The following is a 144,179-nucleotide window of genomic DNA, read 5'->3' on the forward strand; positions in this document are numbered from 1 at the left end:
TTTCTTTTTTTTGAGACGGAGTTTCACTCTTGTTGCCCAGGCTGGAGTGCAGTGGTGTGATCTTGGCTCACTGCAACCTCTACCTCCCGGGTTCAAGTGATTCTCCTGCCTTAGCCTCCCAAGTAGCTAGGATTACAGGCATGCGCCACACTCAGCTAATTTTGTATTTTTAGTAGGGATGGGGTTCCACTATGTTGGCCAGGCTGCTCTCAAACTTCTGACCTTAGGTGATCCACCCACCTTGGCCTCCCAAAGTGCTGGGATTACAGGCATGAGCCACCACGCCAGGTCTGAGCTTTAGTTTTCTTATCTGCAAAACCAGAATACCACCTGTCATGTCTACTTTGCAAGGTTTCAAAGATAAAATGACATCAGGTATATGGAAATCCCCAAAAAAATGTTACTGAGAAAAGTCGCCAAATTTCTCTTAATCTTTTTTTTTCTTTTTTTAATACAGACGGGGGTCTCACTATGTTACCCAAGCTGGCCTTGAATTCCTAGTGATCCTCCAGCCTCAGTCTCCCAAGTAGCTGGAACTACAGATGTGCACCACCAGCTACTTAGTCTATTTTTTTTTTTTTTTTTTTGAGACGGAGTCTCGCTCTGTCGCCCAGGCTGGAGTGTGCAGTGGCACCATCTCGGCTCACCACAAGCTCCACCTCCCGGGTTCAGGCCATTCTCCTGCCTCAGCCTCCCGAGTAGCTGGGACTACAGGCGCCCGCCACCACACCCGGCTAATTTTTTGTATTTTTAGTAGAGACGGGGTTTCACCGTGTTAGCCAGGATGGTCTCGATCTACTGACCTCGTGATCCGCCCGCCTTGGCCTCCCAAAGTGCTGGGATTACAGGCGTGAGCCACCGCGCCCGGCCTAGTCTATTTTTTAATGTAGAAAATGAGGAGTTATCTCCAAGGGTTCTTCCAACACAATTAGTCTATCAAGGCTGCTAATTAGGGGAGCTATTTTCATTTAATTTAAAAATATAATATTCTTACTTGATAATTGCAATTTCCACCTCTTACTGAGGGTGGCAGTGCTGGTCTCTACAGAGATCAGGATTATTGGAGTTACAACAACCTCATTATTTGCTACATTTTACAAAACCCTTATTACCGTTCTTATTTTGTGTGGTATGTGTATATCTTTTAAGTATAAATGAAATGAAACTTTGTTTTGTATTAGAATGTGGTACTATTCTTTTTTTTTTTTTCAGACAGAGTCTCAAGGCGACGCCCAAGCTGGAGTGCAATGGCACGATCTCGGCTCACTGCAACCTCCGCCTCCTGGGTTCAAGCGATTCTCCTGCCTTAGCCTCCCGAGTAGCTGAGATTATAGGCACGCGCCATAATGCCTGGCTCATTTGTTTTGCATTTTTAGTAGAGATGGGGTTTCACCATGTTGGCCAGGCTGGTCTCTAACTCCTGACCTCAGGTTGTCCGCGCGTCTCGGCCTCCCAAATGCTGGGATTACAGGCGTGAGCCACGGCCCCTGGCCGACATGCCTTTTAAAAAAAAGAATAGGCCGGGCTCACGCCTGTAATCCCAGCACTTTGGGAGGCCGAGACGCGCGGATCACGAGGTCAGGAGATCGAGACCATCCTGGCTAACATGGTGAAACCCCGTCTCTACTAAAAATACAAAAAAATTAGCCGGGCGTAGTGGCAGGCGCCTGTAGTCCCAGCTACTCGGGAGGCTGAGGCAGGAGAATGGCGTGAACCCGGGAGGCGGAGCTTGCAATGAGCCGAGATCGCGCCACTGCACTCCAGCCTGGGCGACTGAGTGAGACTCCATCTCAAAAAAAAAAAAAAAGGCATGTCATTGGGGTGGCAATGGTACTGAGGTTAGAATTTCAATCAGGTGATTTGTGCAACTCCAGTTCTTTGTATTTACTTGCTATGTTATGACATTTTTGTTGGCTACCATCACTGCATCCACATTAGTTCTTTAAGTAGTTAGAGGTCATCCTGAACCTCCCCACCTTGATTACCTATGTGAATGACAGTGTCGACCATTGAAAGCAGAGAAGAGTTCATAGGAAGGTACTGAGGCACTCTGATCTAACTACTAAACGTTGGATTCTGTATACTTTATTAAGTAGAGTTTGCCTTTGGGTAAAAACTGTAAAGGTCCTATCATTTTTCCTCTAGCTCCTAGCTTTTCTCCTGAAGCCTCTGCTTGACCTTTTGCCCAGTTCTCTCCTATTAGGGAGAACCAGATCTGAGAGGCAGAATGTAGAGAAAAGGGCACTGCTTTGGCATTAGAAAACCTATGTTGTCATCTTTACTCTGCCACTCTGATTTTGATTTACTCCAACTTAATCGTTTAAACTTTGAGCCTTGGTTTCCTCATTTATAAATTGGGGTCAATGATGGTTAATTGAAGGTGGCTGAAAGACATAAACAGGAAAGTATTTATATAATTTATACATTTAGATTATTCATTTATCGAGATATAAGCATAATATTTAATGTATTGCTCCCTACAGCAGTTTGTAAGTAACTCCAGGACCCTCGCACATGCTGCTGGTTGTGCTGGAATGACTTCTGTCCATTACCTTTAGGATTCTGACTCTAAAAGACTGGTTAGAGTTTCCTCCTTAGTGATTTCCATAGCACTTATGCTTCTTTCTGTTTGGTCTTTACCACACGTTACAATTCCTATTTACCTGTCTACATCTCCCTCTAGAGCAACTGGAGTCTTCAAGAGCAGAAATTAGCCTGGCATGGTGGCTCGTGCCTGTAATCTTAGCACTTCGAGAGGCCTAGATGGAAGGATTGCTTGAGCCCAGGAGTTCGAGACCAGCCTGGGCAACACAGTAAGACCCCCGTCTCTATAAAAATACAAAAATTAGCTGGGTCTGGTGGCTCATGCCTGTAGGCCCAGCTACACAAGGGGCTAAAGTGGAAGGATTGCTTGAGCCTAGGAGGTCTGCATTGAGCCACGATCATGCCATTGCACTCCAGTCTGGGTGACAGAGTGAGACCTTGTCTCCAAAAGCAAAAAAACAAAAAAGAGCCAGAACATGCATCTTAATAGATTTAGATAAAATACAGGATGTCCAATAGATACCTAATACAGAAAGAAGTTAGGGGGAAAGGATGGAGAAAATAAGTCCAGGTAAAATGATAACACAAGGCTGACTATGAAATGTCCTGTGGGAGTTAAAATAGGAACAGGTCATATTTGCTTGGGGAATCTACTTCATAGAAGAAGTGGAGGCCAGGCGTGGTGGCTCACACCTGTAATCACAACACTTTGGGAGGCCGAGGTAGGCAGATCACCTGAGGTCAGGAGTTCAAGATCAGCCTGACCAACATGGTGAAACCTCTTCTCTACTAAAAATACAAAAAAATTAGCCAAGCGTGGTGGTGCATGCCTGTAGTCCCAGCTACTCTTCAGGAGGCTGAGACAGGAGAATTGCTTGAACCGGGAGGCAGAAGTTGCAGTGAACTGAGATTGTGCCACTGCACTCCATCCTGGGCAACAGAGTGAGACTCCATCTCAATAAATAAATAAACGAGAAGTGGAAGCGGAGATAGGCCTTGAAGAATGAGAATAGTTTGATGGGCAGAAATTGGAAAGGCAGCATTCCAGATGGAGGGAACAACACAGTAAAAGGCACAGAATAGGGAAAGAGCAGGATGTCTTTGGAAAATGGAAACCACTCTTAATGGCAGTGGGTAAAGTACAGATGGGGAAGTTGTGGGAGATGAGGCTGGAAAAGTAAACAGGAGCTTACTCTGAATTCAGAAATGAGGAAGTTTAAACAGTTCACAAGCTGCTTGGTCTATGTGGACTTCTCCTAAATGCTCAGGCAGAGCTCCTCTCCTGGTTCTCCTAATACAGTCAGGCTACAGCCTCCTTTCCCCCATCAGTAACTTGCTTGCATCAGGAGCCTTTCCTGGAAGGAGAGCAAAGCCCTGCACATGACTTACTTTTATTACCTCTTCCTCCTACCATCAGTTTACACTTATTGGGTCTTCTGACTTTGTAACCCTGATTTCTTAAATAATCAAGATCAAACAAAGAGGCATGGGCCTGATCTGAATTTTATTAAAAAATAGTTACAATATCTTTCACATGATCCACACATGACAAATTAAAGGAACAGATAAGGTGTAACATAATCAATTGACAACCAAGTCATTTAGATAATAACATGGTAGGGTGGGATGGGGCAGGAGATGGCAAATTTACAGAAAAAGACAGAAAAGCACTGTGATGTAGCAGGATCAGTCCCATTTTTCTGGCAGGCCCTGAGGACCTTCAATAACCTTGTGTCTCTGGCCTTACTCAAGCCTGACCAAAGCGCGTCTTCTGGATTCTGAAGTGGTCTTGCTCTCTTAGTCTTGGACCAGTGCTCGCTGTCATGCTCACACCTTGCCGTGACCTCTGCTATGTTGGTCTGATCTATAACCGTGTAGCTGTGTTGCTTTCCTGATGTGCACAGCAGTTTTCTCATTCCAGGGGGTACAGCTTTGCCCTGAGTTACTTGTCAGGCTAGCTCTCCACTACGGGCCATGTTATGCCTAGCAATTTCAGCTATGATACCATATTGGAACTCCTGGAATAATAGTATTGATCCAGAGCAAGCCCTTTAAATTCTGTAGTTTTGACTGCTGACAACCTTGAAAGCCATTCTTATAGACAAATTAGTGCCTCTATCCCCTGGACCCATTTCTTCTAGCTCTTTACCATTAGCTACTGCCACTACCATCTCTGCTGGTCCAAAGATGAGCATTCAAGACTGCCGAGACCAGCTCAGTCATGGAGACCCTAACCCAGTGGCACTAGAGGAATTAAAGACACACACACAGAGAAATATAGCATGTGGACTGGAAAATCAGGGGTCTCATAGCCTTCAGAGGTGAGAGCCTCGAACAGAGATTTACCCACATATTTATTGACAGCAAGCCAGTGATAAGCATTGTTTCTATAGATTATAGATTAACTAAAAGTATTCCTTATGGGAAACAAAGGGATGGGCCGAAATAAAGGGATGGGCTCTTGCTAGTTACCTGCAGCAGGAACATGCCCTTAAGGCACAGATCGCTTATGCTATTGTTTGTGGCTTAAGAACACTTTAAGCAGTTTTCCGCCCTGGGTGGGCCAGGTGTTCCTTGCCCTTATTCCGGTAAACCCACAACCTTCAGCATGGGCGTCACGGCATCATGAGCCTGTCACAGTGCTGCAGAGATTTTGTTTATGGCCAGTTTTGGGGCCAGTTTATGGCCAGATTTGGGGGCCTGTTCCCAACACAAGACCTGAAAAGAAGGTGTGCTAGGTTGCATTATTGGCCCTAATTCTTCAGCCCTACCTTCATGCAGACACTGCCATGGTCTCATCATGGATGAAGAGTGCTTCCTTGCCCCTTGTCTTTGGGCCTAGCCATGTAATTTGCTTTAGAGAATGATATCTGAAGGGAGTGTCAGTGTGACAATTTCGAGCCTAGGCCTTTTTTTTTTTTTTTTTTTTTTTTTTGAGATGGAGTCTTGCTCTGTTGCCCAGGCTGGAGCACAGTGGCGCGATCTCGGCTCACTGCAAGCTCCGCTTCCAGGGTTCATGTCATTCTCCTGCCTCAGCCTCCTGAATAGCTGGGACTACAGGTGCCCACCACCATGCCCGGCTAATTTTTTGTATTTTTTAGTGGAGACGGGGTTTCACCGTGTTAGCCAGGATGGTCTCGATCTCCTGACCTCGTGATCCACCCACCTCGGCCTCCCAAAGTGTTGAGATTACAGGCGTGAGCCATGGCGCCTGGCCAAGCCTGGGCCTTAATAGGCTTACGTGTTTCCACTTGTTTTCTTGCACTTTTGCCATCGCCATGAGAAGAACATACCCCAAAACAAGCTGTCTCACTGGTCCAAAGAAGAAAACACTCACAGAGCAAGCCACTCTACCCAATATGCAACCTATAGTGAGAAAAAGGGCCATCATAGCTAGCACAGCCTGAAGCAGCAATACCCAGCTGAGCCCAGCCTGTATCTGCAGAACTCCAATCAACCAGCAGATGTATAAAATCTTCTTGCCCACCCCATCTGTCCCATGTCACCACTTCTCACTAGGTCAGGGGTGGCTACTTGACTAGAGGTAGTAGGCAAATGAGTTGAGCCAGTCAGATCTTCTTGAGGGTTTGTATTTGGAAACAGATTATAATCAATAAAGGATGGAGTCTTCTAGACTTGGAGACTGAGGTGTCATTTGGAACCCTGTACAGCCTGATGAATAAATAGAGAAAGCCAATCTTCAGAGTGAAGTAGGAAAACACAATGGATGCTGAAAAAGTTTCAAAAGAGTCCCAGAGGGAATGAAGAATAGAAATTGTGGAGAGTAGACTCAGTCCTCAGGGGCTTCCCAGCACCTGCAAACATGAAGCCTGGCAGAGCTGCTGGTCTTGTGTCTAAAAAGTTCTCTGTTCTAGGCCAGGCGCAGTGGCTCATGCCTGTAATCCCAGCACTATGGGAGGCTGAGGCGGGTGGATCACCCTAGGTCAGGAGTTCGAGACCATCCAGCCTGATCAACATGGTGAAACCCCTTCCCTACTAAAAATACAAAAATTAGCTGGGCGTGGTGGTGCATGCCTGTAATCCCAGCTACTTGGAAGGCTGAGGCAAGAGAATCGCTTGAACCTGGGAGGCGGAGGTTGCAGTGAGCCGAGATCGCATCATTGCACTCCGGCCTGGGCAACAAGAGCAAAACTCAGTCTTAAAAAAAAAAAAAAAAGTTATCTGTTTTACTATCAAGACCATCTCTTACTTCCCACTTAGCACATGCCTCTGTGCTCATGTGCATGCAATCACACACATACACACACACAGAGTTTGGTTTTTAACTAACTTACATGAATATTTTTTCCCTTGCAACTGAAGAATTGACTAAGATACTTTCCATAATGGAAGAAGAGAAAAGATGGGCAACCAGGTATGTAATTGATATTCCCTCACATAGTGGAAAATGGAACTCACTGTGCACGTGGGACATGTGCCACTTAGCTTTTCCTGACTGGTGTATACCCAAAAGAATATAAATCATTCTATTTTAAAGATACATGCAAGAGTATTTCCATTGCAGCCCTATTCACAATAGCAAAGACATGGAATCAACCCAAATGCCAATCAATAATAGACTGGATAAAGAAAATGTGGTATATATATACCATGGAATACTATGCAGCCATAAAAAGGAATGAGATCATGTCCTTTGCAGGGACATGGATGGAGCTGGAGGTCATTATTCTCATGCAGGAACTAATGCAGGAACAGAAAACCAAACACTGCATGATCTCATTTATAAGTGGGAGCTGAACAATGAGAACACATGGACACAGGGAGGGAAACAACACACGCTGGGGCCTTTTGGTCAGGGAGGTGAGGGGAAGGAAAGCATCAGGAAAAATAGCTAATGCATGCTGGGTTTAACACCTAAATGATGGGTTGATATGTTTACCTATATAACAAACCTGCACATCCTGCACACATGTACCCCGGAACTTAAAATACAAACAAAAAAAATCTTGAAATTTAGGGGCTTAGAACAACAGAATATTTTATTTAGATCACAATTTTGTGGATTGTCTTGTGATAGATGGGATATTTGTGATGTTTGTGATGGCTCTTGTAGTCTAGGCTGGCTGAGCTGAGACTCCGTGTTCTAGAACGGCCTCACTCACATGTCTGGTGATTGTCAAGCTGGTTTTTCTAGTAGGGCCTCAGTGGCCATGACTTGTCTCTGCTCTATGGGGTCTCTCATTCTCCAACAGGCTAGCCCAAGCTTCTTCACATGGTGGTTTGAGGTTTCCCAAAAGAACTACAAAGGAGCCTTAGCTCTACTGAAGAAGCTCATTTTAACCCTCTGCTCATGTCATATTTACTACTGCTCCCTTAGCCAAAGCGAGTCACCTGGTCAAGTGTAGACACAGAGTGGATGGGGACTAAGCAAGGACTTGCATACAGGGAGGAGTGAGCACATTGGGAGCCATCACTGTGACAATATAATGTACAGGGAGGGGAAAAATACTGCTAAAGAATGTCCTGTGAGTAAAGGCCAAAGGCCAAGGTAATGGTGTTTTTACAGGAGTGAGTCTATGAAAACCTCCAGTTTGTTATAAATTGACCTTACATATCTCTGGAGGTGTATAAGATTTTAACTTGGGGACTCATGATTCTACAGCCATAAAAACACTAGCCTAAGTAGTTATAAAACATACAATAATTACCTACAGGCTTTCCACTCTCATTGGAATACATAATCTGCCTTTCCTCCTTTAGAAAAATATAATTTCAGTAGAATTAACAGGAGAAATATCAAGAGAATGAAAATAAACTCTTTCCTGAATACAATCCACTTAAGAAGCTCTCTTAGACTTGATAGCAGAGAAGGATCCCAAATAATAAAACATAGCTATGGAGTGAAAAACTATTTTGCTGCAAAACACTTCACCAGGGGATGCCACAGAAAGCACAAAACCCTTCCATGAAATGGGGCTTGTTCCTTTAAACTTTGGAACCACATATCTGTGAATCGTAAGTTAAAAGTGTTCACTCTGTTCCCTATTCCTGAACACATATGCCAGTCTGAGTGCCCATATCAGTGTGAAATTGGCAGACTGGAGATCTCCAATGGTCAAAGCAATATGAGCTCTGTCTCCTGTAGAATATGCAAGTCCCAAAGTATCTAACATAGGCACTACATCAAAGCAAGTCGTCTTCAAAGCAAGAGACATCACCCCATTTAGGAGAAGAGAGAGTCATGAGAGGAGAATTATACAAACATATGGTTTCCACATTGCACAAATACAAATTTACAAACAGAAGTTATTTCCTCTTTAACCAGGTTCCTCTTGCTATGTTGCCTAACTTCAAACCAACAGTTGTGAGATCATCATTTCCAGGCAGTCAGACACAAACTACGAAAGAGAAAAGTTCCATTTGTGTACTGTAATGTCTTTAACCAGCAATCAGGGGAAGGGATATGCAGGAGTGGGGGTAGAGAAGTTAAGGTACATTTGAAAATGTAAATAGAAAATGTATTTGAAATTGTCTTGAATTGCACAGATTTGGGGGCCAACTGTTTTTAAAAGAAGAAAAAAATTATTCTACTTAAGTCAGTGATTTCATGTTGTGCCAATAGCTTACAAAATACTTCAAATAGCCTTGGCTTTTAAAAATTAGTAAATTAGGCTGGGTGTGGTGGCTCACCCCTGTAATCCCAGCACTTTGGGAGGCCGAAGCAGGCGGATCACCTGAGGTCGGGAGTTCGAGACCAGCCTGGCCAACATGGAGAAACGCTGTCTCTACTAAAAAATACAAAATTAGCCAGGCGTGGTGGTGTATGCCTGTAATCCCAGCTACTCGGGAGGCTGAGGCAGCAGATCGCTTGAACCCGGGAGGCACAGGTTGCAGTGAGCCAAGATCATGCCATTGCACTCCAGCCTGGGCAAAAAGAACGAAACTCCATCTCAAAAAAAAAAAAAAAAAATTAGTAAATTAAGGCTGGGTGCAGTGGTTCACACCTGTAATCCCAGCACTTTGGGAAGCTGAGGCAAGCAGATCACCTGAGGTCAGGAGTTCGAGACCAGCCTGGCCAACATGGCGAAACCCCCGTCTCTACTAAAAATACAAAAGTTAGCCAGGTGTGGTGGCTACGCCTCTAATCCCAGCTACTCGGGAGGCTGAGGCACGAGAATCGGTTGAACCCAGGAGGTAGAGGTTGCAATGAGCTGAGATCGCGCCACTGCACTCCAGCCTGGGCAACAGAGCAAGACTCCATCTCAAAAATAATAATAATAAAATAAAAATTAGTAAATTAATTGCTTAAATTGATTACTTAAATATAGCTAAAACATTTCTAATAAAATATATTTTATCATAAGCAAGGAAATATACCAATGCACACGATGTGGCCAACAGTAAGAGAGGTCAAGAGCAGGGAATGGAAGTGGCAATGTCAGGGAAAGAGTGATGATATCTAAACCAATGTAATGAACACCCAGTAACGTGCAGTCAGCTGAGGAGGATAAGTAGGCAACAGAACCATCCAAATCTATTGAAATTATCTCTATGGTGTTTTTCTGTTTTTGTTTTCGTTTTGAGACAGAGTTTTGCTCTTGTTGCCCAGGCTGGAATGCAATGGCGTGATCCCGGCTCACCACAACATCCGCCTCCCCGGTTCAAGCGAGTCTCCTGCCTCAGCCTCCCGAGTAGCTGGGATTACAGGCATGTGCCACCATGCCCAGCTAGTTTTGTATTTTCAGTAGAGACAGGGTTTCTCCATGTTGGTCAGGCTGGTCTCAAACTCCCGACCACAGGTGATCCACCCGCCTTGGCCTCCCAAAGTGCTGGGATTACAGGTGTGAGCCACTGCGCCCGGCCTATGGTGTTTTTTAATACATTTTATTTTTTAGGGCAGTTTAAAGTTCACAGCAAAATTGAATGGAAAGTACAGAGATTTCTTGTGTACCCTCTGTCCCTGCACATGCATAGCCTCCTCTATTACAATTTTTTTTTTTTTTTTTTTTGGAGACAGCGTCTTGCTCTGTCACCCAGGCTGGAGTGGAGTGCAGTGGCACAATCTCGGCTCACTGCAACCTCCACCTCCTAGGTTCAAGCAATTCTCCTGCCTCAGCCTCCCAAGTAGCTGGGATTACAGGCGCGCACCACGTCTGGCTAATTTTTGTATTTTTAGTAGAGACGGGGTTTTGCCATGTTGGCCAGGCTGGTCTTGAACTCCTGAACCCTGGTGATCTGCCTGTGTCGGCCTCCCAAAGTGCTAGGATTACAGGTCTGAGCCACCGTGCCCAGCCAGCCTCCCCTATTATCAACATCCCCCACCAGAGTGGTACATTTGTTGCCATCGATGAACCTATAATGATACATCATTATCACCCAAAGTGCATAGTTTACATTAGGGTTCACTCTTGGTGTTGCACATTGTATGAGTTTGGACAAATGTATAAAGACATGTATCCACCATGATAGAATCACACAGAATAGTTTCACTGTCCTAAAAATCTTTTGTGCTCTGCCTATTTACCCCTCTCCACCAACTCCTAGCAACCACTGATCTTTTTACTGTCTCCACAGGTTTGCCTTTTCCAGAATGTCACATAGTTGGAATCATGCAATATGTAGCCTTTTCAAATTGGCTTCTTTCACTCAATAATATGCATTTAAGCTGCAGTGAGCCGAGATCGCGCCTCTGCACTCCAGCCTGGGTGACAGAGTGAGACTCCTTCTCAAAAAAAAAAAAAAAAGGCCATGTCTTTTCATGGCTTGATAGTTAATTTATTTTTAACATTGAATAACATTCCATTGTCTGTGTGTACCAGTTTGTTTATCCATTCACCCAGTGAAGGACATCTTAGTTGCTTCCAAGTTTTGAAATTTATGAATAAAGCTGCTTATAAACATCATGTGCTGGTTTGTGTGTGAACACAAATTTTAAACTCATTTAGGTAAATACCAAGGAGTGTAATTGCTAGATCATATGTAGGAGGATTTTTCATTTTGTAATAAACTGCCAAACTATCTTCCAAAATAGCTGTAACATTTTGCAACCCCACCAGCTATGAATGAGAGTTCTTATTGCTCCATATCCTTTCCAACATTTGATGTTTCTGTACAGTACTTAATCCCTCAGTCTCCACCATAGACAGATTGATGACAGAGATGAAGACTTAGGTTTTGTATACAGTGGTGAGGAATGGAGCTCTGGGAAAATAAAGTATAGAAAGCATGATAGAAAAACTCCCTGAAAAAGGCTGCAGACTTTATCAATGATGGCTCAATTATTTACACATATAGTGTTTATATGTTTACAGTAACTTGGGGGGAAATAGTACTGTTGATTGATTATAGGTTGGCTTATACTCTGAGTTCTTTTTTCATGAATAATATTAAATTCATAAAACACATGTGCATCTCACCACTGGGTGAACAATATCATGCATTAGAATGACCTTGGACAACTTACCCTGATTCTTGCCCTCATTTTCTTCATCTCTGGTAAGTGCTACGCAATCCTGAAAGTTCTTTTCAATCCTTTAATTAATAAAAATTAAATCTAAGCCAGGCACGGTGGCTCACGCCTGTAATCCCAGCACTTTGGGAGGCCAAGGCGGGTGGATCACAAGGTCAGGAGTTCGAGACCAGCCTGATCAACATGGTGAAACCCCGTCTCTACTAAAAATACAAAAATTAGCCGGGCATGGTGGCACGAGCCTGTAGTCCCAGCTACTTGGGAAGATGAGGCAGGAGAATAACTTCAACCCGGGAGGCGGAAAAAAAAATCTATATATGTCTTCACAAAGAAATATCCCCAAAGACAAATGTGACCTCAGTGGAATATTTCAAAAAGAAGTAGAGTTTCCCATTTAAAAGACAAAGAATAGATTTCAATTAAGATCATCATTCCTCTTTCTTCCCATGCCATTATTGAGTGATAAATGATACATTTTCTTCCTACTCAAGTTTAAATACGCCGGGTGCGGTGGCTCACGCCTGTAATCCCAGCACTTTGGGAGGCTGAGGCCGGTGGATCACGAGGTCAGGAGATCGAGACCATCCTGGCTAACATGGTGAAACCCTGTCTCTACTAAAAATGCAAAAAATTAGCCAGGCGTGGTTGCGGGCGCCTGTAGTCCCAGCTACTCAGGAGGCTGAGGCAGGAGAATGGCATGAACCCGGGAGGCGGAGCTGGCAGTGAACTGAGATCGCACCACTGCACTCCAGCCTGGGCGACAGAGCGAGACCCCGTCTCAAAAAAAATAAAAATAAATTTTAAAAAAAAGTTTAAATACAAGGCCTAAACAAATAAAATGTAGTTACCTTTTCTTTTCAATAGCATATTTGTTTAAAGTCAGCAAATGAATGATTGTAACCTCATTGAGATTAGTGAATTACGTACATCCATTCAACGTATATTTTGTGCCTACTATGTGACTTGCCAAATGAAGCATTAAATATTATTTTCTTTGTATGATTTGAATGTGTGAATGGAGCACTTGAAAAGTCAGTGTCCCATGATTATAAATGTAATATAAATGTAGTACATGAACTAAATTGTGGTTCCTAAGGCTACATTTTTTTTATCAGTATGCATATTTTTTAATGTGTACATATAGTGGCAAAAGGCAGAAAATAAAAAAGAACATACATCTTTGGGCCGGGCACGGTGGCTCACACCTATAATCCCAGCACTTTGGGAGTGTAGAGGTGGGAGGTTTGCTTGAGTCCAGGGATTCAAGACCAGCCTGGGCAACATAATGAAATCTTGTCTCTACAAAAACATCAAGAAATTAGCTGGAAGTGGTGGCTTGTGCCTGTAATCCCACTTACTTGATCCTTGGGAGGCTGAGGTGGGAGGATCTCTTAAGCCTGGGAGCTCGAGGCTACAGTGAGCCACGATGGTGCCACTGCACTCCAGCCTGGGCAACAGAGTGAGACGCTGTCTTGAAAAAATAAATAAATATATAAATAACATACATTTTTGTCTTTCTTCTATTAGCCACTGGAGGCTTAGAGGTGGACATAGGAAAATGAAAGATAAACAAGCACACAAAAGAGAAAGCATGAGGAAAACGAGAAGAATGTGAAACTGGAAGACCAAAGGGATGTGGAAGAAGGAAATAAAACAGCCAAAGTTACCAATGGTCCCACTTTGAGCACCACTTTGCCCTTAACAGATCCAACCATGACCTCAAGGGCATTCCAAGTATGATCCTTACCCCAGACCCTTAGAAACAACAGGTTTTCAAATTGAAAACTGCTCGGGCCAGGTGGCTCATGCCTGTAATCTCAGCACTTTGGGAGGCTGAGGCAGAGGATCGCTTGAGCCCAGGAGTTCAAGACCACCCTGCGCAACAAAATAAGACCCTCATCTCTACCAAAAAAAAAAAAAAAAATTAGCCAGGTGTGATGGCGCAACCTTGGCCTCCTGGATTCCAGCTACTCTGGAGGCTGAAGTGGGAGAATCCCTTGAATCCAGGAAGGCAAGGTTGCAGTGAGGTATGTTCATGCCACTGCACTCCAGCCTGGGAGACAGAGCAGGAGCCTGTCTCAAAAAAGAAAGAAAATAAAAGAAAAGAAAACTTCTCAATTTGCACCAGTAGCAAGTTTTTCAAACATGTTTGGAAAACGAGAAAACTTCTGAATATTCATATTTTTATTTTTCCAAAAGGCCCAATGCCTTGGTTATAACCAGATATGACCAAGAATTAGATTGTGAGGAATGGAGGTCACACCAAAATGTACCAATTGCATCATGTATCCATTGCTGCATTAAAAAAATGACTCCAAAACTGGGTGGCTAAAAACAACAACCATTTGTTATTTCTCATGATTCTGTGGACTAGTTGGGCTCAGCTGTGGTTTTTTTGTTGTCATTGTTGTTGTCGTTTTCCATTCTCGGTGCTATTGGCTGAGGTCATTCATTCAACTGGGTCACTCATTCAGCAGCTGCAATCCGCCGGGACCTCGGACAGGGCTTACATATGTAAGATGGTTTCATTCACATATCTGGAAGTTGGTGATGGTCAGCTGGGGGGCCTTAGTTCTCCTTCCCATGGCTTCTCATCTGCTAGCAGTTTAAATTATCTTTCTTACAGCATGGCAACTGAGTTCCAAGAGGGAAAGGCCCATTTCTCCACAAGCATTTATCAAGTCTCTGCTTGCACTATGTTTGCTAACATCGTATTGCCCATGCAAGTCACGTGGCCCAAGCTCAGGGTCAACATGGGAGGGCACAACACAAGGACATTATTATTAGAAGGCATTAGTCATTAGCAGCAGCCTATGTAGCAGTCTACAATATTCATTCATTCAACCATCACTTATAGGACTCCCAGATCCTAGGGATATAATGATTATCAGGGCAAAATCCCTGGCATCACGTAGCCCAGCTCATTGCATTTAGGGGGAGGTCAGTGTAGGGCGATTGTGGAAGGAATGAATATGCATCCTTAACAAGTACCCCAGGTGATTTTGACATAAACTAATGTTTGAGAACCTCTGCCTTAAGCTTTACCTACCAATATTCTTTTCTTTTTCTTTGAGACGGAGTCTCACTCTGACATCCAAGCTGGAGTGCAGTGGCGAGATCTCAGCTCACTGAACCTCTGCCTCCCAGGTTCAAACGATTCTCCTGCCTCAGCCTCCCGACTAGCTGGGACTACAGGCATGCACCACCACACCCGGCTAATTTTTTTCTATTTTTAGTAGAGACGGAGTTTCGCCATGTTGGACAAGCTGGTCTTGAACTCCTGACCTCTGGTGATCCATCCACCCTGGCCTCCCAAAGTATTCCCTGGGAATACAGGCATGAGCCACTGCACCCAGCGTTATCTACCAATATTCTAAGTGGATTGTTTGATTGTTAGCAGAGACCTAGGATATAAGAGAAAAGGGCAGTAACAACTCATAAAACAGAGTTCTTGTACCTAATGGTTTTGCCACAATTTTGTCAAACTAGAAAATTAACGGTTCCAGCATATGCGTAGCCCAGTGGTTCTCAAAGTGTGGTCCCTGTATGTGCAGTATTGGCATCACCTGAGAACTATTAAAAATAAAAACTTAAAAAATCTGGGGTGTTTGCAGCCTGGCAACCTGGATTTTAACAAGTCCAGTCCACTAGGTAGTTTTGAAGTAGGTAAAGTTTTTTGTTATTGTTGTTGTTGTTTTGAGATGGATTGTTGTCCAGCCAGGAGTGCAATGGCACGATCTCAGCTCACCGCAACCTCCTCCTCCCGGGTTCAAGTGATTCTCCTGCCTCGGCCTCCTAGGTAGCTGGGATTACAGGCATGCACCACCACACCCGGCTAATCTGTATTTTTAGTAGAGATGGGGTTTCTCCATGTTGGTCAGGCTGGTCTTGAACTCCTGACCTCAGGTGATCTGCCCACCTCAACCTCCCAAAGTACTGGGATTACAGGCGTGAGCCACCACGCCCGGCTTGAAGTAGGTAAAGTTTGAGAAAAACTATCAAACCCTAACTCGATTTCAACTGCAATGCTGCATAAAACGAAACATTATTTTAGGTAGTTACAACTTAGCTTATTAACATGCATGTGAGTGGATGCTTCAATTTATAGGGGGTGGGGGTAGGCTCCCAATTTGTCTATTTTTATCAAGCGGGTTTAAATTCCGAATCTGTGGGCCGGGCGCGGTGGCTCACGCCTGTAATCCTAGCACTTCTGGAGGCCGAGGAGGGTGGATGGTCTGAGGTCAGGAGTTCGAGACCAGCCTGGCCAACGTGGTGAAACTCTGTCTCTACTAAAAATACAAAAATTAGCCGGGCATGGTCGCACACACCTGTAATCCCAGCTACTTGGGAGGCTGAGGCAGGAGAATCGCTTGAACTGGTGGTTCAAGGTTGGTGGTGGGCTGAGGTTGCAGTGAGCCAAGTTCAGGCCACTTCACTCCAGCCTGGGAGACAGAGAGACTCCATCTCAAAAAAAAAAAACAAACAAAAAACCTGAATCCCGAATCTGTCTTTAACTCCCTCTGCTACCTTGGGCGTTTTGCATTTTTACCTTTGTGTATCTGCTTAAATCATTCCAATCCCATAAAATAACAATGTGCCTGTGCTCTTTACTATAGTCCTTTCCAGCACTAACTCCATGCTATACTTCCAAAATTCATATCAATCCATATCCAAGTAATCATTAAACTAGCAAGGAGGGGTTAAGGAAAGGGTAGCTTTCCAAACAGACTAAACTTGAACAAATAAGTGCTACTTCTCAGGCAAATAAGTGAAGACCAAGAAACACTTCTGGGGGAAAAGGGGGTGCAGAGATTCTTGAGGGAAGCGTAGGCTTTCTGCTTATATAAATTCTGTGTACATCAACAAAAAACAGGAAAAACCAGAGGAAGAATAAGTGAAACACCTAGGGACTCTCCAAGAGGGAGATTAACATTGATTTCCTGCTTTACCAGTCAGAAATCATCACAGTGAGCTTTAGGTGACTCAAGCTACTTAATTTGCATGAAGGACCTTGATCTTCACCTCTGGGTTTCTTTGATGGAGACAGGACAGTGAAACTGCCTCTTCCCTTTCATGATTAACAGTTCTGCTTGTACAGTGCTTTAGCAGGCATTACATCATTTAAGTCTCACATTGACCCATCTACGTCAGTGACATTTTCCCTATTTAACAAACAAGTAACAAGAAGCCATGGAAATAAATGAGTTATTACTCAAGCCCATGATGATTAAGTGTTGAATGGCAGGGCCAAGATCAAACCAATGTCCTTCCCTTCCCAGTCCAGTGTTTTCTCTATTGCTTTGCCTCCAGATCTGGGGTGGGTGGTGAGAAGAAGGTGAACTAGCATCCTATCTTTTTTCCTTTTTGTTTGGTTTCCTACCTAACTTCCTTCAGCTTCCCTTCCCTCAGACTCCTGTAAAAGGGCACTAGGTTTGATGTCAGGAGACTAAAATTCTAGTTCTGATTCTGCCACAGGAGGCTGGCTAGGCTTAAGACGTATGTCACTTATGCGCTCTTGGCCTCAGAGGCCCCATTGTTATTAATACTTCCAACTATCTCAATGATAGTATGAAAAATGGAATCAGAGTGTCTATTGGTTGATTTTTACAATTATATAAAGGTTTTGGACAATAGCTGGGGCTTGAGGGAGTGAGAAAAGTCAAGCAAAAGGGGATTTGTCCCTCTGGAGATTAATTCCAGGACGACCCCACCCCCGCTGCCCTCGCCACACACACTCACCCTCCCTACCCCGAGGATACAAAAATCTGAGAATGCTCAAATGCCTTATATAAAATGGCATAGTATTTGCATGTAACCTATGCACATCCTCCAGCAAATTTAAATCATCTTTAGATTAACTATAACACCTAATACAATGTAAATGCTACGTAAATAGTTGTTATATGGTATTGTTTTTATTTGTATTGTTTGTTATTGTTGTATTGACATTTTTTCAAATATTTTTGATCTGTGGTTGGCTGAATCCTTGGATAAGAGACCCACACATATGGAAGGCTGACTGTAATTCTAAAAAAATAAGACAAAGTGGACTAATAAGAATTCACAGTAGGCCGGTCGCGGTGGCTCACACCTGTAATCCCAGCACTTTGGGAGGCCCAGGCGGGCGGATCACGAGGTCAGGAGTTCGAGACCAGCCTGCCCAGCATGGTGAAACCCCATCTCTACTAAAAATACAACAAATTAGCCGGGCATGGTGGCGTGGGCCTGTAGTCCCAGCTACTTGGGAGGCTGAGGCAGGAGAATTGCTTCAACCCGGCAGGTGGAGGTTGCAGTGAGCCAAGATTACACCACCGCACTCCAGCCTGGGCGAAAGAGCAAGACTCCATCTCAAAAAAAAAAAAAAAAAAAAAAAAAGTTCACAGTAAATATTTAATATAGGCTGAGCTCAACTCTTCCATCTAACACCTTTCCCCTTATCTTTACCTCATCTCTAACAGGGTGCTGAGATGTGATGCCTTTTCAGTTTTGTTTCGGTGAAAGGAATGAGGATGTGGAATACACATTGTTGTAGGAACCACAGGATCGACAAATTTAAGAATCCCTCATGTACATTTAGCCCAACTTATTCTGAAATGTCTGAATTCTGATCCCATTGTGCTGCCAAACAAATAATTTGCTGTCCTGTTGGAATCTGAGAGTCAAAAGTATGTGAAAGTTCAAGTGTGGTCAGGGATTTTTTTTTTTTTAATGGATCGATGTGGTAGGTTTGGTGGCTTTGTTTTTACTGCCTTCTAGAACCAAGAAAATCCTTTTCTATATCATTCACTCAATTAATGCCTTTCACTGTTTTTAGAGGCAAGTTGGCCTAGTTCCTGCTTATATGCCTGTCTCCCTCTTTTCCTCTTCCGGGAAATTCAGAAATACTGACTCATCTTCACTCTTATATTAAAGCACGCCAGTTCATCAATAGTTATTAAATCTAGTGTGTCCATAAGCAGACTTCATCTGGAACATTAGAATGTGAGGTCTAGACGGTGTTTAGGAAAATTTGCTTTCAGATCATGTGTGGTAAAACTATACAAACAGAGATGGACAAGTGACGTGGTGTAGAGCAAGGTAAGAAAGGAAAAAAAAAAAAAGAAAACAAAAGAAATGATGTTCCAGAACACAGAGATTTGGGAAAGGGATGGAAAGAAATGACAGGGAGTATAGCGGAGTGCTTTTAAAATTGATAGAGAGCATGGTGGGTTACAAAAGCAATTTAGTGATTTTTCAATCAGCATTTAAAAAAATGATATGCCATAGAATAAAAATACAGACTGCATACTGTGGAAGGACAAATATTGTTTTGGAAAGTTTTTCTATATATACATAAATGTATATTAGATGTATATAACATGTATTTACATGTGTAACAATTGTAACTACAAATGTGCTCCCCGCCCACACAAACACTCGAGCCTGGGTTTGTTTTGTAAACTGTTTCGCAGTGTGGGTCTTGGTTCCAAGTTTGAAAGCCCTTAGAACACAGGATCCAGAAGGATCCGGGCAAGGTAAATTCAAGGTCAAGGGAGAGTCCCTTTTCTGTCCCCTGCCATCCAAAGCAGTTAATGGAGGGAGAGGGAATGGCGTGTGGGGGAGGGGACCGCAGAGTGAGGCCAAACGAGGAGCAAGGGCGCATCAGGACTGAGTGGTGCCGGGCGCCTTCTGCCTGAATGGTCGATAGAGGAACTTGGGGAGGTTGATTTTGGGTGCTTTCCTTAAATGCTAAACCGAAAGAACTTCCGCGTTTCTTGTCCCTGAAAAGCTTGCAACGGTGAAGGATTCGCGTTGCTCCTTGAGGTGACCCTATATGGGGTCAGTCCCAGCCAAAGGAATGATTACGATTTCCAGGGGCCAGATGCAGGGAGGTGGGCGGGGCGTGGGAAACGCGGGAAGGCCGGGCCGGGTAGGTCCACACAGCGACTCACGTCGCTGCACGACTCTGCACAGCCCACTGGAGGGAACAAGCAGTTCTACACACTTTGGGACCCCTATGGAGGCGAGCCCCAGGACACGAGTGGAAGTGCGCTCTTTTCGCCGGCCAGGAGCGCTGCCTGCCAAAGGGCAGTACTCGTCTCCGCCGCAAGCCATGCAGCTGGATGGCTCGGCTGTCTGCTCGCCGGGCCCCCACGTGACCTACTGCGCGGGCCACCGCCTCCACCGCGCCCAGGCCCCGCCCCCGTGACGTCTCATCGCCCTCTGCTTGTCCGAGCGTTCGGCTCTTTTGCGTTTGCTGATTGGCCAGCCCAGGTGACAGCGCCCACCCCCACCCCCCTGACACGCCCCTGGAGCCTTGGGGTACGCGGTGGGGGGCGGGGCCTGGGCCGGAGGGGCGGGGTGAGAAGGCTGCGCGCGGGTAAAGGGGCCGCCTTGAGCGCGGTCCGAGCGTTCAGCGGACGCGCGCGGCCTCGCTCTTTGGACTCGTCACCCGCCCCTCCCCCTCCCGCCGCCGTCACCCAGGAAACCGGCCGCAATCGCCGGCCGACCTGAAGCTGGTTTCATGGCAGCCTCAAATAAGGCAGTTTTGGGGCCATTGGTGGGGGCGGTGGACCAGGGCACCAGTTCGACGCGCTTTTTGGTGAGCCCGGGGTGATATTTGAAGAGGCGCTGAGCCGGGGCGGGAGTCGGGGGACGGAGGGGGTGGCTGTTGTGTCCCCATCCCGCATCTCTCCGGCTCGGGGCCCCGGCCGCTGGACAAGGGAGGGAGGCCGGAACGGGACCTGCCACACTGGGGATGCCCCACCTAGGCCTGGGGGACCTCGGCCTCTCTTGACCCCCACGGCCGAGTTGAACAGTCGCAGTTTTGGTGGCGGAGCTGGGTCACCTACTAATGGGGTGACTCTTCCCCCAAAGGGAGCAGGGACTCTCCGAGCATCCGCGCAGAGCGGCCAGCTTGCAGTAGCGGACAGGTGGCCACATTGACGGCTACCGCGGTCTTCCCCAGGAACACTTGGCCTGCGAGACACAGGACGTCCTTGGATGGGGGGAAAGCTGTGTCACGGCTGTGGTAGCTAACACAGCGTCCTTTCCAGCAGTAGAACGAATAAAGTATTGGAGTGATGATGCGTTGTCATCCTCTCCCACAAAAATTGCAGAGGGTTGAATACTGGGGAGGGTGGCAGAACAAATTAGGAAACAGTCACACTACACTGCTTTTGCCATAATCTTTATTTAATTCCGAAGACTTTGCCCATTACAAACAAATGATTGTCCTTACTGTGCTTCACAGCATAATGCGAGACGGAAATTCTGTTTCTCTTTTTATTTACCATGTGTGACAGCACAGTTTTACCGCAAAAGATTGCTATTTAAGTCACTCTGCTGATTAATTTTTGTGCAATTAGTAAAGTTGCTCTTAAAGTGACCTAGCGCTGAGTTCAGTAAGATAATTTAAAAGTAATTGAGGCCGGGCGCGGTGGCTCACACGTGTAATCCCAACAGTTTGGGAGGCTGAGGCGGGTGGATTACCTGAGTTCAGGAGTTCGAGACCAGCCTGGCCAACCTGGCATAACAAAAATTAGCTGGGCGTGGTGGCGGGCACCTGTAATCCTACTTACTCAGGAGGCTGAGGCAGGAGAATCACTTGAACCCGGGAGGCGGAGGTTGCAGTGTGCGGAGATCGCACCACTGCACTCCAGCCTGGGCAATCCAGCCTAGGCAACAGAGCGAGACTCTGTCTCAAAAAAATAAAAATAAATAAAAGTAATTGAAATGAATGCCTGCTGATAAAAGCCCATGCTTTCAATGGATATTTGACTAACTTGGCAAGTTGATGTAAATATTTCATGATTATTTAGCTCTTACCGCAAATCATGTTTTCCTGCATTATTTTTAGTATGTATATATCTATACATATATACACATATGTGTATATTTATACATATGCATTATACATAAAATGTATATATTTTTTCAAAGTTCTGTCAAAGCTGGCACTTGACTAAAAACTGCATTTGTGCTTTGATCCTGACATATCTTTTTTTGTCTAAAGTGAGAAGCTTTCAGTCTAATTTTGGTTTGAATCTTATTTAATGGCTTACCCTGGTTTGAGCTGCCAAGCATAGTACCACTGTCTCTTGCACTGTTTATCTTTTGATCACCCAGGGCAGGTTTCACTTTGTCTTATATTCATAGAAATGTTTATAGAGTAATCCTGAATCATAAGAAAGTTTGCTTAACTGGATTTGATTAATACATAATATACACGATCATCATCATCTTCCCAACTTAAGAAAGACCATTAAGACATGTGCCAACTAACTGTGGGTTGATGTTTAAAGCCATATTCAAGAATTGCCCACACAAATGCCTGCAGGGACCAGGCAGGTAGAAGGGGGAAGGCGGACTAGAGAGATATCCAGGTCAAGGGGACAGCTAGTAGCTGCCAAGCAGGAACACCAGCCCAGTGCTGCCAGATCGTCAGATTAAAAGCAGGTAGTCTGGAGTTTTCAATTAAATCTTTCAATTCTTAAATGTTGGCAATTAGTTTATAAAGCACTGTGGGGGCCAAACCAAGCATGGCAGATGTTCTCAAGTTTATACAGCCTTTGCTCAATATGAAAATGGGAAAATATTTCATAATTTTGTAGGCTTCCTTTAGGACTCAGCTTGAACTGTCCATGCCTTCTTTTTGACTCTTCATTATTGCTGTCCATGTAGCCCAGCAATCTTCTTTATTCACTGCAGGTTGTTCTTGGTCCCTCAGGTTTTGTTGCCCAAAAGACATCTTTCTACATCAATGAAGAAGGACTTGATCAACTTCATATTACCACAATTAATTGTTCAGTGTGTAACATGAACAACATGAGCCTTCAAAAATTGGCTCCTGTTTACTGGGCTCTGTGAGGTCTCGTGTCATTGCATGTAAGCTAAGATGCAAATTCAGAAGATTCTCATCCTGCTTAGAGAATGATGTATAAAAGTTGATCAATAAAATTGTCCCCTCCTTGAGAAACAACTATGAAAGAATGCTCTAGAGGCAAATAAAAAAACCTTAGAGATCCTGTGTGAAGTAGTGAAAAACTTAGGAATGGTTTAGCAAGGTGTTTTTTCCTTTGTTTATAAGGAGAGACGTTGCTAAACCACTCCCTGCAAAATGCAGATAAAAGATTTGCTGAATAAGTGCTTCAATCACAAGATGATTCCCAGGAGTTATTCCAGTCATATTACTCCACGTTGTAATTATGACTGAAAAATAATTGCTTACCTCTCAGGAAAGAATACAGTGGATAAGAACTGTCATAAGGAAGCTTATAAAATTAAAGATATTTAAGTAATTTCCTGACTATTATTCAATAAATTTGCATATTTAACTTGACTTTCCTGAGACCAATAACCTCTGCAAGTTTTCTTCTTTTTTCTCTGTTAGCAATATTAGCTTTCTCCCATAAGGAGAAAAGGCTTTATCTGTGCTCTTTCATCCCAGGGAAATGCCTCTACCTCTGTCCTCCATATCTGCTTCTCTACCTCTAAATAGTGGCTCAACTGCCACCTTTTAGTGTAAGTCTTCCTCAAACCGTTATTCAGAATTCCCCCCCCCTTCCTACAGCACTTTTAAAAATACTTCTATTAATAGCTCTTATTACCTTCCCCCTTGTATTATAATTGTCTACCTGCTGTACTTGGGAGCAGGGTCCTCCTTTTAAGCTATTTGTCATGTTGACCAAGATGTTTTATGAAATACAAAGGTGAACAGCACTTAAAGACTGTTCAGAGAATGTTTTATACATGTTTATTGAGTAGATTTTTATTTCTCTTTAATAAGTTAACTGAATTATTTTTTATTTTATTTTATTTTATTTTTTTGAGACAGAATCTCGCTCTGTAGCCCAGGCTGGAGTGCAGTGGCATGATCTCGGCTCACTGCAGCCTCTGCCTCCCAGGCTCAAGTGATTCTTCTGCCTCAGCCTCCTGAGTAGCTGGGATTACAGGCATGCGCCACCACGCCCGGCTAATTTTTATATTTTTAGTAGAGACGGGGTTTCGCCATGTTGGTCAGGCTGGTCTCGAACTCCTGACGTCGTGATCCACCCACCTCGGCCTCCCAAAGTGCTGGTATTACAGGCGTCAGCCACCGTGCCCGGCCAAGTTAACTGAATTTTAATTCTGGTTTTCTTTCTTACCTCTTAAAACGTTCTTGGGTACGTTTGGTTACTTAATTTCTTCTTACATTTTAGTAGTAGACATACAATAGAACATGTTCATTTCCTCATCAAATTGTCAAAGAATTAATCTTGGGACCCCATGCATATGCTTTGTACAAGCGGAAAATTTCCAACTTATCTGATAGGAAAGTGAATTGGGGTTGGCACATGGTAACTCAGATTGCAGAGTAGGAACTTCTTGGAAAGAGAATTAGTGTAACAGGTTTTAAGGAGGGGCCATTCTTTGTAAGACAAAAGTTTCAGCTTAAACAATCAACTTCCTTCTTTAATTTGGTAACTTAATTTTTTCCCTACTACGATGATTTTTTAAAAGACTTGTAATGTGTTGTGGCTTGAAATGTGTCAGGTACTATGTTGAAGACTTTTCCAGCATTATCTCATTTAATCCTCATAACTCTGTGATATAGATCATATTAGTAAGCTTCTTTACACAGGTGATTAGACTGTGGCTGAGGATTGTTCCCAGGGTCACAGAGTAACTGGTGGAGCTAGGATTCAAGTCCAGGTCTGTTATACCCTGAAACCAGTCCTCCTGACTACTGCCTTGGGTTCCCCAGCTGTCTAGAGTACTGTGAAGGGGAGATGAGAGAAGGGGGAGGCCATCTTCTCACCTATTAATCAAGTGTCAGTTCTGATTATCATCATGAATGAATCTTCACCAAGAAAAACATACTTATAAATTGGTTTTGCAATCTATAAAAAATATTGCCTTTGAATGAATACTGTGGGTTATGATCATCTTGTGACTCAAATTCAGTGGGTCCTAGGCAGGGCTCAGGTGTGTCATTGTGGATAATGGTTGCATAATCATTTTGTTTCAACAGACAGTACATATAAAGAATGACTAGAATTGTAGCTCAGTGCTTGTTTTGGCAGGAAGCATTCCCTTGGCCCCAGCTGTCCCATCATACTTAGAGATCTCATAAGGCTTACAGATGGATTTCCTCTTTCCTTCATTTATGTATTCAACACATTTATTAAGCATCCATTATGGGCCAGGGACTAATGAACAGTAAATTTGGTAAAACTGATTTGGCTCGCAGTTGGAATGAGGCCACTCTTGTGATAATTAGAGTTGTGATTCTTTTTGTTTTTTTTTTCTGAGACAGAGTCTCACTGTGTTGCCCAGGCTGGAGTGCAGTGGCACGATCTCAGCTCACTGCAACCTTCGCCTCCCAGGTTCAAGCAATTCTCCTGCCTCAGACTACTGAGTAGCTAGGATTACAGGTGTGCGCCACCACGCCCGGCTAATTTTTTTGTATTTTTAGTAGAGACGGGGTTTCACCATGTTGGCCAGGCTGGTGTTGAAATCCTGACCTCATGATCCGCCTGCCTCAGCCTCCCAAAGTGCTAGGATTACAGGCGTGAGCCACCGCGCCTGGCCAAGTTGTGGTTCTTTTGTTGTTTCTTTCTTTCTCCACTACATTTGCTTGTTTCCTTGCCCGTCACATTACGCAAGTTTCCTTGCCCGTCACATTACGCAAGTACCAGGAACACATTCTCAACAGAGAGCTGCCACCCACTCTTGTCTTGTCTGTCACAAGACTAAGTGGTAAGAGCTTTCAATTTTGAGCTTCTTGAGGGATAGAACCATGTCCTTTTTCTTCCCCCAAAGCCTGACACAGCATCTGGCATGTGGTAGACACATGTTACATGAATCAACATTAGCAGCAAGGGACCTGCAAGGACTCGGGTGTGTTGACTGGAACGCTTGGATTAGAATAGACCGATAAAACTTGAGGCATCTTGGAAAAAGTCAAAATCAGAAACTATAGCTCTATTTGATGTATGTATGTGCCATTTACTACAATTTCTTTCTTTCTTTTTTTTTGTTTTCCTTTTTGAGACAGAGTTTCACTCTTGTTGCCCAGGCTGGAGTGCAATGGTGTGATCTCAGCTCACGGCAACCTCCGCCTCCTGGGTTCAAGCGATTCCCCTGCCTAGCCTCCCTGAGTAGCTGGGATTACAGGCATGTGCCACCACATCTGGCTAATTTTTTGTATTTTTAGTAGAGATGGGGTTTCTCCATGTTGGTCAGGCTGGTCTCAAACTCCCTACCTCAGGTGATCTACCCGCCTCGGCCTCCCAAAGTGCTGGGATTACAGGCGTGAGCCACCGTGCTTGGCCAATTTCATTTTTAAGAAAAACATAATTTCATTTGCTATGTTTTCTTTACTTCTGTGGCTTGTTGGAAGATGCCTTTTCTAGTCAAATTTGGCATGGAACATATTTGTGGCTAATATTTTTATTTTCAGTCACTCACATTTATGTAGTATCATGGTGTTCTCAAGAGGAAGTTTACATTTCTGAATAATGTCTTATCACATGGTAAAGTTTAGTGTGTCATAAAAGAGTAGGCTAGTGGGGAAATCACATGGGGAGGGAAATGAATGTGCACATTTATGATAGGACAGATGAATTAGTCATAGGATGAGTGAGGCAAGCCTACGGGACAGTTACTTAGTAAAGAGAGCATTTCAGCTCCCCAGAAGTCTCCTTCTTATAAGGCAGAGAATACATGTGTTGTTTCAGAAGCTAATTTTTAAATATTTTTTTGTTTTTGAGACGGAGTCTTGCTCTGTTGCCCAGGTTGGAGTGCAGTGGTGCGATCTCAGCTTACTGCAACCTCCACCTCCTGAGTTCAAGTGATTCTCCCACCTCAGCCTCCCCAGTAGCTGGGATTATAGGTGTGCACCACCACAACCAGCTAATTTTTGTATTTTTAGTGGAGATGGGGTTTTACCATGTTGGCCAGACTGGTCTTGAACTCCTGACCTCAGGTGATCCACCCACCTCAGCCTTCCAAAGTGCTGGGATTACAGGCGTGAGCCACCGGGCCTGGACAAACACTTTTTTATAAAAACAATTTTCCTTGTTTTTTCAGTTTTTAATTATTCTCCTCCTCCAAATCTGGAATTGAGTCATAGTTTGCGCATAGAGCTGAATATAGACCTGGTGACTTCCAATTGTAATGCTACCACTTACAGGTAATAGTAATAATAATAATAATAACATAGCAGTAGTAGCAGCAATGACAGTAGTGGTTACATCTTTTGGGTATATACTGTGTCTGCACTGAGCTAAATTCTCATCCTATGTTCACTTTCCTTGTTTCTTCCTTTTTAAATTGCCCTTCACCCAAAACAAAATCTGGAATTGAGACATGATTTGGGTTTAGAGATGAATATAGGACTGGCTTCCTATATTCATTATTCAGAATGAGTGATTTCTAATCCTTATTCTGTCATCTATTAGTGGTGGTGGGAGTAGTAATTGTAATAATAGTAATTATAAAATTAGTAGCGGTAGTAGCAACAATGATAGTGTTGACACCTTTTGGATGTATACTCTGTGCCTATTCTATGCTAAATACTCTTCATAAATTACTTTATTATCCTTTTACAAATGAAAAACGTAGAGGCTCAGAAAAAAATGTCAAATAGCTGATGTGGGCAGGGCTGGAGCTCGATGTCCCCCAGCTCTCTGTGCTTCCGGGGTCTGTGTGTGCTCTTTGCCTCTACATCACACCAAGCATGACGTTCTCAACTACCTTTCTGGCCCACACAAAAGTCTGAGGACGTATCTTTTTTTTTTCTTTCTTCTTCTTTTTTTTTTTTTTCAAGATGGAGTCTTGCTCTGTTACCAGGCTGGAGTGCAGTGGCATGATCTCGGCTCACTGCACCCTCCGCCTCCTGGGTTCAATCGATTCTCCTGCCTCAGCCTCCTGAGTAGCTGGGATTACAGGCGCGCACCACCATGCCTGGCAAATTTTTGTGTTTTTAGTAGAGACGGGGTTTCACTAGGTTGGTCGGGATGGTCTTGATCTCTTGACCTCGTGATCCGCCCACCTCGGCCTCCCAAAGTGCTGGGGTTACAGGCATGAGCCACAGTGCCCAGCCTGGATCTTTTTCTTTAAGCTTATGACCTAAAATAGAAGCAACTGATCACTGGATATCTCCACTTCTGTGCCCAAGCAACACTTCAAACGCACATTATCTAAAACAAAATTTGCAATCTCCTATGCATTCCTATCCCGCAGCTACTGCTCCTACCCTATCCCTTGTCTGGTAAACACTGCCTACTCAGTTGCGCTGACCTGTAACTTGTCATCCCTGAGTGTTGCTCTTTTTCCTGCTTGTACCTCCTGAATTAAGAATCTCTCTGCACTTGCACTTCACTTCTGTCCATCCCATCGTAGCTGCCCTCCTAGTGGAGGCCTCTGTATGTCTCACCTGGACTGCAGATACATTGCAACTGCTCTTCCTGTCCCAGCCTTGCCTCCCTCTAATCCTTTCTCATCAACAAGTACTGTGCACCCTCGCCCACCTGTACACCCTGCACTCCTACGCCCACTGTCCCGCATGGACTCCCTTCTGTTCAACCTGAAGTCTTAGTTTAGAAGTTACCACTTCTGAGAGCCCTTCTCAGACCCTCATAATTCTGGGTTACATGTCCTTTCTCCTCTTCATAGCCCTGACAGCCCTATGTGAGGCAGAAGTTGCAGTGAGCTGAGATTGTGCCACTGCACTCCAGCCTGGGTGACAGAGCCAGACCCTGTCTCAGACGAACACCCCCGCAAAAAACCAAATGACCAGGCTAGACATTGTATAAAGCAAATGATACAGCCACTGCTATCTTTAATTGACAATGATTTCTGAAATCTACTTGAAAAAATCAGACTAGCATTCTTGCCTCTGGGTACTGTGTTTTAATGTGGAGTTAATTATCCTCTACCATAGAGTCTTGTGGAAACATCATTAGCCTTCTTTGTACATTTGTCCGTCTGCAAACAAATCAATGGCCAGAAGGCTTCATGTGAACCTAGATATATGAGGAAAAAAGTACTCTAGAACTTCATGTCCAGTACAATAGCTGCTGGCCACATGTGGCTACTGATTACTTTAAATATGGCTAGTCTGAATTGAGTAGACTGTAAGTGTAAAATATATACCAGATTTCAAAGACTTAGTAAAAACAAATCATTAATATTTTATATCTATCACATGTCAAAACAATAGTTTATAGATATATTGGCTTAAGTGTGTTATTAAAATTAATTTCATATGTTTCTTTTTATTTTTTAATGAGAATTTAAAATTAGTATGTGGCTTGCATTTTGGTTTGGGTTATATTTCTATTGGACAGGCTACACTAAGGTGGTGTCAGTGTCCTAAGTTTCAGAGCTTTGATGAAGTAGGGAGGTCTAGGCTCCATCTTGGTACATCCAAATGTTGTTTGATTGGATGGCTTCATGGTCTAATACAGCAAATAGAATTTACCAAAATCCTTCTGTTTTCTGTGTCTCTTCCAAAGATCCATGAATTCATTTTTAGCATAAGGGCCCTGACGTTGCCCTAGTTAAAACTAGGAGGTGATGGAAGAGGGGTCTCACTCCATTCAGAGCCCCATAGGTCTGCTATTGAGGTTTTTATGAATTCAGCCAGCAAAAAGGGACACCTTGTTTCTTTCTTTCTTTCTTTCTTTCTTTCTTTCCTTCTTTCTTTTCTTTCTTTCTTTCTTTCTTTCTTTCTTTCTTTCTTTCTTTCTTTCTTTCTTTCTTTCTTTCTTTCCTTCCTTCCTTCCTTCCTTCCTTCCTTCTCTCTCTCTTTCTTTCTTTCCTTTCTGTCTGTCTGTCTCTCTGTCTGTCTTTCTTTCTGTCTTTCTTTCTTTCTGATGGAATTTCGCTCTTGTGTCCCAGGCTGGAGTGCAATGGCGTGATCTCAGCTCACTGCAACCTCCACCTCCTGGGTTCAAGTGATTCTCCTGCCTCAGCCTCCTGAGTAGCTGGGATTACAAGCATGCGCCACCACGCCCAACAAATTTTTGTATTTTTAGTAGAGACGGGGTTTTGCCATGTTGGCCAGGGTGGTCTGAAACTCCTGACCTCAGGTGATCCACCTGCTTCAGTCTCCCAAAGTGCCAGGCGTGAGCCACCGCGCCCGGCCAACACTTTGTTTTCTTAACCTAGAGTCCTTTAGGGATTTGAGAGTAGCAGGGAGCAGCAGTAATATGAATAACAGTAACACAGCTGGAATTTCCTATTGTAGTGAAGTTTTTCTGCACATAAGTGTTTCTCATTTTATCTGATAATTTTTGTCCTAATAAGTACATGTAATACACCATATTTTTTGAACGTTCAACAAATACTTATTGAGCACCAACTTTGTGCCTGGCACTATTCTAGTTCCCAGGGATACTTCAGTGAGTAAAACAGGGCAAATGGAACTGGTTTCCTAGAGACACACCCTAATGCTAATGGAGCTGGCATCCTAGAGACATACCCTAATGCTACCTTGTAAATCACAGGGCTATCACATGGTGTATGATGTGTCAAGTTAACCTTTGACTTGTAAGATATTTTATCTTCTCAAAGGACTTCAGAATTTGCCCTCTTGCTTTCATTATGTTTATTATTTACTCCAGAAAAGAGGAAAGGGGGTGTGTGTGATATAGAAGGAGGAAGGCAACACTCAACGCTTTTTATTTTCTTAATCTGCATTGAACAGGTAATTTTCTCCCACAGGAAACCTAGGCATGGAAACACTTTACTAATTGGAAGTGACTTCACTGCTGTAATTAGAGTAATTTTGGAAGTTAATTTTAATCAAAATATGCATCTTACTCTGTAAGAGTAAGTACTTTGGTAGTCAAATATAGATACTACAACATGGAAACAATATATATGAAAAACTTGCGCTCTCTCTCTCTCTATATCTATAATATATATAAATATCTATAATATATATCTATATTATATATAAATATCTATAATATATATATCTATATATAATATATATCTATATATTATATATAAAAAATATATATAATATGTTATATATTATATATCTATATATCTATATATAAATATAGATATATAATAAATATAATATATAAATATATATATATAATCTATATATATCTATATATAAATATAGATATATAATATATATCTATATATAATATAGATAATATATATCATATTTATAAAATATATCTATATATAGATATATATAAAATATAACTATATATAATTATATAAAATATATCTGATATATATAATATATATATAAAATATATATAGGTCTATATATATAAAATATATATATATATTTTTTTGAGACAGAGTTTCACTCTTGTTGCCCAGGCTGGAGTGCAATAGCGTGATTTCAGCTCACTGCAACCTCCGCCTCCCGGGTTCCGGTTCAAGCGGTTCTCCTGCCTCAGCCTTCTGAGTAGCTGGGATTACAGGCATGCGCCACCACACCTAGCTAATTTTTGTATTTTTAGTCGAGATGGGGTTTCACCATGTTGGCCAGGCTGGTCTCGAACTCCTGACCTCGTGATCCGCCTGCCTCGGCCTCCCAAAGTGCTGGGGTTATGGGCATGAGCCACCACACCCGGCGAAACTTGCTATATTTTAAAAAGTGTTGTTTTAAAATTGTAGAGGATCGTATTACACTTCTTTGTTAGTTTTCATCCATTGGTTTTAATATTTTATATCAAGGGTCAGCAATTTATGACAAGCATGTCACAGAGAGTACTCAGCTGGATGGGGCCAAGCATATACTTATCCCTCTACTAACAAGGACTCTATTGCCTTTTTTTTTTTTTTTTTTTTTTTGAGATGGAGTTTTCCTCTTGTCACCCAGGGTGGAACTCAATCTCGGCTCACTGCAATCTCCATCTCCTGGGTGGGTTCAAGGGATTCTCCTGCCTCAGCCTCCTGAGTAGCTGGGATTACAGGCTCCCACCACCACGCCTGGCTAATTTTTTGTGTTTTTAGTAAAGATGGGGTTTCACCATGTTGGCCAGTCTGGTCTCAAACTCCTGACCTTAAGTGATCTGCCTGCCTTGGCCTCCCAAAGTGCTGGGATTAAAGACGTAAGCCACCGTGTCTGGCCTTCTATTTCTCTTTTATAAGAGCTAGATGCGTAGCCGCACTTCCCTTCAAAGGAATCTACACAGTACACATCTATGTGCCTGAGTATCTGTGACCCTTTCTGTCTCCACGTCCAAGATAAATGGAGTGGAAACTTACACCATTGCTATTAGTATTGTATCAGCTCTCTTTTATTATTCTTGGTTTTCCTATTCTGTAAAATAAATCCATATTATTAATTAATGTGTTAAATTTCCGAGAACCATTTTGGTTTTTTAAGGAGTAGGGAATTGCTTCTTAATTTACCTTTATCTTCAATAGGTTTCTTTTTACCTAAAGAGAAGTTATTTCTGATGCTGCCTTATATCTTTTATGAATCCATATGAAAAGAAAGTCGAACATCTTATATGACATTTCATCTAATTGGACTTTTTCTACCAGTGAACAAGAACTTCAGATACTGAATAACTTTAAACATCCTTGATATCTGCCTGCATTTTTACATTAATATTACAATATCTTTTTCAGGTTTTCAATTCAAAAACAGCTGAACTACTTAGTCATCATCAAGTAGAAATAAAACAAGAGTTCCCAAGAGAAGGGTATGTTTCCTAATTTAATATGTGAAGACACATTATGTTTGTTAGTCCATCTCACCCAACTTGCCCTGTGGATTTGTAAAGTAAACTTGGTCAGACATCCTCCTGAAAATATTTGAAAGGTTCTTATTAGTCAAGAAAATATGCAATAACTTGGTATGTCTTACATGTGAGGAATTGATGGCTTAGGAATTCAGTTATAGATAAGGAATGAATAATAAAGTAATAAAGCAAAAGAGTATTAAGTATCAGAAATTTCACATTAACTTTGAAGTCATTTAGTTTTGTGTTCCTATTATTGCAAAAATGCTGCTTTGCTGATTTGAGTGTCAGGTTTGTTTTATAATAAAGGTATCTTTTTAAAAAAGTATTCACATATCTTAACATCTAATACTAAAATCACATTTTTGGGAATAGTATTCATATGTAGTAATTGTGATTAAATATGATGTTAAGTATATTATTTAAAATTTAATGATGTTTATGATATAACCACTTTGAAAAACTGTGTTGCAGTTTATTGCAAAGCTAACCATACACCTGCAGCATTTCACTCTTAGGAATTTACCCAAGAGGAATAAAAGCATATGCCCATCGAAAGACTTGCACATGAATGTTTATAGCTACTTTATTAAAAGTAGCCCCAAACTGGAAACCACCCAAATGTCTGTCATCAGTAAGATGGATAACAATGGAATACCATTTAGTAATTTTTAAAAAGTGAACAGATACTTGCACCAACACCAGGGAATGTCACTGGAAATATGGAAAATGAAAAAGTTGGATACAAAAGAGTATATACTGCATGACTCCATTTATCTGAAATTTTATAATAGTCTAAACTAATCTAGGATGATAGGAATCAGAAAAGTGGTTGTCTGTGAGGTATGTGATTCACTTGAAAGGAGCATGAAAGAACTTTCTGGGATGCTGGAAATATTTTGTATCTTGACTGGGGTGTTGGTTAGATGGGTATTTCCACTTGTCAAAACTCAGCAAATTGTGCGCTTTCGATCTGCGCATTTCACTGTAAAGTTTACCTCAATTTAAGAAAGAGAGAAAAAAATTGATGTGTTTCCAAATTGTATTGTCTTCTTCACATGAAAAAATGTTCTAATTTTTTAGAGTTCCTTTGTTTAATAATAAAAGTTATTGATACGTTAGCAGCATTAGCATGACTGTCCACAAGGCTGAACCCAGTGCAATTTGTAAAGAAGATACCTGAGTCTTGGCTAGATGAAAATTATAAATACACAGAAGGAGACTGGGTTTTTAAAAATAAATTAGAGACGGCTTGGCGCGGTGGCTCACGCCTGTAATCCCAGCACTTTGGGAGGCCGAGGTAGGCGGATCACGAGGTCAGGAGATCGAGACCATCTTGGCTAACACGGTGAAACCTCGTCTCTACTAAAAATACAAAAAATTAGCTGGGCGTGGTGGCGGGCGCCTGTAGTCCCAGCTACTGGGGAGGCTGAGGCAGGAGAAGGGCGTGAACCCAGGAGGTGGAGCTTGCAGTCAGCCGAGATCACGCCACTGCACTCCAGCCTGCACAACAGAGCGAGACTCCATCTCAAAAAAAAATAAAAATAAAAAAATTAAAAAAAATAAGTTAGAGACAGAATTCAAAGCCCAGGAAAGGGAAGCATTTAGTTAGCCCTGAGAAAGGCAGAGAAGAAAGGCAGTTGGAATTCCCTTGCTACTTCTGGATCCTATGGTAGAATCATTTTAGTTTGTATCATTTCTACTTTTGGACTTCCTCAAATTACCATATTTCTCCTAGGCTTCTCACCCTTCTCATTTACTATTAGCCTTTCATCCTTCTGAGGCCCTGGTACTTTACCAAAATTGTACTGAGATTGGGTCTGAGAACTTGGACCAATCACTTATCTACATGAAATAGTTAAAAGGAGTTTTAAATTTCTCCCTAAATTCCAACAAAACATTTTGGGAAAAAAGTAGCAAAAAAGAATAGTATACTTATTTGACTTTTCAGAATTCCTTTTGCTTCCCAAATATATCATTCTCAATAATAATAAATATATTTCCGTCTACTTAGAAATAGCCAGCTATTAGTGAAACATGCAGATAATTTATCAAAATCAATTAAATCTGCAGGATATAAAGAAGGGGAACTAATTTCTTATTAGACTTAGAAAAATAATTTTAAAATAGGTAGATACTTGCTGTTTGTGGCCTGCTATTAGTGGCCTCCTTGAAAATGATTAATTACTATGTGGAGAATAATAAAATTATAAGGAAATAGGCTTTTCTTGAAATCATTTCTTTAAAATGTGGAATGTAATTTGCTTTGCTTAATCTGGTTTTCTTTAATGTATGCACCAGCCACACCCTCATAAGTTAACATTTCTATAGAAAAAAGTTATATTTGTGTTGCTTTCTTACTAACCAAATGCCTTCTTTTGTTCAAAGATGGGTGGAACAGGACCCTAAGGAAATTCTACATTCTGTCTATGAATGTATAGAGAAAACATGTGAGAAACTTGGACAGCTCAATATTGATATTTCCAACATAAAAGGTATTTTAATAGAATATTTTACCCACATAATAAGACTCTCTCAATCAAATTCATTAATTTGTTCTTTCAGCTTATAATTGAGTGCCTATGCAGTGCCAAGCATTTCTATGAGAACTTGAGGATACAACACTAAACAGGAAGATTTAAGTTCTTGTCCTCATGGAGCTTTTATTTGGATGGGGGCGAGATAATAAGAGCAGACAAATATAATTTCAAATACTAAAAAGTTCCATTCCAAAAAACAAAAACCAAGTGGTATGGTGGGTCGTGCCTAGAAGGACTTGCTTTAGATTAGGTGGCCAGGAAAAGCCTTTCTGAGGATGTGACACTTTTGCTGAGCTCTCAGAGGGCAAAAGGGGTCAGCCATGCAAGTGTCTAGAAGAGTGTTTGAGGAAAAGGATGCAGCACGTACAAAGGCCCTGAAGTGGGAATAAACTTGGGACATTTCCGGGTCAGAAAGAAGGCCAGTGTGTCAAAAGAAGACTAAAAATGTTGAGCAGTGAGACTGGGTAGGGGGTTTCAGTAGGAGATCAAATTGTGGAAGTGGGTCAGGCTTCATCAGCCATATTTAGGATTTTGGATGTTATTCTTAGTATCATAGGGAGCCATGAGAAAGTTTAAGCAAGGCGGCAAGGGATGACTTGCAGTTTCAAGGCAACTTTCTGACTGCTGTGTGGAGAGTAGATGGTAAAGGCAAAAGTGTGGACACAGGGAGACCAGTGCGGAGGCTGCTATGGAAGTCCTGAGAGAGGATGGTGGCTTGACCAATAATGGTAGCAGTGGAGGTGGAGAGAAAGGGCCAGAATTTGCTGATAGACTGGATGTTGGGGTGACAGAGAGAGTAGTGGGGTTGAGGGAAGAGATTGGTCAAAGGTGATGCTTGGGTTTTTGCCAGAGCTCCTGGATAGATGAGGATGCCTTTTGCTAAGGAGAGAAAGACTAGAGGAATGAGTAGGTTGTGGGGAAGGGGTATTTGGAATCCAAACTCTTCACTTCTAAAATTTCCCTGAAATTATTGCTTGAGGGTGTTAGATTGTTATGGATTTGTCTGTGAAGTCCTAGTAGTTTTTTTTTTTTTTTTTTTTTTGAGACGTAGTCTCAATCTTGTCCCCAAGGCTGGAGTGCTGTGGCATGATCTTGGCTCACTGCAACTTCCACCTCCCAGGTTCAAGCAATTCTCCTGCCTCAGCCTCCCAAGTAGCTAGGATTACAGGCACACACCACCATGCCCAGCTAATTTTTTGTATTTTTAGTAGAGACGGGGTTTCACCATGCTGGTCAGGCTGGTCTCGAACTCCTGACCTCGTGACCCGCCCGCCTCGGCCTCCCAAAGTGTTGGGATTACAGGCATGAGCCACCGCGCCCAGCGAAGTCCTAGTAGTTTTAATTGAATGTCTATGTTTGGCTTTTCATCATTCATATAAGGAAAAAAATCCAGCCACCCAAGACTGAAATAATAGCATAAAAGGTGGAAGCGTAGTGTGGAAGTTTGCTGTCTACTTCATAGCCTAAAATTTTCAAGTTCACCATTCAAGGGCTCTTTTTTTCCTCCTTAGGTAGTTTGACTATAGATAGAGAGAACATCAATTGGTGGTGTGGCTTGATTGCCATCATCTTGGCTTTGATACTTACCATCGCTCCTGAGCCTTTCCCCTATTTGTATAAATTAAAACTCACTTAAAAAAAAAAAGACTACAAATCTATAGATTGCCTACTATGCGCCAGATGTGCTAAGGATACAATGGAGGTGCAGAAAACATATTAATGCTTAAGTGCAGAAAACATGTTAATCTGATAATCACAAATAAATGGAAATGCATAAAATAATAGAGTTATTTCTGTTATTGCAGATTTTTTAAAAGTATAATTTGATATTTTATTCACAACTTTTAATATCATGCACATATTAATCCTATCCTCCTTTTATCCCTACATCTAAGTGGAAGGGCTTCAAACTTCTCTTAGGGTTGTAGTCCTGAACTTTAGATGAGTTGTGCGTTAGTAATTGTTGTTGATCATTTCCTTGAGCTGTTCTTGCACTTCTCACAGTCTAAACAGTGCAAACAAATAATAGGCAATCAGTGGCACACTCTTGTCAAAATTACCAAAGATGTAGGTAATCCAGGCAGCTTAAAGCCATGTTTAGAATGTAGAGTCCAGGGTGATTGACCATGGCTTTGACATCATTCTACCTCCCTTACAGGTAAGGTAGGTTGTGATGTGTTGGCTTTCTGGACCCACTTGGATGCTATTCCTTTTTCTCTTGTTTTTACGGTTATGTGAAGATGACACACAACTCCTGCCCAAGTGATTTGTCTTCCACTTGCGCTACCTGGTCTAAGAATTGAACAGGCAGCTTCTCTATACTCCTCTGTGTCTGGCCAGTGTGAAGTCCACATCTGAGCCAAACTGACCCAGCACTTCCATCTGTACAGTTACCATCCTCTGGCCACAGAAGAGAACATCCCACAATCTCCTCCATACCAGGCCAGTTGTACTATTTTTTTTTCCCAGAAAATTTATCCAATTGGCATTGCCAAGGACCAAGCTTTTACTTGCCTGTATAGAACTCTATATCACAAACTGTTAAAGCTGTAAAGGAGGCCGGGTGCAGTGGCTCACGCCTGTAATCCCAGCACTTTGGGAGGCCAAGGTGGGCGGATCACGAGGTCAGGAGTTTGAGACCAGCCTGGCCAACATGGTGAAACCCTGTTTCTACTGAAAATGCAAAAATTAGCCAGGCGTGGTCATGGGCGCCTGTAATCCCAGCTACTTGGGAGGTTGAGGCAGGAGAATCGCTTGAACCCGGGAGGCAGAGGTTGTGGTGAGCCGAGATTGCCCCACTGTACTCCAGCCTGGGCAATAGAGCAAGACTTTGTCTCAAAAAAACAAAACCAGCAAAAAAGGCTGGGCGCACAGTGGCTCATGCGTGTAATCCCAGCACTTTGGGAGGTCGAGGCAGGCAGATCACCTGAGGTCAGGAGGTCGAGACCAGCCTGGCCAACATGGTGAAACCCTGTCTCTACTAAAAATACAAAAAATTAGCTGGGCGTGGTGGCGCACACCTGTAATCCCAGCTACTCGGGAGGCTAAGGCAGGAGAATCTCTTGAACCTGGGAGGCAGAGGTTGCAGTGAGCCGAGATGGCGCCATTGTACTCCAGCTTGGGCAACAAGAGCGAAACTCCATCTCAAAAAAAAAAAAAAAAAAAAAAACACTGTAAAGGATCTTCAGTCAACTAGACCAGCTCCCTCTATCTGCAAATTAGGGAAGAGGACTTAACTGCAGGTTATGTAGCTTTTTAGTGGTGGATTAGCTTTAAAGCACAGCTCTCCTGACTCCTAGACCATTGTTCTTTTTCCTGAGCCACACTGATGGTAATCTCACAAACCACTTCTGTTTTTATTTCTTGTGTGGCAAGTAAATTAACTTTGCCAACTGAAGAGTGATATCATTTAGAGTCCTACCTGACAGTCATTAAGAGTTCTTCGTGTCTGGTATTTCTTTGGCAAATTTCCATTTCACTGGTTTTGTTGTCCTTATCTGACAGAAGGTTTGTTGATTTCAGGTCTCTAGGAACAGTGCCTCCAAAATTAAAATTCACTCTCCAACTGAGCAGCACACACTATTTAATTGCCCAAGGCAATTAAATAGACTGCTTCTTTCCTTCTAGCGGTAGAGTCAGCTCTGTTTGCCTGTTACTGGGCTCAAGGAATTACAAAGTATAAAGAACTACAGTAGCAATTACAAAATATAAAGAGTTATGGCTGGGCATGGTGGCTCACACCTGTAATCCCAGCACTTTGGGAGGCCGAGGAGGGTGGATCCCCTGAGGTTGGGAGTTCGAGACCAGCCTAACCAACTTGGAGAAACTCCGTCTCTACTAAAAATACAACATTAACTGGGCATGGTGGCTCATGCCTGTAATCCCAGCTACTCACGAGGCTGAAGCAGGGAAAAGCGCTTGAACCCAGGAGGCAGAGTTAGCAGTGAGCCGAGATCACACCGAGCCGAGATCATGCCATTGTACTCCAGCCTGGGGAACAAGAGCGAAACTCCGTCTCAAAAAAAAAAAAAAAAAAAAAAGAGTTACATATTCATTCATGTGATAGAACCAAAGCACAACATAAACTCTTTCAAATTTGAGAGCATAAAATTCTCAGAGATTAGATTATCTTGTATCTAAAACAATTATTTCCCTGTTAGAGAAAAGGGAAACCCACATATCCATTCCTCCACTGCCTTGCCCTACCCAACATATTCACACACATTTCTACCACCTCTTAGACTCACACTGTCAGGGGCCTCTCAGGGGTTTCAGGAAGGCACCTCGTTCTCCAAAATGTTTCCAGCAGCAGCCACATCTCATTTGCAATTTTTCCAACCCACCTCAAGTACACATCTTCTAGAGCCTGTTTTAAAAAGCTTTATTAGGCCGGGCGCGGTGGCTCACGCCTGTAATCCCAACACTTTGGGAGACTGAGGCGGGCAGATCACCTGAGGTCTGGAGTTCGAGATCAGCCTGACCAACATGGAGAAACCCTGTCTCTACTAAAAAATACAAAATTAGCCGGGCATGGTGGCGCATGCCTGTAATCCCAGCTACTCGGGAGGCTGAGGCAGGAGAATCACTTGAACCAGGGAGGCAGAGGTTCCGGTGAGCCGAGATCGTGCCACTGCGCTCCAGCCTGGGCAACAACATCGAAACTCTGTCTCAAAAAAAAAAAGAAAATAAAAAGCTTTATCTCTCTTCCCACATGGTATTACTTTTTGTAGCCAGAGAACCTTCCTCTGAAGCTCTTATTATTTTGTTCTGTGTGTTTTTAGTTTTCTCCCAAAAAATGTGTTATAATTATACGTTATGATTTTAATTTTAAAAAAGGATGCATCTCATCCATAATTCTACCAAGACAACAATTATTAACATCCTGGAGTATTTTCAAAGGCCCTTTTTTCTAAGGTGTATTTTCTTAACTGTGATTATAACTTCATGGAAAATTTTAAGAAAAATTAACCAGGGATTTTGAGTGTAGCTTTTAACTAGTTTAATTTTACTACTGACATTCAGTGTAGAGAAAAGTGCCCCCAAAGAGAATATGTGGGTAAAGTATGAAGCTGGTAAATGCAAGAGCAATACAATATATGATAATGGTTATGATATCCGTAAATGAAAGACTTTGAGGCCAGGAAATACATGTTTTATGCATGTGACTTTCATATTATCTTAAGTGGTGCACATGAGTAGTAGTGGAGAATTATAAAACCTGAATGTGTTATTCCAAGAAAGAAGGAATTAAAATTAGGAACCATTAGGAGTGGCACATGTGCTGAGATTAGCAGTTGGCAACGTTTTCTTTAAAAAACATAGAGGATTTTAGGGTAGGAATGACAAGACACTGGAATGTTGAAAAAGTTCAGAGATAAGTTCACATATAAGACTTGTGTGCCCTGGGGAGAAATGGGTAATAAAGACATGTTTGTGGCTGGCAGAGAATCCTGGGAAGCTGTTTCACTGGACTTTGTCTGCAAGCAAAGCAATTTTACTTGGCATAAAGGAATCCAATTAAGATAGAAGAGAAAAAAGGAATGCCCAGGGAGGAACCCGTGACTGAAGAATCAGATTGAAATAGCTCTAAATTAGATTCTGAAGAAAAGTTAAAATGACCCAGTAAAGATAGGTAGCATGAGAGGCGTAGAATAGTGACTCAAGGATTGTGAGTAAGAAAGCAGCCAGCTTATTGATGGTAAAATTAACATAGTGAGGAGGAATAGGAGATTTTGGTTGACCATGAGTTCATTGTGATCCCATGTTGTAAAGTTGTCACACACAAAAAAATTACATTCACAATATGTACCCATAGAGCTGCTGCAGAATTCCTTTATTTGCCCTCCTTAGCTCAGTCCCATTCTCTGAAACTGTTACTCTACTCTCTTCTCAATAATAATGACCGTGGCAGCAGCAGTAGGTAACATTTACTGAGTGCTTACTGTGTACCAGTCGTGTGTTTTAATATACATTGACTCCTCACTGTAACACTGTAAAGTTGGAACTATTATTCTCTCCATTTCACAAGACACAAAACTGAGACCCAGAGTCACACCGCTAGGAAGCACAGGAATTGGAATTTGAATCCCAGCTATCTGGCCTCAGAGCCTGAGCTCTACTGAATGGTGCCCCAAACTCTTGCCCTGTTTTGGCAGATAACCCTACCTCCTGCTTCATGGAGAAAGTTGAGGCTCTGCGGCCTTAAATCCTCACCTTCCTGTTCCTGTGCTTAATATCTGGATCTCCTGCCAACTTTCCTTCATCACAAGGACAGCAATAGCCTTCTGCCCTACTTGGAGCTCCTCCCTCCACTTGTGTTGGTAATCCATCCTCTCCTGTCACTACATCAGTCAGAACCAAGTCCCCATTGATTCCCAGCCCCATCCATCCCCTCATTCTCCTTTCTCTTCTTTATTTACTTTTATAAACATTTTTGTCTTACCCAGAATCTCTTCTCTATACCCTATGCCTCTACATTTCTTTGGAGTAGAATCTCAATCATCTTTGTATCTCTAGAAAATATTAAAAAAAAAAATATATATATATATATAAACTTCTAGATACAGAGGGTACATGTGCAGGTTTGTTATGTAGGTATACTGCATGATGCTGAGGTTTGGGGTACAGACCCGTCACCCAGTTAGTGAGCATACCACCCAATAGGTAGTTTTAGAAAAGATGTTGAATAAAGTAAGTCAATCTGCATTGGATAAATAGTATTAGAACAAGGGAGCTGATGTTCCCCCTCAGCTCTGTGCTGGTCAGAACATTCCTAGAGTATTGTGTTTTATTCTGGGCGTACAATTTGAGTGATGTGGACATATACTTGCATGTTCCTAGGTGTGGTGATAAAGGGACTTTAAACCATGCCGTGTTTAGGTGGGGTCAGTTGAAGGAAATTGGATTGTTTAGCCTACACAGCAGAAGAGAAGACTTGAGGTACAAAAGAACTGCTTCAAGTTTTGAAAGACTGGCATGTAGAAGGATTACCCTTATTCTATATATCTCCAAAGAATATGACTAAGATCAGGAGGTGGAAGCTACACAAAAAATGATTTTTTTTTTTTTTTTTTTTTTTTGAGACAGAGTCTTGCTCTGTCACCCAGGCAGGAGTGCAGTGGCCCGATTTTGGCTCACTGCAAGCTCCACCTCCCAGGTTCATGCCATTCTCCTGCCTCAGCCTCTTGAGTAGCTGGGACTACAGGCGCCCACCACCACACCTGGCTAATTTTTTTTGTATTTTTAGTAGAGATGGGGTTTCACTGTGTTAGCCAGGTTGGTCTTGATCTCCTGACCTCAGGATCCACCCACCTCGGCCTCCCAAAGTGCTGGGATTACAGACATGAGCCACCGCGCCCGGCCACAGAAAATGATTTTTATTCTTTTTTTTTTTTTTTTTTTGAGACAGGATCTAACTATGTTGCCCAGTCTGGAGTGCAGTGGCACCATCATAGCTCACTGCAACCCCAAACTCCTGGGCTCAAGCAATCCTCCTGAGTAGCTGGGACTACAGGCATGCACCACCATACCCCCCTAATTTTTAAAATTTTTTTGTAGAAATAAGGTCCAACTATGTTGCCTAGGCTGGTCTTGAACTCCTGGGCTTAAGGAATCCTCCTGAGTAGCTGGGACTAAAGGAACACACCGCCACACCTGGCGAATTTTTTTTTTTTTTTTTTTGAGATACAGTCTCCCTCTGTCCCCCAGGCTGGAGGGCAGTGGCGCAATCTCAGCTCACTGCAACCTCCGCCTCCTGGGTTCAAGCGATTCTCCTGCCTCAGCCTCCTGAGTAGCTGGGATTACAGGCACATGCCACCACGCCTGGCTAATTTTTTGTATTTTTAGTAGAGACAGGGTTTTGCCATGTTGGCCAGGCTGGTCTTGAGCTCCTGACCTCAGGTGATCCACCTGCCTCGGCCTCCCAAAGTGCTGTGATTATGGGTGCAAGCCACCACGCCAGGCCATCTGGCTAATTTTTAAAAATTTTTTATAGAGACTGGGTTTTGCTACATTGCCGAGGGTGGTCTTGAACTCCTGGGCTCAAGCCATCCTCCTGCCTCAGCCCCGAGTGGCTAGGACTACAGTTGTGTACTACCGCATCTGGCTAATTATTTTATTTTTTTGTAGAGATGAGGTCTTGCTACATTTTCCAGTCTGGTGGATTTACAAAAAGAAAAAAGCACCAAAGTTGTCCAATAGAGATTGCTCTGCCTTGAGAGATGTAGTGAATATCTTGTTACTAGAAGTGCTGTCTGGATGGTCATATGACAGGTGATTCTAGAGAAGATTTGAGCTTGAGAAGTATTTTTGCTTATACAGCCTTTAAGGTCTGTCCTAATCTTAAATTGTGGAAGAGCTGGATCCTTTAGCCAAGTGTGTTCTATCCAGGATGCACATTAGAATCACCTGGGGAAGTTTTAGGAACCCATACCAATGCTCACATCCCATCCCAGGTCAGTTAAATTGGAATGTTTTGACCAGGGCTTGGGCATTGGTATTTTTTAAGAGCTCCTCAGTTGATTCTAAAGTACAATCAAGTCTGAAAACCTCCAATTTAGCTCAGCCAAGCTGAATTGAATAAGATAGTGTGGGTTAGTGTTTTTTACACTAAATACAGTACATGTTTTATGTAGGTCAATATAATGTAAATGCCATTATATATTATATTTATGCCTGATTCAAATTCTTATGTATTGTGACGTATTAAAATACAGGAATAAAACTGAATTTCTAACAAACCATAATATAAGGATGCTCAGCATGAAGGATATTGTCCATAGCTATTTTCTTAAAATGTAGGCATGTACATGCACACACACACACACACACACACAAATGCACACACATAGGGAGGAAAATTTCATGTAGCAATTGGTAAACAAATGAATGAGTTGATTATTGGTCTGCTCAGAATAATAAATTGGGTATTATAAATTTGTAAAGTTATTGCATTCCTTAAAGCAACCAACGTGCCTTTTATTTGGGCATTGATCTGGGTCCATCATTGCGTGCTAGTAGTAAAGCTGGAAGGAGTATGTAGAAATGAAAAGAACCACTTGGCATTGGGTATTGACTTTTTCTGGAGCCACTCAAAGAAAATAAACTAATATCACTACAAATGTTTCAAATATTTTTTTGATTTGCTGTGTTTAGTTGTGTCTCTAGTAAGATGAGAGCTGTTTTCCTGAAGTAGTTTCCTACTTGTTAAATTTTCAACTTCCTTCTATTTAACTTTCTCTTTAAAGCTATCGGTGTCAGCAACCAGAGGGAAACCACTGTAGTCTGGGACAAGATAACTGGAGAGCCTCTCTACAATGCTGTGGGTAAGCTGTCATGCATGGATGTCAAATGTAGGGCCTTTCTTCACATTGCAAATGTGGTCATATTAAAATATCTTGCTAAAAAAGCATGCAGTCGCCAGGCGTGGTGGCTCACGCCTGTAATCCCAGCACTTTGGGAGACTGAGGCGGGTGGATCACGAGGTCAGGAGTTCAAGACCATCCTGGCCAACATGGTGAAACCCCGTCTCTACTAAAAATACAAAAATTAGCCAGGTGTGGTGGCACACACCTGTAGTCCCAGCTACTCGGGAGGCTGAAGCAGGAGAATTGCTTGAACCTGGGAGGCAGAGGTTGCAGTGAGCCAAGACCTTGCCATTGCACTCCAGCCTGGGCAAGAGAGTGAGACTCCGTCTCAAAAAAAAAAAAAACATGCAGTCATGGTGCCTATAATCTTGATGGGATGGGCAGAAGAGTCTGCTAAGAAATTAACTGTTGTATATTTACCATTTTTGGATCATACATATTCACATATTGAATTAACTCTCCCATGCTCTCTCCTCTTGCAGATTGTCTTACAAATGAGTGAATGTTTGCCAAATTGTTTTATAACCCCTGCTGTTTGCGACATCTAAAAGAGATCTTACCTCCTTACCCTCAAAAAATTAAAATTACATATGTTCACAGTCATTTTTCTATAAAGTATTTGTGTGTTTGTCTTTCCATCTAGGAACTTGAATTATTCTTCTAAGGTTATAAAAATAGAATATTCGAATTTTAGCTGCTTCTGCTACAAATGTGGCTATTTGAGCAGGGATTAAAAAACCCCAAATCTCAAATATACCACTTTTAGGTATCACAACTTATTAGGTGTAAATGATCCTGAGTATATTTTAGCATCATTATTAGCATGACAGTTGTTGAACACCAAATGATACTACCACTTCATAAAAGGAAAATTTTGTTCTAAATTACAATCACTAAAAGACTTCATTGTGTCAGATAGCAAAGCACAATTTTTTATCAATAAAATACTAAGTTGTGGGATGGGGAATGGAATCAGAAATTATCAGAAAGGGGATAATTTTGGGGGAATAATCTTTATTAAAAGTTAAAGTATTTAATGTTATTGTATTATAAGAAAGCATTTAGTATGTTTTCTGTATTTATGATAAAAAATTAAATTCTCAAAAAATTTGAAAGAATTACAACTAAAGATCCTTTTAGTACATCTTTTTCTGTGGTGGTTTTTTTTTTTTTTTTCTGGTTTTTTTTTGAGACAGTCTTGCTGTTGCCCAGGCTGGGGTGCAATGGCACAATCTCGGCTCACTGCAACCTCCACCTCCTGGGTTCAAGCGATTCTCCTGCCTCAGCCTCCCCAGTAGCTGGGATCACAGGCACCCACCACCACGCCCAGCTATTTTTTTTTTTTTTTTGTATTTTTAGTAGGGATGGGGTTTCACCATGTTGGCCAGGCTGGTCTTGAACTCCTGACCTCTAGTGATCCACCCATCTCAGCCTCCCAAAGTGCTGGGATTACAGGTGTGAGCCACCACGCCCAGCCAGAAGTACATGTTTTAAATGTTTATTTTGTTCTCATTCTCATGAGTAATTCATTTTGAATATAAGACTGACTATTTAATGACTAATATTTAGGAGAGTATCCTTTGATAGATCAGTGTTAGCTAACTTCCTGAACTAGTTAAGGTTTTACTTTCTCTTGTTTTCTTAATGAAAGGAAGAGCCTACTCAGGCAAACCAGAAAGTTCCAGTTAAATTCTGAGCTTTTTTTTTTTTTTTTTTCTTTTTTTGAGACAGAGTCTTCTCTTTCACTCAGGCAGGAGTGCAGTGGTGCAATCTCGGCTCGCTCTATCTCTCAGGTTCAAGTGATTTTCGTGCCTCGGCCTCCCAAGTAGCTGGGATTATAGGTGTGCACCATTATGCCCGGCTAATTTTTGTATTTTCGGTAGAGAGAGGGTTTCACCATGTTGGCCCGACTGGTCTCAAACTCCCGACCTCAGGTGATCTGCCCACCTTGGCATGCCCGGCCAGTTCCAGTTAAATTCTAAACATTGAATTGTAAAAATGGAACTTTGAACTTTGAATTGTTATTTTTCAAATAATGCAACTAGGTAAGCTGAAGTTATGCTTACAGTAAAGATTTAAGTAAATGTTTTACTAGAAAATCTTTCTGTGATGTGCTTATTTACTTATTTCCTTCTCTTCTGCCTGTGTCCCTCTGCACCCCTCCCCCCATTCTACGTGCTTTGCAGTATTAATTCAAATGTTCATAGGATATGAGGAAGTCTTTTCTTCTATCCTGAGCCACATACATGTTTTGAGAACCTCTTATATGTTTGATGTTATCCTGGGTACTATAAAGGATACAAATTATATTGGCTGTTTTTTTAAGCACTTTATAATCTAGTTTTGGAAAGAGAAAACTAGATTAGGGAACAATCCATAAAACAAAATTAGGGAATAGTTGATAAATCATGTGTTGATAAGTTGAATAGGACTTAGAGCAAGTACATATCAGTATGGATTTTGAAATTTTAGCATACTTTTCACAGTGGAGGTTGAACTTCACTTGGGCCTTGAAGCGTATATTGGATTGCATTAGGAAAAGAGAAAATTGAGGAATAATGTGAACAAGCTATGAAGGTGAAAATGTGTACATATATTTTGCCAGAGTAAAGAAATGGATGAGTTTCATGCATAGGTTGACTCATTTTTTTTTTTATTTTTAGTAGAACTAGCAGCGATAATGATACTCAGTAAGTGCTAACTGCTATTACTTTGGGATTGTGCTAAGTATTTTACCCATATTATTTAATCTCACTGACCCTGTGAAACAGATTTTACTACCCCTATTTTATAAATTAATTGTGGAAAAGCTCTATAACTTGTCCAATGGCATGTAGCTATAAGTAGAGTAAAGCCACAGTTTAAACATAAACACTCTCCAACCTTAAAGCTTGTGTTCTAATTTGGGTAGACAGGGGTTGGTGAGGATATAGAGGGGGCTGAAAGCCATGCAGTGTAGTGTAGAAGTGTAGACTTAAAACACGGGGCAGCTTGAGGCAAAACAGATGATAAAGGAGAGTTTAGCCATCCCATGATGGTGGAATGGGTTGTTTCAAACACACCAGTATGCTGAGAACAGCCAGAAAAGCTGGATGAAAATGAAATAAAATTCTGAAGAACTGGAAGGCTACCAAGGCAGTGAGGACAGAAGGAAAGCCCAGAGACATAAGCCTAGCATTTGGTGTTGCTTATCTCCTGGAGATATCGGTAGGTTCTGAAAGGAGTATCTGACAGGCTAAGCCACACTTTTGCAGGTCCATAAAGATAAGGAGGCAAAAGGTGAAGTCAAGGGCTGCCAAGGGTGGGGATGAGTGTTGGTAAAATCCCAGACTTTGGACTGGAACTGTGAAAGGTCAAATCCTGGAAGTGAGGTAAACTGAAAATAAACCAACCCTCACAGGAATTGAAGCCCAGATTCAAATGATCTTTAACTCTAATTGGATTAAGATGATCTGAGATTGCTAATGCTAGTGGCCTAACTTCCTTTCAGAAATAAAAGTAAATCCTTTCTGGAGGAAGACAACATCATCTAGAGCCTTAAATAATCTCTAGAATTTTTCATATGCATTATCTAGTTTTCTATTTAAAAAAACCATTCATACAAAACAAAACGTGACTGAAAAGCAACAGAAACAAGTGACATTAGAAACAGACTCAAGAAATTCAGATATTAGAGTTTTTAGACTTTAAAATAGCCATAATTAATATGTTCAAGGAATTAATTGACAAGATTGAGATTGATAATCTTGGCAAAGAATTGGAAGTCCAGTTTAAATGGACATTCTAAAACTGTATTAAGAGCTCAATTGATGGGGTTTTACCATCAGAGGAGACATAGCTGAAGATGAATTTGTGAGCTGGAAGATAAATCAGAACTGGGAGAGAGAGTAAAATATTTAGACTGAAGCACAGAGAAACAAAAGTTTAGAAAATGCACAAAAGAATGTAAGAGAAATATGGGAAAAGGTGAAGAAGTTTAATATATTTGTAATTGGACTTCCAGAAGGAAAAGAATGAGAAAAAACGAGGCGGAAATAACATTTGACAGATAATGGGAGAAAGTTTTTCAAAACTGATGAAAGATAGCAAGCTGTAGATTCAATAAGCACTATAATCCCTAGGCAAGATAAATATACAGAAGACCATACTTACGCTGGGATATGAAGATATAAAGTTTTGAAGTAGCTGAAGAAAAAAGATATATAACCTTCAAAAGAGTGACCCTAAGACTTTCAGCTAAGTTATCAATGGTAACAAAGGAAGTCAGAATGCAATGGAATGAAACCTTTAAAGTACTCAAAGAAAGTAACTTCCACATACAGTTCTATATCCGGTGAAAAAATTATTAAGAAATGAAAGTGAAATATACTAGGAGTTGGTGAGGATATAGAGGTCACCAAAAGCTATGCAGAGTAGTGTAGACTTGATACACTAGGCAGCTAACCCATTCTCTTAGTCCATTCAGGTTACTATAACAAAATACCCTAGATTGGATAATTTATAAACAACAAAAATTTTATTGTTTATACATTGGATAGGGCATAAGGAGGAGGGAGAAAATAAAGCGGGCCTGTGAGATTTTCAGCCTGAGAGAACAGAAGGAAATTAAGTAATATTTAGGGGGTACCAACCTGAGAGAAAAAATGGCCTTGTTTTTGACAAGGTGAGTATTGAACTTGTAATAGAAGCTAATTCTGGGCAATGAGAAATTAGATGGTTCCAAATGTAGACTTGAAAATTGATAACATAGATGTGATAATCTCAATTTATTATGGATGAACTCACTATAGTAATTAATGTAAAATTAATTCAATGAAAGAATAGGTGCCTTTCTGTGTTCTAGGTTTTGTGATAACCCTTAGCATATAGTGACAAACCAGAAAGACCTTGTACTTGCCTTTCTGCTACAGAAACTAAGGATAGGAGTTTGGAAGCTAGAAGGAGAAAGGGAAATAGGAAAGGAGGAGAGCCACTAAGAAATGACAAAGATAGATTCTGCCTCCAGTTTTATTTCATCCAGGAAAACACTAAAGTGTCATATCTCCATGTAGGTCTTTAGTTGAAAATATCAATATAATATTAAATCTTTAGCAGTTTTATTCTAAAACAACACAAGGTAGGATGGATGGAAACAATGAGATTTTCACGTATATTTGTCTTTGGATTTCTTTTGCTTTGTTTATATCACAGTCTGTAGGTTTTATACTTTTTTCTCTGTCTCGGTTCAGGCTACTTTAACAAAAATGTCATAGACTGGTTGGCTTATAGATTAGAAATTTATTTCTCACATTTCTGGAAGCTAGAAGTTCAAGATCAAGGTGCTTACCCATCTGGTGTCTAGTGAGGACCTTCTTCCTGGTTTGCAGATGACTGTCTTCTCATACTCATATGGCAGACAGTGATAAAAAGCAAGTAAGCTCTCTCTTTTTATGAGGGTACTGATCTCATTAATGAGGGCTCCACCCTCATGGCCTAATTTATCTCTCAAAGGTCCCATCTCTAATACCATCATATTAGGGGTTAAGATTTTAACATATGAATTTGGAAGAGACACATACATTCAGTCCATAGCGTTCTCTTTGTATGTTTTCTTCCTTCGTTGTCTATTTCTCTTGTAAATCTCAGTAATTCTATGCCTGTCCTTCTCCTCTTTATTTCTGTCTTACTAAATTATACAACAGATGATATATGCATATATATATAGCTGTATATAAATATATACATTTTAAATAGAGATAGGGTCTCACTGTGTTGAGTAGGCTGGTCTTGAACTCCTGGCCTCAAGTGATCCTCCCATCTCGGCCTCCCAAAGTGCTGGGATTACAGGTGTGAGCCACCATACCCGGCCAGATGAGCAATATTTATTACAAACAAGCATATGAGAGGAGCACCTTATGTTTCCCTTTTTAAAAACTTCTATGTGGCCTCCTTTCTTTATGGCTCAGGGACACTTGATAAGCAATAATTCACTCACTCCCACTACAGTAACAGAAAAACCAAGATAGGAGAACTTCAGGATATCATTGGTGGCCACGGCATAGGCTTGATGAAGGTAAAGACTGAGAAGGGCTATTTGTTTTTGCTTGCAATAAAGGTGTGTTTGTTTATTGACATCTTTTCTATCAGATACAATCATAAACAAAAAAATTTAAATGGGTCCATTGAGGAAGAGATGGCCTAATTTACAAGTTCTATATATTTTTAGAATTTATCTGTTAATTATGTGATTAATAAGGTAAACATTAATGTGATATCTAAAATGGGGAAGTGTTACTTTGCATCACTGCTTTCCAGCCAGTGTACCATGATGCAGGCATTTACAATAATGACCTCATTGGTGGATCAGCAAGAGCTTTGTGGCCCTGGAACCGAAGCGGGCCTTGGAATTCTCTTGGCTCTCTTCAGTTGCCCTAGTCTTCCTGGTACTTCTCTGTCTCCCTTTTAGCATTATCTTCAATATTCCCTTCTACGGGGTTTCCTCTACCCACCCATTTTTCTAAGCCTTTTCCTTCCAAAAGCAGCTTTTATTAATGGTCTACATAACTTGTTGTCTTCTAACTATTATTGAAAAAGTAAATAAGCCACAGACTAAACTGACCAACAAGCACAAAACTACCCAAGTAGTTAAAATGTGAAGTGGGAGAAGGCTTGAATCAGTGATGTTTAGTATGTTTACACACACATTTTACTGATGCTACCAGGGAAATGTTCTGTCCGAACTAGAATGGCCTAACTGTATTTCCCCCTAATTGGCCAAGTTTGCTCACTCATCACTGCAGTTGATTGGTATGTATGGTAAGTATAGAGCAATATGACCCTCACTCTGGTAGCTTTCTGTAGAGCACAATTCTTGATTTAATATGAAAATACCATTCATAGGCCAGGCGTGGTGGCTCACGCCTATGATCCCAACACTTTGGGAGGCCGAGGTGGGCGGATCACCTGAGGTTGGGAGTTTGAGACCAGCCTGACCAACATGGTGAAACCCCGTCTCTACTAAAAATACAAAAAATTAGCTGGGTGTGGTAGCGCATGCCTGTAATCCCAGCTACTCGGGAGGCTTAGGCGGGAGAATCGCTTGAACCCAGGAGGTGGAGGTTGCAGTGAGCTGAGATCGCGCCATTGCACTCCAGCCTGGGCAACAAGAGCAAAACTCCGTCTCAAAAAAAAAAAAAAAAAAAAAAAGCATTCACAGTAGGGACTAATCCAGCAAGGCAAGAGTCCCTGGCTTAACACTTTTAGGATATTAAAGAAAACCACCCACAAAAAATATTTCGTTGTCCCTGAAACATTTTTCTATATTTAAATGGTAATGCAAACATGTTTTTCTAAGATGTTGTATTTAAAGTTCCCAATGGCACACATAACTCTTTATGCAGAGTGTTGCAATTTTAAAGATTGGTTATCATTTTTACATTTTTTTAACATACTGGTTAATACTGGGCCAATTATTAAACCTATGTGATCATGAGTTGTGATCTGAACCTTGAGCTCAATCCTTTTATCTTTTCTGGAACTGGCTTATGTTTCAAAGAATCAGCAGAAAAGAAAACCATAGATGACAAACCACCTAAAACGCCTAAGCACACTTAACTTTAAACAATAAAGTATTTTTTTAATTGGTTCTTTGTGGGAGAAGGTTTTTCACTTTTGTAAAATCTAGAATTTTCAGCTTTATTAAGGTCCACTTAATTTCCATTAAAAAAATTCCATTATCACAGGATTCTTTGAAAACCTTACATCTCCCACAATCCTGAGTAAAGAAATACTGCTGTATTTATTTTGCAGTGATTGAATTATTCAAATCTGGCCAAATAAAAAGAAACTGACTTAGTTTTCAACTTTGAGTTCTCCAATCTTTAATAATTATTTTTATCCCATTAAGACTGTGACGTCATCATGGCTATACCTACCTAGAGGTTTAATTCTAGATTCAGGTTCTGGGTTCAGATCCTAGCTTTTCCACTTCCTACCATTCTGTGCCTGTTCCCTTGACAGTTAAACTGGGGAGATGAAAAGTGTAGACCTTATAGACTTGAGGTGTAGATCAGTGAGTTAATCCATGTAGGATACTTAAGCCAGGACCTGACGGACTATAAGGCTTCAGTAATTGTTAGCTAGGGCCACTGTTCTGAATTGGCTGATAGCCTTTTTCATCCAGTAATGCCAGATGAAATGATTGGTTTATACATGACAGGTGTTCCTAGGGGAAATGCAGAGCCTACCTGGGATCACCCACACTCAAGTCAGTCATTGATATTTTGGCATTTTATACCCAAGAGCTGAAACTGGCTTCAGCCCCTGGCTTTTGGCATATATGTAAATCAATCTTTCCTTCCCAACTCTGTTTTACTTTTGGCCCCACCTGTTTCTGAGAATGTCATCAGGTAAGGGGCAGCCATCAATATAGTCTCTTCCACCTTGCAAATGACCACTTACCCAGCTTAATTAATAGCTTAGCTTTTGACAAATAGTAAAATGCCATAACTAAATCTGTTTTACTACCATGTCTCTTGTGGGAGAAACAACCCAATAACACTTTGTATAACTGTCAGCAGTCTGTGCTTAGGATGTGTTCCGTAACCTGGAGCCTCACCTTCACCTCACTTCCTATCACCCTAGCAGCTCATGACAGACCATCTCAGAGAAGATTTATTATTTACCTTTGTTTCTAGTCAACTGGAAATCAGCTAGATGATTTTAGTGGGTTTTTTTTTTTTTACTTTATTTTGTTTTTCCTTCTATTGTCATGACTAACGAAAAACTGGAAAGTTATGAGGTTTTATTATTCTAAATATTTAAAAAGTAATTTATTCCTCTGTACTGTTTGTTACTATGTCACTAAGTCTAGCCCATGGGGATTGAGGCAACTACATTTATCTTCACTCTTCAAACTTTTTTTTCCAGAACAAACTAAATCTACCAGACAGATTGGATGTGACTTTATTTAATACAAATAAGTTCAGATCATCCAAGTTATTTTTATTAACTTACTTATTTGATGGGCTTGACCATTTAATTCTGCTTTACTTGATGTAGATAAGGGGAGGGACATACCTTCTAGAAGTGGGCTGTCTAGTGTTCTGGACTCCCTAGCATCAATTTTCCTTCTATTTTTTTCCTAATTACTTTGGAAGTTAGCAATCCCCTGTTCCCTCTAGACACGTTGCTCCCTTCTGTGGAGGTGCCCTTTACTCCCAGCTATCTTACCAGGAAAGTGCTTTCTTGGGGACCTGCCTTCCCAAAGTAGCCCTTTCATGTCTTAGTGTAGATGGCCACAACACAGACTGTAGCATGCTCCTTGCCATTCCTTTCTAACATCCTCTAGGATTGTGCTCCCTCAGTACATCATCCATCATTTCAATTTAGTGGTTGAATGAGTAGTCAATTACCACCTGAGCCACTTTTCTAATTAGGATGCATATATGTTGCCAGATAGAGAAGAGTCATCCTAAACAAGAAGCAGGTATTTACCTGGTCTTCATCCAAATGGAAATATTATTGAATCAGAGATTCATACTGGACTTCCTTTGTTCCCTTTCTGCTCCCTGCCTCTTCCTTTTCTTTTTCTACACCAATGTGTAGAAAAAATGTTCATTCTGATGAACTTGCCCAAGTGATCTACCATTTCCTAAATGGTCAACAAGAGACCTTGAACCTGGCCATCTCTAGCATGAATTGCCCTTATTTCTTCTAATGCTCCAGCTGCTCCAGTTTCTCCTGGCCCTTCAGTTCCAGTTGCCGTTGTTCCCTCTGGCTCTTCAGTTCCAGCTCCTGGTACTTCCTCAGGTATTGGTGCTCTGGCTATTGCTCACTTCCCAGCCTCCCAAGTCCTATATGTTGGGGGAAATTGACTTCTGCTGCCAGATCTGGATCTGTCATTCCTTTTGATTGTTCTCAGAGATTACCTACACAAGGGGCTTAGTCCTCCAGCTTGGGAGTCTTCTCTTTGGCTTTTAATCTCTCTGCAAATCTAATTCTGCCATCTTAGCTTCTTTAATGAGTTTTCTAATTTTTTTGTTCTTAATTCAATTAATTTTGAGCATTTGTGAATTGCTTGGTAGTGTACCAACCACTGATATTTTTCTCTTTGGCAGTTTTACTAATGCATTCCAGGTATTCTAACTGCCTTAATGTCTGTCTATAAAAACACAGTAATTATTATGACAGGTTTCTATGATCATGGAACAATGGAAGGAGAAAGACTTTAGAGACCATCTAGTCCAGCCTCCTTATTTTATATTTAGAGAATCCAGACCAAGAAGGGTAAAATGAGTTGCCTAAGTCACATAGCTTATTGGTGGTAAAGCCAAACATTGAATTTTGGTCTCCCTGATTTCACATCCAGTATTTTGATTCTTTGTGGTGAGGATTTAACTCTGTGTTTACCACTATTGTCAGTCATAGCTGCAAACTTTCAAGTGAGGAATAAAGTGCCTAAGTGGTCCTTGCCAAGGAGCAATAGAATCACAGGGCCACTGGGACTTGGGGAACCATCTGATTATCGGGGGGTTTCTTTAGATTTTTTTTAACATATAATTGGAACACACCTAGTATTTTAAAGAACATGGCTACACCTAGTTGTTTAAAGAACAAGGCTACAGTAACCAAAACAGCATGGTACTGGTACCAAAACAGAGATATAGATCAATGGAACAGAACAGAGCCATCAGAAATAATGCCACATATCTACAAGTATCTGATCTTTGACAAACCTGACAAAAACAAGAAATGGGGAAAGGATTCCCTATTTAATAAATGGTGCTGGGAAAACTGGCTAGCCATATGTAGAAAGCTGAAACTGGATCCCTTCCTTACACCTTATACAAAAATCAATTCAAGATGGATTAAAGACTTAAATGTTAGACCTAAAACCATAAAAACCCTAGAAGAAAACCTAGGCATTACCATTCAGGACATAGGCATGGGCAAGGACTTCATGTCTAAAACACAAAAGCAATGGCAACAAAAGCCAAAATTGACAAATGGGATCTAATTAAACTAAAGAGCTTCTGCACAGCAAAGGAAACTACCATCAGAGTGAACAGGCAACCTACAAAATGGGAGAACATTTTCGCAACCTACTCATCTGACAAAGGGCTAATATCCAGAATCTACAATGAACTCCAACAAATTTACAAGAAAAAAACAAACAACCCCATCAAAAAGTGGGCGAAGGACATGAAGAGACACTTCTCAAAAGAAGACATTTATGCAGCCAAAAAACACATGAAAAAATGCTCACCATCACTGGCCATCAGAGAAATGCAAATCAAAACCACAATGAGATACCATCTCACACCAGTTAGAATGGCAATCATTAAAAAGTCAGGAAACAACAGGTGCTGGAGAGGATGTGGAGAAATAGGAACACTTTTACACTGTTGGTGGGACTGTAAACTAGTTCAACCCTTGTGGAAGTCAGTGTGGCGATTCCTCAGGGATCTAGAACTAGAAATTCCATTCGACCCAGCCATCCCATTACTGGGTATATACCCAAAGGACTATAAATCATGCTGCTATAAAGACACATGCACACGTATGTTTATTGCCGCATTATTCACAATAGCAAAGACTTGGAACCAACCCAAATGTCCAACAATGATAGACTGGATTAAGAAAATGTGGCACATATACACCATGGAATACTATGCAGCCATAAAAAATGATGAGTTCACGTCCTTTGTAGGGACATGGATGAAACTGGAAATCATCATTCTCAGTAAACTATCGCAAGAACAAAAAACCAAACACCGCATATTCTCACTCATAGGTGGGAATTGAACAATGAGAACACATGGACACAGGAAGGAGAACATCACACTTCGGGGACTGTTGTGGGGTGGGGAGAGGGGGGAGGGATAGCATTGGGAGATATACCTAATGCTAGATGACAAGTTGGTGGGTGCAGCGCACCAGCATGGCACATGTATACATATGTAACTTACCTGCACATTGTGCACATGTACCATAAAACCTAAAGTATAATAATGATAATAATAATAATAATAATAAAAGAAAAAAAAAAAAAGAAAAAAAAAAAAAAAAAAAAAGAACATGCTCTTGAAAAGATGAAAAGAGTTTCTCCCGGGAGGCGGACGCTGCAGTGAGCCGCGATTGCATCACTGCTCTCCAGACTGGGCAACAGAAAGAGACTCTGTCTCCAAAAAAAAAAAAAAAAAAAAAAGAGAGAGAGAGAGAAAGAAAAGAGGTTCTCATGTTTTAGTATTATACTGAATTACTTGAGACACTTTTAACAAAAGTACAGAGGCTCAGAGCTCAGGCCTTGCCTAGACCTGCAACCAGAATCATGCAAGGTAGGGCCTGAATTTTAAGGTTTTCCAGGTAGTCCTGGTATGCTTTATAGGAAAGAACCACTGCTGTGAAGTCTAGCAGTGTTTCTCAAAATGGGGCACCTATTTAAAAGTCAGATTTCTGGGCCTCATTCCCAGAGCTACTGTCCTAGAATTTATGGGGATGGAGCCCATCTTTAAGCTCCCTTGTGAATGTTATGTCCATTAAAATATGAAAAAACACTGGTCTAGAATATTTTAAGTCATTAACCAAAAAAGCCTAGAGCAGTGGCTTTCAAATGTATTTGTTCATGCCTGTTGGTAAGAATTATGTTTTACATAATGATTCAGCAAATCCACGTAACTAAAAAAAAGTTTCACAAATCAATATTTATCTTACCCAGTGCACTGAACTCTGATATTTTCCATTCTAATTCATCCTATTTCAATTTTTAAAGTAGGTAATCAAAACTCACTAAATTCATTTTTAAACTCATAGCTCACTGTGTTTTGAAACACTGAGTATTGAGATGTGCTTGTTAATTTTACCTATCATAGATTTAAAACTTTTCTAATTCTTCTACTTTTTCTAGTTATTTCTGTAAGCCAATAACACCTGCTAGGATTGCTTACCTGTAAGGAAGGTCCACTTTTGTCACAGTCATACAGTACTGCCACTGTGTAAAAGTAGACTGCCCTTGTTCCCTGGGCATGGGAGATCTTGCCACCTCCATGATGATGTCACTAATGGCTTGTATCAATCACAGTGTAAATAACAGAAAATTCTATTTCAACTAAATGAAGTTTACAGCAGGGGGCAGTTCTTTTGCTCATGGAAGCAGCAGTCCAAGGGTAGCTAAGTTCAGGTGCTGTTTGATTCCAGACTCAGACAGTATCACCTGCATCCCCCTCAAGCCTGCCTTTTCTGGGATGGCTCCTGATGTGGCATATTCAACTCCCCCTTCATGAGGGCAGCAGGCCCAAGCCACGCACTGCCAAGGTCAACTGAAAAGAGGGACTCTTGCAGACTGAGCACAAATCTCTTTGACCACATGTTGTCTCCTGATCCAGTCACTGGGGCCCAGACCCATTCCTGGAGCTGGGAGTAAGATCAAATCTCAGGCACACTACATGGCTGAGGATGAGGGGCGGACCGATTTCCTAAAAAGAATTCGAAATACCTCTCCCCAACAGATGCAGGAGGAGTAGATACTGGGCAGCGAATGCAGATGTTATCTATTATAGGCCATCTATTTTCATGGTCTTTCTCTTTTCCCTCCTGTTTTCTTGGTTGTGGTGAGTCTTTTCTTGCTGCTTTTCCCACCTACAGAAACCAGTATCTTGTCCTGAAGTCCCCAGTTTAAATCTTGTGGAAAGTAGCCACTGTCAAAATGAAGTGCAGGGCCCTCCAGGGAAATGACAGCATAAGTAATTAGAAAGAATTGATTAAAATTTACTACAGGAAATAACTGCTTTTTAATGAAGAGAATGGAGTAATATAGAAGAGTTAACCAAACTACACAATGATTACTAGCATTCAGATATGTGGTAGTGGACAAGCTTGTATAGTCTTCCCTGGAGTCCTTTAAATAGACTATGAAACTGAGTCTTTTCAGGAGGTATCTGAGCAGTCAGTGTCCTAAAAATATCAAATGACCACAAATAGATTAGAAGTTATCAAAGTTTAAGTACAAAACTTAAATCTGGCGAATAAAGCTCAGCTGATTCTATTGGCTGCCTTTCACAATTACTTTATGTACTATTTAATGTTTCCTCTTCCTGAAGCCTACTATCATGAAGCAAAACAGAAATCCTTTCCACCAGGGGGTTAGAAAGTAGATGATAGCTACTTAGTAAGGATAATGTTGATCCATTAAAATGGAGATTTTTTTTTTATACTCCAGCAGAGAGAAAGAATGGTGCCTTTAAAAGTATTCTAATGATTCCGGGTCTAGCATACTTGGAAAGATTTCAATGTAAATAAGCATTTCATACATAACAGACAGAATCTTTTGTTTCCTGAATAACAGAATCAAGTTATCTACTTTGTCTTAGTCACAAATTGCTCCCTAGTTTGTTAAGATGGACACTTTATATATGGTATGATGATCCTGGGTTTTGCATTTTGTGCTACCAACTAGCCTGCCTAGCTTTAAGATATTCTCTGGCCTCATGTGTGCTTAGAAAATCTATATTCCAAATATTTCTTGTAGTTTTGTTCTATAAAAATAATACAAAATAAGCACTCTAAGGTTTGTATTATTCTCCTAACTTGGTCTGTAATTTTGCATAAAAGCTTCAAATCCTCTCATAAATTTATTTTTATCTAACAATATGCCCATTCATTTCTAATTTTGTAATTTCTATCTCTTAAAAGCTATAGCTTTTTTTTAAAATTCCTTATAGAAACTAATCAGTCTTTTATCCTTGATAGTGATTTCAGTAAGTTCTTATTTTTAAAATGAAGTTTTTCATGTATCTTATTTTATTTTGGTCTATAGTGTGGCTTGATCTAAGAACCCAGTCTACCGTTGAGAGTCTTAGTAAAAGAATTCCAGGAAATAATAACTTTGTCAAGGTAAGAATTTCTTCAGAAGTATACTATAAGAATATTTCTTTTTTTAAAAAAAGTTTGCAGATTTCACTAGAAAGAAGCATCTTATGGTACAATAGTTATTTGATACAATTTATAGAATCTTTTTCCCGGATAATTGAGGCCAACTCAGGTCTTTACCTTCCCGTCTTTCTTGCTCTGTGGTGGATTGGAACAATAATAACACAGAATTGACAGGCTGGAAGAGATTATAATGCATCCCAGTGGCTTAAGTCATACTTCCCAAGGGGTGCTTTTTTTTTTTTTTTGAGACGGAGTTTTACTCTTGTTGCCCAGGCTGGAGTGCAATGGTGCGATCTCGGCTCACTGCAACCTCTGCCTCCTGGGTTCAAGCAATTCTCCTGCCTCAGCCTCCCGAGTAGCTGGGACTACAGGCACGTGCCACCATGCCCGGCTAATTTTTTGTATTTTTAGTAGAGATGGGGTTTCACTGTGTTAGCCAGGATGGTCTCGATCTCCTGACCTCATGATCCGCCCACCTCAGCCTCCCGAAGTGCTGGTGGGAGGGGTGCTTTCTATAATTGAACTATGTTTTCCAAATCTATCCCTGTTTTTTCTACTGCCCATCAAAGAATGTTCTGGCTGCTTTTGAGTTTTTAAGCATCTGGATTCAGGGAGAGAGAAAGTAAAAGACACTCTAGCCCTTTATTGAACCCCTCTTCCACTTTGTTCATATGAAGAAGGCTAATAAAACTGCCTAATTTTCAGTCCTTATATAGATCCCTCTTCACATAAAGGAAGGGAGAGTGAATTTTTAAAATAGGCGAGGAATTTTTTTTAGCAAGGTCAAGGCCAAGTTCTTCTAGCATCTAAAAGGAAGTTCCCTTTTTCTGTTTTTGTTTTTTGTGATTTTTTGTTGTTGTTGTTTATCCCCTTTTTATTTGTCAGTGGGATGCTTGTATCATTTTCTTCTAAAACTATTGTTGAAATCCCATTAATTGCAGTAATCTGACCATTCCGTCCCCCCACAATAACTTCAGACTTGTCCTGAATAAATCATTTTCTATTCTGTTCCTTTCATCACCCTGCCCAATCCTCATCCTCACCTCCAGCTGCATTCTGCTTCGAGGGATGCATGCTTTTCTCTCCGATGTCATTTTAGGCAACTTTTACACTTTCTACCCCCATCATGAAAATAAGATATTATGTACTACCTCGCTATTGACTTTGTGAGATCTTCCCAGGTCATCTTTTGGGATGACCCTTGTTCCTTCAAATTAAATAATATTTCCATAAAATATCTCCTTCCATTTTTTTTTTTTTTCCGAGACAGGGTATCACTCTGTTGCCCAGGCTGGAGTGCAGTGGCACAATCTCTGCTCACTGCAACCTCTGCCTCCCGGGTTCAAGTGATTCTCCTGCCTCAGCCTCCCCAGTGGCTGAGATTACAGGCAAGCACCACCAAGCCAGGCTAATTTTTTTTCTATTTTTAGTGGAGACAGGTTTTCACCATGTTGGCCAGGCTGACCTCAAACTCCTGACCTCAGGTGATCTGCCCGCCTCAGCCTCCCAAAATGCTGGGATTACAGACGTGAGCCACCGCGCCCGGCCTCCTTCTATTATTTTTGTGCATTGATTTCTTTTTTTTTTAAAGAAAGCTAGAAAACCTTGAGTTAAGATTTTTAATTTACAGGTTGCATTAAAGTATTAAATCCTTTGGTTTGAGTTTTCTTACAAAACCATACTCATATGAGATAGGAAGGAAAAAGTTATCACTTTCTGTAGTTAGGTGATAAATAAGAATAGAGATGGGGAGGGGAAACATAGTTGCATTATTTTTGTGTATGTATTTTCTTTTTCTTTTTTTTTTTTTTTTTGAGACGGAGTCTCGCTCTGTCACCCAGGCTGGAGTGCAGTGGCGCGATCTCGGCTCACTGCAAGCTCCGCCTCCCGGGTTCATGCCATTCTCTTGCCTCAGCCTCCTGTGTAGCTGGGACTACAGGCGCCCGCCACCACGCCCGGCTAATTTTTTGTATTTTTAGTAGAGACGGGGTTTCACCATGTTAGCCAGGATGGTCTCGATCTCCTGACCTCGTGATCCACCCGCCTCGGCCTCCCAAAGTGCTGGGATTACAGGCGTGAACCACTGCGCCTGGCATATTTTCTTAACTAGTTAACTTTAATCAGCCTTTATGTACATTTAGTGTTTAATATACTAACCACAAATCAGTTGGGTTTGACCCATTCTCAAGGAAGATTGGTAAGCACATGTGTGTTTCATTTTTACCCATTAATCTTTCTTCAGTTCACATTCCCTCTGTTTAATATATTTGCTAAATTTAGGCAACTGCTGTTTTAGATAGAGTAATTCTGTGTTGCTTTATTTATTTTTTATTTTTTATTTTTTTTGAGACAGAGTCTCGCTCTGTCATCCAGGCTGGAGTGCAGTGGCGCGATCTCAGCTCACTGCAACCTCTGCCTCCCAGGTTCAAGCGATTCTCTTGTCTCAGCTTCCCAAGTAGCTGAGATTACAGGTGTGCGCTACCATGCTCAGCTAATTTTTATATTTTTAGTAGAGACGGGGTTTCACCATGTTGGCCAGGTTGGTTTTGAGCTCCTGACCTCAAGTGATCCACTTGCTTCAGCCTCCCAAAGTGTTGGGATTACAGGCATGAGCCACCACACCTGGCCCTGTGTTGCTTTAATTTGGCATGTCTTTGAGCTCTACTTTAGTGTCTACTAATTTCATGTTATGTTATTTGAACATGTGTGTGTATATATGTAAAATATATTATTAAGTCTTATTGTTTTAAAAGTTTTCTGGTTATTATGATTTGGTATACTCTCTGATTTTTAATAGTTTAAATGTCATTTTTATGGAATATAAAATAAACAGCATAGTTTTGGGCTAGGTTCTACATGCAATACTAATTTATTGCAAAAATCAACATCTACATTGTCACTATCTAATTACAGGATGTTGTGTCATTTAATTTTCTCTTTACCTTGCTACGTGGATGCCCTTTGAACTGTAAACATGTCACCCTAATCTTTGTTCATGAACATGCTTTCCTGTGCCATGAGACAGGAATAGTATTTTTATTCATAATACTATGGGATTGCCTTCAGGGTCTTTGAATATTTTGTGATTTGTTGAGTTCTTTTGTTTGGTGGTTTTGTTTTAAACTGTTACACATTTCATTTGCTAACTGAACTTCACAACTGTTTTAGTCCAAGACAGGCCTTCCACTTAGCACTTACTTCAGTGCAGTGAAACTTCGTTGGCTCCTTGACAATGTGAGAAAAGTTCAAAAGGCCGTTGAAGAAAAACGAGCTCTTTTTGGGACTATTGATTCATGGCTTATTTGGGTATGTTTAAATATAATGGATATATGGGGAATTTTTTCAGAAATTTTTTCTAGACTGCCTTGCCTATTGTTTTCTACTAGCAGGTCAGACTTTTTAATTAGCAGCATTATGAAGAAAAACCACTCAAGAACCAACAGGAGAACATTTCAGCTTCCATTCGAGAAGCATTTTTGCCTACTTCCTCTTTATTTTTTCCTGTCTTACTTCAGTGAAAATGAAGGATAATTACCAAAACTGTATCTAATATCTATTATATTTAGGATGAGTAATTTAGGTACCCTTTCCCTGTTGTCTGTTATATACTCCTTTCCCACTAGCCATGTCTTAGATGAAATGACTGTTTAGCAGGATAAAATACCTAGAGTACTTTTATCCTTTGCTTTCAACATTACACAACTGTCTCTTGTATAATCAAGCCATAATATGAAAGTAAATCATAGTGGAAATTTCTATTTAGAATCTTTTTGCCTAAGCTGAACACACAGCAATCATCAACCTATGGCCAATCTTGTTTCTACTATACTCACATATTCTTTCTCCCCACAGATAATTTTAAAACAAATGCCAGACATTTCATTTTATTTGTAAATATTTCAGTAAGTATGTAATGATCTTTTTCAACGTTCAAGGGAATGTCAAGGAAATATTGTCCCCACTCTCACTTGCCAGATCCACAGAGCAGGTCTTTCAGAACCCATATCAGAAAGAGGCGCCTTCTTCACCTCTCCATGTGCTTGGCCAGGGCAGAATGTGCTTTGTGTTCATGGCCAGCCATTTTCACGTGTGTCAGTCACAGTTGAATGAGTACCTTTGACAATTGCATCAAACCAGAGTAAGGCAAGATGTGGAAACTGTGAGCTGCAGGAGACTCAAGGGAGCACATTTTGGCTACATCCCACTGGACGCTGTTTATTGACCTTTGTTCCTTTCCTACCTCTTATTGCTTCCATGTAAAGGAAGGCAGCAGTGCCTTCAGTTCAGGCATGTGGGTACACCTGAGAAAGAAAGTTTAAAACTCTCCTTTCAGGATATATGCTTAGGTGAGTGTAGACAGCATAATGCGAATTGTTATTTAAACAACAACAGCAACAACAAAAAAAACCAAAGAGATAACAACAACACACAATTCTCTAATAATCCTTATGAGGCAGATATTTCAATTTATTTCATCTTGCCGAATTTAATAAGACTCTGAGTTTTCTCAACATAATAGGATGAAAACAAAACTGATTTTTTATTTATCCATCAAGTAACTGGTATTGTGCTGATAAAGTGGCCACTAGCCACATTTGGCTATTGAGCACTTGAAACATGATCAAATTGAGGTTTGCTGTAAGCATGGAATATACACCAGATTTCAAAGACTTAGTACAGAAAAAAGAAGGTAAAAAAATGTAATGTTCCGTTCTTTTGCTTTACGTACTCTGCTGATTATGACCCTTAACAATATGTAAATTAAATTGCAAATAAGTACAAATTTAACCTGACTTTTTTACTCTGCCTAGAGTTTGACAGGAGGAGTCAATGGAGGTGTCCACTGTACAGATGTAACAAATGCAAGTAGGACTATGCTTTTCAACATTCATTCTTTGGAATGGGATAAACAACTCTGCGAGTAAGTTCTGTTTTGCTCTAAATATAGTTTTCCCAATACACTACCAATTTATAACCGAAATCTTAATATTTTCAGATGTCAGTGGAGCACCAAAATTTAACTGTTGATATTTCAACTACAATATGCAAATCTATGTTGTGTGTTTTTTAAAGAGAGACTATTATTGCTTATATAATAAACAGGCCAAACTAATTATTCTTTACGGAAGTTTAGGTTCCCTTATAAAAGTACTCTGGTTTCTGTGTGCTTTCTCATTTTTATTGATTGGCTTGCATAAAGTTACAATGTTAAGTATCTAAGAATATAGCTATGTTCTGTTGGCTTACGTATTTATTGCTATCTAACTCCATGCTCAAAAACATCCATTTCTAATTGTTATTTATGCTTTTTGCATTTAAATACATATAAATGTTTCTAGATGTCTATTTAAAACAGTGTTAAATACCCAATCTTCTTGTTTTTCAGATTTTTTGGAATTCCAATGGAAATTCTTCCAAATGTCCGGAGTTCTTCTGAGATCTATGGCCTAATGGTAAAAAACAAACAAACAAACAAAAAACACACAAAAAAAACAAAAAACAAAAAAAAACACCTAATGATTAAAGTTTTTTTATTAGAAAACAACTTTACTATTCATAATTCAAAAGTCAACTGTGTTATGTTTTGTAACTTAAAAACTTTACAGTCCTTCTTATCAATGCATTTGCATTTATAAACTTTAATTGGTTTTTCTTTGAGTATTATTATTTTTAAAGAATTGATGGGATACTCTAACTTTAGATGTTGGCATGAGCCAATTTATTCTTTGAATCCAAATAACTGTTTAGTAGTTGTGGTGTCTGCTTTTAATTTAGCGGAGAGACTCTGCATATTTAGTAGTGTTCTTTTTCCCATTGAGTCTTTTTTATGGCCAAGCTATGTTATATATTAGATTCTTTGTCTGCCTGAGCAAAATTTAGCAAAGAAACTGAAAGCAAAGAGTCTGTTTCTGATTTGGGATTGCTAATTAAACTAGTTTCTGTAATGGACATTTTTACTTTTGATTTCACTGAAATCCAGTAAAGACATAGCTTCAGCAAAAGTGTGCCTAGCATCATTAAGAGTCTGTGGTTAAACATCAGGAATAAAAACCTCTAGGAGGATTTGCACTGGTGTTTGAGCACAAAAATCTGGAATTTATGATAAGACTCAGGAATAAGTCTGATAAATTACAAAAAGTATTGCTTAGACATTTCGTGAAAGATATGAGAAACTTCACTTACAAAGTTAATAATAATATAGATGAACACTAAGTGCTCTGGATAAAGCTTGAGCAAGAATTTTTAACTGTTTCATTTATAATAAAGCTTTTTAAGGCAACATAGAATTTCTTAAGGGAGCCATAGTCACTGCTTATCTACAGTAAAAGTGCTTTGATCATTTCATAGCTGTCTGCAAACTGACTTGGGTCAAGGAAAAAGAAACGATGCTTGAGAAATAGTTTCACAGGATGGTTAGAAAAAAAACGTTGAACTGGCCTAGTTTTCTCTTGTATTTAAAATATTATGCTTCTATCCTTCTTTTTCCCCCTTGCTGACTATAGAAAATCTCTCATAGCCTGGTGAGTAGGTTGCCCACCAATTATGTACCCATTCATTTGGAAAAGATACAGTGCACTTCCATTTATTTTTAGACAAGCGGAAGTCCATTTACTAAACATATATATCTAGAATTTCCGTGACCTTCCAAATTATTATAAGCTCTAGTCAGATTTTAATTTTAAAAAAGAACTTAATCTTGTTTGTTTTTAAAGAGTAATGTTCTAAAATAAAAGACTAAGGTAGTTTCCTGGAATGAGAGATTCTGATATTCTCATAAAGTACAACTGTGATGTGCTTTGGGCTTTACCATAATAGGGCAATTAGATAGATATAGTTTGAAATGTCTATTTTAAATGATATATTGACCACCTTTCCAGACCAGTTAGTTGGAAATGCACTGTTACTTTTTCTGCATGCTTCATCAAGTATGCTCCAGGAGGAGCATCAGAGGTGCCTCCCTCTGAAGAAAAAAGAGCACTTTACATGCCTGAACACACATAGTAGATCCTGTTGATAGTTTGTTAATTTTGAAAATATAAGCAAAGACTTCTTGTAATACTTAAATATATCAAGATATATAGCCTCTAGGTTTCCTATAGATTCACTTTAAGCCTTTTATGAAATTTACCCTTTACTTAATATCCAGGTTCAGATTTTCAAAGAATATATACAGTAAATGAAAATAGCAGGTTTTGCTGGGCACGGTGGCTCACGCCTGTAATCCCAGCACTTTGGGAGGCCGAGACGGGCAGATCACGAGGTCAGGAGATCGAGACCATCCTGGCTAACATGGTGAAACCCTGTCTCTACTAAAAATACAAAAAAATTAGCCGTCGGCTGGGCGCGGTGTCTCACGCCTGTAATCCCAGCACTTTGGGAGGCCGAGGTGGGCGGATCACGAGGTCAGGAGATCGAGACCATCCTGGCTAACATGGTGAAACCCCGTCTCTACTAAAAATACAAAAAATTAGCCGGGCATGGTAGCGGGTGCCTGTAGTCCCAGCTACTTACTTGGGAGGCCGAGGCAGGAGAATGGAGTGAACCTGGGAGGCGGAGCTTGCAGTGAGCCGAGATCACGCCACTGCACTCCAGCCTGGGCAAGAGGGAGACTCCGTCTCAAAAAAAAAAAAAAAAATAGCCAGGTGTGGTGGTACATGCCTGTATTCCCAGCTACTCAGGAGGCTGAGGCAGGAGAATCACTTGAACCCGGGAGGCGGAGGTTGCGGTGAGCCGAGATGGTGCCACTGCACTCCAGCCTGGGCAACAAGAGTGAAAATCCATCTCTAAAAAAAAAAAAAAAAAAAAAAAAAAAAAAAAGAGAGAAACTAGCAGGTTTTGAATTAACCAGAAAACATGAAAGAAATAAAATGATACCAGCTATCTAGAGGACATTTTCTATTTTGTAAAGAGTTTCTACATTTATGCTATTATTTCTTCATTATCATAGCTATGTGAAGTGAATTCTATTCTTGCCCTCACTTTAACAGACAGGATATCTAAAGCTCCCAGAGCCTGGGAGACTTGCTCATACATGGCAGACCAAGGAGTCAGGTCCAAAGCTTTAGTTTGGTGCTCATCCTAGTACATCATCCCTACTTCAGGGATTTTATATATATATATACACACTTTTTTTTTTTTTTTTTTTTGAGACAGAGGCTCACTCTGTCACCCAGGCTAGAGTGCAATGGCAGGATCTTGGCTCACTGCAACCCCGCCTCCTGGGTTCAAGTGATTCTTCCACCTCAGCATCCTGAGTAGCTGGGATTACAGGTACCCGCCATCATGCCCGGCTAATTTTGGTATTTTTGTGGAGATGGGGTTTCACCATGTTGGCCAGGCTGGTCTTCAAGTCCTGACCTCAGGTGATCCTCCCACCTTGGCCTCCCAAAGTGCTGGGATTACAGGCATGAGGCACAGTGCCCGGCCGGGGATCCTATTTCTTAGTTCTCCTAATTCCTTAATATCATTAAATATTGCCTTGAGTTAATGTGTCTTTTTTTTAAATTAAGGTTGTAAAGTCTACAATCAGCCACTTAAATCTCACTTTTCTTCCTAGAATGCTGGCCATCATGATCAAAATAAAAACCAGTATTTATGACATAAATTAACTGTTGCTTATCTAAATTTGAAGAAAGATGTTTGCTATGAACAAATAATGTACAATACCTGAACACTCTTGTGTTTAGAGCAGCTTGAGTAGAAAGAAAAGTTGCTGAAATATGGCCTTGCAAAATAAATGTGTTTCATACTGGTTTGATAACTATTGGAAGAATATATTAGTCATTTCTTAATAATGGCAATAATAGCAAAGTACTAATGAACTTGAGCAATCACGTAGCCCAATCTCCATTTTGTAGAGAAATAATGTGATGTATTGAGAGGTTTCAATAGCCTGCTAGTAGATTAATACTAACTAACTAACCAAGAGTAGAGCCCTCATTTACTGGCTCCCAGTCTAACGTTTTATGTTCATTCTCCAGTGCCACATCTCTTCCTGTCATTCTAGGAATACTTGTAGTATCTGTCTCTTTATCATTCATTTAGTTGAAATGCTTTTTTTGTCTTGTCTGCCCACATCCTCTGGCACATTGCTACTTGTGTTCACTCTTGTTGCAGTTATGTTAGTAGAGCCAAAATTTTGTGACTTTTCATAATCCTTTTTTTAAATTTTATTAGAAAGCTGGGGCCTTGGAAGGTGTGCCAATATCTGGGGTAAGTTTCATCACCAAGTATCTCCCCATCCCCACCCTTCTCCATGTTATGGCTTTCCTCCTCTTAGTTCATCAGTGTGCCTCTTTTTAAACTAGGGAAAACAAGTAAAAGTTGCAAAATTGGCTAATTCTTGTTCTTACATGTCATACTGTGGGCCATTGAGAATCTTTTGAATAAATTAATTTTAACTCTCCCTTCCCATACCTATTATCTTACATATTAACAAATGATATTAACAAATGGGGAAAATGGCCAAATGGAGAAAATGCAAGGAAATAGACAGTTCATTCTTTGATAAATAAAAAATGAAAAATAAATCCCATGGCTCTTCTAAAAAGGAAATTAATACTATTGTATTAGTCAGTGTTCTTTATTGTCATTTATACTTTCAGTGTTTAGGGGACCAGTCTGCTGCATTGGTGGGACAAATGTGCTTCCAGATTGGACAAGCCAAAAATACGTGAGTTTAAGAAACAGACTTAAAAACCAGTGCTGTTTTGCTTTTTCTACTTGGTGCTTTGAATAAGGAAAAGCTTTTGAAGTTCATCCAGGATGAAAATCAATAGCTTAATAGCTCCAATATGCATATATACACTTTTTACGATTTTTTATATCTTTAAATAAAATACAAAATGCCATATATATGCACACTGATGAAGCTTATAAAGACCTTAATTTGTAGGCTGGGCGCGGTGGCTCACGCCTGTAATCCCAGCGCTTTAAGTGGCCGAAACAGGTGGATCACCTGAGGTTGGGAGTTAGAGACCAGCCTGACCAACATGGAGAAACCCCGTCTCTACTAAAAGTACAAAATTAGCCGCGCATGTTGGTGCATGCCTGTAATCCCAGCTACTCGGAAGGCTGAGGCAGGAGAATCGCTTGAACCCGGGAGGTGGAGGTGGCGGTGAGCCGAGATCATGCCATTTTACGCCAGCTGGGCAACAAGAGCGAAGCTCTGTCTCAAAAACAAACAAATAAACAAAACCTTAATTTGTAAAATTCATTACCTTTTGTATCCTAAAAACTAAATTTTGGTTCAAAGTATTCTTGCCTTTTTGGGGAGATTGGTGGGGTGGTGAGAGGGATGGGAAGAAGTGAGGAAGAGCCGTAATATAAAGTATAGTTTTTGGCATATTAAGTCTTTCTCACTGACTGTAAAGTTATATTTTTGTGGGATTTTCAAGGTTATTTTCCTGGCATTGTGCTTTCTCTCCATTATCTGAAGTTTCTTCTTTGACAAGAAGCAGAAAGAATGATAGAAGTAGAGATTTGGTATATTTTTCTCTCAATCTCATCTTCTTACTACTCACACATGCAGAGTCTAGAACAAGCCCCATATCTAAGAGTAATAAGAAGATGATTCCCACTTTAGGATAAGAAAATGGATACTCAAGGAGCTTGCCTAAGGTCATAGCCTTGACACAAAAGCAGAACCACATCTCAAGGCCATGCCTTCTGAGGCTGAATCTGGCACTCTTTCTTTCTGTTCCACCAATCACTATACTTATTTGAAGGTAATCTTTTTATTTATTTATTTTTATTTTATTTATTTATTTATTTTTTGAGATGGAGTTTCGTTCTTCTTGCCCAGGCTGGAGTGCAATGGCACGATCTCGGCTCACTGCAACCTCCGCCTCCCAAGTTCAAGCGATTCTCCTGCCTTAGCCTCCCGAGTAGCTGGGATTACAGGCATGCGCCACCACGCCCAGCTAATTTTGTATTTTTAGTAGAGACGGAGTTTCTCCATGTTGGTCAGGCTGGTCTCAAACTCCTGACCTCAGGTGATCTGCCCGCCTTGGCCTCCCAAAGTGCTGGGATTACAGGCGTGAGCCACCGTTCCTGGCCAAGGTAATCTTTTAAATATTAAAAAAGCTACCTGCCAATTATATGTATTCATGAACAAAATTAAATATGCCTCAAAAGCTGAATTAATACTGACAATCATAACACAAGCTTAGCCAATGGCTATTGTGTTACCTATAATGTTTCATGTGCTTTAAACACATGATATCATTTAATCCACATATAGATCCTGTTATCCCCATTTTATAGATCAAGAAACTGAGAATTAAAGAAAAAAATTTATGCAACAGCACACAACTAGTAAGTGGGAGATGCAATATTTGCATCCAGATCCATGTCATTCCTTAGCCAGGGTTCTTAACCTGTGTACTATACTACCTCCTGTATGGAAAAGATTTCCATACAACTGGCAACAGGCCACATTTAATTGTTCTTTTCTTGAGGATTTCTTAATAATCTCATCGATTTTAACTTCAGTGGTTAAGTTCTTCCTTTGTGAATAATGGAATGTGTAACATTTCTAGATTAAAAGTTCTTGTAGTCTAGCAGGGTCAGTGGCTCTCATGCAAGAGTGTGACATTATTTGTGTGAGAGTTTTTTGAGGAGGAGGGATGTGGGAATTCTTTGCAGGTCATGGTAATCTGAGGTTACATGACCAAGAGCATCTGAGTCAGCCTGAGTCTGGAAACATTCTTGGAATCTGGGTTCCAGGCAGCTGGAATCAAGTGCCATGAGAAACTTTGAAGCAAAGCTGTTGGGTTTCAATGGGAGGAAAGAAAAATCACAAAAGATTATCTTAGTAATGAGATGCTTTGAAAAATGAGCAGTATTGGAGGGTACAGGGAACATTGAACAAAGATACGTATGGGGAAATAGACTTTGTTTAGAGAATGTAGAGAACATTAGAGTAGGGAAGTGACAAAAAATATCAAGCTAGGATCATGTTGTGAAGCCCTATATTTCAGGCTAAGGAGCTTTTCTTGATAGGCAATAGGAAACTTTTGAAGGTTTATGAGCTGGTGTTCAGAGATGACTGGAGTTGTCAGTAGCAATCTTGGGTGAAAGTGAGGAAAGACTAGAGGCCAAGACGCCATGGAGGAAGCCACTATAGTGTCCCGGTAATGAGCACATGGGCTTAGAAGGATGGAGACAGAGAGGGAGGCCATGAGTGAATGTGCATGGCACTGCAGAGGAGAAAGGGAGGGGAAGTAGGTATGTCATCTAGGTACCTGGACCCTGTGGTTAGGCTTAGCCAAAGTAAGGAAAGGGTCCGCGTGGAAGAATTTCTGTTCAGAGCGTGTTTGTGGTGCTGGCAGGCTGTATGTTGCACACATTTGGAAATGTGGAATAAGTTCAGTATAAAAATAGAAATTTTTGGCCAGGCACAGTGGCTCATACCTGTAATCCCAGCACTTTGGGAGGCCAAGGCAGGTGGATCACTTGAGGTCAGGAGTTTGAGACCAGTCTGGCCATCATGGCAGAACCCCGTCTCTACTGAAAATACAAAAATTAGCTGGGTGTGGTGGTGAGTGCTTGTAATCCCAGCTACTCAGAAGGCTGAGGCACAAGAATGGCTTGAACCTGGGAGGTGGAGGCTGCAGTGAGCCGAGATTGCATCACTGCGCTCCCACCTGGGTGACAGAGTGAGACTGCCTCAAAAAAAAACAAAAAAAGATGGAAATTGTAGAATTTCCCTAGATAGAGGGGATTTTGAAGCAACAGAAGTAGACGAAATTACCAAGAAAAAATATACAAGTAGAGGAGATATTTACACAAGTAGAACTAGCAGGCACGGGGATGGAGAAGTCAGAAAAACAATGCAGTTATTCGTTTTTTGTTATATATATATATATATATATGAGATAGGGTCTTGCTCTGTCACCTAGGCTGGAGTGCAGTAGTGAGCTCCCAGCATACTGCAGTCTTGACCTCCTGGGCTCAAGTGATCCTCCCCCCTCAGCCTCCTGAGTAGCTGATACTACAGGTGCATGCCACCACACTCAGCTAATTTTTAAATTTTTTGTAGAGATAGGGTCTTACTATATTGCCCAGGCTGTGTCAACTTCCTGGGCTCAAGCAATCCTCCTGCCTCAGCCTCCCGAACTACTGGGATTGTAGGCATGAGCCACTGCACCTAGCCTGAAATTATTCATTAGTGTGGAAATCCAGGGTAGAGATATTTATGAGGGAGACATGGCCAGTAGCGCAAAACATTACTAAGAGGTCATAGAGGCTGAGTACCAAGAATGGACCATTATACATAGAAATTAGGTCTTCATTTGGTGACTTTTTTTTTTTTTTTTTTTTTGAGATGGAGTCTCGCTCTGTCACCAGGCTGGAGTGCAGTGGCGTGATCTCAGCTCACTGCAACCTCTGCCTCCCAGGTTCAAGCAATTCTCCTGCCTCGGCCCCCCGAGTAGCTGGGACTACAGGCGCATGCCACCACACCCAGCTAATTTTTGTATTTTTAGTAGAGACGGGGTTTCACCATGTTAGCCAGGATGGTCTCGATCTCTTGACCTTGTGATCTGCCCCCCTCGGCCTCCCAAAGTGCTGGGATTACAGGCATGAGCCACCGCGCCCGGCCATTTTGTGACTTTCAAGAGTGAAGTTGTACTAGAATGCTCAAGATAGAAGCCTGGTTGCAAATGGTCAAAAGAGATATAAGCAGGTAGGAAATCGAAGACATGTGCTTTGCAAAAATACAACCATCCAGGAATGGTGAGAGAAGTACATAGTTTGTGAGGTTAACAGGATTATGTAACATTTTGGGAATTTTGTTTGATTTTGTTTGTAAGTATGGTAAGACCAGAGAATGTTTCTTTGGAGTCCGAGTGGAGAACAGGTGAAAGTTGTAAAATAAACAGGGGATAAGTGATGGGCAAGACCAAGTAAGAGGTTAGAGAGATTAGGATTGAAAATTTAGTTAATTTCTCCCGACCTCAGCAGGGAGAAAATGACAGTCAGCTCAGAATTCAATGAAAAGCTCATCTCTGTTTCAGAGTGGGGGAAGAAATTATGGATGATTCTAATTTTTCTTTCAGCTTAGCTGTATTTTCCAATTTTTCTAGAATGTAAAAATTATTTGAACATTAAATTTTATTTTTCTGAAAGAGCACCTGAGATAGCTGTCTCATTTGTCCAGTAGTGCTGACTGCGTGTGACAAAGTTTTTTACCTCCCTCACAGCTTCCTCTGGGGTCAACCCCCCTCCCCCTATGCGCCATCTTCATCACACCTCTCTGGGCTGCTCAGTCCTGAACTGATAGTCATGAAGGAGAGCAAGCAACTTTTACCTTTGTAGAAGTTAGAAAAGTGAGACATCTTTCTGGGATGTTTGAACACAGTACAGTGTTCTGTGAGTACAATGTACAATGAGGAAGGCGAGGAGATCACGTAAATGCTGAAAGCTCCATATGTGCTTGATGACTGGGAAGAAAGAACAATAAAATTTAAGAGGCAAATACTTGCCTGTGTACTGCTTTAAAAGCTGTGGCCTAAATATAGCAAAGAAGTCTCTTCATATTTCTAATACTCATTAATTGCTTATTAAGTATACTCACTTAAGAATTCACTTTTATTAAGTGCCTTGAGTCTTCTCATCAATTTTGCACTAAGATGTGTACGCAACTGTTCAGTATAGTGTTTATATGGATGCTAAATTGGTACAGATTTCTCCTTTAAAAAGCATGAAATAGATAATTAACTTCCATTTTTATGAATATTTATCACAGTAGATTAACTTGAAATATATAGCTTTTTCAGTGTGCGGCAATAAAACGGTATAGTGATTTTGTGTTTTAGTTTGTAAATGTATTACCTGTACCTAGTGTTATTTGACAAGTATCTTTACAAAATTAGATATTAGTCCCATGCTCCTTGAATTTGTCACCTGCTCATCAAGCAGGCCAAGAATATATTTGGGTGAGAAGAGATAGACTATCCTAGGCTAATCCTTATTCAGAACAATGGTACCTGGAAAAATGTCAGAAAACAATTTCACTTGGTTTTGTGTTTGTTGCACAATCAAAATGCAGCTGACGGGATCTGTTCAGTTAGTGCTGACTGGTAGTAGCTTCTTCTGGGATCCTTCTGCCAGCTCCTGGACTGAGCACTGTCCCATCTTTCAGTTGCTGGAATGTCACCAGCACAGTTAGAACCCTGGTGGTGCAGGGCACAGCAGCAAGGCCCATGGGGAAGGAATGCCCAGCTTGGGCAGAGCCAAGCAAGGGTGACTGTAGCAACCTTGTTACCCCAAGCTTAACTGTTCCTCTGTGACCCTTACTGGTATCACTTTGGGCCACTTATCTGCCTGGCACATGTCAAAACTACCTATTAATGTCCAAGGGCCAGACTTGCTGCAGAGTCCAAAGTTTATATTGATAAGGCTGCCACAAAATAAATTGAGTTCTTCCATATCAGCCATGTTACATTCTGGCTCTGATTATCAAAGGTGGACCTTAAATTGCCTTCCATTCCATGCCACTCTTGTCCTAGCTTTCCAACTACACCCTCCCACACTCTGTATCCAGCCTCCCCACCCTGCCAGAAGATAGTGGTGTTTCTCATTTTGTGACTGTATTAATGATAGAGCTAAGCTGGCTGTCAGTCATGATGCTTCACTCCACATGGATTAGTAGTAACATAACTATGACAGAACTTAGAATTTGTTGTAATTCAGTGGTATTTTATAAACACAGCCCTGGCCTAGGACTGACTAAACACTAAATACTATATCTGCATTTTTCTATTAAGATTACACTGGCCAGGCACAGTGGCTTACGTCTGTAATCCCAGGACTTTGGGAGGCTGAGGTGGGTGGATCACGAGGTCAGGAGATCAAGGCTATCCTAACACGGTGAAACCCCGTCTCTACTAAAAATAGAAAAAATTAGCTGGGCATGGTGGCACATGCCTGTAGTCCCAGCTACTTGGGAGGCTGAGGCAGGAGACTCGCTTGAACTCGGGAGGCGGAGGTTGCAATGAGCCAAGACCGTGCCACTGCACTCCAGCCTGGGCAACAGAGCAAGACTCCATCTCAAAAAAAAAAAAAGATTGCACTAAGTACATTTTCTTCTAGGCTGATTTCTAAAACATTATTCCATGAAGATATATGATTTTTGTTAACTTTAGGAACTTTTATAAAACTATAATGACTTTTTTGGACTAAATTATATGTCAGTTTTGATCATTTGTACTATTAATGTTTCATTATTTGCTTTCAATAAAATTGTCTTACTATTCATTCTCCCTTCAACTATAGGTATGGAACAGGATGTTTCTTACTATGTAATACAGGCCATAAGGTTGGTTTTTTAAATTAGAAAATTGATTTAAAAGTCTTTAAGTTCATATAAATAATGCTTGAACATAATTTACTATTAAATAACTTTTAGTCTTTAGCTTTTACTTAATCTTTATCAGGGTTTAATTTAGAGCTCAATACAAAATTTGAATCGTTCTAATAAGAACTCTTTGAATTTTAGGCTCTTTGAATTTTATATGTGTGTTTTTAATTGTGTTGGTGGGAAATCTAGACTGAGACCTCGTCAAATTCTTAATGCAAATCTAATTTGAAACAAGGAATAAACTTTTTATACAGCTTAAATGTGTTCTTAATTCTGATCATTTTGACTATAAAGATTTATTTTAAAAAATTGGTTTATTGATTGCATTATTTTGTACCTATGTTATTTTAACTTTAAAAAAATGTTCTCATGTTATCTTTTCATTTTCCACTACTGAAATCTTTTTTTTTTTTTCTTTCCTACAGTGTGTATTTTCTGATCATGGCCTTCTCACCACAGTGGCTTACAAACTTGGCAGAGACAAACCAGTATATTATGCTTTGGAAGTAAGTTCTTTTTAATCAATATGGATAATATGACAGACATTCAAAGCTAATAAAAATTACAGTGTTTTCTAACACTTTTCTGGTAAATCTTAATACAGAGGACTCAAAAAGTTCTGCTTTCTTGGCATTTGATTGAGTTGAAGGAACCTGAGACTGATCTGGGTGTCAAGACTCACAGGAGACCTTGATTAGATTGGTTCCTCAGTTCTTATGCCAATTAATCATGTCACCTTAGGCTTATTACTTGACAGCTCTACAATGTAAGGTTTTTTTTTTTAATCTCTAAAGTTTAATCGGATTAACGTGCTCTCTAACATTTCTTTCATCTTGAAAATTCTTTGTTTTTATAAATAAAATGCTCCAGTGTTCCAAAGAGAACCCTGGGCACAAAAAGGCAGAACAACTCTCTTCATTTGTCTCCTCATAAAAATAAATTTTGTGTAACATTTTGATATAGAAAAGAAAGTGAGGAGATTTATGCCACTTATCACTGGAAACATTTGTTTCAAACATTTTTGTATGTTATAGTAGGAATATGCCAGCCTAAGCCTATAGGATATGGTAAGTTAGTGTTAGAAACATTTATTTATAAAGTCAAAGAAATAATATTCTTTTTGTAAAATTAGATACATTTCTTATAAGCATTTCTATATAACTAATTTTGAAATGGCTACCTTATAATGCACAAGTATACACTTGATCTGCAAACTCATTGAGGTTCATTTTTTGGAGTGCCTGATAATAATTTGGTCACAAGTTAAAGACTTCTAGTTAGAGTTAAAACATTTTATTAGTCATTATGCCTAGCACATGAAGAATATTAGTTTATTTCTATTTTTCTCCCTTCCCCAACCCATAAACACTATAATATTTCTCCCCAGCTCCTTTTCTATGGATGGAAGCATTTGTGAAAACTTAGTCTGTATATTAAATGTATCTTAAACTTCTCAGAACTTAAAATCCTACAAGCCCTCTCCCTCTCTACTTTCCCTCTGTGGAGAGTGCATAGCACAACACTAGGCACATAGAATATGCACTTGATAAGTGTTACCTATAATATAATAAGAAGAATATGATTCTGCTTTTTTTCTTCTTGCATAGGAAACAATTAGTGCTTTAGAATACAGGTGCCTTAGACCTGGGACAGGCCTCAGGGACAGGGGTCACTTGGTCTTAACTCCCCTCCCAATATGAAAAACCTTCTCCTGTCTCCTTTACCAGTAGCCATCCAACTTCTATCTGAAGACAGCACCCAAAGTTGCTTCTTAATAACACCTCTAGCATTGGACCTGCATTGGTTGTCAAAAGCGTTCCGACATTAGAGGCTGCGGTCAGTTTCTCTGGGTCTTCCTCCTCCAGGGTAGACTGACCCAATGCCTTGATCTCACATGGTTTCTGGATGCTTTATAGTTCTGAGCTCCCTTCATTGGGTGCATTGCAATTCATGTTGTCCAGAATGGAATATAATATTCTACATCTAATCTGACCTGTACTCAATCAATAGGATGATTTGTGCCTCTCCTACCATAAGCACTACTTTTGCTCCTCTAGCCTGAGAGTTCACTAATTTAGACTAATATTTATTAAATTAATATTTATTAATTAAAATAATTAATATTAATTTAGACTTCATATTATTGGCCCTGGGAGCATATGCTAAAAAACCTAGCTCGTTTTCAAATGAATCATTGTCAAACCAAGTCTGCTCCATTCTGTATTTGTGTAGTTTTTTTGTCAAATCTAAATTCAGGTCTTTGTTTCTTCCTGTTTAATTTCATAATAGTGATTTTAGCCTATTCCTATATAGTCTGAATTCATTTTCACTCTTTACTGTTACTCTTTCAGTTTTGTCTCATCTAGAGATTTAACAAGCATATGCTTTATGATTTTGTTTCAATTTATGTAATGCTTTTAGATGCTTAGAATTGTAAAAGCTGAGAGAGACGGTAGATCATATGACAATATACCCTCCTATCCCCTTGTTTTACACATGAGGAAACTGAGATTAGAAAAGTGAAATTGGAGTCCCTTGGCCAAGTAACTTTTGACAACAGTAAGTAGCAGATCCAGATGCTTGGACATCAAAGCCTTGATGCCTAGGCCACCCTGCTGTACCATTTCCTTCCTTGTAAGTCTGGAAGTTCTGGGCTCCAGTCTCCCAAGTCCAGTGTTGTTGTCACTGCATCTAGCTTATGTCCCTTCCTTCATCTGCTAACCTAGCGGTCTCAGCAACAACAACAACACACATACGCATACTAATATGTTAACGGTGTAGTTAGAATTTTTTTCTTTGTTTTCTTAATTTTTTTTTACAATTAACAAACATTTAAAAAAATTAAATTAAACCAAACCAAAAAACAAGGGTGGGGAATAATGCTAGATTGGTAAAACTTTTTGTCAGTAAACACATGCTAATTTCATTTGGTCATACTAATTCCTTTTTTTGTAAATGCTTACAAAGTATATATTTAATAATATTGTCTTTCATTTGATCGATTGTTGTTGGGCTTAGAAGTTGGAGATAGGAAAATTTTAGTCTTTATGCTCTTTAAAACCTAAAACTGTAGCTACCCGTCTTCAGTCTTTTAGTCTTTTTCCATTCTTCCTCTGCTGATTTGGGAGCAATAAGATACATTTCTATGTTTTTATTTTGGTGATTTTTTTTCTTTTGTGTATACCCTTAGATTTTTAAGATATTGTTTAACCATATATTTTTCTAAGAGTGTATGTCATTGTTTGGTATTTTTAATCTCCCAACCATGATAAGGACCTCTAATATTTTATTCTACCGCCTCCATCACCAATTGTGTTATTTTGTTTAAAGCTTTCATTTCCCCCATTTTGTTCAACATGCAATAATTACTATTGTTTTCTTTGCAGTCCACAGTAAATCATATTTATTGACTTATTTTTCTTAGTTTGTGTCCAGTATCATTTCTTTGGTCTCACACCTTTTTTATTCCCACCTACTTTTTTTCCTTTTTTTCTTCTTCTTTTTTTTTTTGCTGAGGGGCATCCTTCTATAGTTCTTTCAGTTTTAGTGTGGGATAGTAAGCCTATCCTTTTTAGGTTTGTCTTTGTTTTGCCCTCGCTCTGAGGATGAGTATAAAAGCCTATATTAACAATTGTTTTTCCCACATCCCTTCTGGCCATTTTCGATGCTGATGAGACCTCTGCTGTCAATATGTGGTTCATTTGTAGATAATCTGGTTTATTGTCTGGGAGTTTCTAACATTATCTCTTTATCGTTGATGTTCTGTAGTTTTACTATGATATGCCTGGGTTTGGATTTATTTTTATTTATCCTGTTAGGTACTTGGATCCAAGTCTGTCTTCAGATCTGGAAAGTTCTCAGCAATTATCTCTTCAAATATTGCTCCTCTACCATTACCTCCATCCTCTTCTGGAATTGCTATTGGATGAATATTGGAACCTTTCAACCCATCATCCATGTCTCTTAACTGCCCTTTTATATTTTTTTAATCTCTTTGTTTCTCTGTGCTGCGTCCCTGGTGAGTTTCTCAGTATCTACCTTCCATTTCCAAATTCTCTCTTTAAAACAAACAAGACAAATCATAAAAGCCTTTTTTGTATTGTGAAATATAAGACACATACAGAAAAATGCATTCAATATCAATGTACAACTCGAAAAATTATTATAAAGGCTCATGTAACTTGTTCCTAGAACCCTGCCAATCCCAAGAACCTCTATTTGCCCCACGATCACAACTTCCTCCCTCTCCCTGAGATAAACATCAGCCTGACTTTTATCATAATCACTTCCTTAGTTTTCTTTGTACTTCTAACACTTAAATGTGCAGCCCTGAACACCACAGTTTAGTTTTGCATGTGTTTAATATTTGATATATTAAAAATATAAAAGAAAAGAGAGAGAGAGAGCATGTGCATGCATATCTGAGTCACTTAGTATGTATTTTTTTGTATTTTTTGATCTGGCTTCTTTCACTCAACATTATGTTTGTGAGATTCATCCACAGTATTATTATACATAGCTGTTTTTTTCATTGCTTCTTATTGCTATATGAAATTATTGAAGTTTAGTATTTATTCAGCTGTTGATGACATTCGAGTTGTTTTCAGTATTTGGCTATTATGAAAAATGCTGCTATGAACATTTTTGTATATGCCTCCTGATGTAAATGTGTTCACCTGTCTGTAGGAGTAGAATTTCTAGGCCATAGATAATGTGTATCTTCACTTTGAGTAGATAATGCAAACCATTTTTCACAGTAGATGTGGCAAGTTACACTCCTACCAGCAATGTGGGGGAGTGCTAATTTACTCATCATCTCTATCTAGTCTAGAGTTTACCCCATCTATTACATTTTTCATCTTATTTAATATTTTCATTTTTATAGTTTTTATTTGGTTATTTTTCACATCCACCTGATTTTGTTTCAGTTCTCTCTTTTTTTGATTCTTAGTTTCATGTTTGTTTGTTTTTAAAATGGAAGTCATTTCCTAATTTATCTCCGAATACTTAAAGCATACGTATTTTAAAATCTGTGTTAGGCCGGAATGAACTCTAGTCCAGATTTCTTTTTTCTTTTCTTTTTTTTTTTTTGAGACAGAGTCTCGCTCTGTCGCCCAGGCTGGAATGCAGCGGCCTGATCTCGGCTCACTGCAAGCTCCGTCTCCCAGGTTCACGCCATTCTCCTGCCTCAGCCTCCCGAGTAGCTGGGACTACAGGCACCCACCACAACGCCCGGCTAATTTTTTGTATTTTTAGTAAAGACTGAAAATACGAAGTTTCACCGTGTTAGCCAGGATGGTCTCGATCTCCTGACCTCGTGATCCGCCCGCCTCGGCCTCCCAAAGTGCTGGGATTACAGGCGTGAGCCACCGTGCCCAGCCTTGTTGGATTTCTTAATACAAGATTTCTTCGTATAGTTTAGAATTGTCACTTCCAGCCTTGTCTTCCATTAAGCCATATAGCCTCACTCAGCAAATACACAGTTGCTTGTTTTTCTAGCATCCCTACACAAGTAAGAGAGCGCCACCTAGCCCCTGGCTTCAAGCATTGAGCCTGATTCTATTTCCTGTCTTGCACAAAACATTTTGGACCCCTTTCTTCTGGAGGAACCAGTTCCCAGCCACCACTCCTACTCCCTGACACATATAGAAAAATAAATCAGAAGCCATCATGCTTGTGGCTTCAGTCCTGTTTGGTTATGTGTTTCCGTGTCTGTCCACATAGATGTTATTGTGTATTTGAGTCAGCATGTTGTTTCAGTTTTCTCTTTTATATCGTGTCTGTTATCCTCTGTGGTTAGAACAAAGGGGATTTTTGAAGTACAAACTCATTATTTCTGCTCATGTAAGCATCTGCGTCTTCTTTTTCATCACCAAGAGAACTCTTTTTCTTTCTCTGAAGCCCCTGGCAGGTGATAGTAAGGCCTGACCATTTTAATACCTCTAAATTTTCATTTTCATTTTTTGTAAAAAGAAATAGGTGTTCATGATCCTTAAGTTGTTCTGTGACATTAAACTCATATTAAACTGGTTAAATTTGTCCCACCCTTTCTAGTTGGAAAATATTTCTCAGTAGTGGAGGAGACTGGAGCAAAATAGAGCCATTGAGTGGTTCTGCCTTCCCTCTGGCATCCTTGTTCCTCTTCTTTTTCCAAATACTGTTTCACAAAACAAAAATCCTTTTGGGAACTTTTAATATGAGTATGAACCTGAGCTTACTTATGACTTGAGACTTCCATGTTCCGTGTTTTGTCACTAGAATATAGATTTCCTGAGGCCAGGGTACTTGTCTATCTTGTTTACCACTCTGTCCCAGCAGGCTGGCAGATAATACATACTCATTAAATATTGTTCAAATACCGAATCCTATGTTAGGCCATTTTTTTCTTTTTAAATATGAGCTTCAAAGAGGGTTCCCTATATCGCCTCATTGGTTTCTTTAAATATTTCTTCCCCTATCTTTTCTTTGTTATGGTTTAACGATTATAGCGTTAAGATTTCCTTTTTAGAGTTTTTCATCCTTCTTGAGCTAAATCCTGATTTTAGGTATAAACCTATGTAGTAGATTATCTATTGCTGTGTAACAAGATTACCACAAACTTAAGTGGCTTAAAACAACACATTTATTGTTTCTTAGTTCCCATGGGTTCAGAAGCCAGGCACAGCTTAGCTGGGTACCCGCTCAGAGTCTCACAGGGCTGCAGTCAAGGTGTTGACTGAGGCTCTGCTGTCATCTGAGGTTTAATCTGCTTCCACGTTCATTCAGGTTATTGGCAAAATTCAGTTCCTTGTGGTTGTGGAACTGAGGACTTCAGTTTAACTGTCAGATGGAGGCCACCCTCAGCTCCTAGGGCTACCTGCAGTTCCCTGCTACCTGAGGGACCCCCAGTGGTCCTCTGCTTCCTTAAAGTCAGGAAGGGAGGGAATATCTCCAGCAAGACAGGCACAGTAAATCATGTAATGGAGGCACGTACACATCACCACACATATCCCATCACTTTTGACATGTACTGTTGGGTAGAAGAAAGTCACAGATACCACCACACTCAAGAGGCGGGGATTACGCAAGCGTATGCACATCAGGAGGCAGGGATCATGGGAGCCACCTTAATTAAAAGTCTATCTGCCACAAGCATATAAACATTGTTTATGAACTTTTATAATGTTCTTTCTTGAAAAGTATACTTTCTGAGCAATAAATGCTTTTTAGTTCCCCAACTTGTTACTGAAGTATTAATGAAATCTGTTACATTTCAAAAATAATGTTGCTCCAATTCAACTCTTCCCTTTCTCTATGCAATTAAAAATGCTATAGAGTTAGACACTGCATTTGTAACCTAATGTATACAAATTAACTACATTATAAATTATATACGTACAGATACATAGCACTGTAGTGTACACAAAACTGTGTTTGCTATGCCTGATGAATGATTGTAAGCAATTTAGGGTAATCTTTACTTTACCTGATTTTTCTTCATACTCACCAATTTTCACCCTAATTGCCTTGTAAGCTACAATTCTACTGCCTCCTGAAATATCCTGCTTTATTTTTATACTGTTTGTGGCAGTGGCATTCATGTCAAGGAGATTTTGAAGAAAAATGTGTTTGCCTGCTATGACATTACATCAGATCTACTTGATTATTTTTAATTCAATCTTCCTATAGCGTGTTTATTAGCCTTTCACTTTCCAGGCTACATGTCTAGTTTTAAAATAATTTATTCCTCTTGCCCTGTTATAATTTAATTTATTATTCTTTACACCCTCTCACTTTCATTGCATCTCCCTTAGTGTACAACTATTAAGCTTGCATGCATCTTTTCCAGGGAGTCATAACCTAGAACAAGAGCTGATTCAAATTTGTAGATGATATACTAAAGTATTGGATCTTTATACTTAGGGTGTAATTTATGGTAACTTAATTGATAACAAGTAGACAGTCGCCTTCTATGTATCATTTTAGGTTTCCTGTCCAGCTTTGAAGCATTATTACCATCTTCCATTTTATTTCCTGCCTCTGAATTCAGAAGACCACATGTCTTTTGTGAATTTAGAGATGTCTCTCATTTTTATTTCTTTAAAAGCTAAATCATACCATGTATTATATCCTGACAGCAAAATTATTTACTTTTTTCAGATAAGTGTTTTTATCTACCTTTTATTGTGTTATATTGAATCTAGTTTTTCAATCACAACAAAACACTTCTGTATATTCCTGATGACAGAATTTAAAACAATTGTCTCCTGGAGCCTTAACAGTGACTATGTATTTTTTTTCTTTTGTTTTAATCTAAATAATACTCTGATTCTCAACTAGTTACCTCTAATCAAAACCTTGATTTTCCTTTTGCTAAAATCATATTGCTTTCTCTTAAAAATATGGCGTAAGCATGTAACATCCTCTTTTTCAATGGAAATGAGGTATATCAGCATGTGGTTTCCTAGAGTATGAAGTCCCACCAGCTGTGCCACAAAATCACTTTACTAGACTCCTAGCACAGTGGCTTCTAAAAATTCGCAGTTTAACTCTACTTGCCTAAAACAATTATGTATGCATTTCTTGGTTAGATGCTATTTAAGGACAGTGTCTTTGAGAGTATAAGGAGGAGGGACACCTGTTTTTGTTTTTGTTTTTCAATTAGGTCTAGAATTATACTGCCCATGGCAGCCATGGCTACATGCAGCTATTGGGCACTGGAAATGTGGCTAGTCTGAATTGAGATGTGCTGTAAGTGTAAAGTATATACCAGATTTCAAAGATTGTACAAAAAAAAATCTCAATAATTTAATATTGATTTCATGTTGAAATTTTTTTAATACATTGAGTTAAATAAAATATTAATTTTACCTTCCTTTTACCTTTTTAATGTGGCAAAAATATAAATTACATATGTGACTCACTTTATATTTCTGTTGGACAGCACTGGTCTAGAAACTCTTACATATTTACTAGTATTTGGCAGCTGCTATCTCTGAATTGTCTGTTTCCAAAGGAAATTTGAGAGTAAAGCTCTCAAATCTCTTTAAACCAAAATTTTACTTAGTTCTCTTGAATGATCCCACTAAGTACCTAAATATGTAAATGTGTCAAACTTAATACAACAACTTATTTTAGGCAGGAAATGAGCTGTGTTAGAGTCCCTTGTAAGGTATTTGTTGAATTGTTTTTGTCCCATTTTTAAAGCCTTGTCATATTTGCACAGCTATGCCAGATCTGTTCCTCAAATACTTCTTGTGGTTAAAAAGCCATTTTATATATGTAGTGATACAGGGTACTGTATGTATGTCTACATATATAAAAATGTATAAACAGAACAATTGTGGCATTCTGTAGCTTTGCAGTAACATAGTAACTTCTCATAGAAGCTATGAATGATGGAATATACCAGCATATTCATTCTCTAGTTTACTTACATTTTGACAACTGACAACAAGAAGGCATGACCATTTGTAATTCAGTTAATAGAACTGGGGACAGGTCCCTACATTTAATATTACCTGACATTTGGTTTGGAGTGACTGTGTGGAAGTAATTTACATTAATAATCTATATGAATGAACTATCAGAGCTAAAAAAAATTTCTTGGTATTCCTACTGGTTTGTGCTGATACTTCTTTTTTTTTTTTTTTTTGCCTTCAGGATCTTTTTATAATAGCTTTATTGAGATATAGTTCATATTCCACACAATTTACGCTTTTAAAATGTACAGTTCAATGGTTTATAGTAATACTATACTTACAGATTTTTACAACCGTCACCACAATCTAACTTTAGAACATTGTCACCACCCCAAAAAGAAACCCCATAACCACCCCCTATCCCCCAGCCCAGGCAACCACTAATCTACTTTCTGTCTCTATGGATTTGTCTGTTCTGGACATTTCATATGAATGGGATCATACAATATATGGTCTTCTGTGCCTGGCTTCTTTCACTTTGCATAATGTTTTCAATGCTCATCCATGTTGTAGCATGTATTAAGACATCATTCCTTTTCATAGTCCAATAATACTCCATTGTGTATACATACTGCATTTTATCTATTCATCAGTCAGTGGTATTCGGCTGATACTTTTTTAACATTCAAGAAATTAATGAAGTCAATATTTACATTTAGTAAGAACCTTCACATATATTCTCATATTGAGCCTCACAGTAATTTGTTTAGGTAAGTGTTGTCATAGTCATCATTTTATAGGTGAAGAAATGGAGGCTCAGAAAGCCTAAGTAACTTAGGCAAGTTACTTAGATTAACTTACTAAGATTAACTTACTAAGTTACTTAGATTAGTTACTAAGATTACACAGCAATTAAGTACTAGAACTGGGACTCAAAGCCAGTTTATCCAACTCTGAAATATGTTTTCATCGTTATTGCCACAGCTCTAGGTGATTTTGTTTTAAAGAAAAATTACTTACTAGCTAGCTTCTTTGCTTTTTGTTTTCTTGATTTACTATACTGTTAGATATGGGAAATAGACTTGAAAAAACTTTTAATGTGTCCTCTCCCAATAATTTTATGAATAATATGGCAATATATTTCTAAGTGATAACATACCTCAGTAGCTTAGCAACAGACAGAAAATTGTTCAAGAAACAAACTGATCAAAGATCGATGTCCACCTATGGCGACAAATCCAAGGGTGTGCTGGAAGGCTCACTTCTTTTCCCCATCCCGTGAAAAACTTTTATTAGTGACTTAGATAAAACTATGTTTGTATTAGAAGACCTAGTTTATCATATTTGTCGGAGTCTCAAAATGGAAACTGAATTCTGTCCATCTGATTGTGTCATACACAGAATATGCTCAATAAAAACCTTGGATAGTGATAAAATATATTCTGTCTTGAATTCCTTTTTTTCTTTAGGGTTCTGTAGCTATAGCTGGTGCTGTTATTCGCTGGCTAAGAGACAATCTTGGAATCATAAAGACCTCAGAAGAAATTGGTGAGTGTGTTCTAACAAAAGGTTAGAAAATCTGAAAAATGACACATTTCAGTATTTTATCTCTGCAAAGTAAATACTTATGCTTTGCCCCAAATGTGATCCATAAATTATATGGATCCCTATTATGAGTTTGACTTATGCAAAAGACTATTTTGTGAAGATTTATAAAACAAGGAATTGACATAATTAGTGGTGGTTGTTAATAAACTGGCAATGTAGGGCATAAAAATTACCCAAGTGTAAAATTGAACACTGGAGATTGCCAGAACCTGCAGATAGAGAAGTTGAGTTAAATTTATCTGATGAGAAAGAGCTTTAACTCTTAGATTAGAGTAAGCATTAAATCTCTGGTACCTGTAATTTAAGTATTAATACGGCTGTTTTCAGTCTATAGATAATTAATTTGAACTTACCTACTCACTCCTTCATCCACTTGCTTAACTTTGCCTGAAGGTGAGACAATCAGAAATACATTTCTGATTAGGGACACACTAGAGGCCACTTTTTCATCTCCTAGTCAGCAACCTTAAAAATAGTGGAAATGAGCTAAAATACCTTAAATAAACGAATCTGGTTCCTTGATTTCTTGAGCTAGGCTACATTTTAGTGGGGGGTATTTAATGTGAGAGAAACTCATTTCTGTTGATCCTAGCATACTACTGTAGTTAGCAACATTTTGCTCTACCAATGAATTGGAAACCAAAACTCCTGTCCTAATTTTTCTAATTTTTAAAATAGGTATGCTTATTTAATAATACACAATATTTGTGTGATTTTTGTTTTGTTTTGTTTTTAATGTTAGAAAAACTTGCTAAAGAAGTAGGTACTTCTTATGGCTGCTACTTCGTCCCAGCATTTTCGGGGTTATATGCACCTTATTGGGAGCCCAGCGCAAGAGGGTAAGTATTGAAAATATGGAGTGCTTTTGGGGATCTTGATTTATTTACCAAAGTCGTTAATAACTAATTAGTTTCTTATCTATTTTCAAATAATTATAATGTGTTGAGAAAACCTTTTCTTTTTGGAGAATATAATTTCAGAAACTTTAAGCTCCAAGAAGTTATGAATCAGCTGACAATAACCCCTGCTATATCCATATTCATGTTATCTTTTATATTCAAGATGTCTGTAAGTTGTATAGTGAAGGGACATCATCATAATGAATATTGATTCAGTTTTATGATGCCATCATCTTTTCAAATGCGTCATGAATTTTTTCATACATGAATGCAGAATTGTGAAATATAAGGACTTTCTGAGTTACTTAATGATCATGTCCAATTTTCTCTTCCTGGACATTTTTGTCTACCAAAGTTGACCTTTTCATATTTGAGATATTTCAAATTGATTGGTTTATACCATTCTAATCTGAAAATCTTTGTGCGTATTTTTAGGATAATCTGTGGACTCACTCAGTTCACCAATAAATGCCATATTGCTTTTGCTGCATTAGAAGCTGTTTGTTTCCAAACTCGAGAGGTAACAAATATGGGCCTGTTTTCTTGTACTTAGTTCACTTTTATCACTCTTAAGTTATATGTTAACACCCGAGATTTATTCAGTACTGAAAATGTAGTTAATCAAATATTAAGGCTGCCTAAATACTAATCTAAATATAAGCAGGGTTTTTCCCCTTTTTCCAGCTGTCATTACCTTCTAAGTTCCTGTTCCCTGTCAGGCACTGGGAATTTTATGGTTGTGGGGAGGCTGAGTGGCACACATTAGGCAAAGGAAACAGCACAAACATAGGCATCAAGGCAGAAAAACAGGGTGCAAAATAGAGTTGTATAGCTTAGCTGAATATCAAGGTGAATGCACAGGTGTAGTGAGAGAAAAGGTTGGCTGTGACCAGATCAAAGAGGGCTTGGAAGACCAGAATAAGAAGTCTCAATTTATTCCATAGGCTCTTGGAAGCTCTTGAGAGTTTTTGAGTGGAGGATTGCCATTTTCAGAGATGTTACTATGAAATAGATTTATAACATTAATTGCACTGGTTTATTTCAGATTTTGGATGCCATGAATCGAGACTGTGGAATTCCACTCAGTCATTTGCAGGTAGATGGAGGAATGACCAGCAACAAAATTCTTATGCAGCTACAAGCAGACATTCTGTATATACCAGTAGGTTAGTAAGTCTTCATTCCTTTAAACTCCCAGAGTAATGTTTCTTGTGGAAGAACTAGTTCTTTGGGCATATGTAACCACAAAGATATTGATGGAACTCTCTCTCCTCAGTGAAGCCCTCAATGCCCGAAACCACTGCACTGGGTGCTGCCATGGCAGCAGGGGCTGCAGAAGGAGTCGGCGTATGGAGTCTGGAACCCGAGGATTTGTCTGCCGTCACGATGGAGCGGTTTGAACCTCAGATTAATGCTGAGGGTACATTTAAAGAATGAAATGTTCAGTGATATACTGTGAAAACGACCTTAGTGCACGGGAGTTTTGTTTTTCTGTTTAGTTAAAAGTTAAGGAACCAAGTAAAATAGTAAATGTTATCATTGCAGATTCGGCTACCAAGCATATTGGGCTTTACTGAATAAATGTGAATGAGAGAAATCGTTGCTTATTAAAAGAACTTCTAAAATCATTTTTTAAAAACCATTTGCTTTTACTGTTTATGGTCCTTTAGTGTAGGATAATAATACTGCCACACTGTCAGGTATAGCTAGTTAGAATAGCCTTTTTTTTTTTTTTTTTTTTGAGACGGAGTCTCACTTTGTTGTCCAGGCTGGGGTGCAGTGGCACAATCTCGGCTCACTGCAAGCTCCGCCTCCCGGGTTCACGCCATTCTCCCGCCTCAGCCTCCCGAGTAGCTGGGACAACAGGTGCCCGCCACTACGCCCGCCTAATTTTGTTTTTTGTATTTTTAGTAGAGACAGCATTTCACCGCGTTAGCCAGGATGGTCTCGATCTGCTGACTTCGTGATCTGCCCGCCTTGGCCTCCCAAAGTGCTGGGATTACAGGCATGAGCCACTGCGCCTGGCCATAGCCTTTTTTAAAGTGAGAAGGAAGATATATCAGCCACTCATCCCTAATATCTACACCAGATCATCTTTGGTGCCAGTGGCCCGGTTTCAGGATATAATTAGCTGGGTTAAGAGACACTCTGGTAACTTTTAAGCACAGCAGGACTAACCTGATGAAGGCAGCAACAATTTAAGTAAGTGAACATTAGATATGTGATTCACTGTGCTAACTAAGCTAAGCCACAAGCTGTGATCAGCACTTTTACTAAAATGTAGTGATACAGTTCTTAAATTTAAATAAATGTAGAAAAATAAGGTTTTATATATTAGAATTGGTTTTATAACTTTTTAGAAACCTATGCATAAAATAGCATCAGCTGGGAATGGTAATTTGTGCCTATAGTCCCAGCTACCCAGGAGGATCTCTTGGCTTGGGCCCAGGAGTTCGAGTCCAGCCTAGGCAACATAATGAGACCCCTGTCTCTAAAAAAACAAAAGAAAAAAAAAAAGCATCAAAGTGGATTTTGAGGTATTGGGAATAAGCTTTTGAATGCATTTTTGTTTGGTTTTCTGGGAGAATATACCAGTGTTTCTCAATTTTATTCATTCTTTTAACATATAAGAAAATGAATTATAATACTAGTAATTTTATAGTCAGATTATACCATGTACCTTGATTTAGAAATGTATTTCAGCATCTGATATTCTGTCATTTTTAACTTTTGCAATACTGGATAAAATATGAAGTTCAGAAAATTTTTCTACTTTTCAAAAAAAATCAACTTTATAATATGCAAATAATGTCCAGAGCAGGTATATGGCCTCTAAATGCCAATCTCACTCTTAAAGCAAGGAAGTTCTGTGCCAAGAGAGCCATCTCCATTCTTAGGAGAGCCATCTTTGCTGGTGTTGAAGGCCTTAGCCTGGGGTTGATCAGTCATGCCCTATTGTCCTCCCTCTCACCAGCCCTCACTCCTCCCCATAAACGAATGGGCACCTAGACATAGATAGTACATTTTGCCAGCAAACAGTTGTTTATAGCCAACCACAGGCCAGAGACTGTACTGATGTGGGGATATAGAGATGAATAAGGCCTTATCTTCTTATCTTCTTTTGCCCTTCAGAAGATTAGAGTATATTGGGAGCAGTAGACAAAACCATAAAAATTCACTGTGGTAGCTGACATCCTGGGGTGTGTGTGAAGAGAGAGAGGGGGATAGAAATGGGGCACTGGAAAGCTTTCTGAAGTGAGTGATTCTTGAGCCTTCTCTCCTGGGTGTTGTAGGCCTCAGGTGCTATGGAAAGTCTGGGAGGCTTGAGAGAAAGGTAGCCTCACATGGGGTTCAGCACCCTTAGAAGTGTACAGCATCAAGCTCATTTTTGTTTAGACTTTTTATTGTGGATTTCTACCTTTAAAAAATGTTGCTTTAAGATGCTGGGGTTGGGGGGCATGGGGCTGTCTCAGAGGAATGCAATTCAAATCTTATGAGAAATCAGTATTTGTTAAATCCTGTGACTGAAATAAAAACGTCTCCTGCGGGGCGCGGTGGCACACGCCTGTAATCCCAGCACTTTGGGAGGCCGAGGCGGGTGAATCACAAGGTCAGGAGATCAAGACCATCCTGGCTAACATGGTGAAACCCCATCTCTACTAGAAATACAAAAAATTAGCAGGGTGTGGTGGCGGGCGCCTCTAGTCCCAGCTACCGGGGAGGCTGAGGCAGGAGAATGGCGTGAACCCGGGAGGCGGAGCTTGCAGTGAGCCGAGATGGCACCACTGCACTCCAGCCTGGGCGACAGAGCGAGACTCAGTCTCAAAAAAAAAAAAGAAATAAAAATGTCTCCTTCTAGTCTTCCCACATTACAGCATACCCTTTTCCTCATACCCTTTACCCCCAAAAAGAAGAGAAAACAGATCAAATGGAATTCCCCTTTCTAATTCATTACCACTTGTTTGTCAGTGGCCCAGTCTGCATAGCAGGCAGTCTGTCTGCCAATCTCCCTTTACCTTGCTGAATTTCCCCTATCCTGTTTTTGTTTGTTTGTTTGTTTGTTTGTTTTTGGGACCGAGTCTTGCTCTGTCACCCAGGCTAGAGTGCAGTGGTGTGATCTTGGCTCACTGCAGCCTCCGCCTCCCAGGCTCAAATGATCCTCCTGCTTCAGCCTCCCAGGTAGCTGGTACTACAGGCAGGGTTTTACCACATTGCTCAGGCTGGTCTCAAACTCCTGAGGTCAAGCCATCCTCCCTCCTCACCCTCCTCACCCTCCCAAAATGCTGCGATTACAGGCATGAGCCACTACACCCAGCCTCCCTGTGTCCTGTTTCACTCCAACTTCCAAGCAAGCATGTCTTCCAGTCATCAGCAACCACGTGCTTTCAAATCTGAGTCCTGCTAAAGCCCTACTGCAGTTTAATGTGTGCAATAATTTGTCAAGAATGTTGAGTGATCATAAGTATGGTACTTAGAACACCTCAGCAAACTACCTTTCGTATGTGTTTTTTCTACCTTCTAATTCTAGAAAGTGAAATTCGTTATTCTACATGGAAGAAAGCTGTGATGAAGTCAATGGGTTGGGTTACAACTCAATCTCCAGAAAGTGGTAAAAATGTTTTTGTTTATTATTGCCACATTTTCTTAGTATGTTAAATAGTTATTTAAGTATCTAGGCATTTACACATAGCCAGGCTGCTCTGAAGAAAAGCATTATCATATGTCCAGAGATTCTAACATTTTGAAAACGCTTTAAAGTTCTAAACACAAAATGTAAATTATCAGGTTGATATACATACTTTAACTTTATCCTGCCATATCTTTCCTTATTAGTTTATTCTTGGTACTTCAATTGACAACTTAGTCTTCCAAGAGTAAAATTATTTCTAGTTTCTTCTTAATGAAAAAAAAAATCAACTAGAGTCTTCATTTTTTTCCCCTCTCCTCTTACTTTACCTTTTTGGGGGGCTGTCTTTATGACCTGAACCAACTGAAAGCTGTATTAATTTCAGAATATATTCTGCTGCTTCCTAGGCTGATTCCAAGTACATAATGGGAATTCCTTTGGAATCAGAGAAAGAAATATACCAAACATAGTAAATTCGAACTCTTATAAATAGATTGGGAAGTGCTCTTAGCAGAAAAAATAGTGGACTATTCTACCTTTCAGTCACTTAGGAAGGTCAAGAGCTTAAGTAAACCATTTAGATTTAAACAGCCTTAAGATGCATAGTATTATTATTTTTTGCTAAATGCAAGATGTGGAGCATAATGAATGGAACAATGGCAAATAATTTATTGAAGCATATACTTTTTTTTTTTTTTGAGACAGAGTCTCGCTCTGTCACCCAGGCTAGAGTGCAGTGGCACGATCTTGGCCCACTGCAACCTCCGCCTCCTGGGTTTAAATGATTTTCTTGCCTCAGCCTCCCAGGTAGCTGGGATTACAGGCACGCACCACCATGCTCAGCTAATTTTTTTTGTATTTTTAGGAGAGACGGGGTTTCACCATGTTGGCCAGGCTGGTCTGGAACTCCTGACCTCAAGTGATCCGCCCGCCTTGGCTTCCCAAAGTGCCAGGATTACAGGTGTGAGCCACTGCACCTGGCTTGAGCATATACTTTAATGGCGAAGAGTTGACAAATGAAATAATACCTGCCTTCCAACCCCAAAGTTAATGTATCTGTTTTTTAGGAGAAGCTTCCAGAACTATCTACTGCCACAGATAACTGTGGTCTGTATTTTCAGTCCCGGATGTTCCTATTTGAAGCTTTTGTTTTTCTCCTAAATAATCTTAATATCTTTTGTTGTGAGACTCAGCTTCCTTTTCCAAGATGGTGGCAAAGTTTTTCTTGCTAAGACTAATTTTGAGAGACTCTTTACAACTAAACTTCTCAATCATAAGTACTTTTCTAGCACAGTGCTAGTTGCTGTGTGAGATATAACAGACGTAAGCCTTGACTTCTTTTCTAGTTGCCCTTAATTATTGCTTATAAGAAGTTGAGTTACATTATTTCTTTAACTAGCTGGATGTTTCAAAATGGCACTTTAAATGGTATGTTTAAAATGGCATTTTGTTTTGTTTTTTTGTTTTTTGAGATGGAGTCTCACTCTGTTGCCCAGGCTGGAGTGCAGTGGCGGGATCTGTGCTCACTGCAACCTCTGCTCTCCGAGTTCAAGCAATTCTCCTGCCTCAGCCTCCTGAGTAGCTGGGATTACAGGCGCCTGCCACCGTGCCCGGCTAAGTTTTTGTATTTTTAGTAGAGACGGGGTTTCACCATCTTGGCCAGGCTGGTCTTGAACTCCTGACCTCATGATCCACCCGCCTCGGCCTCCCAAAGTGCTGGGATTACAAACGTGAGCCACCGCGCCTGGCCTTAAAATGGCATTTTAATCCTCCTGTCTCCCTCCCTCCAACCCCATGCCTTACACACAGATACACAGTTCTCCTCACTACCAGTTGAGGATGTAATTTTAACTGCAAAGTTCCCACAAAATCAACTGATTATTTTTCCCTTGTTTGTGTACTTTACTATCAATGAATTTAAAATACTAAGAAAAAATTGATAAAAGAAACAAAAAAATGATATGATTGCTCCAATTTCTGCTATCAGCATTAATGATAAAAGTAATTTGATCTTTTGGGAGTTTTATATTTTAAAGAACTTTGTTTTTGTTTCAGTTAGGCTGCAGTGGATTTAAGCTAGTTTGATTTTTTTTTTTTTTTGAGTTGGAGTTTCTCTCTTGTTGCCCAGGCTGGAGTGCAATGGCACGATCTCCGCTCACTGCAACCTCCACTTCCCGGGTTCAAGCAATTCTCCTGCCTCAGCCTCCCGAGTAGCTGGGATTATAGGCGTGCGCCACCACACCCGGCTAATTTTGTATTTTTAGTAGAGATGGGGTTTCTCCGTGTTGGTCAGGCTGGTCTCAAACTCCCAATCTCAGGTGATCCGCCCACCTTGGCCTCCCAAAGTGCTGGGATTACAGGCATGAGCCACTGAGCCTGGCCTGAGAATGTTTTTTGAATAGATTTATGAAAAACACTCTAATATTTAATATTTTGGGGGTCTCTAAGCTCTATAATAAACTTGGAATAGTAATAAAATGCTAGTTGTATTCCTTTAAGCAATCTAAGCTATATAACTATATGTTATATGATAATAGCAATATAGATAGAATCCTATTTTAATAAACTTGAGAGGATATTAGAATTGCTACCTGTATCTTAACCTATGGGAAGAATATGAGGCTTGCTTAAGTTTCAAAGCAATTTGCCAATTTTGAAGCAATCGTAATTATTTTCTTGTTTGTGACTATATTTGAATGCTTTGTAAACAATTTTTAACATACTTTTCATATGTGTTTAAAATGTATTGTCAGGTTCATTTTGTTATGCACCAAATTCTATTAAAAAAATAAAACAACTAATATTTTAGCAAAAATATTAGTTTTAAATTCATCTTAGGATGTCCTAAGTTTTAAATTCATCTTAGGACACTAATATAACTCTTCTCTCATAGCCAAAAGAGAACTATAATTTGAACTTGGGTGGAATTAAATAGATCATTTAGTATATTTGGGGGAAGAATCAAGAAAGCTAAAATTAACAGCCTCCCAAAAAGTTATCCATAGGCTCTCTCTGGCTTTGCCAGTGGAAGGCTAATGTTAGTCTATATGTATTATGTTCTTGGCTGTGTGGCATGCTATCTGTATTGTTTGTTAACTGTCATAAGCCTTCAATATTGATTATATTTTTGATTTGAAGTAATAACTCTTTGCTAGCTTTTATGAATATACTGTTTTTATAGCTTATTTTGTTTTGCTATCTTGTGATTCTTAACACAAATATTGTAATTATGTATCTCTCTTTTGGTTTGCTTGACTGGAATTCTCTTCTGCTTGGATGACCACAGGTGACCCTAGTATCTTCTGTAGTCTGCCCTTGGGCTTTTTTATAGTGAGTAGCATGGTAATGTTAATCGGAGCAAGGTACATCTCAGGTTAGTTACTCTTTAAATTAGACAACTCTATTAGTTAGCTTTCATGTTTTCGTGTATAACTTAGCAGAAATTTTTCAGTGTTTTTCATTCTTTCTGTGTCTAGGAAGCTGGAAAATCAATTAAAGGTCTAATTAGTTAGACAAATTAATCTTTGGGGGCAGTTAGAAGTAAGAACTGTGACTCTGCTTAACCTTTTAAAATTTTTAATGTGATGACTTCTTTAAGAGGGACTACAGTCTGCTGTCAGCTGCAGCAATAAGCAAAAGTGAAAATACTAGTATTTAAATGAAAGGACTTTCAGACTGACTGCTGAAAGTTAAAGTATACTTTTGACATCAATTAAATTGTCTTTCAAATGTATATAAATTATTTTTCATACTCCTGAAAATTTGCTAAGCAAGTCTTAACTTTTCAATTCTGGCAAGAATTTCAGCCAGAGCATGTCCGCAGAGTTCCTGTAAAACCCTAAAACCGGGGAAGATTTATAGTCACTTTTATTTTAGTTAAAAGAATATATTTTGTGAACTGAAGTTTTAAAAATGATTCCTTAAGTGAAGGGGTTGAAATGAAAACAGAATTATTTTTCCACATTAATTTATACTGAATAATCTTTTTTTAATAAAAGTAAAATGGCTCAGCATGTTATGAAATATATTGCATAATCTTTTTAATTTATAATAGCCATTTGTGGAAGCTGCTCTTGATGATAGCTCAATTTTTCTTAAAATTACTGGCTTAAATGGAAATGATGCTTCTTATTCTGTATGTTCCCATGAAAGTGAAACTTTAACAAAAAACTTCATGATTAGGGAAAGAGTTAAATTATCTCTCTTAATTAATAAGATAATGACCTGAGCTTAAGATGTAAAATTTAAACTTCAGTGATATGAGAGGGAACATCTGTTTGTCAAGATCTGACAAACATTTATTTAGCTCGTCATTATCAGTTTAGTGCTATACATAAATGTAGAATGAAAATTATTTATAGAAAATTATTTGCAGAACATTAGATTATCTTTTAATGAGAAAATTTGGGTTACTTGCATGAGAATTTAAAACTAGATTATATTACTTTTTTCCATATTCTGAATATTCAAGCATATTCAGAATAAATTTATTCAAATTGTCTGCTTCTGTACTAACAATACCTTAATTTGGTATCAGTAACAGAAGAAAAAACTGTGGAATACTATAGTAAATACTGTGTTTCCAAAAACACAACCACTAGTCCAAATAAAGTTTTTCTTTGAATTACCTTACAAAAGGCCTCTGTATACATAAATCTATATGGAATCTGTTCTTTCTGCTTCTCAGAAATGTTTGGTGGAAGACTAAACATTCCCACGAGAACTGTAATTTAAATCTATAAAGAAACATATACATTGTTTTAGAAAAAGTTCTGTTACTTTTCATTATCCTGAGTATTTTGGGCTGCATAACAATGGTCTGGAAAAGTAAAGAAAAGAAACATTGCAGCTGGAAGTTTTGATTTTTGTTTGTTTGTTTGTTTCCCCCTTGGTATCATGACAGCATGAAAAGGCCTTGTTTCTATGAAAATTGAGACATGTTGCATCTCTCTAAGCTAAAAGATGGGCTACGTGTCTAGATTCTTAGACTTCTAAAATGCATGTGGTCACTATATTTAGGTTCTCTCTTTGGTGACATACACTGCAATTTGAGAGGGCTGGAAATTGTTTGCCTTGGTAAACAATTAGCAACAGTGGCAATATTTGTTAATTTTGGAATTGGCCCTGTTTGTTGCATTTTAATTGTGAGGCATGATTTAGAAATCATATGGACTTTCTAGCTTAATAAATGATTGAATCATCTTCATTGCTTTAACTCCTAAATTGTATGCATGTATTATTGACATATATGGTTTTTGTTCCCCATTTCAGGTATTCCATAAAACCTACCAACTCATGGATTCCCAAGATGTGAGCTTTTTACATAATGAAAGAACCCAGCAATTCTGTCTCTTAATGCAATGACACTATTCATAGACTTTGATTTTATTTATAAGCCACTTGCTGCATGACCCTCCAAGTAGACCTGTGGCTTGAAATAAAGAAAATGCAGCAAAAAGAATGCTATAGAAATATTTGGTGGTTTTATTTTTTTTTTAAACATCCACAGTTAAGGTTGGGCCAGCTACCTTTGGGGCTGACCCCCTCCATTGCCATAACATCCTGCTCCATTCCCTCTAAGATGTAGGAAGAATTCAGATCTTCACCATTGGAATCTTCCATCAAACATACTCAAACACTATTGGACCAGGATTTGAGTCTCTGCATGACGTATACTTGATTAAAAGGTTATTACTAACCTGTTAAAAATCAGCAGCTCTTTGCTTTTAACAGACACCCTAAAAGTCTTCTTTTCTACATAGTTGAAGACGGCAACATCTTCACTGAATGTTTGAATAGAAACCTCTACTAAATTATTAAAATAGACATTTAGTGTTCTCACAGCTTGGATATTTTTCTGAAAAGTTATTTGCCAAAACTGAAATCCTTCAGATGTTTTCCATGGTCCCACTAATTATAATGACTTTCTGTCTGGATCTTATAGGAAAGGATACTTTCTTTTTTCTGCCGTCTTTCCTTTTTATATTTTTTACTTTGTATGTATAACATACATGCCTATATATTTTATACACTGAGGGTAGCCCATTTATAAATTAAGAGCACATTATATTCAGAAGGTTCTAACAGGGCTGGTCTTAAGTGAACCACTGTGTATATAAATATGTTGGAAAACAGCTGTATACATTTTTGGGCAATGGTTATGCATAATATTTACCAGAAGAATTTTTTTCTTAACGAGCCAACATTTAAAATTTATGTTTTATGTCAATAAAAGAAAATATACTTTATTGTGACTTCAGCTATATTTCTTATCCCTTACATTTTTATTTAATTAGCTTAAAAAAAGAAGAAACTGTGGAATACTACAGTAAATATTGTTTTCAAACACAAGCAATAATTCAAATAGTTATTTTTCTTTTGAATTAATTTTAGACATATTTTGGATCCTATTGAGGGGATAAGAGGATGTCAAAAAAGTTAAATACCTAAGTAGAAAAAAATATAGAAATAAAGCCAAGAATCTCTTTCAGTTCAAATGTTATCAATTGTTAATAAGAAATTGCTATCTGGGATGACAGAATTGTCTCTGCTTAATATCTTATTATAACTGAAAAAAAGGTATATCATTACAAATGCCTTCCAATGAAATCAAGAATTTCTCAAAATATTTAATGTCACATATTACAAGAAGTTACCTAATCTAGCTTCTTAATGTCAATTTTTAAAAATATCTTAAAATTACTTTGTTTTGTAGTAAACAGTGCCTCCTAATTATTTTTTTCAATGAGTGCTGAATGGGAAAACATTTATATCTTACTATAAAAGGTTCTGTTTTGTTTGGAATTAATGGTAGCTTTATTTACTGTTCTAATTGTGCTGTTTCTAAATTATTGAATCTGCTAGGTTTTATTGATGCAGCCACCACTTAAGTGACATAAATATTACAGAAAGGTACTGTGAAATGATCACTTTGTGGCAGGGGTACTTTTAAACATAAATGTTTCTACAAAAGTAGGTTGAGTTCATTGTAAATAATTGTGAAAGCCACTGTTCAAATGATTTTAAGATTACATTAATTTTTCTATAAATTGCAAGATTTATAAATGTTTGAAATTGTACACATTGATATTTAATGACAAATTTACTTAAAATAAATTGACCCCTTGTTCTTACTTGCATTTCTCATTTACAGACTAGAACTTAGTTGAAAGTTAAATTAAGAAAGATATTTCAGAGGCCGGGCACAGTGGCTCACGCCTCTAATCCCAGCACTTTGGGAGGCCAAGGTGGGCGGCTCACCTGAGGTCGGGAGTTCGGGACTAGCCTAACCGACATGGAGAAACCCTATCTCTACTAAAAAAAAAAAAAAAAAAAGATGTTTCAGGAAATGTGAAACTTGGCTGTTAGCACTTGATAGGGCACACTCTGAAGAGTTAACCAACAGCCAAAGAAGTAATTTCTGTAATGATGAACACCTTAATCATTCTATTAGAAGAAACTACACTGTCCCGTCTCAGCATTTGCAGAAAATACATTGGTAAGGTCAGCAGCCATTATCAACAGGGCTTTGCATAGCTAACCTTGACCACCATTGTTCTCTCAACCTGATAGGCAACACCTCAATCCTTTGTTCTCCAACTAATCAGTAAAATAAGTAATGCATCTCTGCTTCTGTAATGATATCTTAGAATTTTTAGTATGTTTCTTTTGAAGTGCCCAAAGCCCAATTCTTTGGGGTATCTTTTGGGTATCTGGTATCATGTGGGAGTGAAGAATGAAAGTTTTTGGAGAAACCAACAAATGAAAGCTGTGATAGCACAGAAGCTAATGGCGTTGACAGTGGAGTAGGTAGTATTTACTCTGTAGTGTTTACAACGTAGTAGATAGAAGTACAAAAATTTTTTTAACTATAACTCTTTAATAGCTTGTTTTATCTAGTAATATTTAAATAATGAAGTTTCCTTGATCCTTTGCTTTTGCAACCTAACAACTTTAATAATAAGTTCACACAATAAACAATTAGTAGAAAACTGAGTGAATTTGTAAACCAATCTGATTTCTACTTTGTGTATACTTTATAGGTACATATCTTAATTCTGGCCTTTAAATATAACCTGTGCCAAATATCGTAGACAAAAAAAAAACTCTCACAGGTATTTCCTGAGATTTCCCTGTCATCAAATTTAATGAAAATGACCCATTAAATTAAATTTGAGGACCATAAAGATAAATATTCTGAGAAGGAGAATTTAGGTTAAAAACAAGTTTCGCAACTAGGCCAATATCTTTAATTGCCAGTTTTCATTCTATTTCAAATAACTAGTTCTACCTGACAGCATAACTGTTGAGAGGATGACAATATTTTATTTTAAAAAGCAGCTTCAGGCCTCTTTCAATTTGCCTGTTTAGTATTAAAATTAAGTAGTTTCTTTTATTCCTTATTATTGAACTTGATAATATCTATCTCATAGGTTTCTTATTATTGTATGATTAGTTTACAAGTGGATTTCATAAATATGAAATCATTTAAGTAATCACCAAAATATCCATCAAAGAGAAACTTGTTAAATAAATTCTGGTACAGCCATACAAAGAAAATGTGTAGCTTTAGAAAAGAATGAGGACGCTGTCTAGAAAGATATGGTATTTGGGATAAGTGAAAAAGCAAGGTGCAGAGTAGCATGTAAGTGTGCTACCCTTCTATTAGAGAGAGAGAGACAGAGAGAAACTAGAATGTTTGCCTATGCTGGAAGGACAGAAAAGCTGTTAATAGTGCTTATCCACTGGGACAGAAAGGGTTGATAATTAGGCATTTGGGAGAAAGGGGTGGGAAAAAATTTCACTATACATATATGTGTGTGTGTGTGTGTGTGTATGTATATGTGTGTGTGTATGTGTGTGTGTGTATATATATATATATATATATTTTTTTTTTTTTGAAACGGAGTCCCATTCTTGCCCAGGCTGGAGTGCAGTGGCGTGATCTGGGCTCACTGCAACCTCCACCTCCCAGGTTCAAGCAATTCTCCTGCCTCAGCCTCCCGAGTAGCTGAGACTACAGGTGTACGCCACCACGCCCAGCTAATTTTTGTATTTTTAGTAGAGATGGGGGGTCTCACCATGTTGGCCAGGTGGGTCTTGAACTCCTGACCTTGTGATCCGCCTCCCGCCCCCGCCTTGGCCTTCCAAAGTGCTGAGATGACAGGCGTGAGCCGCCGTGCCCGGTCTGTCCACTTTATTTATTTGATAAAACTGCTTGGAAATGAGAATATTACTCCTCTTATAAAAATGGGAAAAAGAAAGAGGTTAGAAAGAAGAAAGTCACCCATAGTCCTAAAATGATCCCTGTGGTTATTTCGATTTTTCCCCAGAGTTTAAGGGAATATTTCATAGAACTTGAGTGTTCATAAACTATGTAAAAATTTCAACATGCAAAATAGTCAGGGCTGTCATGTGTGTAGACACAAGTGAACTGAAAGTATAAAACAGGCATGGAGATGATAAATACCAAGTTTAGGGGTGGTTACCTCTGAAAGAGGAGGATGGGGTCAGGGAAAGGGACTTTGCTGAAACCTGGAAAGTTGTGTTTCTAAAAAAATTAAGAGTTAAAACAAATGTAGCAATACCTTAAGATTTGGCACTGCTTAGCGGTGGGTACACATGTCTTTATTATATCCTCTACATTTCTGTATGCTCCATATATTTCATAATAAAAATATAAGGTGTGTTGCTCCAGATTGTGTGCATCTAAATTCGTCAGTCACTGTCTGTCTATCAGTGTAGTTTTGTTAGTACTGACAGCCTTCCCAATTAAAAGGGTTGAAATTTTATTGATCTTCTGGCAGAATTATTTCAAGCACCTCCTACGAAGCATCAATATACAGAAGAAATAATGTGTATTAGAGATTACATCCTGGCCGGGCGCAGTGGCTCACGCCTGTAATCCCAGCACTTTGGGAGGCTAAGGTGGGTGGATCACTTGAGATCAGGAGTTTGAAACCAGCCTGGCCAACATGGTGAAACCCCATCTCTACTAAAAATACAAAAATTAGCTGGGCATGGTGGCACACGCCTGTAATCCTAGCTACTTGGGAGGCTGAGGCAGGAGAATCACTTGAACCTGGAAGGCGGAGGCTGCAGTGAGCCAAGATGGCGCCACTGCACTCCAGCCTGGGTGACAGGGTGAGACTCCATCTCTAACAACAACAACAACAACAAAACACACAAACAAAAAAAAAGAAATTACATCCTTACTTAGCCATTCACTTGTTATGAACAGAATTTAGAAGACTTAAAAAAGAAATGCCCATTTGTTTTCTATATAGTACCTTCCATGAATTTTAATAGATAACTGCATAGCTGTAAGACCACCATATTTGTAATTATGTGTTAAGGCTAGAAAGTTTCTAGACAGAAAAGTCTTGACTCTACATTTAAGTGTAATGTCCAAGGGAAAATAATTGTGATCATCAAATTAGATTTTAAGTTACTCACAAGACCTGTTTTATTGTATTCCGGGTTCTAATTCATTACAGTCTAAAGAAAGTACTAAATAATAAAATGGAATGACATTTGTTTCCTTTATAATATGTGTTTAAAAGACCACAAAAACGTGGTTAAAACGGTAAGGTGATAATCAAAGTGATTAAAACCTGCTATTGAAGGGAAAACTTGACTCTAAAATGGAACAATTCTCTAATTTCACCTATGCTGGGTTTTTCCCCCATTATGGTTTGATATTTTAATTCTCCTTGCCCGCACTCAGGGAGACGTTACTGCTAGTTAGTTGCATTATCTAATCGATTTTAAAGGAAGAGACATAACTAACGACTAAAACTAAGTTATTAGGATTCTTCCATGACTTTTCAATGTTATCTATGTCTCCATCCCACAGGTTCGGTTAATTCTCTAATTCTATATGTTAAATAGATGTGTATCCTGCAAGGATATACACTCACCCCCAACACAGACACACACACACACATACACACACACAGAAAGTCCATTTTTTTTCCTTTTGAGGAGTCTCATTCTGTTGCCCAGGCTAGAGTGCAGTGTCGCGATCTCAGCTCACTGCACTCCGCCTCCCAGGTTCAAACGATTCTCCTGCCTCAGCCTCCGGAGTAGCTGGGACTACAGGTGCACGCAGCCATGCCTGGTATTTTTGTATTTTTAGTAGAGACAGGGTTTCACTGTGTTGGCCAGGCTTGTCTCGAACTCCTGACCTCGTGTTCCATCCGCCTCAGCATCCCAAAATGCTGGGATTACAGGTATGAGCTACTGTGTCCGGCCAGAGTACATATTTTTGTTCAGGATAATCAGAAATGAGTATAAGAGAGATTCTTAATGTTTTCTATTAAGCAGGTTCATTTAGAATAAACAAAACCAGAGCTATTATCTTCTATGGATTAAGACTGGAATAATAAAAATTATTGGAAGGAGATTTTTTTGTCAGGTCTCCCATGTATACAGGTGTTCATCAGAGACACCATGTTCCCCTTCTCTCCCTCTCAGTGAGAGACACCCATGGATGGCAGGCGTGGGCAGGGCCGTGCCTGTCATACACAGGGCTTTGTATATGCTGAAGCCTGCAGCTGTTTATTATTGACTCCTAATTAGCTCCAACAACTGTGTTTGGCTAATTGAATTACACTCCCTGCTAGCCACCTGAGCCTTCCCAAAAGAAGATTGCCCTTCAAAACTAAGGAAAGAAAATATTCACACCATTATCCAGCCCCAGATTCTTGGCTTGAGCCAAGCACCTATGTAGCTCAAGCCAAGGATTTCTGTGCCCAACTCAAAGAACTGGTGAAGCTACAAGTGTTAACATAGGTTTCTTACATTTAGATCATAGTGGACAGGACTTCAATGGTTGTGGGGTTTTTTTATTATTATTAAGTTGTATTTTAGACACCATAATGCCAATATTAAGTGATTTTAATGTGGACACATGCTGAACCATTTCGACTGAAATGTCTCAGATATCCAATCAACATTTATTAAGGAATTGTACCATATAAGATTCCCCTATTTTTCAACCAGAGAATCAGAAGCTTAGGGAAAAAAATTCCCTTATTTTTCCAACTCCATCACTTGTAGTCTAAACTATTTTAAGTTTTATTTATTTTCTTGAGATGGGGTGTTGCTCTGTTGCCCAGGCTAGAGTATAGTGGCACAATCACGGTTCACTGCAGTCTCGACCTCCCAGACTCAAGCCATCCTCCAGGATTAGCCTCCTGAGTAGCTGGGACCACAGGCACGTGCCACCACACCCAGCTAATTTTTAAAAAAATTTTTGTGGAGACAGGGGCTCACTATATTGCCAAGGCTGGCCTTGAACTCCTGGGCTCAAGAGATCCTCCCGCCTCGGCCTCCCAAAATGCTGGGACTACAGGTGTGAGCCACCACACTCAGCCTAAACTCTTTTACCAGCTTGCTAAAGGCCATGTAAATAGAATAGGCTCTAGTGACCCAGTTACCTTTTGAAAAGCTGGTCTCTTGTAAGAAACAAATTCGGCCGCTAGGTGGCGCTACTTTCCACAATCGGGCTTCCCTGTCTTAGACATTCTTCCTATCAGCAGAAGTTGCTACTGTACTGGTTTTTGGTAACCATAGTAAAGTGAAAGCATTGTAGTGACCGTGGGAGATGTACAGAATGCTTTCATGCTAAGATCGTAAAAACCAGAGGCTTAACTGAATCCAACAATCTGTTTATGCTCTTGCATCTTTGATTTTCCTTAGACTTTCAGCTCATCATAAAAGTCAGGTTTATAGACATTTCTCTTTATAATTTAATACTTAATACTTCAAATATCTCTGCTAATTACACATATACTCTGCTAAATTTATTCAATCATAAATATATTCTTAGTTATAGCCTATTCTATTAAAAAAGCGTTTTTTTTAAAAAAAAAATTCTGTTTATATTTGAGTCTTGGAATGACACACTAGAATCAACCAATTCCAAGGCAAAATTGTTCCTCCATTACTTTCTCAATATGAACCAAATTTTTTTTACTCTTTTTTTTTTTTTGCTTTTGCCTTTCACCGAATGATTCTGGAAAGGTATACAGAAAAAAAATCTTTTTATATAACAATCTATAAACATGACCAAATCAAGACAAAATCGTGTTAAATTGTCCCTTATGTTGGTAGCATCATTATCGTGTCAATACTAGGCAAATCTTTAACTCTATTATCATTGTCATTAGCTTTTTACATGTTGAGCTTTACAAAGTTATTAAGAAAGTGTTCTTCATTACTACAATCCATCAGCATTTTGATCATATGTTGTAAGTGCCATAGCATCCAAGTATAATAAAACTGCCAGGCACAGTGGCTCACACTTGTAACCTCAGCACTTTGGAGGCCAAGGTGGGAGGATCACTTGAGGCCAGGAGTTTGAGACCAGCCTGGACAACACAGTGAGACCCCATCTCTACACAAAAATAATTTTAAAAAGAAAAATTGGCCAGGCATGGTGGTACATGCCAGTGGTCCTAGCCAACATTCCACATACAGTTTTAAGACACAAAGTATATACTTCTAAAAAAAACCACAATAGATTCATATCAACAATAATAAGCTACGTACAGGATTAAATTTATTTAATCATATAATCTTTAAGCCAGTAATTTTTTTTTTTTTTTTTTTTTTTTGACAGGGTCTTACTCTGTCACCCAGGCTGGAGAGCAGTGGCATGATTATGGCTCGCTGCAGCCTCGACCTTCCTGGGCTCAGGTGATCCTCCTAGCTCCCGAGTACGAGTACCTGGGACTCATACTTGCACCTGCGCCCAGCTAATTTTTGTATTTTTTGTAGAGACAGGGTTTCGCCATGTTTCCCAAGCTGGTCTCAAACTTCTGGGCTCAAGAGACCCACCCACCTTGGCCTACCGAAGTGTTGGGATTACAGGCGTGATCCACCATCCCCAGCCTAAACCAACAATTCTAACACCGTAATCCCTTGGGCATGTTTTGGATAAGGTTTATTTCAAATTGAATTGTTTTATTTAAAATAAGAAATTTAAAAAAATTTAATATATTACTCTAAAAAAACAAACTATTTTGGAACTGAGTAATCCAAATCTAAAAGAAGTAAAGGCATTTTGCTTTGCATTGTACTATTAGTGAAAAATTTAGTTGTAGATTTATAGATGCTATAATTACACAACAATGAAAGTACAGGCAAGGAAAGTAGGCAAATAAATTGTCTTGCTCACAAAACTATTTTTGAAGCTAACTCTCTTATAGAAAATCATCAAAAAGGGTTTTATCCAAAATGTTTCAGTAGGATGTTAACTTGAAATAAAGTGAATGGCCTTAGGGTTATGCTATTCCTTCTTCTCCTCTCAGGATTCTAGGTTAAGAAATAATGAATTTTGTTTCTAAATGTTGCTTTAGCAGAGCTAATTGTAGCCCCTTGGGCGAAGGGATTGGAGAAAGGAAAATTCAGTTTTTTTACCCTGCTTCAGTAATCAATTGACTTTGGTATACCCAAGTGGACTTGGCCATTTTAACTGTGTATGCTTAAAGATTTTTCTGAAGTCAAAAGGAAAAAAAATAAAATTCTGCCATCAAATATTTGATGACTACAGTAAAATATATTTACGTTGTTAACACATTTTTCATAAATATCTTCTCAAAATAACAAATAACAAGAATTATGATAGTAATGTTTTAGGCATTAAAATTTCAGTTTAAGGTATTTGTGGGTTTTTTTTTTTTTTGAGACAGAGTCTCGCTCTGTTGCCCAGGCTGGAGTGCAGTGGTGCAATCTCGGCTCACTGCAAGCTCCGCCTCCTGGGTTCACGCCATTCTCCTGCCTCAGCCTCGGGAGTGGCTGGGACTCCAGGCACCCGCCACCACGCCTGGCTAATTTTTTTGTATTTTTAGTTGAGACAGGGTTTCACCGTGTTAGCCAAGATGGTATCAATTTCCTGACCTCGTGACCTGCCCGCCTCAGCCTCCCAAAGTGCTGGGATTACAGGCGTGAGCCACCACGCCCAGCCAGTATTTGTGGTTTTTAATAAATAGTAAGCTGGGTGTATCAGTTATCTATTGCTATATAAGAGAGCACCTCACAACTTAGTGGCTTGAAACAACAACCATTTTATTGGTCACTATTCTGTAGAGCATCGATTTGATCTGTTCTACTGAGGGCAGTTGTGTTGGTCTTGCTTAGATTACTCCTGGACAAGTAATCCAAGTCAAATGGCACATTGGTTGGAGGCTGGATGTCCTTGGTTGACCTCACTCATACATCTGGGAGTCAGCTGGGGCTATCGGCCAGAACCCCTCAGTTTTCCACATTGCTTTTCCAGCAGGATAGCTCAGACAACTTCCCATGGTGGCTGGATTCCAAGAGGGCAAGAGTGGAAGTTGTAAGGCCTCGTGAGGCCTTGGCTTGGAAAGTCTCGCAATGTCACTTCCGCCGCTTTTTTTTTTTTTTTTTTGAGACAGGGTCTCACTCTGTCACTCAGGATAGATACAGTGGCATGATCACAGCAGTGGCACATTGCAGCCTCTACCTCCTGGGCTCAGGCAATCCTCCCATCTCAGCCTCCTGAGTAGCTGGGGTCACAGGCGTGCGCCTCCATGCTCGGCTAACTTTTGTATTTTTTGTAGAGATGGGGTTTTGCCATGTTGCTCAGGTTGGTCCTGAACTCCTGGACTCAAGCAATCCGCCTGCCTCAGCCTCCCAAAGTGCTGGGATTACAGGCATGAGCCACCACAGCAAGCCTACTTCCACGGCTTTCTATTGGTCAAAGCAAATCATAAGACTGCCTAGATGCAAGGGAAGGGAAAACAGAGCCCCCCCCCCCTTTTTTTTTTTTTTTTTTTTTTTTTTGAGATGGAATCTTGCTCTGTCACCCAGGCTGGAGTGCAGTGGCATGATCTCGGCTCACTGCAGCCTCTGCCTCCCAGGTTTCAGCGATTATCCTGCCTCAGCTTCCCAGGTAGCTGGGATTACAGGCATGTAGCCACTACACCCAGCTAATTTTAATATTTTTAGTAGAGATGGGATTTCACCATGTTGGCCAGGCTAGTCTCGAACTCCTGACCTCTCGTGATCCACCCACCTCGGCCTCCCAAAGTGCTAGGATTACAGGCATGAGCCACACCGCGCCTGGCTGAGACCTCTTGATAGGAAGAGCTGCAGATAGTTTGTGGCTATATTTATCTCTCACAGTAGGTTATTCAGATCAACCTTCCACTGAAAATGTCAAAATAATACCTTGAAAGTATTGAAGTGGCCTGGTGTGGTGGCTAACGCCTGTCATCCCAACACTTTGGGAGGCCGAGGCAGGCGGATCACTGGAGGTCAGGAGTTCGAGACCAGCCTGGCCAACATGGCAAAACCCCATCTCGACTAAAAATACAAAAATTAGCCAGGCTTGGTGGCACACGCCTGTAATCCCAGCTACTTGGGAGGCTGAGGCAAGATAATTGCTTGAACCCAGGGGGCAGTGGTTGCAGTGAGCCAAGATTGCACCACTGCACTCCAGCCTGGGTGACAAAGCGAGACTCCATCTCAAAAAAACAGAATTGTATTGAAGTGCTCAAAAGACAGTAGTGAACTCCTAGGGCAAGTTTTAATTTTGGGGTGATAGCCTGTAATCAGAGAGATAAGCTTCTGAGCACCAAAGATGAACAGGCTTCACACTTAAGATCCAGATCCAGAAGTCCAGGACCAAGATGCATTCAAAATATAGGGACTCTTATAGAAGTTTCTCCAGCATTACAGAAGGATCCAAAAAACTACAACTCCAGTATAAGGACTGGATCTATTCCCTCACTCCCCTGTCCCTAGGGACTACAGAGATGGTTGCCTTGGCTATGAGCAGAGCTAGAGGAGAAAAAAAGGGAAACATATTCCTCAGAAGTTGTTGCCACATACCTGCCCTTATGCAAGTTTTTACCCCAGGGACCCATAGCCCCAATGAACAGGGTCCATCATCCCTGAACTTGGTTGTTGCAATCTGGATTGGAAGTGCTCCCAGGTGGCTGACTGAATCAAATCACAAAGTCTCTTTAACCTAGGCCTTTGGAGGCCACCAAAAATAATTGTCCAAAGGCAATGAAAGGCATGGGGTCAGAGACAGTACTGATATAGGAGTTAAGAAGAAAGTACTTAGGCGGATAGTGAGGGTACGGTAACGGGAGTCCTCAGTAAGGTATTCCTTTTAATGAAAAGCAGCCCCCAAATCATTTTATTTTCTAACAAAGAGCAGCCTGTAAAATTGAGCTGCAGATAGAGACAAGCAAGCCTGAATTTTGCACGGGTGAATGCCAGTAGTTGTGACAATAGGAAAAGGCATGATCAAGACGGCGGCTCCATCTTCCCTTCTTTTTGCCAGCCATGTAAGGAGCAGACAAGATGGTGCCGGCTAAGTGGCAAGCCCATTTGCATAATAAGATTAGGTGGGGCAACTGGCTTTCCCCACGCACAATGTAAATGTCACACCTGGTCCAACCAATCTGTGGGCCCTATGTAAATCAGACACTGCCTACCCAAGCCTGCCTATAAAATCTGCTGCAGTCCACCACAGGCAGGCTTTTCACTTTCAGACACCTCTCTCGCAAGAGAGAGCTGCTCTCCTCTCTCCTTTCTTCTGCCTATTAGACTTTCTGCTCCTTAACCTACCCACATGTGTCTCTGTCCTTAATCTTCTTGGCGCAAGATGACGAACCCCGGGTATTTACCCTAGACAATGATGCTGCTTCAGTACTTAGAAAGCAAGGCATCCTGAATGTGAACCAGCTGATATAATAGCAGAAGGAGATTTTAACAATTTCAGATATTATCGGACAAGTTTCAAGAAATAAATGGCAAACTTGAAAACATTCACAAGACAGAAAGCTATAAAAGTGACATGGCAGGTTTGAAAAAGAAATGAACTGAACTTCTAGAGATTTAAAACTCAATAACCAAACTTAAGAACACAGTGGATATTGTGAACCCTAAATATCTGAGACAGGTCACAACCAATTTAGAAAGTTTATTTTGTCAAGGTTAACGAAGTGCCCGTGATACAGCCTCAGGAGGTCCGGACAACATGTGCCCAAAGTGGTTGGAGCACAGCTCGGTTTTATACATTTTAGGGAGACATGAGACATCAATCAATATATGTAAGATGTACATTAATTTGGTCTGGAAAGGTGGGACAACTCAGGCCAGGGAGAAGGCTTCCTGGTCATAGGTAGCTAAGAGACAAACAGTTGCATTCTTTTGAGTTTCTGATTAGCCTTTCATTGAATGGACAATTTACATGTGAGGGGAGGGTAGAGGAACAGTCACTAATGCCTTAGTCTGGCTTAGTGAAATAATAGGGCAGAGGAAGGGGATCTCAGGAGCCTCAGAGGGATCCCATCTGTCCTTTGTCCACAAGGAATTTCCTTGTGGACGAATTGTGAGGGAGGTCTGCAGCTTTTTTTTTTTTTTTTTTTCATCTTTGTAGCTATGTTATTTAGAAATAAAATGGGAGGCAGGTTTGCCTGATGCAGTTCCCAGCTTGAGTTTTCCCTTGGTTTAGCGATTTGGGGGTACTGAAATTTATTTTCCTTTCACAATATATTGAACAGATTGGACACATCTTATTAATCTCCCAGTTTAATTAGTAAACAGTTTTTGTTTTGTTTTTTTATGGTGGAGTCTCACTCTGTTGCCCAGGCTGGAGTGCAGTGGTGCAATCTTAGCTCACTGCAGCCTCCAACTCCTGGGTTCAAGTGATTCTCATGCCTCAGCCTCCCGAGTAGCTGGGCCTATGGGCGCACACCACCAAGCCCAACAAATTTTTGTATTTTTAGTAGAGATGGGATTTCACCATGTTGGCCAGGCTGGTTGTGAACTCCTGACTTCTGACTTCAAGTGATCCACCAGCCTCGGCCTCCCAAAGTGCTGGGATTGCAGGCGTGAGCCACTGCTCCCGGCCATTAATTAGCAAACTGGAAAGCAGATCGGGACAAATTACCCAGCAATGAGCAAAGAAAGAAAAGAAGGGGAAAAAAATCTCTGCCAGCCCAACTGGGAGTTCTGGAGTGGAGATTGCCAGTTAAAGAGGTCCCACACTGGGCAGAAGTGGCCAGGCCCAAGTTTCACTGAGCAGTCTTTGAAAGTGCTGGATGTTTGATAAATGTCTACAACTTTTATTTAAAGATAAGGATGGAAGGTGATCCTTCCTCTGTGAATAATAATTAAAAACCAGACAAGGAAAGAATCTCTTTATATACTTTATATACCTCACGCTCAGTCATTGGCTAGGGGCCGCCCTGAGAAAAGCATAATCTCTGTTCAAAAACTGACGTGGGCCTTGCAGGAGCTAATGGCTGGAGGCATATATAGGTAGTAAAACTATTAAAAAATGCAAAGGAGCCTGGGCATGGTGGCTCAGGCCTGTAATCCCAGCACTTGGGAGGCCAAGATGGGTGGATCACTTGAGGTCAGGAGTTTGAGACCGGCCTGGGCAACACGGTGAAACCCTGTATCTACAAAAAAACACAAAAATTAGCCTGGTGTGGTGGCACACACCTGTAGTCTCAGTTACTCGGGAGGCTGAGGTAGGAGAGTTGCTTGAACCCAGGAGGCAGAGGTTGCAGTGAGCCAAGATCACACCACTGCACTCCAACCTGAGCAACAGAGTGAGACCCTGTCTCAAAAAAAAAAAAAAAAAGCAAAGGACAGAGAGTCAACCTCAAGTGTCAGACTCCAAAGCCAAACCTCTTAACCACTCCCCCAAGTTTCTTAGCATCACTGACCCTCTTCTGAACATGATCAACTATTGTTCTGCCATATGCATTTCTGGGGCCAAAAGTTGGGGGATGCATATGTTCAAAAATGTTACCAAGAAACGGTAGTGGGACAGTATATGGTCAGGTGCAATTCAGCCACCTACCTTGACATCCTACTAGGATAGCTTAGATTACACATTCTAGTCTATGACACACACAGACTTTCCAGGAATGTGGGCCACTTCCACTCAATAAAGTTGCTATGACTAATATTTGCAGGTATATTTACTTCCAAGCCTTTATTTTCTACTTCAATAGCTTCTGCCATTAATATTTATTATTAATCCATAAAGCCTACATGATTGTACCGAAGTAGGTGACCCTAAATTATCAAATTTCTATCCTATCAACCACAGAAGATTTATTTGTTCCAGGAGTAATTCATTTTGTAATCACTGATTCTCTGTGGGGGGGTGGGGATTTCAGAGCTTCTTTTCATGGCCACTGCTTCTCAGCTCACTGGAAAAATAGACTGAGCAGTCTTGGAAAGTGCTGGATGTTTGGTAAATGTCTACAACTTTTATTTAAAGATAAGGATGGAAGGTGATCCTTCCTCTGTGAATAATAATTAAAAACCAGACAAGAAAATAATCTCTTTATATACTTGGGCTAAAGGGGGCACAGCGAGTGATACATTTGATAACTCAGTTTAATGAACAACTTTTTACCCACCTGTTCTGGCAATATACACATGTAGAAATAATAGATAAATTAAAAGGTTTGTATATGTTTTATAAATAAAATAAAGGAGAAGGCATCTCAGATAAATTTAACCATCATTTAGGGAAAAAATTGGAAGTAAAAGGTCAAATAGATCATCTTCTGCGCCTTAAAACTTTTTAAAACCACATTTTAAATGTGAAGTGGAGGAGGGAGAGGAGGGGGAACAGGGGAAGATAGGAGAAAGAGGAGAGAGGGAGAAAGAAGCAAATTAAAAAACAAATGGCCAGGCATGGTGGATGCTAGCACTTTGGGAAGCCAAGGCAAGAGGATTGCTTGAGCCCAGGAGTTCAAAACCAGCCTAGGTAATATAGTGAGACCTCATCTCTACAAAAAATTTAAAAATTAGCTGGGCGTGGTGGAGTACACCTGTGGTCCCAGCTACTTGGGAGGCTGAGGCTAGAGGATCACTTGAGCCCAGAAGGTTGAGGCTTCAGTGAGACGTGATCATGCCATTGCACTCCAGCCTGGGCAACAGAGTAAGACCCCATCTCGAAAAAAGAAAAAGAAAACAAGCAAACCAACCAACCCAGGAACTCAGTGTGGCCAGTAGATTGAAAAGACAAGTCATTATTGAAAAAACCCTTATTAGCCCACTGTCAAAGTCAATGTGATAAATTATTGTGCAAAAATACTCCATCCCTCTCCTCTACTTCTGTGGAAGGAGTCTATTTCGCCACATCTTAACTTCGAACTTGGCTACATGTTGGGCCAGTGGAATGTTAACAGATGTGCCACAAGCAGAGACTTCAAAAGTGCCTGTGCAGTTGAGTGTGTCTTCTGGTGCCCCTGCATCATCACGACAAGTGCCTTGGCTAACCCTCTGAATCAAGGATGATGAGAGACACATGGAGCTAATGAAAATCCAGCTTAAACCATCAGACCCCCCAGCTGACCCACAGACACGTAAGCAAAACCAACGTTTATTGCTGTATGCCATAGAAATGTTGCATTTTGTCATTACTTAGCTGACTGATACAATAATTATATCTGTTCTAAATGTTCTAAAGAAAGGACGTTTTTTAAAAATGAAAAGCTTACATAAGCAAATGTATAGTGGTCCATGAAATACCTTGAATCAAGTAGAAGACAGTGGACAGATCAAAATACAATTCAAAATTTTCTCATTAGAATCACAAAAGCCACAAGAAGTGATACTGCAGTGGCTGGAGAACCTGCTAGGGAATCAATGCATCAAAGCCATGGAATGACTGAGCATCAGTCAATTCTATGCTTTGGTCTTGACTACTGAGGACACAAATAATGTTAACATAGCTAGACACTAGGTCAAGAACACTAGGTCAAATCATTGTTGGGCATATGCTAATGTATTGACTACATAAATGTCAATAAATCACTGGGATTGTAGAAAATCCTCCTACAAGTTTTGAAGTTATTCACTGTTAAAACAATAAAAACATGTGGCAGATTGTTTCAGTAATTGTCTCAAATTTGGTCACAGCTTTCTATATCCGTGTCCTTAAGTGGTCCGCTTGTACAATGATTGTGGACTTCACTATGTGACTTTTGCCCAATGGAACAACAGTAAATGAGATGCAAATGAAAGCAGGGAAACTGACAGCACTCTGGGGCTAGCAAGTCTTTGGAGCTCTGATACCATCATGTAAAAGAGAGCAGGTGTGTTAGTCTGTTCTCATGCTGCTAATAGAGACATATCCAAAACTGGGTAATTTATAAAGGTAAGAGGTTTAATGGATTCACATTTCCACATGGCTGGGTGGGGGGGCCTCACAATCATGGTGGAAAGCAAAGGAGAAGCAAAGGCATGTCTTACATGGCAGCAGGCAAAAGAGAGCACGTGCAAGGAAACTGCCCTTTGTAAAACCATCAGATCTCATGAGACTTACTACCATGAGAACAGTATGGGGGAAACTGCCCCCATGATTCAATTATCTTCACCTGGCCCCACCCTTGACATGTGGGAATTATTACAATTCTAGGTGAGATTTGGGTGGGGACACAGCCAAACCATATCAGCAGGCTAGCCTACTGGAAGATGAGCAGATCGTGTGGAGCAGACTACCCATCTGAGCACAGCCCAAATTGGCAAGCCTCAGAATTGTGAGTGAATAGATTATTGTTGTTTTAAACCATTACATCTTGGGGGTGATTATACAGTGATAGCTACCTGATACACTGTGTGAGTGACCTCATGTGAATGCCTTTGCAATTCTTATCCAAAAGAAAGTGCAGCTTGTTTTTACCTTTAAGAAGTTGGTAGAAACCTTAATAAAGATAATATTGAAATCTGGGGATTGAAATCTGGGGATTGAAAAATGTGATTGAAATCTGGGGAGATATGTGAGTCAACTTTGACACCTTCCTCAGCCTGCATCTACCCATCACCAAAGTCTGTTGTTCTTATCTCCTATACATCTGAACTCCTTCTCTCCATGTCCACTGGCACCATCCTAGTCCAGGCTCTCAGCTGGAGTAGTAACCAGGGATTCCTCTTAACCCATCTCCCTGCACCCACCCTGGCTCCACTTTGAAGATCTGTTCTCCATGCAACAGTCAGAACAATCATTTTAAAAGCAAATCTGACCATGCCCTCTCCCGCAACTTAAGATCCTTCATTCATTCTCATTTATCTTAGGATAAAAACCTCTCTATTTCCTGGGACCTACAGCCCTTCCCAGGATATGCTGCTCCCCATCTGCAGCCTCCAGCCCTTCCTTCAGTTCTGCTGAAGGGTGGTGGCTCCTCCTGCCACAGAGCCTTTTTGTGTGCTGTTGCTTTTGCCTTGGATTCTGCACCTCTTGCTCCCCACTCTCCTTCCCACCTACTCATCTCATCTCATCTCAGGCATCACTTACTCAGGGAAGCCTTTTCTGGCCCCCAGGTCCAGGTTATATTCTTCTCCTTTATTTGTATTTTTATCTCTTTTTTTTATTGGATATACTTATGTTTGTATAATCATAAGATTGATGTCTGTATTCCCAACTACAGTATAAACTCTAGAAAGCAAATGCTGAATTTTGCTCACCCGTAGAGTTCTAATATCAGGCATTGTACCTGTCAAGCCTAGTGCCTGACACATAACTGACACTCAGTATGCATTTGTTGATGGAATGGATGGTTTGATATGCAGAGTTGCAATTGTAGTACTTGGAATACAAAACATACTCAATAGATATTTGCTGAATGAATATGGAACGAATGAATAAGCCTGGAATGCGGAGGGGCTGGCAAATAAGAAACCATATCTTACATGACATGTAGCATTGCTCCTTGCACATAATAAGCCAAATAAGTATTTTCAGAATGAACAACTAACTAGGAAATTTTGAAGGGATAAATAGGAATATGGACAACAAGAGAACAAGAATTTGTTTCCTTTATACTTGAAATAATCATGAATTAAGTGGTCTCCTTTGTGTAGATATGAAACTAATCTGCAAACAAAAAGTAAATTTAAATGGGTACCTCTCTGGATGTAGAGCTGGAAACAGTGGTGAGTTTCTATAGGACAATACCTTGGGATCATAATTACCTAACATTTCTATACCGTCTACAGGATGAATTTTCTAGGTTTGTACGACACTAACATCTTCCCAGTAGAGAAACGAGCACAAACTATAGTCAACTTTTCCTAAACATCAATAAAAATCAAAATAGAACATACATATTAGACTGTCCCCCTAATTGTTCCCCTTATTAACCTTGTTTAAAGCCTCATCAGCTCTCAAATGTACACAGATGTTTAAAAAGTCACCCGAGCTGCAGAAAATCTGCCCACAAAGTTCGAAGTAACCCACAGGTGATACAATGAAACCCTCTGCTATAGATTGCTGCAATGATGGGCCCCAATTTTGTCAGACCTCTCTGTATCCACGCCTTTGATTGGTTCCCACGTGCACAAGTGCACTGAATCGGGGCTTGACCGTGTGATTTGCTTTGCCCACAGAATCATGAGCAATAAAATGATTGTTTTTTAAAGCCTTTATGTTTGGGGTTCATTTTGCTACTCAGCAAAAACTAACTGCCCCAATGTTGCCACTGTAGCAGAGTTTTCTACACATGAATCTGATATGTCATTCCATTACTTAAAAGCCTTCAAGAACCATCATCTCTTAGGAACCAGGGACTAGCCAAGGAGGTCTCTCTCAGAAGAAAAGTCAAGATTCATTCAGGAATTTGGTAAGGGGTGTGTGTGTGTGTGTGTGTACCTGCGCATGCACATGTTTGGGGCAGAGAATGGCTCAGTGTCCATTAAATTACATACATTTCTGTAGAATCTAATCTAGTGGCAAGTTTTAACCTTATTTTGAAAACTCAAAGACTTTTGGGGATTTTTCTTTTCTTTTCTTTTTGCCATACATGACATTGACATAGTTCTAAGTCTTAGGGAAAGATAAATGTTTGTAGTCATTCTCTCCTTGAATTTTTTTTTTTTTGATGCATACTTAGCATCTTAGTGCAATACTCTCTTTAGGATGCAACCCCCTTCACATTGTTAAATAGTGATAAATAGGTCCAGATGTTTTACTTTAAAAGGACATTTTAGTTAATGTTCCTTGAGGAGAAGCAATAGTAACCAATGTTGCCCATTTGTCTGGTCATTTTGGGCTCCAGATGGCTTCATCAATGCTTGAGGAAATAGGAATGTTTTATTGAGCTGGGAGATTAAATATATGTGGAGCCACTTGTACCACTTTGGGAGGAGTTTTCAGTTTAAGCCTACAGCATTTCTGGTAAAACTCACATGAATTGTGACAAAGTAATCAGAACCGCTTGCTATTGCAACAGGGAACTGTTATTGTCTTTTCCACAACTGAGAATTTATAGAACTGTCCCTCAGCCTACTAGCAGAAAAGCACTTTGGAATATTACCAACTGGATTTGCAAAGGATGTAGTTTCAGGACAAAGAAGAGATAGGTACAATGTGCGTCTCTGAGATCATTAATTAAATATCCTATCCAAAGTCCTTAAAAATGGGATTACCCAGCTAAAATGCCAGTAGGATGCCAGTAGGGGATTCCTTTGAAGTTACTGTTGGTTTAAAGACTTGAAATAGATGTCTCGTAAAATTTGCCTGATTAGTTGTAAGTGATTGCTGTGGCAATGATATATGATTGTAAACATCATTCCACACTAACACCTTAACAATTTTTTTTGAGACGGAGTTTCGCTCTTTCACCAAGGCTGGAGTGCAGTAGCTTGATCTCTGCTCACTGCAACCTCTGCCTTCCAGTTTCAAGCGATTCTCCTGCCTCAGCCTCCTGAGTAGCTGGGATTACCGAGTAGCTGGGATTACAGGCATGCGCCACCACGCCTGGCTAATTTTTGTATTTTCAGTAGAGACGGTGTTTCACCATGTTGGCCAGGTTGGTCTCGAACTCCTGACCTGGTGATCCGCCCACCTCGGCTTTCCAAAGCGCTGGGATTACAGGCGTATGCCACCGCGCCTGGCCCACTTTAACAATTTTTAAATAGCTTCTATCAATAGTTGATCAAGTGACAGAAATCCAAATTGAACTAGCTATAGTAGATTGCAAAATATCAAAATTCTTTTCCTCCCTTCCCAAAGTGTAGTCTATTTCTCCAGCCTTTGCACCTGGACTGACCATGTGGCTGGCTTTGGCCAATGGGACACTAAAAAATGTGATGCAATCAGAAGTTTGAAACATGCTTGCACATTGAGGCTTGCCCTCTCTAGCAGCAAACAGAATCCTGCAATTGCCACGTGGAGAAGGCGAACTGGCCTACTGAAAACAATAAATAACATCGCTGCCCCACCTCCACAGCACCCCAGCCAATAGACAACCACCTGTCGGCCCATAAGTGAGGTCATCCTCTGGATAACCCAGCTGCCAGCTGACCACAAATGCATGAGTTAGCGCAGGTGAGATGAACTAAGGCAGCCCAGCCCAGAGTCCTCTAGCTGACCCACATTATCAGGAGATAATAAATGCTGGTTTTACTCCACTGTCGTAAAGGAGGGAGTTATGCAGTAAAAGCTAACTACTTAGCTGTTTGTTTGTTTTTTTTTTCAAAGCTTAAAACAAAGAAAATTTGTTGGACGACCCTGTGTGTTCTGAGACTGAGCTAAGTAGAAGAAAGATTGGATGTACTTGGGCCTCAGGAACAACCAGAACTAAGTATATGGATGTCAGCACAAAATAAAAGATGAAGATATGTTAAAGGCTCATATCTGGTAAGCAATTAAAACGTCAAATGTTGACCAAAACAGGAGTTCAAATCCACTGTTTTTTTTTTTTTAACCATTTGAAGTACTTCCTCCCACTTTTTTTTTCCCCATGCTCCCTGCTGCCGCCATTTTACCCTCTGTTTCTTTCTTTCTTTCTTTCTTTTTTTTTTTTTTTTTTGAGACAGAGCCTTGCTGGAGTGCAGTGGCGCGATCTCGGCTCACCACAACCTCTGCCTCCCTGGTTCAAGCGATTCCCCTGCCTCAGCCTCCAGAGTAGCTGGGATTACAGGCGCCGGCCACCAAGCCTGGCCAATTTTTTGTAGTTTTAGCAGAGACGGGGTTTCACCATGTTGGCCAGGCTGGTCTTGAACTCCTGGCCTCAAGTGATTCTCCCGCCTTGGCCTCCCAAAGTGCTGGGATTATAGGCGTGAGCCGCCCGCGCCCGGCCTATCCTCTGTTTCTATGTATTGAACTTTTTTTTTTTTTATTCCACACATAAATAAGATCATGCAGTATATATATATATATATTTTCTATGTCTGGTTTATTTCATTTATCATAATGTTCTCCAGGTTCATCCATGTTGTCACAAATGGTAGGATTTCCTTCTTTTTAAAGGCTGAACAATATTGTACCAAAATACTCCTTTCTATCACAATTTCATTATCCATTCATCTATCAACAGACATTTGTTTTCATATTTGGCTGTTGTGAATAGTGCTGCAATGAACATGGGATTGCAGCTGTCCCTTCGCCATATTGGTTTCAATTCCTTTTGATATATACCCAGGAGTGCAGAAGTGGGATTCCTGGGTTATATGGTACTTCTTTTTTTGTTTGTTTGTTTTGAGACAGGGTCTTGCTCTGTCGCTCACATTGTAGGGCAGTGGCACAATCACGGCTCACTGTGGCCTTGACCTTCTGGGCTCAAGTGGTCATCAGCCTCACAAGAGTAGCTGGGACCGCAGGTGCGCCCCAGCATGCCTGGCTAACTTTTTTACTTTTTGTAGAGATGGAGTCTCCCGCTGGGTGCAGTGGCTCATGCCTGTAATCCCAGCACTTTGGGAGGCCAAGGCAGGCAGATCACTTGAGGTAAGGAGTTCAAGACCAGCTTGGCCAACATGGTGAAACCCTGTCTCTACTAAAAATACAAAAAAAAAAAAAAAAAATTAGCTGGGTGTGGTGGCAGGGCCCTGTAATCTCAAGTACTCAGGAGGCCGAGACAGGAGGATCGATTGAACCCAGGAGGCAGAGGTTGCAGTGAGCAGAGATTGTACTTCAGCCTGGGTGACAAGAGTGAAAACTCTGTCTTAAAAAAAAAAAAAAAAAAAAAAAAAAGAGAGAGAGAGATGGAGTCTCCCTGTGTTGCCCAGGCTGGTCTGGAATTCCTGGCCACAAGAGATCCTCTCACGTCAGCCTTCGAAAGTGCTGTCATTTCAAGTGTGAGCCACCGTGCCTTGGCCAGTTCTACTTTTAATTTATTTAGAAACCTCCCTATTGTTTTCCACAGTGGCTGCACTAATCTACATTCCCATCAACAGTGTATTAGTGTTCCCTTTTCTCCATACTCTTGTTAACATTTGTAATTTCTTGTTTTTTTTTTATAAAAGTCATCCTAACAGATGTGAGATGATCTCATAATTTTGGTTTACATTTCCCTGATAATTAGCATACTGGCTATTTTTATGTCCTCTTGGACAAATGTTTATTGAGGTCCTTTGCCCATTTTTAAACCAGTTTATCTTTTTTTTTTTTTTTTTTTGCTATTGAGTTAGGTGAGCTCTTTATATATTTTGGTTGATAACCCCTTATTATATGTAGCTTGCAAATATTTTCTCCCAACCTACAAATTGCCTTCTCATTTTGTTAACTGTTTCCTTTGCTGTTCAGAAGCCGTTTTTGTTTGATGTGATCCCACTTGTTTAGTTTTTTGTTGCCTGTGATTTTGATGTCATAACCAAAAAAAATCATTGCTACGACCCATGTCAAACTCTTTTCCTATGTGTTGAGTTTTATGGTTTCAGGTTTTATGTTTGGGTTTTTAATACATTTTGGGTTGGGTGTGTTTTTTCATGCGTGTATGGCATAAGGGTCCAATTTCATTCTTTTACACGTGGATATCCAGTTTTCCTCGTGTTACTTAATGAAAAGACTATTGTTTCCCCATGGTGTCATCTTGGTGCCCTTATCAAAAGTTAGTTGACCATATATTCTGGGTTTACTGCTGGGTGTTTCTATTCTGTTCCATTGATCTATGTGTCTGTTTATGCCAGTGCTATAATGTTTTGGTTACAATACCTTTGTGTAGTAGATTTTGAAATCAGGTAGTGTGATACCTCCAGCATTGTTCTTTTTGCTCAGGATTGCTTTGGCTGTTTGGGGTCTTCATGGTTCCCTATGAATTTTATAATTTCTATTTTTGTGAAAAAGACATTGGAATTTTCGTAAGAATACAAATTAAAAGCTCAACTCCTTCTATCTAATTCAACGCAAATTGCATTGAATCTATAGATTGTTTTGGGTAGTACAGACATCTTAACTATTTTTCCAGTCTGTGAAAAATATTCTATTTATTTGTGTCTTCAATTTTTTTTCTTTTTGAGGCAGAGTCTTGCTCTGTTTCCCAGGCTGGAGGGTAGTGACACAATCATGACTCACTGAAGTCTCCAACTCCTGGGTTTAAGCATTTAAGCAGGTGTGACTACAGGCATGCACCATCACACCTGGCTAGTGGTTTTTATTTAATTTTTTTTTTAGAAACAGGTCTCACTATGTTTCCCAGGCTGGTCTCAAACTTCTGGCTTCAAGTGATCCTCCCACGTCAGCCTCCAAAAGTGGTGGGATTACAGGCATGAGCCACCATGCCTGGCCTCTTTCAATGTTTTATAGTTCTCTCTGTACAGACCTTTGAGCTTTGGTTTAATATATTCCCAACTATTTTTTAATGCTATTGTAAGTGGGATTGTCTTCTTGATTTCTTTTACAGATAGTTCATTGTTAGTGTATAGAGAATCACTGCTGATTTTTCTTTGTTGTAGAGTTTTTCTTTTTCTTTTTCTTTTTCTTTTTCTTTTTTTTTTTTTTGAGACGGTGTCTTGCTCTGTCGCCCAGGCTGGAGTGCAGTGGCACGATCTCAGCTCACTGCAACCTTCCTTCCCAGGTTCAAGTGATTCTCTTGCCTCAGCTTCCTGAGTAGCTGGGATTACAGGCGCACGCCACCACGCCTAGCTAATTTTTGTATTTTTAGTAAAGACAGGGTTTCACCATGTTGGTCAGGCTGATCTCGAACTCTTGACCTCGTGATCTGCCCGCCTCTGCCCCCCAAAGTGCTGGGATTACAGGCATGAGCCACCATGCCCAGCCTGTTACTGAGTTTTTAAAATAAGTACCCTGCAACTTTACCAAACTCATTTATTGGTTCTAACCATTCTTTAGAGTCTTTGGGGTTTTCTATATATAAAATGATGTTGTCTTCAAACAGGGGCAATTTAACTTCCTTTCCAATTTGAATGCCTTTTATTTCTTGACTAGGACTTCCAGTCAAGAAAAGTAGAACAGAAGTGACAAGAATGGGCATCATTGTCTTGTTCCTGATTTATTTATTTATTTTAGAGTAAAAGCTTTCAACTTTTCCACATTCAGTATGCTAGCTATGGACTTGTCATATATGGTCTTTGTTATGTTGAGGTACATTCCTTCTTTTATATATTGGCAAATTATAGTTGTATATATTTATAGAGTACAAACTGATGGTATGATTTAAAAAAAAATACAATGTGGAATAATTAAGTCACTAAGCTAACCTACCCATCACCTCAAATTTTTGACATTTTTTGTGATGAGAACATTTGAGATTTACTCTTAGTGACAGTGAAATGTTCAGTACTCAGTTGTTAGCTATAATCACCACACTGTGCAATAGCTCTCAAAAAAAAAAATCAAACTTATTTCTCCTACCTGATTGAGGCTCTTTACCCTTTGACCATCATCTCCCCATTCCGCCAGCCCCCAGCCTCTGGTAACCTGTCCCTCCCCTCCTAGTTTAAAAACTGTCTTCTTGGCTAAATATGTTTATGTCATTGCCCAGCATATTATAAAAGTACCAATTATGTATATTCATGTATTTAAAATATTCTAGTAAGCATATTTATGCTTACAAACAGGAAATCACTACTTTCTTTCCAAATAACATTTTAGAAAATTACAATGATGAGGATAGCTATTGGCTAATATACTACCTTCTGTGGCCAAAATTCCAGAGCACTAAAGTACTTCACGAATATTTATCCTGTTTTCTGGTGAGAACATTTAAATCCTCTTAAAAGCATGTTATTTAGGGTATTGCAAAGGATAGATCAAACCACCTTAAAGGGGGAGAAATGTGGAGCAGAAGTTTCTCATGTAACCTATCAGTTTTAGAGCTAGATTCATGGCCACAAAAGGCATCAGTGATCTTTCTCACAGCAGACGGAATCGGAGAGAATCCTCCCCAGAAAAGGGTATCTGACCTGAAAACTCTGGGTGCCCATCTCTACAGTGTTCTGGCCAATGAAGAAGGAAGCCTTCCTTTCCAACTGCAATCCAGAAAGGTCTGGGGAAGAACTTTGGCCCAACTGGAGCCATGTGCTCACCCCTCAGACTTACTGTGACAATGGGGTGAAGAGACTACAGTTAGCAGTTCCAGAAGCACATGGATGAAGTGAGGCAGGAGCAGCCTCCTAAAGACCATTTTGTCAAGATAGATAGCAAATATTCTCCGAATGAAGCCTATAATCCAGTTGTGAGCCAAGCTACCTAAACACAGCAGAATACAATGCAAAGCCTTACCAAAGACTCCTTTTTAAATGGCCATTGTAAGTTCCAGTTTTCTAAGAAGTTATAACAAACTCTCATGTACTTAATAACAGACTCCCAATATATAGAGCAAAAATTGACAGAAATATGAGGATAGACAAACCTATAATTATAGTGGGAGGTACTAACCTACTTGCTTAGTTTACTATATCAAGAAAATAAGAAGATGGCTGGCTAAACACAGCCAGGTAGAACAGCTGCCACCAAGGGACCAGGACAACTGGTGTACTCCTAGCTGATCTTCAGAGGGAAGGCACTGAGACTGGAAGGAGGGAAGATACAGAAGCTGAGCTGAAGGGGGAGGAAGCTGGAGCTACTGCACACTGGGATTCACACCTGGCCCCCAACGACTCTGGAGGAATGGGGGAGTTGAACAGGCAAGGAGAAACCTGATCTCGCCCTGGGCCTCTGGAATCCCAGCAGGAGGAGGCCACTCGACCACCACGGAAACTTGAGTTGGCCGGGAAATCTGCTTAGAGAAGTAGTAGGGGCAGCACTCCAGCTGGTGTGGAGCCCAGAGGGTTTGGCAGGGGAGCATCTGTAGTGGAGCACGGCCAGTGAAGTCCATCCTCCTAGGCTCAACTTGATTCCGTAGGAGACTTTAGCCCTAGGAAAATTGTCAGATCTCAACTCTGTAGGATGGTCTTGCTTATCAGATGGGGCTGGTCCTACCTGAGTACCACTTGATGCAGGCCTCATGTGCACTGGGGGCTCACATCATAGCTCCTGCACTGGCAGACTATGCTTGACCAGTAGAGAGGGCGTCATGGCCATGCACCAGCCCAGCCAACCCCACATTGCTTTGCCAGTGCAGTTCCTGTGTGCAGGGGCAGATCTTGCCTTCCCTGCCCCACCAGCATGCGTGTGCACATGCACCCTGCCCTGCCACTGCTGATGGAGTGAGTGCACTCCAATCCTTTCCTCCTACCGTATCACCATTGCAGTGGGAGCCTTGATGGGCACAGAGCCCACCAGTGCTGTCCCCCACCAGCACCCAGCCCCTGCACTGACACTGCCACCCGCTTGAAACTAGGCACAGAGAACAGTGGACCCTCCCCAACCTTGAGCGGCTACCTCTGCCTGTGTGAACATGCACAGAGAAAGCACATAGTCCTGCACGTGCCAGTACCCCAACACCATGCTAACACCACCACTATCTCAACCTGTGCACATGGTTGCCAGTGGGGGTTCTTCCACCCCCTGGAGCCATGTTAGCTCCACTGCAGCTGCAAGTGCCTACACAGAGGCTGGTAGTCTGGCACCTGCTAGCACCCTGCTGCAGCTAACAAGTGTGCACACAGCTCCACTGCTGCTGGCATGTATGAAAGAGAATGGATCCCACTGCCACCACCCTATTAAATGCTTTGGTTGGCACCATCCATCAGAGTGTTGTGACCAGTGGTCTGGGAGTACCTCAGCCCCACAACCCAGAACAGTGGGTTCCTAACTTCGAGGAGCCAGAGAACAAAGTTGGGGCCCAAAACCAGTACCCCAGAGTTAGAGCATGCAGTCTAGGAGTTGGGAGCTGAACCTATGGCCCCTAAAATCTTGTAGAAATGAAGCCAGTTGACTGAATTCACCTTATACCACAATCAAACCATCAAGGTTATCAAGAGCTATACCACCTCTCCAGCAAGGGTTCTTAACCAGACTGAGATGGCTGAAATGACAGAAACAGAATTCAAAATATGGATAAGAACAAAGATCATTGAGATGCAGGAGTATGTGGGAACCCAGTCCAAGAATCACAGTAAAACAGTACAGGAGCTGACGGAGAGCATAGCCAGAATATAAAAGTTCCTAACCTAATAGAGCTGAAAAACACAAAAATTTTATAATGCAATTGCAAGTATTTTTTTTTTCTTCTTCTTGAGACAGAGTCTTGCTCTGTCACCCAGGCTGGAGTGCAGCGGGGTGATCTTGGCTAATTGCAACCTCTGCCTCCCAGGCTCAAGCGATTCTTGTGCCTCAGCCTCCTGAGTAGCTGCGATTACAGGTATGCACCACCACGCCAGGCTAACTTTTGTATTAGAGATGGGGTTTCACCATGTTGACCAGGTTGTTCTTGAACTCCTGGCCTCAAGTAATCCACCTGTCTGGCCGTCCCAAAGTGCTGGGATTACAAGCATGAGCCACCACGCCCAGCCAACACAATTGCAAGTATGAACAGCAGAACAGACGAAGTGAAGGAAAGAATCTCAGAGCTTGAAGACTGGCTTTCTGAAATAAGACAGTCAAGAATAGAGAAGAGAATGACAAGGAACAAACAAAACCTCTGAAAATATGGGATTATAAAAAGAGATCAAATGTAATACCCATTTGTGTCTCTGAAAGAGAGGGGAAGAGTGTAAGCACCTTGGAAAACATATTTCAGGATATCATCCATGATAACTTCCCAGTCCAGCTAGAGAGACCAGCATTCAAATTCAGGAAATGCAGAGAGCTCCAGTAAGATACTTCACAAGCTCATCCCCAAGACACATAATTATCAGATTCTCCAAGGTCATAATAAAAGAAAAAATGTTAAAGGCAGCTAGAGAGAAAAGCCAAGTCACCCATCAGACTAACAGCAGACCTCTCAGAAACCTACAAGCCAGAAGAGATTGGGGTCCAATATTCAAATCTTTTTTTTGAGACAGTGTCTCACTTCTGTTGCCCAGGCTGCAGTTCAGTGGCACAATCTCAGCTCACTGCAGCCTCAAACTCCTGGGATCAGATGATCTTCCCACCTCAGCCTCCTGAGTAGGTGGGACTACAGGTGTATGCCACCATGCCCAGCTAATTTTTGTATTTTTAGTAGAGACGGGTCTCGCCATGTTGTCCAGACTGGTCTCGAACTCCTGGACTTCAGTGATCTGCCTATCTTGGCCTCCCAAAGTGTTGGGATCACAGGTGTGGGCCTGGCCTATATTCAATGTTCTTGAAGAAAAATACTAACCAATGGCCAGGTATGGCTGCTCATGCCTGTAATCTCAGCACTTTGAGAGGCCAAGGCAGGTGGATCACTTGAGGCCAGGAGTTTGAGACCAGCTTGGGCAACATTGTGAAACCCCATCTCATTAAAAATACAAAAAGTAGCCGGGGCATGGTGGCGCATTCCTGTAATCCCAGCTACTTGGGTGGCTGAGGCACGAGAATCACTTGAACCCGGGAGGCAGAGGCTGCAGTGAGCCAAGATCACGCCACTGCACTGTAGGCTGGGTGACAGAGCAATACTCTGTCTCAAAAAAAAAGCGGTGGGTGGGGGGCAGGCGGTAATTACCACTGACTCCACAGAAACACAAATAACCATCAGGGAATATTATGAACACCTTTATGCATACAAACTAGGAAACCTAGAAGAAATGGATAAATTCCTGGACACATACATCCTCCCAATACTGAACTAGGAAGAAATGGAATCCCTGAACAGACCAATAATAAGCTCCCAAATTGAATCAGTAATAACTTACCAACCAAAAAAGGCCTAGGACCAGATAGATTCACAGCTGGATTCTACCAGATGTACAAAGAAGAGCTGGTACCATTCCTACTGAAACTACTCCTAAAAATTGAGGAGGAGGGACTCCTCCCTAACTAATTCTGTGAGGCCAGCATCATCATAATACTAAGACGTGGAAGTGACAAAAGAAAAAAAGAAAACTCCAGGCCAGTATCCTTTATGAACATCAATGGAAAAGTCTTCAACAAAATACTAGCAAACTGAATCCAGGAGTACATAAAAAGCTTATTCACCACGATCAAGCAGGCTTTATCTCTGGGACGCAAGGTTGGTTCAACATACACAAGTCACTAAATGTGATTCATCACATAAAACTAAACACAAAAATCACATGATTATCTTAATAGATGCAGAAAAGGCTTTTGATAAAATTCAACACCCTTTCATGTTAAAAACTCTCAGTAAACTAGATATTGAAGGAACACACCTCAAAATAATAAAAGCCAGCTATGATACTGAATGGGCAAAAGTTTGAAACATTCCCCTTGAAAACTGGCACAAGAAAAGGATGCCCTCTCTTACCATTCCCATTCAACATAGTATTGGAAGTCCTGGCCAATGACTGAGACAAGAGAAAAAAGTAAAGGGCGACCAGGCGTGGCAGCTCACGCCTGTAATCCCAGCACTTTGGGAGGTCGAGGTGGGTGGATCACGAGGTCAGGGTGGATCTCGAGACCAACCTGGCTAACATGGTGAAACTCCATCTCTACTAAAAATACAAAAAATTAGCCGGGTGTGGTGGCATGTGCCTGTAGTCCCAGCTACTTGGGAGCCTGAGGCAGGAGAATTGCTTGAACCTGGGAGGTGGATGTTGCAGTGAGCTGAGATTGTGCCACTGTACTCCAGCCTGGGCAACAGAGTGAGACTCAGTCTCAAAAAAAAAAAAAAAAAAAAAGGGCATCCAAATCGGTAAAGAGAAAGTCAAGTATCTCTGTTTGCAGACGTGATTCTATATCTAGAAAACCCCATAGTCTCAGCCTGAAAGCTCTTTAAGCTGATAAGCAACTTCAGCAAAGTCTCGGGATACAAAGTCGATGTACAAAAATCACTAGCATTCCTATACACCAATAATAGTCAAGCTGAGAGCCCAATCAAGTATGCGATCCTGTTCACAATTGCCACAAATAGAATAGAATACCTGGGAATACAGCTAACCGGGGAGGTGAAAGATCTCTATAAGGAGAACTATAAAACACTGCTCAATGAAATCAAAGATGACACAAACAAATGGAAAATCATTCCATGCCCATAGATAAGAAGAATCAATATCATTAATATGGCTATCCCACCCAAAGCAATTTATACATTCATTGCTATTCTTTTCCAACTACCAATGGCATTCTTCCCAGAACTAGAAAAAAACCCTATTTTAAAATTTATATGGAACCAAAAAAGAACCCAAATAGCCAAGGCAACCCTAAGCAAAAAGAACAAAGCTGGAGGCATCACACTACCCAACTTCAGACTATATTACAGGGCTATAGTAACCAAAACTGAATGGTACTGGTACAAAAACAGACACATTTAGCAATGGAACAGAATAGAGAACTCAGATAAGGCCACACACCTACAACCATCTGATCATTGACAAAGCTGACAAAAAGAAGCAATGGGGAAAGGACTCCCTGTTTAATAAATGGTGCTTGGATAACTGCAAAAGATTGAAACTGGACTCCCTCCTTATACCATATACAAAATCCAACTCAAGATGGATTAAAGACTTAAAACCCAAACTATAAAAACCCTGGAAGACAACCTAGGAACTACCATTCTGGACATAGGAACTGGCAAAGATTTCATGATGAAGACTTCAAAAGCAATTGCAACAAAAGCAGAAACTCACAAATGGTATCTAATTAAAGCACAGAGCTTCTGCACAGCAAAAGAAACTAACAACAGAGTAAACAGCCTACAGAATGAGAGAAAATATTTGCAAACTATGCATCTGACAAAGGTCTAACATCCAGCATTTATAAGGAACTTAAACAAATTTACAAGAGAAAAACCCCACTACAAAGTGGGCAAAGGACATAAACAGACACTTTTCAGAAGAAGACATACACTGTGGCCAAGAAGCATATGAAAAAAAGCTCAATATCACTGATCATTAGAGAAATGCAAATTAAAACTACAATGAGATACCATCTCACGCCTATCAGAGTGGCTATTATTAAAAAGTCAAGGCTGGGTGCGGTGGCTCACGCCCATAATCCCAGCACTTTAGGAGGCCAAGGCAGGTGGATCACGAGGTCAGGAGTTCGAGACCAGCCAGGCCAACATGGTGAAACCCCATCTCTACTAAAAATACAAAAATTAGCTGGGCATGGTGGTGTGTGCCTGTAATCCAAGCTACTCCAGAGGCTGAGGCAGGAGAATCGCTTGAACCCGGGAGGTGGAGGTTGCAGTGAGCTGAGATCGTGCCACTGCACTCCAGCCTGGGGGACTGAGCAAGACTCCTTCTCAGGGGGTGGGGGAAAAGTAAAAAAAATAACAGATACTTGTGAGGTTGCAGAGAAAAAGGATTGTTTATACACTGCTGGTGAGTGTATTAGCCTGTTCTTGCATTGCAATAAGGACCTACCTGAGACTGGGTAATTTATGAAGAAAAGAGGTTTAATTGACTCACATTTCCACAGGCTGTACAGGAAGCATGGCTGGGGAGGCCTACGGAAATTTACAATCATGGCAGAAAGCGAAGGGGAAGCAGGCACATCTTCACATGGTGGAGAAGGAGAGAGTGAGTGAATGGGAAGTGTGACATACTTTTAAACAACCAGATCTTGTAAGAACTCATGATCACATGAACAGTAAGGGGGAAGTCCACCCCTATGATCCAGTCACCTCCCAGCATGCCACTCCTCCAACACGTGGCGATTACAACTCAACATGAGATTTGGGCAGGGATACAAATCCAAACCATATCAGTGGGAGTGTAAATTAGTTCAACCATTGTGGAAAGCAGTGTGGTGATTCCTCAAAGCCCTAAAACACAGAACTATCATTTGACCCTGCAATCCCATTACTGGGTATATACCCAAAGGAATAGAAATCTGTCATAAAGACACATGCACCCGTATGTTCACTGCAGCACTATTCACAATAGTAAAGACATGGAATCTAAATGCCTGTGAATGGTAGACTGGATAAAGAAAATGTGGTACATAAACACCATAGAATACTATGCAGCCATAGAAAGGAATGAGATCATGTCCTTTGCAGGAACATAGATGGAGCTGGAGGCTGTTATCTTTAGCAAACTAACGCAGGAACAGAAAACCAAATACCACATGTTTTCACCTTTAAACGGGGCTAAATTATGAGAACACATGGATACATAGAGGGGAACAACTGACACTGAGGGCTTGAGGGTGGAGGCTGGGAGGAGGGAGAGCAGCAGAAAAAATAACTAATAGGTACTAGACTTAATACCTGGGTGATGAAATAGGCAGTACACCAAACCCCTGTGACACGAGTCTATCTAAATAACAAATCTGCACTTGTACCCCAAACCTAAAAAATAAAATTGAGGATATAGACAATCTGAACCATGCAATTACATTTGATTTAATAGAAATAAGCAACCAAGAACCCATTCCATCGTGACTGATACTGAAACAGTAGTCTTAGCTCACTGGGTTACCTTCCAAAATTCATTCCAAGAAGATTCACATAGACGTTGACATTATAGAAAGATGGCCTAAACTATCGCATAGGGAAGTTAGAATTCACTTACTACTTCCTTCTCTCATCCTTTTTTTCCTCCTCGTCTTCCAATGAGTTAGAAACTCGATGCCTCTGAAGTCATCCTGTTAGATTAATAGCAGATCTGTAACTAGGGTAATATTCTATTTGTCCATATTATTATTAATTTTTTTTTTTACCATGTGTATAGTCTCAGTAATGAAGTAGAAATCTGGTAAATGGAGACAACTTAAACTACATTTATGTGTCGCATGTGTATCTGTAACAATTTTGGCGAGAAAGACCCCATGGAAAAACCAATATACTTGCTAAAATTTCTACTAGAAAGTCATTTGGAAATTGATCAGGGCAGCCATGAGCTGAATAAGGAGCACATGAAAAATTAGAATCTGCTGAAAGAACAAAATATAGTCTGTTCAAAACCCAAAACCTCTTCAAAAAGATGGAGGCCCTGGGGCATCTGCTGCTCATTCTTGCATAGAGGAGGTACTCTTGTCAAAAGGAAAGTAATGTAATGAGTCAAGTAAAGGAAATGTTTATTATATGGATTTTTAAAAAAAGCAAATGGGAACTATTTATTACTTGTCGGTAATTGTGTTTTATGGCTGTGACTTCTTATTTGTTGCCAAACAAGCAAGTGCGTGCTGTATCTCCTAGCAACTCCCTCCGTCACCATTCCTGGTACTCTGTTGTCAAATGGCCTGTCAGTTGGTTTTTATTCTAGCACATGTTTTTAGTAAGTTTTCAAAGTGGGGAGTAGTTAAATCTATTTCTTCTTTTCAGAAGTCTTAACTTTGCTTGGAAGCTATGAAGATCGAAATCCATAGAAAAAAAAGATTGAAGAGGAATTTGCTGAAATGTTAACAGTAGTTATCTCTTAGCAATGAAATTTTAGTTAATTTTACTTACCTCTTTGAACTTATTTTTCTACTGTGAACATAAATTGCAAAATCAGAAGGAAAAAAGACACTAAAAAAGAAAGCATTTATGGCAAAGGCCATTTAAAGTCATTCCATTTCTCAAAGCAATTATTTAATCTATAAAAGCAGAAGATATTTACTGCCATCATTTATCCTTGTATCCTCCATAGCTCCTAGTTTAAAAAAAAAAAATAGCCAGGTGTAGTGGTTCACACCTGCAATCCTAGCACTTTGGGAGGCCGAGGTGGATGGATCACTAAGCCCAGGAGTTCAAGACCAGCTTGGGCAACATGGCAAAACCCTGTGTCTACAAAACATACAAAATTAGCTGGGCATGATGGCATGTGCCTGTAGCCCCAGCTACTTGGGAGTCTGAGGGGGAAGAATCACCTGAGCCCAGGGAGGTCAAGGCTGCAGTGAGCTGTGATTGAGCCACTGCACTCCAGCCTGGGCAACAGAAAGAGACCCTATCTCAAAGACAAAACAAACAAAAGCCACACATAATAAAGGTTTGAAGTGTAAGGCACAATGCTAAGCATTGCAAGAGATAAGGAATTATCATAAACACATGTAAAGAATTTAAAATTACTCATCCTTACAAGGAACTTTATGATATAAATGGTTTCTGTATTTTACAGATAAAGTATCAGAGAGGCAAATGACTTGCTCAATGTTACATAGTGAGTGGCTGGGCTAGATTGGTTAGTAATGACCCTTTAAAAAGCAAATCTTATGTGGTTTGCTGTGTCCAATGGGACATTAGCAAATAGGACATGAGCAGAGGCTTGAAAAGGTCTCGAACATTGGAGCTTGTCCTCTTGCTGTTGTTTTTTTTTTGTTGTTGTTTTTGAGATGGAGTCTCGCTCTGTCGCCCAGGCTGGAGTACAGTGGCACGATCTCGGCTCAGCGCAACCTCCTCCTCCTTGGTTCAAGCGATTCTCCTGCCTCAGCCTCCTGAGTAGCTGGGATTACAGGTGCCTGCCACCACGCCCAACTAATTTTTGTATTTTTAGTAGAGACGAGGTTTCGCCATGTTGACCAGGCTGGTCTCAAACTCCTGACCTTAAGTGATCTGCCCACCTTGGCCTCCCAAAGTGTTGGGATTACAGGCATTAGGCACCACGTCTGGCCCTCTTACTTTTCCTTGTAACCCTGAGTTGACCATGTGAAGAAGCCAGGGCTAGCCTATTGGAAGATAAGACACCATGTGGAGCAGAAATAAGCCCTCACAGCTGAGGCACATGAGACATACTAGCCTCACCACTGCCACACACCTAAGGCCATACTAAATATTCAGTCTCAACAGAGGCTCCAAATGATTTCAGGAGTCAAATGAGCTAGCTGGGACCAGAACTGCCCAGCAGACCCACAGAATTGTGAGAAATGATAAATGCTTATTGTTTTAAGCCACTAAGTTTCAGAGTCTATTATGCAGAAAAGTTATGTTAGACAGTGACCAAACCTAAATTTGATCTTTCTCTGTTGGAAACTCTGATCTTTCCTATTGTATGCCACTGCCTATCCATTCCTGCCAGCTTTCAAACAGATGAAAGGGATAATGACCCAAATAACTGGACAAAAAGGGGCCATGTCATACACATGTGTAACTTATATTCCACTAGATATAATTGGCAAAAAGGGAAGTCAACTTATGAGGCGAAATTATGTAGAGTCAAAATTACCTTTGGAAACACCTTAGGTCCAGGCAAAGAAAACAGCAAGTATAAAGGCCCTGAGGGAAGTAGAAGATGGGCTTAGAGAGGTAGCAGGGCCCTGCAGCCCAAGATTGAAAAGCCTTGATCAACAAACACAACAAACTGAGTGGGATTTTAATAGATTTAACAAAACACAGCAGATGTGGGTTTCTGAGCAAAATTGTAGTAAGATGGCTCAGAAAGCAAGCAGTCAGAGGAAGGAAGAAGACATGGGGAATAATTGCAGCCATTCGGGGAAGAAACAAGGGAATGGCCACGTTGATGGAAAGGATGCGCTGGAATCAAAGCCTGCTGCAGAAGTTGAATCATGGCAGTTATTGACTAAGTAGATGTGGAGTGCAAAATCCAAGAAAAGAACACAAGCGACTAACATCTCGAAAAGTGTATAGGTTGAACGCAGTGGCTCACGCCTGTAATCCCAGCGCTTTGGGAGGCTGAAGTGGGGAGATTGCTTGGGTTCAGGAACCAGCCTGGGCAGCATAGGGAAATCCTGTCTTTACGGAAAATTTTAAAAAGTTAACTGGGCATGGTGGTGCATGCCTGTAGTATCTTGGCTACTTGGGAGGCTGAGGTGGGAGGATCACTTGAGCCTGGGAGGACAGAGCAAGACCCTGTCTCATATCTCAAAAAAAAAAAAAAAAAAAGCGTATAGAAGAAATCTTTTTTTTTGAGATAGGGTCTCACTCTGTTGCCCAGGCTGGAGTATAGTGATATGATAGTGGCTCACTGTAGCCTCAACTTCCAGGGCTCAAGTGAGCCTTTCTCCTTTAGTAGCTGGGATTACAGATACATACTACTATGCCCTGCTAATTATTATTATTTTTAAACTTTTTGTAGAGATGGGGTCTTTATGTTGCCCAGGCTGGTCTCCAGCTCCTGACCTCAAGCTTTCCTCCAGCTGCGGCCTCCCAAAGTGCTGGAATTACAGGTGTGAACCACTGGGCCTGGCCAAAAGAAACTTTTTTTTTTTCCTTTTTTGAGACAAGGTCTCACTCTGTCACCTAGGCTAGAGTGCAGTGGGGTGATCTTGACCCACTGCAACCTCCACCTGCTGGGCTCAAGCGATCCTCCCACCTCAGCCTCATGAGTAGCTGGGACCACAGGTGTGCACCACCACACCTGGCTATTTTTTTTTTTTGGTATTTTTAGTAGAGCCGGGGTCTCGCCATGTTGCCCAACCTGGTCTCGAACTCCTGGCCTCAAACAATCCACGCACCTCAGCCTCCCAAAGTGCTGGGATTATAGACATGAGCCACCACGCCCGGCCCAGAAGAAATTTTTTATACCTACTGTCTGCTGAGCACTTTATACTCAGTGTCTCCTTTAATTTTTACACCAATCCTTAATGAGATAATTGTTGTTCCCCACATTGCGCAAAAGAGAAAACTGAAGCTTGAGACAGTTTGAAAAATATGCCAAACTTAAAGGGGTGGCAAAGTCACAACTTGAACCCAAATGTGTATGACCTCTAGTTTGGTGGGGAGGGTGGCTAGTGGCATCACAAACAAACGAACAAACCTGGGACAAGTCTGGAGGAAGAGTTAAGTTGAGCTTGAAGCCTGCTGCATGTGAGGCACTGGAAAGCACTCAGGTATGGATGTTCAGCCACCAGGGGAACAGGGACTAACCAAGGGTCTCAGGAGAGGCAAGGAAGCAGATTTGGGTCAGCTGTATTTGCCTTGCCTCATATATACGCTGATATATTCTTATGAAACGAATTAAGTTTTTTTTTTTTCCAGTAAAACTGTGCATATCAATTTGTATTCCAGAGAAGTTATCCAAAAATTTCATCTAAGCCAACCAGGCCAAATTTTTATCTTCTTGAACAGGATGAGTTAATTCTCTCTCTGAACCTCAAAATACCTCACTGTTAGTTAAAACATTTTGAGACAGGATCTCTCTCTCTTGCCCAGCTAGAGTGCAGTGGCACGATCTTGGCTCACTGCAGCCTCTACCTCCTGGGTTCAAGTGATTCTCCTGCCTCAGCCACTGAGTAGCTGGGGTTACAGGCGTGCCGCCACCACACCCGGCTAATTTTTGTATTTTTAGTAGAGACCAGGTTTCACCATGTTGGCCAGGCTGGTCTCAAACTCCTGAGCTCAAGTGATCCACTTGCCTTGGCCTCCCAAAGTGCCGGGATTACAGGCATGAGCCACCGCACCCGGCCAGTGAAAACATTCTTTTAATGTTTTCAAGGCAACAGTGGCACAAGTAATCAAGGTCTTATATTACTGATGTCAACTTACTGACTGCTGAACTTGCAGGAAGCAAAAACCAGTGAGTCAAATTTAGTAACCCATCTTTATGTTATATAAGCTTTCTTCTTTCCCGCCCCCTTAGTTAAGGGGCTGACAAACTGTTTTTGTAAAGGGCCAGAGAGTATGTATTTTAGACTTTGCAGGCTATATGGCTTCCATCACAACTACTCAGCTGTGTTGCAGCTATTCAGCTCTACCACTGTAGCAAGACAGAAGCCATAGACAATATGTAAACAAATGGGCATGGCTGTGTTCCAATAAAACTTTATTTACAAGAACAGGCCACGGGCTGGATTTGTCCCACAGGCTATAGTTTATTAATCTCTGCCTTAGATAATTATATAAGCTATGAGTAATATTTTCTGATCTACATTTTTTTTATTATTATACTTTAAGTTCTAGGGTACATGTGCACAATGTGCAGGTTTGTTACATATGTATACATGTGCCATGTTGGTGTGCTGCACCCATTAACTCGTCATTTAACATTAGGTATATCTCCTAATGCTATCCCTCCCCACTCCCCCCATCCCACAACAGGCCCCGGTGTGTGATGTTCCCCTTCCTGTGTCCATGTGTTCTCATTGTTCAATTCCCACCTATGAGTGAGAACGTGCAGTGTTTGGTTTTCTGTTGTTGCGATAGTTTGCTGAGAATGATGGTTTCCAGCTTCATCCATGTCCCTACAAAGGACATGAACTCATCATTTTTTATGGCTGCCTAGTATTCCAAGGTGTATATGTGCCACATTTTCTTAATCCAGTCTATCATTGTTGGACATTTGGGTTGGTTCCAAGTCTTTGCTATTGTGAATAGTGCCGCAGTAAACATACGTATGCATGTGTCTTTATAGCAGCATGATTTATAATCCTTTGGGTATATACCCAGTAATGGGATGGCTGGGTCAAATGGTATTTCTAGTTCTAGATGCCTGAGGAATCGCCGCAGTGACTTCCACAATGGTTGAACTAGTTTACAGTCCCACCAACAGTGTAAAAGTGTTCCTATTTCTCCACATCCTCTCCAGCACCTGTTGTTTCCTGACTTTTTAATGATCGCCATTCTAACTGGTGTGAGATGGTATCTCATTGTGGTTTTGATTTGCATTTCTCTGATGGCCAGTGATGATGAGCATTTTTTCATGTGCCTTTTGGCTGCATAAATATCTTCTTTTGAGAACTGTTTGTTCATATCCTTCGCCCACTTGTTGATGGGGTTGTTTGTTTTTTTCTTATAAATTTGTTTGAGTTCTTTGTAGATTCTGGATATTAGCCCTTTGTCAGATGAGTAGATTGCAAGAATTTTCTCCCATTTTGTAGGTTGCCTGTTCACTCTGATGGTAGTTTCTTTTGCTGTGCAGAAGCTCTTTAGTTTAATTAGATCCCATTTGTCAATTTTGGCTTTTGTTGCCATTGCTTTTGGTGTTTTAGTCATGAAGTCCTTGCCCATGCCTATGTCCTGAATGGTATTGCCTAGGTTTTCTTCTAGGGTTTTTATGGTTTTAGGTCTAACATTTAAGTCTTTAATCCATCTTGAGTTAATTTTCGTATAAGGTATAAGGAAGGGATCCAGTTTCAGCTTTCTATGTATGGCTAGCCAGTTTTCTCAGCAGCACCATTTATTAAATAGGGAATCCTTTCCCCATTTCTTGTTTTTGTCAGGTTTGTCAAAGATCAGATAGTTGTAGATATGTGGCATTATTTCTGAGGGCTCTGTTCTGTTCCATTGATCTATATCTCTGTTTTGGTACCAATACCATGCTGTTTTGGTTATTGTAGCCTTGTAGTATAGTTTGAAGTCAGGTAGCGTGATACCTCCAGCTTTGTTCTTTCGGCTTAGGGTTGACTTGGCAATGCGGGCTCTTTTTTGGTTCCATATGAACTTTAAAGTAGTTTTTTCCAATTCTGTGAAGAAAGTCATTGGTAGCTTGATGGGGATGGCATTGAATCTATAAATTACCTTAGGCAGTATGGCCATTTTCACAATATTGATTCTTCCTATCCATGAGAATGGAATGTTCTTCCATTTGTTTGTGTCCTCTTTTATTTCCTTGAGCAGTGGTTTGTAGTTTTCCTTGAAGAGGTCCTTCACATTCCTTGTAAGTTGGATTCCTAGGTATTTTATTCTCTTTGAAGCAATTGTGAATGGGAGTTCACTCATGATTTGGCTCTCTGTTTGTCTGTTATTGGTGTATAAGAATGCTTGTGATTTTTGCACATTGATTTTGTATCCTGAAACTTTGCTGAAGTTGCCTATCAGCTTAAGGAGATTTTGGGCTGAGACCATGGGGTTTTCTAGATATATAATCATGTCATCTGCAAACAGGGACAATTTGACTTCCTCTTTTCCTAATTGAATACCCTTTATTTCCTTCTCCTGCCTAATTGCCCTGGCCAGAACTTTCAACACTATGTTGAATAGGAGTGGTGAGAGAGGGCATCCCTGTCTTGTGCCAGTTTTCAAAGGGAATGCTTCCAGTTTTTGTCCATTCAGTATGATATTGGCTGTGGGTTTGTCATAGATAGCTCTTATTATTTTGAGATACATCCCATCAATACCTAATTTATTGAGAGTTTTTAGCATGAAGGCTGTTGAATTTTGTCAAAGGCCTTTTCTGCATCTATTGAGATAATCATGTGGTTTTTGTCGTTGGTTCTGTTTATATGCTGGATTATGTTTATTGATTTGCATATGTTGAACCAACCTTGCATCCCAGGGATGAAGCCCATTTGATCATGGTGGATAAGCTTTTTGATGTGCTGCTGGATTCAGTTTGCCAGTATTTTACTGAGGATTTTTGCATCAATGTTCATCAGGGATATTGGTCTAAAATTCTGTTTTTTTGTTGTGTCTCTGCCAGGCTTTGGTATCAGGATGATGCTGGCCTCATAAAATGAGTTAGGGAGGATTCCCTCTTTTTCTATTGATTGGAATAGTTTCAGAAGCAGTGGTACCAGCTCCTCCTTGTACCTCTGGTAGAATTCGGCTGTGAATCCATCTGGTCCTGGACTTCTTTTGATTGGTAAGCTATTAATGATTGCCTCAATTTCAGAGCCTGTTATTGGTCGATTCAGAGATTCAACTTCTTCCTGGTTTAGTCTTGGGAGGGTGTATGTGTCGAGGAATTTACCCATTTCTTCTAGATTTTCTAGTTTATTTGCATAGAGGTGTTTATCGTATTCTCTGATGGTAGTTTGTATTTCTGTGGGATCAGTGGTGATATCCCCTTTATCATTTTTTATTTCGTCTATTTGATTCTTCTCTCTTTTCTTCTTTATTAGTCTTGCTAGCGGTCTATCAATTTTGTTGATCATTTCAAAAAAACAGCTCCTGGATTTATTGATTTGTTGAAGGGTTTTATGTGTCTCTATTTCCTTCAGTTCTGCTCTGATCTTCGTTATTTCTTGCCTTCTGCTAGCTTTTGAATGTGTTTGCTCTTGCTTCTCTAGTTCTTTTCGTTGTGATATTAAGGTGTCAATTTTAGATCTTTCCTGCTTTCTCTTGTGGGCATTTAGTGCTATAAATTTCCCTCTACACACTGCTTTGAATGTGTCCCAGAGATTCTGGTATGTTGTGTCTTTGTTCTCGTTGGTTTCAAAGAACATCTTTATGTCTGCCTTCATTTCGTTATGTACCCGGTAGTCATTCAGGAGCAGGTTGTTCAGTTTCCATGTAGTTGAGCGGTTTTGAGTGAGTTTTTAATCCTGAGTTCTAGTTTGATTGCACTGTGGTCTGAGAGACAGTTTGTTATAATTTCTGTTCTTTTACATTTGCTGAGGAGAGCTTTACTTCCAACTATGTGGTCAATTTTGGAATAACTGCAGTGGTGCTGAGAAGAAGGTATATTCTGTTGATTTGGGGTGGAGAGTTCTGTAGATGTCTATTAGGTCTGCTTGGTGCAGAGCTGAGTTCAATTCCTGGATATCCTTGTTAACTTTCTGTCTCGTTGATCTGTCTAATGTTGATAGTGGGGTGTTAAAGTCTCCCATTATTATTGTGTGGGAGTCTAAGTCTCTTTGTAGGTCTCTAAGGACTTGCTTTATGAATCTGGGTGCTCCTGTATTGGGTGCATATATATTTAGGATAGTTAGCTCTTCTTGTTGAATTGATCCCTTTACCATTATGTAATGGCCTTCTTTGTCTCTTTTGATCTTTGTTGGTTTACAGTCTGTTTTATCAGAGACTAGGGTTGCAACCCCTGCCTTTTTTTTTGTTTTCCATTTGCTTGGTGGATCTTCCTCCATCCCTTTATTTTGAGCCTATGTGTGTCTCTGCACGTGAGATGGGTTTCCTGAATACAGCACACTGATGGGTCTTGACTCTTTATCCAATTTGCCAGTCTGTGTCTTTTAACTGGAGCATTTAGCCCATTTACATTTAAGGTTAATATTGTTATGTGTGAATTTGATCCTGTCATTATGATGTTAGCTGGTTATTTGGCTCATTAGTTGATGCAGTTTCTTCCTAGCCTTGATGGTCTTTACCATTTGGCATGTTTTTGCAGTGGCTGGTACCAGTTATTCCTTTCCATGTTTAGTGCTTCCTTCAGGAGCTCTCCTAGGGCAGGCTTGGTGGTGACAAAATCTCTCAGCATTTGCTTGTCTGCAAAGTATTTTATTTCTCCTTCACTTATGAAGCTTAGTTTGGCTGGATATGAAATTCTCGGTTGAAAATTCTTTTCTTTAAGAATGTTGAATATTGGCCCCCAATCTCTTCTGGCTTGTAGAGTTTCTGCTGAGAGATCAGCTGTTAGTCTGATGGGCTTCCCTTTGTGGGTAACCCGACCTTTCTCTCTGGCTGCCCTTAACATTTTTTCCTTCATTTCAACTTTGGTGAATCTGACAATTATGTGTCTTGGAGTTGCTCTTCTCGAGGAGTATCTTTGTGGCGTTCTCTGTATTTCCTGAATCTGAATGTTGGCCTGCCTTGCTAGATTGGGGAAGTTCTCCTGGATAATATCCTGCAGAGTGTCTTCCAACTTGGTTCCATTCTCCCTGTCACTTTCAGGTACACCAATCAGACGTAGATATGGTCTTTTCACATAGTCTCATATTTCTTGGAGGCTTTGTTCATTTCTTTTTATTCTTTTTTCTCTAAACTTCTCTTCTCACTTCATTTCATTCATTTGATCTTCCATCCCTGATACCCTTTCTTCCAGTTGATCGAAACGGCTACTGAGGCTTGTGCATTCGTCACGTAGTTCTCGTGCCGTGGTTTTCAGCTCCATCAGGTCCTTTAAGGACTTCTCTGCATTGGTTATTCTAGTTAGCCATTCGCCTAATCTTTTTTCAAGGTTTTTAACTTCTTTGCCATGGGTTTGAACTTCCTCCTTTAGCTCGGAGTAGTTTGATCCTCTGAAGTCTTCTTCTCTCAACTTGTCAAAGTCATTCTCTGTCCAGCTTTGTTCTGTTGCTGGTGAGGAGCTGCGTTCCTTTGGAGGAGGAGAGGCACTCTGATTTTTAGAATTTTCAGTTTTTCTGCTCTGTTTTTTCCCCATCTTTGTGGTTTTATCTACCTTTGGTCTTTGATGATGGCGACGTACAAATGGGGTTTTGGTGTGGATGTCCTTTCTGTTTGTTAGTTTTCCTTCTAACAGTCAGGACCCTCAGCTGCAGGTCTGTTGGAGTTTGCTGGAGGTCCACTCCAGACCCTGTTTGCCTGGGTATCAGCAGCGGAGGCTGCAGAAGAGCGGATATTGGTGAACAGCAAATGTTGCTGCCTGATTGTTCCTCTGGAAGTTTTGTCTCAGAGGAGTACCCGGCCGTGTGAGGTGTCAGTCACCCCTACTGGGGGGTGCCTCCCAATTAGGCTACTTGGGGGTCAGGGACCCACTTGAGGAGGCAGTCTGTCCATTCTCAGATCTCCAGCTGTGTGCTGGGAGAACCACTACTCTCTTCTTAGCTGTCAGACAGAGACATTTAAGTCTGCAGAGGTTTCTGCTGCGTTTTGTTTGGCTATGCCATGCCCCCAGAGGTGGAGTCTACAGAGGCCGGGAGGCCTCCTTGGGCTGTGGTTGGCTCCACCCAGTTCGAGCTTCCTGGCCACTTTGTTTACCTACTCAAGCCTCAGTAATGGTGGGTGCCCCTCCCCCAGCCTCGCTGCCACCTTGCAGTTTGATCTCAGACTGCTGTGCTAGCAATGAGTGAGGCTCCATGGGTGTAGGACCCTCCGAGCCAGGCACGGGATATAATCTCCTAGTGTGCCATTTGCTAAGACCGTTGGAAAAGCGCAGTATTAGGGTGGGAATGACCCGATTTTCCAGGTGCTGTCTGTTACCTCTTTCCTTGGCTAGGAAAGGGAATCCCCTGACCCCTTGCACTTCCCAGGTGAGGCGATGCCTCGCCCTGTTTCGGCTCACGCTCGGTGCGCTGCACGCACTGTCCGACAATCCCCAGTGAGATGAACCCGGTACCTCAGTTGGAAATGTAGAAATCATTCGTCTTCTGCGTCGCTCACGCTGGGAGCTGTAGACTGGAGCTGTTCCTGTTCGGCCATCTTGGCTCCACCTCTCTGATCTACATTCTGTACCTTAGAATGGGTACTATATTCATTTTATTGTTTTGAAAATTACAGTTGTATTATCTTTGAATCTGGCATGTTAGAGATCATTCAGATTTTGAGGAAAGAAACCATTTCTTCTTGATCTTGCATCTCCTGCTCCTTGCTCAGTGCATGGCGTACTCAAATGCTTGGTTAATGCTCATTTATAAATTGAAGAGTTAATTGCATCTAGCCAACCAGCACCCTCATCTCGGAGGTGAGGATATGGTATCACTGAAGAAGCACTACAGCCAGTGGGGGATGCTTACTAGTTATAGATTCTAATTCTAAATCTGGCTGTGATGCTTAGTTGCTACAAGTCAGTTCCCTTCTCTGGACATATCTTCATCTGTTAAACCAAGGACTGGAATTGTGGCAGACTCTGTTGGTTCCCTAGCTGACTGCTATATATATTTTTTGACTGCTATTTCTAACCACCTTCTTTCTTGCCTATCTCCCTACAGAGGCTGTAAATGCCAAATACACACTTTCCATCCTCATTTGCAGTCAGAATTGACCATAGGACCCAGTTTTGGTCAATGAGATAGAAGAAATGTAGGAGGCTTCTCAGGAAGATTCCCCCTCTGCCTATGAAAGGAGCAAGGCCTTTAGGAAAAGCTCCTTTCCTTTTTCACTTTGGACACGCTGCCATTTGTGGACATCATGCCTGCAGCTGTGACAGCCATATTGCAGCCATAAGGCTGTAAGCCTTTAGGGAAGCCATAGACACCTCTAGTTTGTTGCTATTATTTTGCTGCCAAACTCATTTTAGCCAATGCAGTGATCCTTAGGGTATCCTTTAGATCTCTGAGTAAAGACATAGATGCAGTTAATCAAAGAACTGAGCCTCAAACTCAGTTATCTTGATGCATGTGCTTTTTTTTTTTTTTGAGATGGAGTTTCGCTTTTTTGCCCAGGCTGGAGTGCAGTGGCGCAATCTCGGCTCACTGCAGCCTCCGCCTTCCGGTTTCAAGCGATTCTCTTGCCTCAGCCCCCCGAGTAGCTGGGGTTACAGGCACCCACCACCATGCCTGGCTAATTTTTATATTTTTAGTAGAGGTGTGGTTTCATCATGTTGGCCAGGCTGGTCTTGAACTCCTGACCTTGTGATCCGCCTGCTTCAGCCTCCCAAAGTGTTGGGATTACAGGTGTGAGCCACCACACCCAGCTCACATGTGCTTTTACTAGTATGTGACTCTACTTTATTTAATGTCCCATTTTATATTTGACTCACCCAGTCATTAATTTAACTAAAATATATGGGACTTAAGAGAATGCAGTCATTCTCTTAAGCAGGCATTGATACCCATACTCCATAGATGGCATTTTGCATGGATGTCCTCAAAAAGGATGCATAATCAACTGAGGGATGCCTCAATAAAAGCTGAGAGTTTGTTTGCTTTTTCTTTCTCAGATATGTGTGCCAACAAAACATCATAAATGATTTTTAAAACTTAAAGTTGGAAAACACTGAGCAGTATTATTTGATATTTGATGAAAACCAAACTGTTTAGTTCTAATTAGGCCAAATAGAGCACTTCTAGTTTAGCTGAAAAAAAAGTAAGTTGCTGTGGCAACCTCAAAAACAAATATTTTCTCAGATCACACCAGAAACATTTAGAAGCTATGTGCTAATCGGTTTACTCAATTGCCCTCAGTTCAGAATAACC

The 144,179-nt window shown here is 40.4% G+C and overlaps 1 protein-coding gene across 7 annotated transcripts; it reads left to right on the forward strand.

Annotated features, from left to right (window-relative positions):
* Positions 1-20,287: 20,287 nt before the first annotated feature.
* On the forward strand, positions 20,288-99,507 carry GK (glycerol kinase). Of its 7 annotated transcripts, none has more exons than XM_054471716.2 (21): positions 20,288-20,555; positions 32,549-32,622; positions 35,050-35,156; positions 44,447-44,524; positions 59,361-59,437; positions 62,645-62,782; positions 64,288-64,397; positions 64,863-64,929; positions 65,980-65,997; positions 68,654-68,689; positions 69,082-69,149; positions 75,755-75,797; positions 76,265-76,345; positions 86,710-86,788; positions 87,591-87,687; positions 88,183-88,267; positions 88,793-88,913; positions 89,024-89,167; positions 92,276-92,356; positions 95,661-95,747; positions 97,646-99,507. In XM_054471716.2, the coding sequence occupies exons 1-21, from the start codon at positions 20,478-20,480 to the stop codon at positions 97,654-97,656; spliced, it is 1,680 nt and encodes a 559-aa protein (XP_054327691.1). In that variant the 5' UTR covers positions 20,288-20,477; the 3' UTR covers positions 97,657-99,507. The 7 variants fall into 7 exon arrangements, with proteins under 7 accessions (XP_054327691.1, XP_054327695.1, XP_054327692.1 ...); XM_054471717.2 differs by having other exon boundaries at positions 20,325-20,555; positions 92,276-92,353; XM_054471720.2 differs by lacking the exon at positions 95,661-95,747 and having other exon boundaries at positions 20,295-20,555.
* The last annotated feature ends 44,672 nt before the right edge of the window (positions 99,508-144,179 follow it).

This window comes from Pongo pygmaeus, chromosome X (assembly GCF_028885625.2).
Source record: "Pongo pygmaeus isolate AG05252 chromosome X, NHGRI_mPonPyg2-v2.0_pri, whole genome shotgun sequence".
Taxonomy (NCBI): domain Eukaryota; kingdom Metazoa; phylum Chordata; class Mammalia; order Primates; family Hominidae; genus Pongo; species Pongo pygmaeus.

Bases quoted from the DNA above. Each gene is read 5' to 3' on its own strand.
- GK (XM_054471716.2), top strand. From the start codon at position 20,478: ATGGCAGCCTCAAATAAGGCAGTTTTGGGGCCATTGGTGGGGGCGGTG. The intron at 32,623-35,049 runs GTATGTTTCCTA...TTTTGTTCAAAG, and splicing joins CAAGAGTTCCCAAGAGAAGG to ATGGGTGGAACAGGACCCTA. The intron at 86,789-87,590 runs GTGAGTGTGTTC...TTTTAATGTTAG, and splicing joins AAAGACCTCAGAAGAAATTG to AAAAACTTGCTAAAGAAGTA.